The following is a 144,179-nucleotide window of genomic DNA, read 5'->3' as shown; positions in this document are numbered from 1 at the left end:
GACTGAACAATAACAATGAAAAGACTACAAACAAATCCACACAATTACATTGTAATCAAGTTATCAAAAGTCAAAGATGATTTTCAAAGCAGCAAAGGAAATTCAACTTATATGTTGGAAAAAGTGAAAGTGTTAGTCACTCAGTTGTGTCTGACTTTTTGCGGCCGATGGACTGTAGCTTGCCAGGCTCCTCTGTCCATGAGATTCTTCATGCAAGAATACTCGAGTGGATAGCCATTCCCTTCTCCAGGGGATCTTCCCATCCCAGGGATGGAACACGAGTTTCCTGCATTGCAGGAAGATTCTTTACTAATTGAGCCACCAGGGAAGCCCTATATGATGGAACCTCCATTTAAATATGAGCAGACTTTTTGCAGAACTCAGTAGTTATAATAAAAAAGAAGTCTATATTTAAAAAGAAGAGAGACCGAATTCAACAGCTGACCTTTATACTTAAAGTAACTAGAAAAAGGACAACTGAGGCCCCAAATTAGAAGGCAGGAAATAGTAAAGATTTGATCACAAATATATCAATTAGTGAATAAAAAGTAATAAATCAATGAAACTAAGATCTTTTTGAAAATTGACAAATTGAAAACCCTTTAGCAATAAGGAAATAAGAGGACTCAGATAAAATCAGAAATCAAAGGCAACAATAAAACTGATGCAAAGAAATAAAGGTTAGTAAACTTATATGAACATTTGCACACCAAAAAAATGAATAGTCTATAACAAATGAATAAATTCTTATAAACATACAATCCATTTCATGCAGCCAGCATTGCTGTGATATTAAAGCCAGACAAAGATACTATAAGATTTATAGGCCCAGCCCCTGAGGAATTCTGAATTCTTATTCATGTGAAGAATACATAGCATTTATTTGTTGTTCTTCAGTGACTAAGTCATGTCCAGTTCTATGCGACCCCATGGACTGTAGCCCAGCAGGCTCCTTGATCCATGAGATTCTCTAGGCAAGAAAACATGAGTGGGCTGCCATGTCCTTCTCCGGGCGACCTTCCTGACCCAGGGATAGAATCTCATTCTTTTGCATTGAAAGCAGATTCTTTACCAAATGAGCCCCCAGGGAAGCTCCAAACACATAATATATGCTCGAATTGTGAGTTTCATGGGATTAAGAATGATCTGATGGCTAACAAACACATGAAAAGATGCTCAACATCACTCATTATCAGAGAAATGCAAATCAAAACCACTATGAGCTACCATTTCACGCCAGTCAGAATGGCTGTGATCCAAAAGTCTACAAGCAATAAATGCTGGAGAGGGTGTGGAGAAAAGGGAACCCTCTTACACTGTTGGTGGGAATGCAAACTAGTCCAGCCACTATGGAGAACAGTGTGGAGATGCCTTTAAAAACTGGAAATAAAATTACCTTATGATCCAGAAATCGAACTGCTGGGCATACACACTGAGGAAACCAGAATTGAAAGAGACATGTGTACCCCTGATGTTCATCACAGCACTGTTTATAATAGCCAGGACATGGAAGCAACCTAGATGTCCATCAGCAGATGAATGGATAAGAAAGCAGTGGTACATATACACAATGGAGTATTACTCAGCCATTAAAAGAATACATTTGAATTAGTTCTAATGCAGTGGATGAAACTGGAGCCTATTATACAGAGTGAAGTAAGCCATAAAGAAAAACACCAATACAGTATACTAACGCATATATATGGAATTTAGAAAGATGCTAACAATAACCCTGTGTAAGAGACAGCAAAAGAGACACTGATATATAGAACAGTCTTATGGACTCTGTGGGAGAGGAAGAGGGTGGGAAGATTTGGGAGACTGGCATTGAAGCATGTATAATATCATGTACGAAACGAGTCGCCAGTCCAGGTTCGATGCACGATACTGGATGCTTGGGGCTGGTGCACTGGGACGACCCAGAGGAATGGTATGGGAAGGAAGGAGGGAGGAGGGTTCAGGATGGGGAACACATGTATACCTGTGGCAGATTCATTTCGATATTTGGCAAAACTAACACAATATTGTAAAGTTTAAAAAGAAAATAAAATTTAAGGGAAAAAAAAAAAGAATGATCTGAGCTATGTCCGCACCACATATACAAATGGAAAGAATGAGCCTGCATCTGGTTAATTAAGATAAATTTATTGTTCCTGATTTGATAAATTTAGCCCTCTACATTCTCTCTTGAAATTCGTTGTGAGGCTCAAATAGTTTACCCTTCCATGTTGCTTGGGTGAACTTGTTTAGGAATTTCACCTTTCATTATGCACAGGGTAAAGTCTGCTCTGAGCACAGGGACTGCCCGACAGAATGTGATTTGCAGATTTCACTGTTTGTTTGTTTGTTTTTTTTCTTTTTGCCAGTGGATTACATATCCAGAACATGCAGCCATTTGAAGCCCTGGCATCAAGCAATCCTTTTTCACTGTTGCATCTTGTCAGCATCAATAACAGCAATTTGAAACTTGTGTAAGGCATATTTATTACTAACACCATGAGAAAGGTTGATGCTACAAGATTTTGCCTTTCCTTTTCATGCAGTGACTTAGGAGGAATCAGTTTCATTTGGGAGGTGCTGGAGAAATCAGTCTAAATGGCATCTGTGTGTGTAGTCATTAAACGTATGTGTTGCACTGCTGCTCAGTTTTGCCTTGGAATACCACAAGACAGAATTCAGCACCTCATCGTTTTAACAAAATTTCTAAATTGCTTCATTCAGTTCCCAAGGTGATCAATCGACTTTGTCACATTATGAAATCCTCAGTTGAGGGTGGGGAGGTAAAATAATCAGATATTATAATGAGGGCAGGGAGTCTGATCTCTACATGACTAGTGAATGAGGACCTTTGAGATTCATTAACTGAAAATTCTTTTCTAAGAGATTTCTTAATTCAAGGAGTTCTTGTAGGATGATGTAAATGGTAACAAAAGTTACTTTAAATTTCTCACTAAAAGTCATCATGGTGGTAATTTTAAGAAACAAGGACTTTTTCCTGAGTTTTCTTACTGAAATAGTGTTGATCTTCTTCTTCTAAAGTTGAATGCACATTTTCATGAGATACAACAATATATTTACCCTCAAAAATGAAAACATGTCTCAACAAAGATGTACATGCACATGCATAACAGTTTCATTTAGAACAATAGAAAACTGGAAACAAGTGAAATATTCATCAATAAGTGAGTAAATAAATTGCGTTATTTCCATGAGATAGCATATTTCAACAATAAAAAAGACATAAATTCAAATACACATCAGAACAGGGATGAATATCAAAAGCATTATCTTAAGTGAAAAAGTCTAGACACCAAAGAGTTTACATTAGAGATCCCATTCATATAAAACTATTGAAAAAGCAAAACAAATATATAGTGAGAAAAAAGATTAATTCTTACCTGGGATGGACTGTTTGGGGATTGACTACAAAGGGGTGTGAGCAAATTTTTGTCTTTAATAATGGTAGGTACATCTTTAAATTTCACAATCTTCTTATAGTTACTAATGTATTATTTCACATAAAATTTAGAAACAGTAAACTATTATTGGCCAATATCTCCACCCACTGCCATACACATCTGTACTTTGTGGGATGGTTGTTACATACACAGAACTGAAACTTTGTTAAATTTGCTTTTTATTTTTAGTAGTTTCTTGGTAGATTCCCTAGGATTTATCACAAAAATGCTCCTATAGTCAGCAAATACTGAACATTATTTCCTCCTTTCAAGATGGATGCTTTTATTTCTTTTCCTTTTTGCTCTGGGTGGAGTCCTTAACTCAATACTGAATAAAAACGGTCAAAACAAACATCTTTGCTTTGTTCTTGACATTAGGTAGAAAATGTATTGGTCAAGACATAGAAACCACACAATGATGTGAATAGAGAAATTTTAATATAAACATTTTAAATTGAGGATTAGAGTAACAGGAATTTAGTTCATGAGAACATAAGACAATTCTAAAGAATATAGGAATAGTAGATATAAGGAGGAATATTCCATCTAGGATGTTACAGAGACTCGAGGAAGGGCACTCCTTCCTGGCATGAGATCCAAACGTCCATGGAGACAGTGTGTCTTTAGAACTTGGGCAATTTTTTTCATCATCCATATTTCTCATGATGCTTATGAGTTCTTTTATCTTTTGAACATATGATATGTAATTAAAGGACATTAATTATGTCCTTGTCTACTAATTCCAGCACTTGTCACTCTTCTGGGTCTTTGTATATTAACTTATTTTACCTTAATTATGGGTCTTATGTTTCAACTTCTTTATGTATCTGGATATTTTTGATTCTGTGATCCAGTTATTTGGGAAAGCTTGCTTCTTTCAAGGCTTGCTATTAAGTTTTATTTGACCTGATCAGCCTTTAATCAACTGATAGTTTTGCTCCACTACTGAGACAAAATCTTCATACCCTACTCAATGCTCTTTGAAACACAAAGGTTTTCTACTCTGGATGGTGGAACTATTTTGTAACAGTTCTTAGCTCTAGGGCCCTCATGGGAGTGCCACATTTTGGTACGCTTCTTTAAGGGGTTGGAGCTTGTTCTGACAGGAAGCTATGTGACTTTTGGATCATCTTGATTAATCAAAGCCTCGGTTTCAGACTTCTTTATTATGTGTCTGGAGTATTTTTCCTTGGGCGCTAATTCAGCCCCAATTTTGAATGTGACCACTCTTGCATCTCTATCAAACGTCCCATATCATCCCTATTGGAAAGGTCAGAACTTGAATAATTTCAGCTTTGAGTACTTGAAATATTTTTGCTTATAGCTTCTTACCAGTTATGATTGCTCCAGCATTTTACTTTGCCATATCTTGGGGAATTTCACAAATTAGTAGTTAGTTATTTATTCAAGAGGACCCTGTGCTGATTTCTGGAGCACTTCTTCTGAATACCTCCTTCCTCTTTATGTTCCACCCCACAAACCCTAGCCATTCTAATATCTCTGAAATCTGAATTCTGTATCATTAGTTTAGCAAGACTTCTATGCAAGTTTTTTAATCACCTTTCCTGTGCCCACGTCCAAAAATTCCAAAAAAGGAAAAAACCAGGGTGATCATAAGGCTAATTTGTTCATCTAGTTGGTTATTTTTTTTTTCTTGCATTCGTCATAAACTTGTGATTCCTATTAGTATATCAAAAGTGTGGTTTTCACCTTTCTAGTAGTTTAAAGAGGTTGAGCAAGTGTCGCAAGTTCTGTAGCAGTTATTCATTCATAAACAGATACATCTTTTTCCTTTTATTCTGTGTAACATCACTGAGATTATGGTCACTAAAGTTCCATATAATGTCATTGATGCAGTTTTTAATTATTACATTTTTTTGTATTTTATTTTACTATTCATGTCTTCTAAATATGACCTTTGTCTTTAATAATAAACATATGACCTGCTCTTTTTTTTTTTTTTGGTTATACATCTTTTTTTTTTTTAATTGAAGGATAATTGCTTTACAGAACTTTGTTGTTTTCTGTCAAACCTCCACATGAATTAGCCATAGGTGTACATAAATCCCTTCCCTTTTGAACCTCTTTTCCATCCCTTCCAGAGCTCCTGTTTGAGTTTCCTGAGTCATAGAACGAATTTCCGTTGGCTATCTATTTTACATATGGTAATATAAGTTTCCGTATTGCTCTTTCCATATAGCTTACCCTCTCGTGCCCTCTGCCCATGTCAATAAGTCTATTCTCTATGTCTGTTTCTCCATTGCTGCCATGTAAACAAATTCTTCAGTGCTATTCTTCTAGATTCAATGTATACGTGTTAGAATATGATATTTATCTTTCTCTTTCTGACTTACTTCACTCTGTATAATAGGTTCTAGATTCATCCACCTCATTAGAACTGACTCAAAGACATTCCTTTTTATGGCTGAGTAACATTCCACTGTGTATATGTACCACAACTTCTTTATCCACTCATCTGTTGGTGGACATCTGGGTTGCTTCCATGTTCTAGCTATTGTAAATAGTGCTGCAGTGAACAGTGGAATACATGTGTATTTTTCAATTTTGGTTTCCTCAGGGTATATGCCTAGCAGTGGGAGTGCTGGGTCATTCCTAGTTTTTTAAGGAATATCCATACCGTCTTCCACAGTAGCTGTTATCAGTGTACATTCCCACCAACAGTGCAAGAGCATTCCCTTTTCTCTACATCCTCTCCAGCATTTATTGTTTGTAGACTTTTTGATGATGGTCATTCTGACCAGTGTGAAGTGGTATCTCATTGTAGTTTTGATTTGAATTTCTCTAATAACTAACAATGCTTAGCATCTTTTCATGTGTTTGTTATCCATCTGTATGTCTTCTGAGAAATGTCTGTTTAGGTCTTTATCCCACTTTTTGATTGGGTTGTTTGTTTTTCTATATTGAGTATTTTGGAAATTAATCCTTCATCAGTAGGTTCATTTGTTTTTATTTTCTCCCACTCTAAGGGGTGTCTTTTCACCTTGCTTATAGTTTTCTTTGCTGTGCAAAAGCTTTTAAGTTTAATCAGGTCCCACTTGCTTACTTTTGTTTTTATTTCCATTACTCTAGGAGGTGGATCAGAGAGGACCTAGCTTTGACTGATGTCATCAAGTGTTCTGCTTATGTTTTCCTGTAAGAGTTTTATACTTTATAGTCTTACATTTAGGTCTGTAATCCATTTTGAGTTTAACTTTGTGTATGATGTGTTCTAATTTCATTCTTTACACATAGCTGTCCAGTTTTCACAGCACCATTTATTGAAGAGGCTGTGTTTGCCCCATTGTAGAGTCTTGCCTGCTTTGTCAAAAATAAGGTACCCATAGGTGCATATTTTTTTTTCTTGATTTTCTATCTTGTTATATTGGTCTATATTTCTGTTTTTGTGCCAGTACCATCCTGTCTTGATGACTGTAGCTTTGTAATATAATCTGAAGTCAGGGAGGTTGATTCCTCCAGCTCTATTCTTTCTCCAGATTGCTTTGGCTGTTCAGGTCTTTTGTGTTTCAATATGAATTGTGAAATTTTTTTTCTAATTCTGTGAAAAATGTCATTGGTAATTTGATAGGGATTGCATTGAATCTGTAGATTGCATTTGGTAGTATAGTCATTTTCACAATATTGATTCTTCCTCCCTAAGAACATGGATAATCTCTCCATCTGTTTATGTCATCTTTGAATTCTTTCATTACTGTTTTTTTTAAATTTTCTGTGTACAGCTCTTTTGTTTCCTTAAGTAAGTTTATTCCTAGATATTTTATTCTTTTTGTTGCAATGGTGAATGGGATTGATTCCTTAATTTCTCTTTCTGATTTTTCATTGTTAGTATGTAGAAATGCAAGCAATTTCTGTGTATTGGTTTTGTATCCTGCAACTTTGCTAAATTCATTGACTAGCTCAAGTAATTTTCTGAAACTATATTTAGGGTTTTCTATATGCAGTATCATGTCATCTGCAAACAGTGAGAGCTTTACTTCGTTTCCAATCTGAATTCCTTTTATTTCTTTTTCTTCTCTGATTGCTGTAGCTAGGACTTCCAGAACTATGTTGAATAAGAGGGGTGAAATTGGGCACCCTTGTCTTATTCCTGATCTTGTTGCTTCATAGCAGAGTTTTAGAAGGATAGGCATTAGCTCTTCTCTAAATGTTTGCTAGAATTCTCCTTTGAAACCATCTGGTCCTGGGCTTTTGTTTTTTGGGAGAATTTTGATCACAGCTTCAATTTCAGTGCTTGTAATTAGGTTGCTAATTTCTATTTCTTCCTGGTTCAGTTTCTGAAGATTGAACTTTTCTAAGAATCAGTTCATTTCTTCCAGGCTATCTATTTTTTTGGTCATATAGTTGTTCATAATAGTCTCTTATAATCCTTTGTATTCCTGCATTGTCTCTTGTAACCTCTCCTTTTTCATTTCAAATTTTGTAGATTTGATTCTCTTTTTTTCTTGATGAGTCTGGTTAAAGATTTGTCAATTTTGTTTAACTTCTCAAAGAATCAGCTTTCAGTTTTATTGATCTTTAATATTCTTTCTTTCATTTCTTACTCATTTATTTCTCCTCTGATCTTTATGATTTCTTTCCTTCTACTAATTGTGTGTGTGTGTGTGTGTGTGTGTGTGTGTGTTTTGGTTGTTGTTGTTGTTCTTTTTCAAGTTGTTTTAGATGTAAAGTTTGGTTTTCTAGTCGATGTTTTTCTTGTTTCTTGAGGTAGGATTGAATTCCTATAAACTTCCCTTTTAGAACTGCTTTTGTTGCATCCCAAAATTTTTGAGAGTTCGACTATAAAGAAGGCTGAGCACTGAAGAGTTGATACTTTTCAACAGTGGTGTTGGAGAAGAGTCTTGAGAATCCCTTGCATTAAAAGGAGATCAAATGAATCCATCCTAAAGGAAATCAGTCCTGAATATTCATTAGATGGAATGATGGTGAAGCTGAAACTCCAATACTTTGGCCACCTGATGTGATGAAATGACTCATTGGAAAAGACCCTGATGCTGGGAAAGATTGAAGGTGGGAGGAGAAGGGGAAGACAGGATGAGATGGTTTATGGATCACCGACTCTATGAACATGAGTTTGAATAAGTTCCAGGAGTTTGTGATGGGCATGGAAGCCTGGCGTGCTACAGTCCATGGGGTCACAAAGAGTCAGACATGACTGAGCAACTGAACTGAACTGAACTGACGAGTTTTGAGTTGTGTTTTGATTGTCATTTTTTTCTAGAAATTTTTTGATTTCCATTTTTATTTATTCAGTAACCTATTGGTTACTTAGAAATGTGTTCTTTAATCTCCATGTGTTTGTGTTTTTTACAGTTTTTTTTTCTTGTTATTGATATCTAGTCTCATGGTGTTGTGTTCAGAGAAGATACTTGATATGATTTCAATTTTCTTAAATTTACTGAGGCTTGATTTGTGACCTAAGATGTGGTCTATCCTGGAGAATGTTCTATGTGCACTTTAGAAGAAGGTGTATTCTTCTGCATTTGGATGAAATGTCCTGAAGATTTCAATGAGATCCATCTCATCTAATGTATCATTTAAGACTTGCATTTTCTTATTAATTTTCAGTTTTTATGATCTGTCCATTGATGTGAGTGGGATGTTAAAGTCTCCTGCTATTATTGTGTTACTGTCAGCTTCTACTTTTATGTCTGTTATTGTTTTTCTTATGTATTAAGGTAATACATAATTACATAATTATGTATGTACATATTATGTATGTATTAATACATAATACATAATTACCTTAATATGTATTAAGGTAATACATACCTTAATACATACCTTCTATGTTGGGTGCATAGATATTTACAATTGCTACGTCTTCCTCTTGGATTGATCCCTTGATCATTACATAGTGTCTTTCCTTATCTCTTGTAATCATCTTTATTTTGAAGTTTATTTTGTTTGATATGAGAATTGCTACTCCAGCTTTCTTTTGCCTTCCATTTGCATGGAATATGTTTTTCCATCCTCTCACTCTCAGTCTAAATGTGTCTTTAGGTCGAATTTGGGTTTCTTGTAGACAGCATATATATGGGTTTTGTTTTTGTATCCATTCAGCTAGTCTGTGTCTTTTAGTTGGAGCATTTAATCTATTTATATTTAAAGTAATTATTGATATATATGTTCTTATTGCCATTTTCTTAATTGCGTGGGGTTGATTTTATAGACCTTTTTTCTTCTCCTGTGTTTCTTGACTATATAATTCCCTTTATTGTGTGTTGTAAAGCTGGTTTGGTGGTACGGAATTCTCTTAACTTTTGCTTGTCTGAAAAGCTTTTGATTTCTCCATCAATTTTGGTTCTGGATTTTTCCCTTTCATTACTTTAAATATATCCTGCCATTGCCTTCTGGCCTGCAGCATTCTGTTGAAAGATCAGGTGTTAAGCATATGGGGTTTCCTTGTACGTTACTTGTTGCTTTTCTCTTGCTTTTTAAAATATTCTTTCTTTGTGTTTAGCCTCTGTTAGTTTGATTAATATGTGTGTAGTGTGTTTGTCCTTGAGTTTATCCTATATGGGACTCTTGTGCCTCTTGGTCTTGATTGACTATTTCCTTTTCCGCGTTGGGGAAATTTTCAACTATAATCTCTTCAAAAATATTATCATGTCCTTTCTTTTTCTCTTCTTCTTCTGGGACCCCTATAATTCGAATATTATTGTGTTTGATATTATTCCAGAGGTCTCTGAGACTATCCTCAGATCTTTTCATTCTTTTCACTTTATTCTCCTCTTAAGAAGTTATTTCCACCTTTTATCTTCCAGCTCATTGATTCGTTCTTCTGCTTCAGATATTCTGCTATTGATTCCTTCTATAGTGTCTTTTAATTTCAACAATTGTGTTGTTTGTATGCATATGTTTATTCTTTAATTCTTCTAGGCCTTTGTTAATTCAATCTTGCATTTTCTCCATTCTGTTTTCTAGGTTTTTGATCATCTTTACTATCATTATTCTGATTTTTTTTTTTCAGGTGGTTTGCATATTTCCTCTTCATTTATTTGGAATTCTGTATTTCTAGTTTGTTCCTTCATTTGTGTAGTATTTCTCTGACTTTTCATTATTTTTTTAACTTATTGTTTGAGGTCTCCTTTTCCCAGGCTTCAAGGTTGAATACTTTCTTCCTTTTGTTTTCTGCCTTTCTAAAGTTGGTCCAGTGGTTTGTGTAAGTTTCATATAGGGTGAGATTTGTGATGAGGTTTTCTGTGTGTTTGTTTTTCTTCTGGTGGAAAAGGCTGAGTGAGGTAGTAAATTTGTCTTCTGATGACTGGGTTTGTACTTTTGTTTTGTCTGTTGTTTAGATGAGGAGTCTTGCACAGCGTGCTACTGGTGGTTGGGTGATGCCAGGTCTTTTACTCAAGTGGTTTCCTTAGTGTGAGTTCTCACTATTTGATTCTCCCCAGTGTTAGTTCTCTGGTAGTCTAGGGTCTTAGAGTCAGTGCTTCCATTCCAAAGGCTCAGGACTTAATCTCTGGCCAGGAACGAAGATTCCACAAATGGTTTGTTATGGTATTAAGTGAGATAAAACAAATACCCAAAAATGATACACCAAAGATGAACTCCAGACAAATGGCAAATACAAAATTAGGCAAGTAATAATTGAAATAATGGAATATACTCATATACATATATACTAATGAGCAAAGTCAAATCAGTCCCCCCCAAAAAAAGTACCATAGACTGACCTGGTGAACAAAAGAAATAAAAAATTATATTTACCAGTTAAGAACAAAGCTAGCTAAAGCACATACTGGAAAACAAAACTAAAGCAATGTGCCAAGTGTGGAATAAAGCAATGAGAACAAAACTAACAAATATGTTGGGAGAAAAGGAAAGAAAGAAAACAAAGAAAGAATAGATATGCAAAGTTAAAGACAGATGAATAAGATTTATATACATTAAAGTTTAACTGCAAGGGGAAAATAGCAGAAAGGCAAACAAAGGAATAAATGTAGAAAAAATATGATAGGTTTAAAAAAGTTAAAAATTAAAGTTTTAAAAAAGAGGGGGGGAAAAAAAGGGTAAGTAGAGGCAAAATAGAAAAAAAAAAAAAAAAAAAAAGGAAAACTCCGCAGAACTGCAAATCCCCAATGTAGAGGCAGAGATTTATAACAACAATAGAAACTGTGACTGAATATACACATATGCATATACACCTGTAAACAAAATTGAGACAGCCCAATAAAAATAAAGTGCAATAGATTGACCCAGTGAACAAAGGAAACCAAAAATCATATATACCAAAACAAAACTAACTAAAGCACAAACTAGAAAACAAAAGTAAAGCAAGATTCCAGTTGGGGAATACAGCAATGAAAATAAAAGTAACATATATGTTGAGAGGAAAGGAAAGAAAGAAAAAAAAGAAAGAGTAGATATGCAAAGTTAAAGAAATAGAAAAGAAGATTTTTATACTTTAAAGATTAACTGCAAGGGGAATAGTACAGTAGGAAAAGCAAACACAGGAATAAATATAGAAGAAATAATAAATTTATAAAGTTAAAAATTAAAATTAAGAAAGAGAAATGAAAGAAAAAAAAAAAAGAAAAAGTCCACAGAACTGCAAAAGACCACGGTAGAGGCAGAGGTTTATAATAATAATAATAAAAAAGATGTGAGAAGAGAAAAAGAAAAAAAAGCTCAAAAGCTTAATCGCATTTCATAGTGTCATAATACCAATAAAGTCGATAACTGCAACAGAGGGGGATAAAAAGAAAAAAAAAAAAGAAGAAGAAAAAATTCAAAAGAATCTAAAGAACAAGTCAACACATAAGAATAATAAATGTTTTTCTTGAGTCACTAATGGCAGAGTTCTTTCCCTCACTGGGAATCACAGTTTACTTTACCTCCCTAGCATGCCCTCCAACACTGTGCTGACCTCTGGACCTGCTTTGCTGCTGCTGCTAAGTGCTTCAGTCGTGTCCAACTCTGTGTGACCCCCTAGACGGCAGCCCACCAGGCTTGCCCATCCCTGGGATTCTCCAGGCAAGAACACTGGAGTGGGTTGCCATTTCCTTCTCCAATGCATGAAAGTGAAAAGTGAAAGTGAAGTTGTTCAGTCGTGTCTGACTCTTAGCGACCCCATGGACTGCAGCCCACCAGGCTCCCCTGTTCATGGGATTTTCCAGGCAAGAGTACTGGAGTGGGGTGCCATTGCCTTCTCTGGACCTGCTCTGGGGCAGCTCAAATACTAATCTGGTCCTACTCCTATGTGTTCTTACCTCTAATGTTCACAGCTATCACAACTAGTGTGTTTTCTTTTGTGGGAGCTCTCAATGACCTTTTATATATTCAGACACAGAGTCTGCCTAGATGATCGTGTGGACTTAATCTGAAGCCTGCACAGCTGGTGGGAAGGTTTTGGTCTTCTTCCTTAGCCACACTGCCCCTGGGTTTCAATTGTTGTTTTATTTCCACCTCTGCACATGGGTTGTCCACTGGGGTTTGCTCCTGAGGCTGCCCTATAAGACTTGGGTTTGCTCCTGTGAAGGCCAGGTGTGGAGGTGGTGCAGCTGCTTGGGGCACAGGGGTTCTGGGATCACCAGGTATTCAGGGGAGTTGGTGTCTAGGGCAGCAGAAAATATAGTGCTCTAGAAGGGTATGGCAACCAGTATTGACCAATATGCTTTAGTATTATTGCCTGGAGAACCTCCCGGACAGAGAAGCCTGGCAGGCCACAGTCTATAGGATTGTAAAAAGTTGGACACAACCAAAGAAAAGCTGCGCACATAGACACTAGGTTTATTTATTTATTTATTTATTTTTGCCTGGGGCACCACTGCCCCAGTGACAGTTGAGTGTGAAGATAGTTCAGCTGCTTGCAGGAACCCTGGCGGTGCCAAATGTGCAGGCACATGGACTGCCTCCACCACAGGAGTTACGGCCCTATCAGAGTCTTTTTTTCGAGCCTCTTGTAGCTGGTGATCAGAAGCCTCTTTGACCAGTCTTCCTCTGTAGCTCTGCCCATTCCGGCACTTAAAGGGCTCCCTTGCCTGGGGTCCTTCTCTGTTGTTCGGCACATTAGACACAAAGTGGGGCCCCCCTGGCTGGGATCCTACTCTGTGGTTCATTGTGTCTGGTGTTTTATGGGCCAGCTTCTCTATTGTTCAGCTGCGATGCTGACCTATGGGGACAGAGAGAGTTTATCATGATGGTTCCACCCCCTACATGTGACTCAGCAGTATCCCCTTGCTTCCATGGCTGCCTGGCTCTCCTCTACAGCCATCTCCCACCACAATCTCCTCCCTCACATCCCCTCAATCTGTCTGCAATCAACAGCAGCTCGCTCACCCTGGGATTGCTCCATAATCCCTAAATTCCAGCTCCCAGCTTATGTACCTTCCATGAGACCTGCATCCCTGTTCAGAGTATGTATGGCTGCATCAAGGGCTGTCTGATTCTTACTCCATTTAGGCTGCCACAGTTAAGCTGTTTCTCTCTTAACCTTAAATGTTTCTCCTCTGACTCAGACAATTGCCCCAATATGGTGATGGGACCCCTGTTTCAGTTCCCCCACCCACCAAGGGCAGGTCCAGTCCTACTAACACTCCTGTTTTTCTCCCTAGTTTCTTCATTCTACCGAGTTTTGCATGATTCTATATATTTTGTCCACTGGTCAAGTACTCCTGTCTTCTCTCAGCTGGTGTTTTGCATGCACTTCTGTGTCTGAAGGTGTATTCCTGATGTATCTGTGAAGAGAGATGTACTCCACATCCACCTACTCCTCTGCCATCTTGTTCTTTCCTGACCTCCTTTAATATTCAAAGAAACAGTACAAAAGGAAGGTGATAATTTTCCTATCCAGCTTATTTAAAATCCATTATTTTGTAAGGAACACTATAGAATGTTGTCAAACATTATTAGACATACCTGTGTATGATAATTAGTTTTACACCTCCTAAATTTGAGCACTGCTATGCTCTTTTTTAAAGTACTGCCTTAAATGTTGATACCCTAACCATTTAAATGTTGAATAGTAACAATTGTCACTGCACAAAGTAATTATAAGAATTAAATGAAAAAAAAAATTAGAGTGGAATATTTAGTATATTAAATATATTTAATATTAATAAAATTAGTATATTTAATAAAATCAGAGATCAGATCAGATCAGTTGCTCAGTCGTGTCCGACTCTTTGCAGAGTGGAGTATTTAATATATGGATGACAAAGGCCCATATAGTCAAAGCTATGGTTTTTCCTGGAGTCATATATGGATGTGAGAGTTGGACTCTAAAGAAATCTGAGTGCCAAAGAATTGATGCTTTTGAATTGTGGTGTTGGAGAAGACTCTTGAGAGTCCCTTGGACTGCAAGGAGATCCAACCAGTCCATCTTAAAGGAAATCAGTCCTGAGTGTTCATTGGAAGGACTGATGTTGAAGCTGAAACTCCAATACTTTGGCCACCTGATACAAAGAGCTGACTCATTAGAAAAGACCCTGATGCTGGGAAAGATTGAAAACATGAGGAGTAGGGGATGACAGAGGATGAGATGGTTGGATTAAATCACTGACTAGATGGACATAAGTTTGAGCAAGCTCTGGGTGTTGGTGATGAACAGGGAAGCCTGGCATGCTGCAGTCCATTGGATCACAAAGAGTCGGACAGGACTAAGCGACTGAACTGAACTGAATGGAACTGTTTTAATATATTGGCTGGTAGACAGTAAGTACTTGAAAATGTTACTTGTTTTTAAAATTATCAAATCATGAAATATTGTATATGTATTTTGTTGTATATATATGTGCATGTGTATATATATATATACACACACATCAATACTAGGTCCTTTATGTAAATGACAAGTAACTCAATATTTTTTTAAATATCTATATTGTCTACTCACTTTGAAAACTCTCAAGTAGCTGATCTCACAGAACTACACAAATTAAAAATCATAGACAAAATTTATGTACTTCTTTCTGCTTCATCATGATTTTACTTATACCCTAATGTTTCATATACAATCCACAAAATATCTTGAATTTAGGGTATGATATATCCTACCTTCCCTGGTGGCTCAGATGGTAAAGAATCCACCTGCAATGCTGGAGACCTGGGTTCGGTCCCTGGGTTGGGAAGATCCCCTGGAGAAGGAAATGGCTACCTACTCCTGTATTCTTGCCTAGAGAATCCCCATGGACAGAGGATTCTGGCGTGATACAATCAACGGGGTCATAAAGAGTAAGAGATAACTGAGCTACTAAGAACACACATGCACACACAACACCTTCAATGACAATTCCTCTGATTCAATATGATTTTAAGGATGTTATTTACCCATTCTGGAGTTCAGTTCCTACATCTGGAAAAATGTGAATGATATTCAACATGTTGAGATGTTAATATAGCCAATTAATAATGTTGTATAAAATTTTTAAAGAGAATTTCTTGGCACATAGTCAGAAACTATACAATGTAACTTATTTTATTCCTTTTCTTTATAAAACTGATTCTGAGTCATGATATAATTCTGTCTCACATTGTACTTTTAGAGTTTAGCATGCCTCACTTAACAAGCTGTGCTAAATACCTCTGTTTTAACCAGAACAAGGGCTACAAATAGGTAGGAATCTTTAGTGAAAGGCTAAGAGTAATCTATTGGTTTGGAGCAGGTATTTTAGATAATCCTGGGACTAAGCAACCAAAGACATTTCAAACAGATAGATGATCAATAACAGTGATAGCTGATAGCTTCCAAATGGATGTCTGAGATGAGAGGTGGCAATAGAGTTAGAAGAGTTTGGCTCCAGAGATGTAATTAAGCATGGTCAAGGCACAGAGTAGAATTAATGGAAAACAATGGAGTCTGGAGAAAAGGATCAGGACTCTATCTCCTTAAAGTCCTGAAACAAAGAGAGAAGTCCAGTTCAGGGAAGAATTCCAGTTGGCAATGAAGGCAAGCCACCTCATCTAGGAAAGCAAGGTAGGAATGTGGGGTCCAAAAATTATTACTGAATGAGTAGAAAACATGACTTCTGCCGTATTTTCTCTTTTTGATAAAAACTCTTTAGGGAACAAGGGCTTGTTCCATTCCAGCTTCATCCCAAGAGCCAGAAGATGTATCTGCCCTTCTGACTCTTGAGATACTTTATAGATTAGAAATAACTGACAGGGGCTTCCCTGGTGATCCAGTGGCAAAGAATCCACCTGCCAATGCAGGATTCATGGGTTTGATCCCTGATCCAGGAAGAAACCACACACCATGGAGCAACTAAGCCCACAATAAGAGAAATCACCATGAGAGGCCCACACATCCCAACTGGGGAGTAAGTCCCACTCACTGCAACTAGAGAAAACCCCATGGAGCAACAAAGACCAGCACAGCCAAAAAATAAATAAGTAAAAGGAATAGCTGACAAATATGTTACTGAGGTTCTGTTTCCTAAAACAAACAAACAAACAAACAAAACTCATCTGGGACTCAGAATTCCTTCTATTCAACAAACAAACTGTTGATTCTATATAGTCAACCCCCACCTAACTCTTGTTTTCTCCTTAACTTTCCTGAACCTACTTTACTTTCAGTGTTGGAAAATGCTTTGCTAAAACTTATCCTGGCATGATGGAGGGATATTTTTGTTAAGTCTAATTTAAAACACAAAGAAATGAGAGCCTGACTTGCTTAGTATAAAATTTCACACAGGAAATATTTTAACCGGGTCTTTAGTGAGCTTCCCTGATGGCTCAGACGGTAAAGAATCTGCTTCCAGTGTAGGAGACACAGTTTTGATCCCTGGGTAGGGAAGATCCCCTGGAGAAGAGAATGGCTACCCATTCCAGTATTCTTGTCTGGAGTTTTCCATGGACAGAGGAGCCTGGTGGGGTGCAGTCCATGGGGTCACAAAGAGTCAGACATGATTGAGCAACTAACAGTGATAAGAATTAATTTGTTCTACTAAAGATGCTGGAAGGAGCATTTCTGTTAGAAAGAATAAAAGGCACAGGGTTTAAGAGAAATGAGTGGGAGAAATGTTCTTCCCTTTAAAAACATGCATCACCTCATCACCCTGATATGAGCTTTTAAACACAATGTTGTGACTGGTTAAAGTGTGGGAGAATCCCTGACTGAACTCTGATCCTGAAAATAAATAAAGGGAGGGCCGACTGGCCTCTACCTCTTCTCTTCCCAGCATCCATTTATCTTCTCATCACATCTTTCTCTTCACATTACCCGCTTCTCTTTCAATCACCAATCACTCTCTTCTCTTCCAATAACTCCTTTCTCTTCCCATCACCATCTTCTCTTCTTATCTCACCCTTCACTTTCCTTCAAATCTCTGCCTGGACTAGAATAGCATGTATTTTATGCTGAGCTCATTAGACAAAGGAAAAAAGAAAGTTAGAGGGGCAGGACTAAAGTCACAGCTTTCTTGTAAGCAAAGTACCCAAAACCGTGGAACAATAGCAGCTTAGATTTTGCATGGATTGTGGTTGTGCTTGGGATTATAAAGACATACTAAAATTTCTAATACTGAAAAACAACAGAATTAGTCACCCCTTCACAGACTCCCCCTGGCTACCTTCTTCACATTCTCTTTCATCTACAACTTCAAATCACAGTCAAGGCTTGTTTTCATGTTAAACACCAATAGACAGGCTTTGTGGGTGATACAACACATTGATACCTATGATTCAGTCATTAGGAGACAAAGGTCCTGAGGTCTCACCCAGAAGTCATTTTCCTTTACACAATTTTTTTTTATTTCAGAAGTCACAGAGTACCACTAGAAGGCATATGGTTGAAACCTTCCCATTTTTCTACAATCCCTAGACCATCAAATGAGGACTTATCTGATGCAGGCTTTTGAGAGGTTAATCATATAATCATGTCAGCCAAGATGAGGAAGTGCTAGGGTAAGGGAGAAGGGAACAGGAGAGGATTAGGAGTACAGGAAGATACAGAGGGAGGGACAGAAGGCCTAGGCATTTTTATTGCTAACTGGGAATAGTAGAATATTCTATTATCCCTCCTGAGTAGGATAATTTATTAGTGACCTGGAGCAATTCACTTCATATCGTCTAATCTTAGCTTCTTCATCTGTAAAAGAGAGCAGAGATAATATCTGTGCAAAGTCCTCTCATAAACAATATGGTATGACCTCTATCACTTTTCATGAATGAGGACCACCTGCTCTAGCACCTTCCTCAGAGAATATTTCACTTCCTTATTTCTCAAGCTGTATATCAAGGGGTTAAGCATGGGGGTGACAAGGTTATTCAGGACCTGAACAGTTGCATTAAGCCAGGGGTTAGGGGTGGGCTGCAGGTAGATGAGAACCACTGGCATAAAGGAGAGGAGGATGGCAGTGAGGTGGGCACTGCAGGTGGAGAAGGCACGCTGTTGGCCTTCAGTTGATCGAATTTGAAGAACTGAGTAAACGATGCAGCTGTAGGAGGTGAGGATGAGAAGGAAGCAGCTGAGGGGCATGAGACCCACACTGATGAATCCCACCATCTCTAGGGCCGAGGTGTCTGCACAAGCCAGCTTCAGCATCACTGGGATATCACAGAAGTAATAGCCCACCCCACTGGGGCCGCAGTAGGGCAATTGGAAGGTGAGTGTAGTTAGAAAGATGGCCTGAATGCATCCAAAAAATGAGGTGCCCATGGCCAGGATGGCACACAGTCTGTGACTCATGATTATTGTGTAGCGCAGAGGGTAACATACGGCAACAAAGCAATCATAGGCCATTACTGTGTACAGGAAACACTCGGTACAACCCAGGAAGTGGTAGAAGAAGAGCTGGGACACGCAACCTGAGTAGGAGATGGCTCGGCTGTTCCCTGCTAGGTAGAAGAGCATCTTGGGGGAACTCACAGAGGGAAAAAATATGTCACACACAGACAGTTTACACAGGAAGAAGTACATGGGAGTGTGCAGCCGAGTGGAGGAGACAATTGCCAGTAGGATGAGCAGGTTCCCCATAAGGGTGAGGATGTAGAAGGACAGAAACAGGACAAAGAGCATGGTCTCCAGGTCCTCTGTGTGCGGGATACCCAGCAGAATAAACTCAGTCACCTCTGAGGTGTTCCTCATCTGTGTTAGAATGTTGGACTTCAAAATAGAATACAGGTCTCCAAGTGTCAGCACTGATGTCAAACCAAGAAGCTATTTAATAAAGGATAAGCAATTATTTAATTATCTCATTATGTGTCCTTCTAGCAAGTGTAATTTACAAAACAACATTAATAAACTAAATACTTTTAAAGGAACATTATAAATATATAAAGTGACTTTATTGAAATTATTCCATTTAAGTGAAATTACTCCATATGAAAATGCTTTAATTAAAATAATAGCTTTTGACTATTTGCAAGTGTTATGCTAATTTCTTTTATTTTTAAATTTAAGTCTCAGAAACAACCTTATTAAGTGAAAGAAGATATACGAGCACAGGAGTTTTTAGTAACTTGATCATGTAGCTAGAAAATAACTTGATGTGAGATTAAAACTCCTGTCTGATCGCAGAGTCAAACTTCTAACATTTTTACTGTGAAAGCTCCTAGGAATTTTTACTTAGAGAAGCTGAGACCTGATTTTCATCTTCAAATAATTGAAGAGCTGCTATGTAGATGTGGCTGTGTGCTCATCCATAGCAAATGATGTGTACAAAAGTGGAACTAGTAAAAGTTAGATTTTATTTCAGTATAGGAAAAAATTAACGGCTAAGTTGCCTTATTAAGTGTTGTGTTCTCATCATGATAAGGGTTTGATTATTTGTATGATGATATTCTTTCAGATATGAAGAACTTGCATTCCCAATTTAAATGCAATTATTTCCTACTTGCACCTTTAATATCCTCTGAAATTCTTTGCCTTTATTACTTTGTTCATTTTCTCAAATATATCTGAAGAGGCACAAATTTAACAAGTGATTCTCCTAGTAAGCAGATGGCTTTGATTTAAATATGATAAATCTATCTGCCTCTATAACAATAAGAATTATGAATATAGTTATAAAAGTTACAATAACAGCTTGATACCATTCTTAATGTATCTTAATAAAAGATAGACACGTGCCATGGAGAAGGCCAGAATGCCACTGAGCAAGAGTCCTTTAAAATGACAGAAACTCTTTGGGACGCTTTTGTGTTTGGTGTGTAGTTTTTCATTTTTCTTTAAAGCAAGTAGGAACCTGCTATAAAGCACAGGGAGTTCAGGTCGGTGCTCTGTGATGACCTACAGGTGTGGGATGGGAAGATAGGAGGGAGGCTCAAGAGGGGAGGAATATGTGTATGAATCTGATTCATGCCATTATAGAGCAGAAAATAACACAACATGCTTGTAAAATAATCATAGTCCAATTTTTAATATAAAAATTAATTAATTAAAAGAGACAAAACCTGAGTTATGTTAATAGAAATATGTCCAGGCACTACTGAATACTTCATGTACATTAACACCTTTAGTTCTTACTACAATTCTCTGAGGTGGGTAGGGTTAATTCCTGTTTACATTAGGAAACTGAAGCACAAAGAGTTTTAAAAAATTGACAAAGTTCCTACATCTGTTAGGTGGTAGAGTTGGCTCTCCCACAAAGAACAATAGGAACATCTGCTGAGTTACTAATTCTGCCTTTCTAACATTCATGCAAAATAATAACCTTAAAATAAAGATATGTTTATATTTCTTATTTGTTATCATGTAATTTTATGATCTCTTAATTCTCACAAAATCCTTGTGAAGTAGTGGTAATGAACCCCAATTTCTAAAAAGAACACTGACATTCAGAGAGCTAGAAACTTTGCTAAAACTAAAAAGTGAAGAGCAAGTCATACTAAAATCTTCTGATTTGAAGTTTAGTGTCCCCCACCCCCCCAAAAAAAGACAATATAGAAGCAAATTGCCCCTTTATGACTGAAAATCCACTCACAGATTCATTCTTATGATTTAGAGAAGTCTTCCAGGCTCCCCCTCAACCATTAATTGTCTTTATTTACTATTCACTGAAACATTTATGGTACTAGATTGTAGCTCCAGAGAGGGAGGTGAGTCTGAATATCATATTATATTTCAATAGGTCCCATAGCTACAGAGAAATTTCATTTCCTGAGGACGATTCCCAAGGGAATATCTCAGATTATGGTGCAACATCAATGAAAATTTTCATCATTAAGAAATACCAGCCTATTTCTTTATTTCACTTCTATTTATAAGTTCCAATATTCTTTAAGTTTTGCAGGTATTTTCCCCACCCAACTGGCCTGAAATGGTCTCACTCAGAAATAAATCCTACCTCTATACCTGGGAGTTGAAGTTTCACTTTTGCAAGTCTGTGCATTTATATTAACACAAAAGCATTTATATAAAATAAGTATTCACATTTTACTTTATAAGTGCATATGTGGGTGGTAGAAATTGGTCAAGAAAATCAAAGAGGACAAAGTCAAGCATGGTTCTTTGAACCCTGATACTTCAAAGACTGATGAATTAAATGTGTATCAGAAGGGAAGGATACTTTTTTCATATGATTCATACATGTGAAAGGTTATACATATGAAAAAAACAAATCCAAGTTTGGAAAGGAAAATCTAGGGTTCACTCTAGGTATTGTGGATGATGCTATAGATTTGTATGTTATCCTCTCCAGGATAAGAGCTGAAACTCTGAATGAGCATGTTGCAGAATTAATACCAACTAATGCCATAGTTCTTCATCCCTTGGTTTATAGAAATCAAGCATTCCTGAAAAGCAAAAAGAAGATAAGCTGATCTGGCTAAGTCTTCATAAGAAAAGGTATATGGCAAAACCAATACAATATTGTAAACTAATTAGCCTCCAATTAAAATAAATAAATTTAAACAAACAAACAAAAGAGATAGTATATTCTTATGATCCTAACCAACATCACAAGAACAGTTGAGTGTAGTGTCTCTTGCACAAATCAGAAAAGGAAACTTTCACAAACATTTAAGTACAAAACTTTATTAATTATTATAATACCTTTATTCCCTAAATGTCTCTCATTTTGTCATTGTAAAAAATCATTTACAGTAATAAATGTCTAATTTCATCAACAAAAGAGGCTGCAGGGGCAAACACTGGTATTTGCCATTGTAACCCATCTTCTTTCCACATTTCATAAACTATAACATCTCAAATGTTATACAACATTTCCAACAATTCCTGAGACACCATTGGCCCATAACAACTAGTCTTAGTGTGCTGATGTAAGAGTGTAGCATCTATTACAAATCATATTATTTTCACATACCAACTAGGCAGCAATCAAGTTATTTTCATGAGCCTATAGATCTGTCTTCTAGATCTACACAGAGTACATTCTGTCTTCTAGATCTATACAGAGTACATTTTGTATGGATCTTCATTATATTCTCCTATGCGTTTTGAAGATCACAGAAGTTATATTATGTAATAAAGTGTTTAAGGATTTGTATGACTGACCTAACAAACCCTTCTTAGAATATGAGAAAGCTGAAGGAAGAAGACTTCTGCTCATAAATGCATTTCAGTCCAAATGTATCAGAATATTAACTTTCTCTGTTTCTGATTAAATTTCTGAAGCCACTTTCCAGTGGTTTTGGGTACCTTGAATTATCAGGTAACAAAGAAAGTACAGAAGTGAGTGTGTCTGGTTCTCACATTCTAACAGACTTGACTGAATCCATGATGATTTATGAATCATGAGTATAAACATTGAAATACCCTAAATCCAGCAACAGGAAATAAATTTTCACAAATAATTTATACTAATTAACTTCCTTCAGGTATTAAAATGACCTTCAAAATCCACTTGTAATTCAATTCTCTCTCATCAGCATAAATGCTTGTGAGAAAGAAATTGAAACTATTATTAAGTCAAATAGAATGATAGATTTGATACTTCTCTTTTGGGAGCCATGGAAGACGTGGGTTGGATCCTAGATTTGGAATATTCCCTGGAGTAAGAAATGGCACTCCACTCCAGTATTATTGCCTGAAAAATTCCATGGGCACAGGAACTTGGTAGGCTACAGTCTATGGGGCCTCAAAGAGTTGGACATGGCTGAACAACTGAGCACACACACACACACACATCCAGTGACAGCATCTTCAATTTGTAACCCTGAGTTGCCTGGATTAGCAACCCATTGACTTGGTAATGGTAAGCCTGACATGACCAGTATACAGAGTAAGTATTCACATATTATTTCTTTTATAAGCACGTGGGAGGGTGGTAGAAATTGGTCAAGAAAATCAAAGAGGAGAAAGTTAAGCATGGTTCTTTGATACCTCAAAGATGTTGAATTGAATGTGACTCAGAAGGGAAGAATACTTTTTCATATGATTCATAAATATGAAAAGTTATACATATGTAAGAAATATCCTAGTTTGGAAAGGAAGATCTAGGGTTCGCTCTAGGTATTGTGGCTGATGTGGCTTCTAGTATAGTGCCAGAAGTATGCAATAGATTCACACTTGTTTTCTAGAGTCCAGTCACACAACTAAAACAAGGCAAACTCTAGGATTCTTTAGTATCACCTAACACTAACAACGGAGAAGGCAATGGCACCCCACTCCATTACTCTTGCATGGAAAATCCCATGGACGGAGGAGCCTGGTAGGCTACAGTCCATGGGGTCGCTAAGAGTCGGACACGACTGAGCGACTTCACTTTCACTTTTCACTTTTCACTTTCATGCATTGGAGAAGGAAATGGCAACCCACTACAGTGTTCTTGTCTGGAGAATCCCAGGGACAGGGGAGCCTGGTAGGCTACCGTCTATGGGGTCACACAGAGTCGGACATGACTGAAGTGACTTAGCGTAGCTTAACACTAACATAAAAGGATATTGTAAAAAGACTTAAAGAGAATGCATCAGATTAGATCAGATCAGATCAGTCGCTCAGTTGTGTCCAACTCTTTGCGACCCCATGAATCGCAGCACTCCAGGCCTCCCTGTCCATCACCAACTCCCGGAGTTCACTCAGATTCATGTCCATCGAGTCAGTGATGCCATCCAGCCATCTCATCCTCTGTCGCCCGCTTCTCCTCTTGCCCCCAATCCCTCCCAGCATCAGAGTCTTTTCCAATGAGTCAACTCTTCACATGAGGTGGCCAAAGTATGGGAGTTTCAGCTTCAGCATCATTCCTTCCAAAGAAATCCCAGGGCTGATCTCCTTCAGAATGGACTGGTTGGATCTCCTTGCAGTCCAAGGGACTCTCAAGAGTCTTCTCCAAAACCACAGTTCAAAAGCATCAATTCTTCGGCTCTCAGCCTTCTTCACAGTCCAACTCTCACATCCATACATAACCACAGGAAAAACCATAGCCTTGACTAGACGAACCTTTGTTGGCAAAGTAATGTCTCTGCTTTTGAATATGCTATCTAGGTTGGTCATAACTTTCCTTCCAAGGAGTAAATGTCTTTTAACTTCATGGCTGCAGTCACCATTTGCAGTGATTTTGGAGCCCCCCAAAATAAAGTCTGACACTGTTTCCACTCTTTCCCCATTTTTTGCCATGAAGTGGTGGGACCGGATGCCATGATCTTCGTTTTCTGAATGTTGAGCTTTAAGCCAACTTTTTGTCTCTCCACTTTCACTTTCATCAAGAGGCTTTTGAGTTCCTCTTCACTTTCTGCCATAAGGGTGGTGTCATCTGCATATCTGAGGTTATTGATATTTCTCCCAGCAATCTTGATTCCAGCTTGTGTTTCTTCCAGTCCAGCGTTTCTCATGAAGAGAATACATGATGCACTAAAAAAGATAATGCATTATAGCAGGTCAGATGGCTTTCATGTATTATAAAAAAAAGTGCAATTTAAGAATGCACAGAAACACACACACACAGACAGAGAGACACATGCAAACTGAGAGACACCAACACACAAACATAGAGACAGAGAGACACACACACTGAGAGAGAATCATAAACACTGAAAGATAGAAACACACACACACTGATAGACACAAACATACAGAGACACATACACACACTGAAAGACATAGACACACACTGAAAGACATAGATACACACACCGAGAGACACATACTGTGAAGAGACACACACGCATGCTCAGTGAGAGAGAGGCACAGAACGAGAGAAAGCACACACACACTGACACATATACATACACAGACACACACTGAGAGAGAGACATACACACTGAGACAGACACACACACACACTGAGAGACACACACACTGAGAGAGACAGACATACACACGGAGAGAGAGGCCACACTCACACAGACACACAGACACTGGGAGAGAGACACACATACGTAAAACCTGAGAGACACACACACACATAGACACACACAATGAGATAGAGAAACACACAATGAGACAGAGACACACGAACACACTGAGAGAGCCACATGCACACAAACTGAGAGAAAGAGAGACCCACACATACAGTGTGAGACACACACATACTGAAATAGACACACCCAGTGAGACACACACACACACACACACACACAGAGACACACAGGAAAAAAAAAAGCAAAATATGAAACTTTGAAATTACTGTTTATCTATCTATCTATGAAAATATGTGTATGCACTTACCTAAAACCATTTTTTATTCACTTAACATTCTCTTTGAAAAGCAAAATATTTTAATTTTGATGAAATCCACACTATCAATTCTTATGAATTATGCTTTCGGGGTTATATCTAGAAATTTTTTCCAAGTCCAGTGTTGGTTCTCAAAGCAACTTAATGACTTAAGAAGTCAGATATTCACAAGTTAGGATTTGGGAAAAATACTTTTCCAGATTAGATGTGCAAAAGGTAGAGATTACAGTCATTATACTGCTATTGGTTTTGTTGTTTTTTATCGAACAAAAGAAAGAACATTAGTGATAACTGCTAGAAGATATTTAATCAACTGAGGGTTTTTATCAATTGTAGAGAAGAACAGAGGGAGAGATGGTGTTGATGACTTTAGTGGGTCCATGGATCCAGATCATCCTTAGTATTTCTTTTAATCTGTGTCTCAGTGATGTTTATGAGAGAAAAAACTCGGAGACAAATGGCATCACAGGCCATATGAATATGAAATACTGTCAATATAATGCCACTAAATGTATGGGTATATGTTGATAAATATATATTGACATGTGGGCTAAAATTAAATATCAACTTACACAATAAAATAGCTAGTCATGTAGACTAAACAATCATTCTCATATTATTTCTGATCAAAAGAATATTCCTTTCTCTAGCATTTTCTTTAGGGCAACATTGACATCTCTGTTCTGTCGGCTATAAATCAGGGGATTCAGTATGGACACAACAATAGTGTAAAACAGAGAGGACACTTTTCCTTTGTCCATGAAACTGACCAATGATGGCTGCAGATACATGAATGCTGCAGATTCATAGAAAACAGCAACAGCTAAGATGTGGGAGCTGCATGTGCTGAAGGTTTTGAACCATGGAAGACTCCGGGATGCTTGGCCTCCGAAGGAGAAGAATTCAATCCGGGGCCAGAGACAAGGCTTGATCACTCAGAGCTTTTGTGTAATAAAGTTTCATTAACGTATAAAAGAGATCGAGATATACCTGTGGCAGATTCATTTCGATATTTGGCAAAACTAATACAATATTGTAAACTTTAAAAATAAAATAAAAGTTAAAAAAAAACCAAAAAAACAAAACAAAAAAAAAGAGATCGAGAAAGCTTCTGACATAGACATCAGAAGAGGGCAGAAAGAGTGCCCCCTTGCTAGTGTTAGCAATGGAGTTATATACGTTTTAATTAGTTATTACAATGAATCAAAAGAATGTTTAGACGTTGTAAAAATCTTACTAGACATGCTCCCACAATTTACATTTTTAAGATAACAGGATGAGCCAGAAGGTTTTCAGGAAGGAGAAACTGTCCTCAAGCAGAATATGTTGTTGTTATGTAATCCTTAGTACAGAGTTTAAACTGAGTTGTTTGTTGTGTAATCATCAGTTCAAGGCTTAAAGATAAAAATGTTTTATGTGCCTAAGACTAAGGAATGAAGAGGGAAAAAAAAATGTCCTTTCCTCTTCCTTGAGAATTCCAGATCCCTATCTCCTTGGGGACCCCTGGCCTTCTTATCATCCTGCCTAGGAACTGACTCAAAATTCTTCAAGCCAGGCTTCAGCAATACGTGAACAGTGATGTTCAAGCTGGTTTTAGAAAAGGCAGAGGAATCAGAGATCAAATTGCCAACATCTGCTGGATCATGGAAAAAGCAAGAGAGTTCCAGAAAAACATCTATTTCTGCTTTATTGACTATACCAAAGCCTTTGACTGTGTGGATCACAATAAACTGTGGAAAATTCTCAAAGAGATGGGAATATCAGACCACATGACCTGCCTCTTGAGAAATCCATATGCAGGCCAGGAAGCAACAGTTAGAACTGGACATGGAACAACAGACTGGTTCCAAATAGGAAAAAGAGTTCGTCAAGGCTGTATATTGTCACCCAGCTTATTTAATTTATATGCAGAGTACATCATGAGAAACGCTGGGCTGAAAGAAGCACAAGCTGGAATCAAGATTGCTGGGATAAATATCAATAACCTCAGATATGCAGATGACACCACCCTTATGGCAGAAAGTGAAGAGGAACTAAAAAGCCTCTTGATGAAAGTGAAAGTGGAGAGTGAAATGGTTGGCTTAAAGCTCAACATTCAGAAAATGAAGATCATGGCATCCGGTCCCATCACTTCAAGGGAAATAGATGGGGAAATAGGGGAAATAGTGTCAGACTTTATTTTCTTTGGGCTCCAAAATCACTGCAAATGGTGATTGCAGCCATGAAATTAAAAGATGCTTACTCTTTGGAAGGGAAGTTATGACCAACCTAGATAGCATATGCAAAAGCAGAGACATTACTTTGCCAACAAAGGTCCGTGTACTCAAGGCTATGGTTTTTCCAGTGGTCATGTATGGATGTGAGAGTTGGACTGTGAAGAAGGCTGAGTGCTGAAGAATTGATGCCTTTAAACTGTGGTGTTGGAGAAGACTCTTGAGAGTCCCTTGGACTGCAAGGAGATCCAACCAGTCCATTCTGAAGGAGATCAGCCCTGGGATTTCTTTGGAAGGAATGATGCTGAAGCTGAAACTCCCGTACTTTGGCCACCTCATGCGAAGTGTTGACTCACTGGAAAAGACTCTGATGCTGGGAGGGATTGGGAGCAGGAGAAGAAGGAGACAACAGAGGATGAGATGGCTGGATGGCATTACTGACTCAATGGACATGAGTCTGAATTAACTCCAGGAGTTGGTGATGGACAGGGAGGCCTGGAGTGCTGCGATTCATGGGGTCACAAAGAGTCGGACACAACTGAGCGACTGAACTGAACTGAGGAATTGAACCTTTCAATTGAAAGTTAAAGGAGAAGCAGGCAGTACAAGATGAGATGGTTGGAGAGTATTACTGACTCAGTTGACATGAATTTGAGCAAACTCAGGGAGACAGTGGAGGAAAAAGGAGCCTGGTGTGCTGTAGTCAATGAGTTTGCAAAGAATTGAACACGACTTAGTGACTGAAGAACAATAAGAACATGTGTGCCATGAGATTTGGAAGCACTGTACTGGACTTATATCTGGAGTTCTGTATTTAGTTATAGATATCTTTTTGAAGGAGAGATAAGTGAGAAGACATACAAACATCTATAAAAAGCTTGGAAAATATTTGAAGGTAATGGGATAACTTGCAGACGTCATCATATATGCTAAGAAAAGCAAAAAGAAAAGATTTTTTTTTTTTTTTTTGGTGCAGGGTGTTTGAAAAAATTAAAACATTCTCTTTAATCAAAGTAAGAAAAATATTTTAACATTTGAATGCCTAGAACTGGAATGAACTATTAATTCCCATCACAAAATGCACTAAACCCTAAACCAGATAATGATCCACATTCAGGGACACTGGAGAAAAGATTTCCTTTAAAGATTTTAGAACAAAATAAAAAATGCCACACTCTTTTGCCCCTCTCCATCCTTAGTTTTTGTAATCAAATTCCTCTGGTACACAACTTTTGATTCTTTCAATTTGGGGACCATGTCATGTTTTCTCAGTTGTCTGTCTTTTTGTTTTTTCACATGAAATAATCTTACCAACTCTCTTTAATTATGTTCGTTTATAAATATGTTCTATTTTCTTTTCAAATTTTCTTTAAGATAGAAGTAATCATGAAACCATTCTCCAACACCTTGCAATTTATTTAACCTTCCTACTTCAAGTTCAGAAAACTTTCATTTCTAAACAGCACATTTTTAAACTTCAGTTCAGTTCAGTTCAGTTCAGTTCAGTTTCTCAGTAGTTTCCGACTCTTTGCGACCCCATGAACTGCAGCACACCAGGCCTCCCTGTCCATCACCAACTCCCGGAGTTCACCCAAACTCATATCCATCGAGTCGGTGATGCCATCCAGCCATCTCATCCTCTGTTGTCCCCTTCTCCTCCTGCCCCCAATCCCTCCCAGCATCAGGGTCTTTTCCAATGAGTCAACTCTTCGCATGAGGTGGCCAAAATATTGGAGTTTCAGCCTCAGCATCAGTCCTTCCAAAGAACACCCAGGATTGGTCTCCTTTAGGATGTACTGGTTGGATCTCCTTGCAGTCCAAGGGACTCACAAGAGTCTTCTCCAACACCACAGTTCAAAAGCATCAATTCTTTGGCGCTCAGCTTTCTTCACAGTCCAACTCTCACATCCATACGTGACCACTGGAAAAACCATAGCCTTGACTAGATGGACCTTGGTTGGCAAAGTAATGTCTCTGCTTTTGAATATGCCATCTAGGTTGGTCATAACTTTCCTTCCAAGAAGTAAGCATCTTTTAATTTCATGGCTGCAATCACCATCTGCAGTGATTTTGGAGCCCCAAAAATAAAGTCTGACACTGTTTCCCCATCTATTTGCCATGAAGCAATGGGAGCAGATGCCATGATCTTAGTTTTCTGAATGCTGAGCTTTAAGCCAACTTTTTCAATCTCCTCTTTCACTTTCATCAAGAGGCTTTTTAGTTCCTCTTCACTTTCATATACCATAAGTCAGATGATGCACTGAATCAGACTTGTCCACCTCTGTATAACAAGTAAATTACATAGTGTTGAAGACATAGGAAGATATAAATGGGATTTTATAAGTAATTCCATGCATGAATATATGATGAATATTTGCCTGAATTTTCAGGGTATTATTTCCAGTCTTAATAGTCTCAAGTCACAAATGTGAGATGAATACGCTCACCTTTATTCTTGCTGGAAATCACAACACCAAATTTTATTTGCAACAGGCTTCCTTTGACTCAGAAGATAACTCTGTGTTGGTGTCAGGAATGATAGGTACCCAGTATTCTGCTGTCTTTAGTGTCGAGAGGGCCGGCCTAGCCCAGATCTCAGAACCCCTTTTGAAGCTGGTCTGCATCACAGGTCAGCATCTCTAATTTTAAATCTTCAGTGTGTATTTCTTCAGCTTCAAGGTAGCAAATATCTGTACCTTTCTCAGTTCTTCCCTGAGCTGTTGTGATCACTGTGCTATGAAGGTGTGTCCTGGATTTCCTATATGTCAGGCAATAAAAAACATGGACTCAAATACTCTGCAAGGATTTCCATTTCTCAGGAGACAAGCTCTTGAGAAAAGAAGCAGTTGCAGTTGACATGTGCCCAGTTGTCTAACTTTTTCCTTTAAGAGGGATTCTCTGTCAATCCTGAACTCATCAATTAGTGATCAAGATTTCTTCACAGGATCTTCTGGAGATTTTTTCAACATCATATCCTCAACCAGAAGTTCTGAGGAGCATTTGAGATTTTGAGATTCTGAATCTTTTTTTTTTTAATTAATTAATTTTAATTGGAGGCTAATTACTTTAAAATATTGTAGTGGTTTTTACCATACATTCAGATGAATCAGCCATGGGTATACATGTGTCCCCCATCCTGAACCATCCTCCCACTTCCCTCCCCATCCCATCCCTCAGGGTCTTCCCAGTAATACTAGCCTTGAGCACCCTGTCTCATGCATCAAACCTGGACTGGTGATCTATTTCACATATGGTAATATATATGTTTCAATGCTATACTCTCAGATCATCCCAACCTCGCCTTCTCTCACAGAGTCCAAAAGTCTGTTCTTTACATCTATGTCTCTTTTGCTGTCTCGCATATAGGGTCATCTTTACTATCTTTCTAAATTCCATAAATATGTGTTATTATACTGTATTAGTGTTTTTCTTTTTTACTTACTTCACTCTGTATAATAGGCTCCAGTTTCATCCCCCTCATTAGAACCTATTCAATTGCATTCTTTTTAATAGCTGAGTAATACTCCATTGTGTATATGTACTACAGCTTTATTATCCATTAGACTGCTGATGGACATCTAGGTTGCTTCCATATCCTAGCTTATTGTAAACAGTGCTGCAATGAACATTGGGTCTCATTTGTCTCTTTCAATTCTGCTTTCCTTGGTATGTATGCCCAGCAGTGGGATTGCTGGGTTGTATGGCAGCTCTATTTCCAGTTTTCCTAAGGAATCTCCACACTGTTCTCCATAGTGGATGTACTAGTTTGCCTTCCCCCCAACACTGTAAGAAGGTTCCCTCTTCTCTGCACTCTCTCCAGCATTTATTGTTTGTAGATTTTTTGATAGCAGCCATTCTGACTGGCGTGAGATGGTACATCATTGTGGTTTTGATTTACATTTCTCTGATAATGAGTGATGTTGACCATCTTTTCATGTGTTTGTTTGCCATCTGTAGATCTTCTTTAGAGAAATGTCTGTGTAGTTCTTTGTCCCATTTTTTGATTGGGTTGTTTATTTTTCTGGAATTGAGCTGAATGAGCTGCTTACATATTTTTGAAATGAATTATTTGTCAGTTGCTTCGTTTGCTATTGTTTTCTCCCATTCTGAAGGCTGTCTTTTCACCTTGCTTATAGTTTACTTCTTTGTGCAAAAGCTTTTGAGTTTAATTAGGTCACATTTATTTTTGCTTTTATTTTCATTACTCTGGGAAGTGGGTCATAGAACATCCTGCTGTGATTTATGTCAGAGTGTTTTGCCTAGAAGAGCTAACACCTATCCTACTCAAATTGTTCTAGAAAATTGCAGAGGAACATAAACTGCCAAGCTCATTCTATGAGGCCACCATTACCCTAATACCAATACCAGACAAAGATACTACAGGAAAAAAACAAAAACAAAAAAAAACTACTGGCCAATATCACTGATGAACATGATGCAAAAATCCTCAACAAAATTCATCAAACAGAATCCCACAACATATTAAAAAGAGCATACATCATGACCAAATGGTCTTTATCCCAGGGATGCAAGGATTCTTCAATATTCACAAATCAATCAATGTGATGCACCACATTCACAAATTGAAAGATAAAAACCATATGATTATCTCAATAGATGCAGAGAAAGCCTTTGACAAAATTTAATATCCATTTATGATAAAAACTCTCCAGAAAGCAGGCATAGAGGGAACATACCTCAACATAATAAAGCAATACATGATAAACCCCAGGAAATATTATCCTCACTGGTGAAAAATTGAAACCATTTCCCCTAAAGTCAGGAAAAAAGCCAGGGTGCCCACTTTCACCACTACTATTCAACATAGTTTTGGAAGTTCTAGCTACATCAATCAGAGAAGAAAAAGAAATAAATGGAATCCAGATTGGAAAAGAAGAAGTAAAATTGTCACTGTTTGCAGATGACATGATCCTCTACATAGAAAACCCCAAAGACACCACCAGAAAATTACTAGGGCTAATCAGTGAATATAGTAAAGTTGCAGGATATAAAATCAACACACAGAAATCCCTTGCATTCCTATAAACTAACAATGAGAAAACAGAAAGAGAAATTAAGGAAACAATTCCATTCACCATTGCAATGAAAAGAATAAAATACTTAGGAATAAATCTACCTAAAGAAACTAAAGACCTATATATAGAAAACTATAAAACACTGAAAGAAATCAAAGATGACACAAATAGATGGAGAAATATACCATGTTCATGGATCGGAAGAATCAATATAGTGAAAATGAGTATACCACCCAAAGCAATCTATAGACTCAATACATGCCCTATGAAGCTACCAATGGTATTTTTCTGAGAATTAGAACAAATAATTTCACAATTTGTATGGAAATGCAAAAAACTTGAATATCCAAGGCAATCTTGAGAACGAAAAATGGAACAGGAGGAATCAACCTGCCTGAATTCAGGCTATACTACAAAGCTACAGTCATCAGGACAGTATGGTTCTGGCACAAAGAGAAATATAGATCAATGGAACAAATAGAAAGCCCAGAGATAAATCCACACACCTATGGACACCTTATCTTTGACAAAGGAGGCAAGAATATACAATGGAGAAAAGACAATCTCTTTAACAAGTGGTGCTGCGAAAACTGGTCAAACACTAATAAAATAATGAAAATCAAACACTTTCTAACACCATACACAAAAATAAACTCAAAATGGATTAAAGATCTAAATGTAAGATGAGAAACTATAAAACTCCTAGAGATTCTGCATCTTTACAGGCTCCTAGCCAGAGCTACCAGTTCCCAGTTCACTCTGTGAATAAAAGGTTTTAGAGGATAAGCAACATTCTGATAAATTATCTTAATGTTAATGTGGCAACAGATTTTAAAATGATGAACAAATCATTTATCTTGTACAAAACTATATTTAGTCCATTTTATGTGTAAATACATAATATACATATTAATTCAAAGTAAAATCTATATGTTATTGGATTTAAAGTTATGGGGTACGAATTCAGAATATTGACTTATTTTTTTTTATATTTTAGGGGCTTACTATTAATGATTCTAGTTTCTAAATTGCATATATAAACTGTTTTAATAGACACTTATGTTTCATGCTTCTTCTATTCTTATATATTAGATTTTCAATTTTTATTCTAAAATAGGAAATTTGGAAGTATACATAAAATGATTTATTCAAGATAAATTGCACATTCAAGTTGAGAGATCTTATAGTTAAATATAAGAGGATTCAGTTATTTATTTATTTATTTATTTTCTGGATAGGCATAATTTTTTTTTAATTTAATTTAATTTTATTTTATAACTTTACAATATTGTATTGGTTTTGCCATATATCAGAATGAATCTGCCACAGGTATACATGTGTTCCCCATCCTGAACCCTCCTCCCTCCTCCCTCTCCATATCAGTCCTCTGGGTCATCCCAGTGCACCAGCCCCAAGGATCCAGTATCGTGCATCGAACCTGGACTGGTGACTCATTTCATATATGATATTATACATGCTTCAATGCCATGCTCCCAAATCATCCCACCCTCTCCCTCTTCCACAGAGTCCAAAAGACTGTTCTATACATCAGTGTCTCTTTTGCTGTCTCGTATATGGGGTTATTGTTACCATCTTTCTAAATTCCATATATATGCATTAGTATACTGTATTGGTGTTTTTCTTTCTGGTTTACTTCACTCTGTATAATAGGCTCCAGTTTCATCCACCTCATTAGAACTGATTCAAATGTATTCTTTTTAATGGCTGAGTAATACTCCATTGTGGATATGTACCACAGCTTTCTTAGCCATTCATCTGCCGATGGACATCTAGGTTGCTTCCATGTCCTGGCTATTATAAACAGTGCTGTGATGAACATTGGGGTACACGTGTCTCTTTCAATTCTGGTTTCTTCAGTGTGTATGCCCAGCAGTGGGATTGCTGGATCATAAGACAGTTCTATTTCCAGTTTTTTAAGGAATCTCCACACTGTTCTCCATAGTGGCTGTACTAGTTTGCATTCCCACCAACAGTGTAAGAGAGTTCCCTTTTCTCCACACCCTCTCCAGCATTTATTGCTTGTAGACTTTTGGATCACAGCCATTCTGACTGGCATGAAATGGTACCTCATAGTGGTTTTGATTTGCATTTCTCTGATTGAGCATCTTTTCATGTGTTTGTTAGCCATCTGTATGTCTTCTTTGGAGAAATGTCTATTTAGTTCTTTGGCCCATTTTTTGATTGGGTCATTTATTTTTCTGGAGTTGAGCTGTAGGAGTTGCTTGTATATTTTTGAGATTAGTTGTTTGTCTGTTGCTTCATTTGCTATTATTTTCTCCCATTATGAAGGCTGTCTTTTCACCTTGCTAATAGTTTCCTTTGTTGTGCAGAAGTTTTAAGTTTAATTAGGTCCCATTTGTTTATGTTTTCTTTTATTTCCAATATTCTGGGAGGTGGGTCATAGAGGATCTGGCTGTGATGTATGTCAGAGAGTGTTTTGCCTATGTTCTCCTCTAGGAGTTTTATAGTTTCTGGTCTTACATTTAGATCTTTATTCCATTTTGAGTTTATTTTTGTGTATGGTGTTAGAAAGTGTTCTAGTTTCATTCTTTTACAAGTGGTTGACCAATTTTCGCAGCACCACTTGTTAAAGAGATTGTCTTTTCTCCATTGTAAATTCTTGCCTCCTTTGTGACAGATAAGGTGTCCATAGGTGCGTGGATTTATCTCTGGGCTTTCTATTTTGTTCCATGGATCTATATTTCTGTCTTTGTGCCAGTACCGTACTGTCTTGATGACTGTGGCTTTGTAGTAGAGCCTGAAGTCAGACAGGTTGATTCCTCCATTACCATTCTTCTTTCTCAAGATTGCTTTGGCTATTCGAGGTTTTTTGTATTTCCACACAAATTGTGAAATTATTTGTTCTAGCTCTGTGAAGAATACCCTTGGTAGCTGGATAGGGATTGCATTGAATTTATAAATTGCTTTGGGTAGTATACTCATTTTCACTATATTGATTCTTCTAATCCATGAACATGGTATATTTCTCCATCTATTAGTGTCCTCTTTGATTTCTTTCACCAGTGTTTTATAGTTTTCTATATATAGGTCTTTAGTTTCTTTAGGTAGATATATTCCTAAGTATTTTATTCTTTTCGTTGCAATGGTGAATGGAATTGTTTCCTTAATTTCTCTTTCTATTTTCTCATTATCAGTGTATAGGAATGCAAGTAATTTCTGTGTGTTGATTTTATATCATGCAACTTTACTATATTCATTGATTAGTTCTAGTAATTTTCTGGTGGAGTCTTTAGGGTTTTCTATGTAGAGGATTTTAAAGTTTATACTTGTGTTACATTGAAAGTGAAAGTCACTCAGTTGTGTCTGACTCTTTGTGACCCTATGAACTATAGAGTCCATGGAATTCTCCAGGCCAGAATACTGGAGTGGGTAGCCTTTCCCTTCTGCTTGGGATCTTTCCAACCCAGGCATCAAACCGAGGTCTCCCGCAAGGCAGGTAGATTCCTACCTGCTGAGCCACAAGTGAAGCTAGTCCTTCTGAATTTTAGATACTCATTTAAACTCATTAAAATATCAGGGGAGTTTTTTTTTTTAATTGTCCTTAATATCAATACCGTTGGTGAACACTATACCAATTAAGTCAAAATTTTAGCATGTGAGGTCATATATCAATATTTTTCAAAAGCTTCTCAACTTTTAATGTGCATAGAAATAACCTAAGCATCTTGATTAAAAGCAGATTCTGATAGTAAGTCTCATGTATGGCTTGAGAGTATACATTTTAAATAAAATCTCTCAGATGTTTCCACTATTTCTCATCTATAGATCACTCTGAGAAACAAGGTGCTAGAGAATCTCTTGTTTTGAATACCTTCCACTGGAGTTCTTTCAGTTTCAAGGAAAATCTACCATACCTATGCACCAAAAATCTTTTAGCTAAAGGTTTGCTGTGGCTGCAAGATTCTGATATGTTTGGAAAAGAGTACTATGTGTCTGGAATGCCACCTTATAAGGGAACAGACTACCTTTGAAGTTGCTTTAGTGTGCCAAAAAGAAGAAGTGAGAAAGAGACTTGGAGTTTAGTAAAGGTCAGATATAGAAAGAATGTAAACAGGAAGTAAACAGAAACATTCCTATAATTATTCAGAAATTAAAAATTTGAAGAAACCCATAGAAGCCATTCTTTCAGTTCAGACATGGTATATGTGCTGATTTGGCTGATTTATATATACATATATATATTTATTTATTTATTTATATTCTGAACTATATATAGCAGACTAGGAATCATACCTAAGATAGAAGTTGTAATTGTAGCCATTTTACCTTCTTTTTATAGTACTGATGAAAATTCAGTCAAATAATATGAAAATATAATATAAATAACATGAAAATTAAGTCAAATAATATAAAATAATTGAAAATGAATGCTTGACTTTGATGAAAGAATGGATAATAAAATACATGGGTGGTAAATAAAATTATGCTTTATATATTTGTGGTATATTTGGACACTACAGGTGAATAAGGCATCACACTACCCAAAGAACGTTGATCTGTCAGTAATGAGTAAGACACTTTGAACTAAGAAGAGGGAGAAGACAACTAAATATTTAGAGTTTCATGTGAATTTATACTTACCAGATGTTAATGCCCAGAAGCTAAAAAAGACAAATATGAGGGGAGAGAAAAGATATTTCCAAGATAAAACTGTCAAAAAATAGCAATTTTTCTAACTTCCATGGCAAAAGTGCATGAACCTCATGAAAGTGATACAACTTGCATAGTTTTGGTTTATTATGAGCAGTTGTTAACATAAATTTACTGTTGTAGTTTAGTGGCAAGGTTGTGTTGGATGGACGCTCTGTGACCCTATGGACTGTAGCCCACAAGGCTCCTCTCTTCATGGGAATTTCCAAGCAAGAATACTGGAGTGGGTGGCCATTTCCCTCTCCAGGGTATCTTCCTCACCCAAGGACTGAATCCACATCCCCTGCATTGGCAGCTGTATTCTTTACCTTTGAACTGCCAGGGAAGCCCCTGTTACATAAACAGGATAGCACTAATGATTTAAAGATAGAAATGTATTGGGCTATTTTTATAAAAATTGTCAGTATTGAACATGATAATTTGAATCTCATTGATGAGTCTTATCTTAAGATTCTGTATTAACTCTGCATTTGGTCTTTTAGCTTGATCAACACAAGTTTGAAATATTTTTATTATTTTCATTAAATCAAATGAAATAAAAGTGAAAATTGCATTGGACAGGTCTAGGGGAAAGCAATACAGTCTCACAGGAAAAGTAGAAGTTTAATGTGTAGAAGGAAATTATTGGGAAGGCCTTACACTTATCCACAATTACCTGGGGGCAATAGATTACTTTGAGTAAAATCACAGTTCCTGGAGCCAGACATTCTAGCCTCTGTCTTTATTAAGTGTGGGACTATGGGGACATTTACTCAAAGTAAACAAACTTCAATTTATTCATCTTTCAAATGGAAATAGTATTAGGACTTGCCTTGAGAGATATCATAAATATTAAAGAAAGTTGTCTGATATGAAGTGCTGGGTACAGTGTTTGACATTTTATACTATCTCAATAATAATACGTTATTACATTATGATGATCATCATAGTTATTCTTGTTATTTGTGTTTTTTATGTTAACTGGAGCTTCTTTAATCTCAAGAGTGTCTGACATTATTCTTGATATTTCTCCATACATAATCAATATAACACAAATTCCAAAGAAATGTATTGTATGGGGAAATGATCCTGAATTTCCAAAAATTTGAACAATAAAACTAAAACATTGCATATCTCAGCAAAGCAAACAGTTATTTCTGATATTACACCAATGGTGAGTCTATTCATCTATATTTTCCAAGGTTCAGAATATTCTTCAGGGCCAATTTGACATCCTTATTCCGCAAACTGTAGATCAAAGGATTCAGCATGGGCACAATGCAGGTATAAAACACAGAGGACACTTTCCCTTGGTCCATGGGGCTCACAGATGATGGCTGCAGGTACATGAATGCTGCAGATCCATAGAAAATAGCAACGGCCAAGATGTGGGAACTGCAAGTGCTGAAGGCTTTGGACCTGCCCTCAGTGGAGTGGATGTGGAAGATTTTATAGAGGATGAAGATATAGGAAATAAGAATAGCCAAGGCAGGAATCAGGACGTTGAAAGAACTGCAGACTAGAGCCAATAACTCATTGAAATAGATGCTAGAACAGGATAGCTCCATGAGTGGAAAAACATCACAGAAATAATGGTTAATCACATTGGCCTTGCAGAAATAGAGTCTCAACATAAGGCAAGTATGGAATGTCGATTGAATGATGCACAAGATATAACCTGCTGCTGTGAGCTGGAAGCACCAATAATAAGACATGATGGCATTATAAAGCAAGGGGTTACAGATGGCAACATAGCGGTCATATGCCATTTCAGCCAACATATAGCACTCTGAAATAATAAAAAGAAGAAAGAAATATAGCTGAGTCATGCATTCAGGATAGGAGATGATATTTTTCTCTGTCACAAAGTTCATCAGCATTTTGGGGGTAATGACGGTGGACTGACAGAGATCAATAAGGGATAAGTTGCTGAGGAAATAGTACATAGGTGTATGTAGGTGAGAACTGAGCCCAACCAGTGTGATCATGCCCAGATTCCCCACCACTGTGACCACATAGATTCCTAGGAAGAGGAGGAAAAGGGGCAGCTGGAGTCGTGGCTGTTCTGTGAGCCCAGTGAGGATGAACTCAGTCACTGAGGAGTGATTTCCTGGGTCCATTTTCTTCTTAGTAGGTTCTAAGTTTAAAAAACAAACAAACAAAGAAAATGAGTATATCTGTGTGTGTGTGTGTGTGTGAGAGAGAGAGAGGTTTATGCATGTGTGTATGTTTGTGTGTGTGTGAGAGAGAGGCAGAGAGTAATTCTGCAGAGATCATTCTTTATTTTTCAGCAGAGGACACACATAATCTAGGGAATTCTCCAGTGTATCCTGCTACTCTAGGACAAACAATTAATTTTGTTGAACTAGAATAGAAATTATAAACATCAAGAACTTTACAATTAAGAAATTGCATAAAGTTTAAGAGAAACAACAATTTATGGATTTTTTTATAACAAGTATTTTTTTTAAAGTCAGTCAACACGAACATTTCTAGTATTATTTCTGAGTACTCTTCCTTCCTCCAAGTTTCTATGTTTATATATTAATTTCATGCTTGTTGAATGGCATAGTATTTTTATTTCATTTATAATAAGTAATAGTTGTATATGGTATCTATAATTAATACAGAGAGGATTCATAAGTCTGTGCAAAGTAGTTATATTAGTTGGGGTTGTCTTCTTTAGTAACTTCTCAACTGAAAATATCTGAAATGTGATGACCAGTATCATTTCACCTGAGATCTGATGCTTTAATGTCCCAGCTTCCTTCTCCCTGGACTTTGACTCCAGAGGGCATAAATGAAACTGCTTGACAGACATCATGCTTATACTTTTTCCACCCCAGGAACCATTCTTCTTATAATTTGGATAATCTTAGGGGTGAGAGTATAATATAAGTCACATACTCCACCACTGTGACTAGGGCATTAATGTACCAAGATTGATCTGTGAAATGTGGACTTTATGATTTAAATGGTGGAGGTAAGAAAATGATTTTATTCTCCAAGTCATAAAATGCCTTTGAACACAAATGCTAGGTGTTTGATATGCCAAACTTTTTAAAGTATAATCATGCATTTTACATGTGCTAGCAATAGAATTCGGAGAAGGCAATGGCAACCCACTCCAGTGCTCTTGCCTGGGAAGTCCTATGGACAGAGGAACCTGGTGGGCTACAGTCCATGGGGTCGGGAAAAGTCGGACACGACTGAGCGACTTCACTTTCACTTTTCACTTTCATGCATTGGAGAAGGAAATGGCAACCCACTCCAGTATTCTTGCCTGGAGAATCCCAGGGATGGGAGCCTAGTGGAGTGCCATCTATGGGGTCACACAGAGTAGGACATGATTGACGTGACTTAGCAGCAGCATCAGCAATAGAATTCAAAGATGGGAGAGATGTGGATTCAGAAAGTACATGCAAAATAAAATAAGTGATTTTAATATTAATTCCATACTAGTCAACAGTGTGATGTCTTTTTTAAAGACCAATGTATCTTTAGTCAAGATTTGTAAAGGAGATGAGTAGGTTCTAGAAAATAAAAATTTATATTCTTAACACTCAAGTAATATTTGGCTATTGTGTTCAGTTTGAAGTGAAATACTGTGTGTGATATAGGTAAAGCTGCACAGTTTCACAAATATCATCTAGAAATAGGTTATTTTAAGATGGCTAAAACAACTAAGGATATTTTTTTCTAGCAAGGCAAAAATTCATGTGGCACAGGAAAGTTATCTCAATGTTCATCATATGGCAGTGGGAGGTACTGAACTTATTGTATACATACAAGAGATTGAGTAAAATTAACTGCTTCAAACCATGGGAAGGAATATTTGAGTTTCACAGCAAAGACAAACATCCCTATCACCAGACACACCTGAGCTGACAGTCATAAAAGTTGGAAAAAGACTGAATAACCATGTGCATACAGATATTCTTTAAGGACAAATCTAATGGGTAGTTGGATTAGGTGTACTTCTATTATCTTCATTCTAATGGATCCTGATTATGAATCCTATTATTACCCCATTTCCTGTGTGATCTTGAGATAACATGTCTACTTTCCAACTCTCTGAAAAACAGAAACACTAAAATCTACCTCCTGTGTAAATTCACAATACTGATTCCTATGAGATGTTTAGCACAGTCCCATACCCTTGGAAAGACCCTGATACTGTCATTGTTATTTTAATTTTATTCTATTGAGTTGCTTTCCATTTTATCTTTTGTTTCAGTGTTATTTTCATTCCTAGTGTCATTTTCATTTCCCTTTCATTGGAGAAGGAAATGGCAGCCCACTCCAGTATTCTTGCCTGGAGAATACTGTGGATGGAAGAGCCTGGTGGGCTGCTGTCCATAGGGTTGCACAGAGTCGGACACGACTGAAGCGACTTAGCATGCGTCATTCCTACGATGATGGCGGGGATTTTTTTTTCCCCTTAAGACATTTTCTTGTTCCTCCTTTCTACCTAAATATATAAAATGATACTGAAATTTGAAATTTTTACTCAATATTAACTCCTAAATATTTTCCAAGGTCCCCAAATAAAGTTTGAATAAATTTCTGTAATTCGATGATTTATATCACCTAACAACAAAATCTTTTATTTTTATGTCCCACCAGGTATCACATGATTTAACTATTACACAAAACAGCATTTGGTAGAATTTTTTTTTTTTTGACTCATTATATATCTTTATCTTCTCTCACACATTCCCAGTGTATCTGATGAAATTTATTCAATAGTTAGTGTCCTTAAGTTAAGGGCTTTAATAATGGAAACCCTAGGTAATAAGACCATTTTCTATGTGCTGAGGAATACCTTTCTCATGTTTACATTTAGCACATGCTTGATTCTGCATCAGTTATTATGAGTTACTTATTGGCTTTTCTTCTATACTAGACTGTACACTCAATACAGTGCTTGGCACAATGCCTTATATACAAGTATCAATAAATATGATTTTTTAATAAAATTATTGAAAGGATTGTAGTAATAAGTTAACATAGACGCCAACACAAGTGAACGAAGCTCTCACACTGTCTGAGTGGAGGTGAGTAAACAAAGAAATACTGGCCATAACTTTCTCCAGCAGGGACAAAGAGATGATAAGAGAACCTTTGCTCCTCATGGAGTGTGAATATTAGAGTGAGGACAGATAGAGACAGAAAAATAGCTACTCACATCTATTAATGCACCGTGAGGGAGCTAGAATAGAAGATCTAACTTTTTAAAGTCCAGGACTGGGATTCAAATACATCCCTCTTGCTCCCCAGCACACCAGTGCTGTGTATTCTTCTTCTCTATTTCTCTGAAGGGAAAAATGGTTCTGGTGATGCTGGTGGATAGTTCTGAGTACTAACCTTGCAGGACTTCTCGTTCTTGTAGTGTCATAACCTAGAAGATACTGTTGTAATAATTTTGAGTCAATGGTCCTGACTTCCGTTGAAGTCAGTGGCCCTCTGCAAAGGTTGGTTGATATGAATGGTGATTAATACTCTGAGTATAGATGCTAAGAGTCAGATGAGGAACAGATAATGCTAATGATCTCCCATTAGGATCATATCCCACAAGTATCAACTCTTGGGATAAGTTACAATTAGCAATTCCCTTTTCTTCCTTTGACTCTCAAATGTTTAATAGTGTCATATAATTATAATTTATTATTTTTTATTAGACTATAGGTTGGAAGCAAGGCTGTGATAGATCTTATTAGAACTCTGGTGAACTTCATGTCAAGCTATATAAAAATTCAAAATTTTAGGAAATATTTAAGACCTGCATTAAAGGAACATTCTAAAGTGATTTCACACAGGAGATAAAGAAAAAATTGAAAAAAATCTTTGTGTGCAATAGTTGAATGATTTTTTTCTCATTGACCTATATTTAACTATATTTAGATAACATGATGTATTTATAAAACAGTAGTACTTGAAATATTTTAACATGCAGGCTGCAGGAAGGTTTCACCTGGCTACTTTCATTACCCATGAAAAGTCCCTAACAAGTAGAATAAGTTAATGACACTATCTAATTCTATAAATAAAAGAAATATTGGGGAATAATATAGAGATCTGTCAATGTTAAAAAATTTGCTTAAAATACAGAGTAATTAAAAAAAATCACATTCTGGTTTAAGGTGGCAATCTAGGAAGATCCACAACTCAGATTGCAACAGTATAATTCATATTTTTTTAAAATCTTTAAACTAAATTCATTGAACTATAATTTACATGGATAAAATTCTACATACTAAGAATTTTCTCAATGTCAATATAGGTGAAGTTTTTTTCCAATCTAGGTATGGGAAACCATAGTATTTTAGACTGGAGTGTTCAAGTTCCAGGTACCACTGTATCTCCAGATTTGCTGTGTTGACCCATCAGATAACAAATATACATATTATTTTTTAATGCATATATGTTGTATGCTTGATAACCAAGAGTTTTGCTTCAAGTATTTTTGGTTTTTGACTTTATTTAATGACTTAAGAAATCAGGTGTTCACAAGTTATCTTACCTGCACTCGGGTTTGATACAGAAGTTACTCAAGTTCGTGCTTCTAAAAATTTGTATAGAAATAATTTAGGATGTCATCAGTTTTATTGCAGATTTTTTTTTAATTTTTAAATTTATTTTAATTGGAGGCTAATTACTTTACAATATTGTACTTGTTCTGCCACACATCCACATGAATCCGCCACTGGTTCATGTTGCTCCCCATCCTGAACCCCCCTCCCACCACCCTCCCCGTACCATCCCTCTGGGTCATCCCAGTGCACCAGCCCCAAGGATCCTGTATCGAACCTGGACTGGTGATTCGTTTCTTATATTACTATACATGTTTCCATGCCAATCCCCCAAATCATCCCACCCTCTCCCTCTCCCACAGAGCCCAAAAGACTGTTCTATATTTTTGAAGAACTCTTCAAACATAAATTTAATTGATTTTAACTGTTAGAAGTCATATGTAGATAATTGGAGAAAGTAATGAAAAAAGACAGTATGAAATATATATGGCTTCCCATAAATATTTTTTAAAAGAAAATAAGAAAATTGTCAAGGTGTTTCTAGTGGCAGGAACTATCTTATGTCCTGCATATATGGCAATGAAATACATGAATGGGGATAATCTTCATGAACATTACAGTACATTTTGGACAATAAGCACGCAAGTACACACCCAAAACAATAAATGGCATAGTAGGAGGCATACAGGTTTGAGCAATGTTACAAAGTATGAAGGAGATCTTAACTCAGATTGTAAGCTCTGGTAAGGATTTTGAAGTAAGAGAACCATATATCCATACAATATAATAAGCAAAGACTAGCTCTAAAATATCGTGTTCATGTTATGTCTGATCACAAAAATATTCTTCTCTCAAGTATTTTTATCAGGAAAACATTGACATCTTTATACCTGAGGCTGTTGATCAGGGGATTCAGCATGGGCAAAACAATAGTATAAAACACAGAGGACATTTTCCCTTGGTCCATGGATCTCACAGGTGATGGTTTCAGGCACATGAATGCTGTAGACCCATAGAAAACAGCAACATCTGAGACGTGGAAGCTGCATGTGCTCAAGTCTTTGGATCTGCCCTCCGTGGAATGAATGTGGATGCTGCTGGAAATGATGAAGATGTAGGAGCTGAAAATGATCAGGATGGAGACAAAGATGTTAAGTACAGCAAAATGTAGAACCAGTAATTCATTGAGATAGGTGCTAGAGCAGGAGAGCTTGAGGAAGGGAAGAAGATCATAGCAACAATGGTTGAGTGCAGTTCAACTCTGTTCAGTTGCTCAGTCATGTCTAACTCTTTGTGACCCCATAAATGGGGGCAGGCCAGTTTTCCATGTCCAAAACCAACTCCAGCATCTTACTCAAAGTCATGTCCATCGACTTGGTGATGCGATTCAAAAATCTCATACTCTGTCATCCCCTTCTTCTGAATTCAATCTTTACCAGCATCAGGGTCTTTTCCAATGAGTCACTTCTTCACATCAGGTGGCCAAAGTATTGGAATTTCAGCTTCAGCAACAGTCCTCCCAATGAATATTCAGGTCTGATTTCCTTTAGGATGGACTGATTGGATCTCTTTGCAGTCCAAGGGACGCTCAAGAGTCTTCTCCAACACCACAGTTCAAAAGCATCAATTCTTTGGCCTTCAGCTTTCTTTATAGCCCAACTCTCACATCCATGAATGACTATGGAAAAACCATAGCTTTGACTAGACAGACATTTGTTGGCAAAGTAATGTCTCTGCTTTTTAGTATGCTGTCTAGGTTGGTCACAGCTTTTCTTCCATAGAGCAAGAGACTTCTAATGTCATGACTACAGTCACCATCTGCAGTGACTTTCGAGCCCCAAAAAGTAAAGTCTGTCACTGTTTCCCCATCTATTTTCCATGAAGTGATAGGGCCAGAGGCCGTTATCTTAGTTTTCTGATTGTTGAGCTGAAAAGCCAACATTTTCACTTTCCTCTTTTACTTTCATCAAGAGGCTCTTTAGTTCTTCGCTTTCCACCATAAGGATGGTGTCTTCTGCATATCTGAGGTTATTGATATTTCCCCCAGCAAACTTGTTTCCAACTTGTGCTTCATTCAGCCCAGCATTTCTCTTGATGTACTCTGCATATAAGTGAAATAAGCAGGCTGACAATATACAGTCTTGATGTACTCCTCCTATTTGGAACCAGTCTGTTGTTCCATGTCCAGTTCTCACTGTTGCTTCCTGACCTGCATATAGGTTTGTCAAGAGGCAGGTCAGGTGGTCTGGTATTCCCATCTCTTGAAGAATTTTCCACAGTTTATTGTGATCCACACAGTCAAAGGCTTTGACATAGTCAATAAAGCAGAAATAGATGTTTTTCTGGAACTCCCTTGCTTTTTCAATAATCCGACAGATATTTATCAGTTTGATCTCTGGTTCCTTTGACTTTTCTAAATCCAACTTGAACATCTGGAAGTTCATGGTTGACATACTGTTGAAGCCTGGCTTGGAGAATTTTGAGCATTACTTTACTAGCGTGTTGGACAATTTCAATTGTTTGGTAGTTAGAGCATTCTTTGGCATATGTGATATTATTAACATTTAAAACTGTGTCACTTCCCTATTAAAAAAAATTAGCAGCTCCCTTTACACACACACAGTAAATAAATAAAAATTGATGTCTCGCAGCGATCCACACGTGATTCATGAACTGTCTGCTATCTATTTTGCTGCTGCTGCTGCTTTTCTAGTCTGGTAGAATGATCATTTCATGTGAAGTATGATCTGTTTTTTTCTGGATCTACATAGGCTTTTCTTGTCTAGTGGTCTAGTGGGACCATTTCCTGTCACTTATCTATGTTTTACTTAGGAGCCTAAGCCCTAGTAATTCAAGGATTTTCCATCAGAACTCTTATTATCTGTCCTCTGTTAATCCATTTGTGCTTGTTGGGAAAAGCACTGGACTAGGAATCTTGCCTATGACAGGAGTTGTGATAGTAACTATCTCCCTTCTTTTATACCCCAGGCTTCCCAGGTGGCTCTAGGGGTAAAGCATCCCCCTGCCAATGCAGGAGATAGAGGTGTGGGTTTGGGAAGATCCTTTGAAGTAGGAAATGGCATTCCACCACACTATTCTCACCTGGAAAATTCCATCAGGAGAGGAGCCTGGTGGGCTACAGTCCATTGGGCTGCAAAGAGTTGGACACGACTGAGCAAATAAGACTGATGAAAATTAAGTCAAATGATAAATATGAGTGTTCTTTGAAAATGATTATCTGCTATTGAATTAATGTTTAATGAAATACAAGGAGGTAAAGTTATATTATGTGGTTCCCCTGTGGCTCAGCAGTAAAGAATCCACTTGCAAATGCAGGAGTTATGCATCTTCCACTGCATTGGGATGATCCTTTGGGAAGATCCTTAGAGAAAGAAATAGAAACCCACTCCAGTATTCCTACTTGGGAAATCCCATGAACAGAAAAGCCTGGCAGGCTACAATCCATGGGGTTGGAAAGAGTTGGATAGAATTTAGTGAGTAAAAAGCAACAAAGTTATATATTTGTCCAATATTTGTGTACTATAAGTAAACACTGCAACTTGTTATATTAGGTGAATAGACAGCACACTATTTAAAGGACATTGATATGGCAATAATGAATAGGATGGTTTGAATTAGGAAAAGACAGAAAACAACTGAGCATTTATAATAATATGAGAATTTATAATTATAAGATGTTTAAGGCCCACAATCAAAAAGCAATAGTATGAGGGAAAAGAAGAGATGTTTTAAAGAGAACATAACATGAAATGGCAACTGTATAAATTATGGCACAAAAGAGCATTAAAATATATCAAGGCTGTATATCGTCACCCTGCTTAGTTAACTTATGTGCAGAGTACATGATGCAAAATTCTAGGCTGGATGAAGCACAAGCTGGAATCAAGATTGCCAAGAGAAATATCAGTAACCAAAGAAATGCAGATGACACCACGTTTATACCAGAAAGTGAAGAGGAACTAAAGAGCCTCTTGATGAAAGTAAAGCTGGTTTAAAACTCAACATTGAAAACACTAAGACCATGGCATCTGGACCCATCACTTCATGGAAAATAGATAGGGAAACAATGGAAACAGACTTTATTTTCTTGGGCTCCAAAATCACTGAAGATGGTGACTGCAACCATGAAATTAAAAGATGCCTGCTCCTTGGAAGAAAAGCTATGACCAAGCTAGAAAGCATATTAAAAAGTAGAGATATTACTTTGCCAACATTGTCAAACTATGTTTTTTCCAGTAGTCATGTATGGGTGTGAGAGTTGGAGTATAAAGAAAGCTGAGCGCTGAAGAATTGAAGCTTTTGAACTTTGGTGTTGGAGAAGACTCTTGAGAGTCCCTTGGACTGCAAGGGGATCAAACCAGTCAATCCTAAAGGAAATCATTGTTGGATATTCATTGGAAGGAATGATGCTGAAACTGAAGCACGAATACTTTGGACACCTGATGCAAAGAACTGACTCCTTGGAATAGACTCTGATGCTGGGTAAGATTGAAGGCAGCAGGAGAAAGGGACGACAGAGGATGAGATGGTTGGATGGCATCACCAACTCAATGGACATGAGTTTGAGCAAGCTCCAGGAGTTGGTGATGGACAGGGAAGCCTGGTGTGCTGCAGTCCATGGGGTTGCAAAGAGTCAGACACAACTGAGGGACTGAACTGAACATGAATACACAATTCAATAAAGTATGGGACAGAAGAGCATTAACAACATGAAAGTGATATAATTCAGCAGGATTTCTTTCTTTTATGAACAGCTGCTTCATAAATAGTTATAGTGTTATTGGTATAAAGATAAGACAATGTTGTTTGGGCTGCTTTTATAAATATTTACATTTCAATTATAATTTGAATCTCTTTAATGACTGTCTACTGTGAAACCCTGCAATAAATCTCCATCCTTGCAATTGTTGCTTTGACCAATACTGTTTGAAAGATTTTGATTATTTTCATTTTATCAAAGGAAATAAAAGTGAAAATAACATAGAAGATACCTAGAGAAAAGAAACACAGTCTTATAGGAAAGTGATGATGCTTGACATATAGAATGGAATTCTCATGGAGACATTGGACCTATTCAAGATCTTCTTGTGCAAAAGTATCACTTATTATGTTTTCTCTATCATTTATTATGTTTGGGACCATGGCAAATACACAAATTAAATAACCTTCCATTTCTTCTTTTCAAAGGAAAATAATACTAGAATTTGTCCTGAAGGAATATAGTGAATAAAGATATCCATTTAAAGTACTGGGCATAGTGCTTTATATTTCATAAATCTGGATAATATACATTACTGTGATTTTCACCATAATCATCATAAGCATTGTTGTTCTTCCTAGATATATTATTATTGAAAAAAATCCTAAAAAGACCCACCTTTAATATTCAAGATTTTTAAAAATTCTATTATTGTAAACAAATATAATCATTGAAATGTATGTTCAAAGAAGTGGCAAGGAGAATTTTGGAGATAAGTTATATAGAGAAGTATCAGTAAATTTCCAAAAATTTGAACAATATATCTAACACACTGCATAGCTTAGCAAACCAAATGACTTCTATGACATCATGCTATTGATTCTATTTATATATATTTTCCTCTTTCCAGAATTTTTTTCAGGACAAATTTGACATCCTTATCCCACAGACTGTAAATCAGAGGATTTAGCATGGGAACAATGCAGGTATAAAACACAGAGGACATTTTTCCTTGATCCATGGAGCTCACAGATGATGGCTTCAGGTATATGAATGCTGCAGATCCAAAGAAAACAGCAGCAGCTAAGATGTGAGAGCTGCAGGTGCTGAGGGCTTTGGACCTGCCCTCAGGGGAGTTGATTTGGAGGATGCTGGAGAGGATGAAGAGGTAGCATGTAAGGATGGTTAAGTCAGGAGTCAGGATGTTAAATGCACTCAAGACTAGAACCAATAATTCATTGACATAGATGCTAGAACAGGATAGCTCCAAGAGTGGAAAGAGATCACAGAAATAATGGTTAACCACATTGTTCTCACAGAAAAGGAGTCTCAACACAAATCCTTTATGGATTGTGGATCCAATGATGGCCAAAATATAAACTCCCACTGTGAGACAGAGGCAGATGTGGTAAGACATGATAACATTTTAAAGCAAGGGATTGCAGATGGCAACATAGCGGTCATATGCTATTGCAGCCAACATGTGACACTCTGAAATAGCATAAGTGCAGAAGAAGTAGAGCTGAATAATGCATTCAGAGTAAGAAATGATGTTCTGCTTTGTCTAAAGTTCACCAGCATTTTGGGGGTAATGACAGTGGGCTGACAGAAGTTAATAAAGGACAAATTGCTGAGGAAATAGTACATGGGGGTGTGCAGGTGAGAACTGAGCCCTATCAATGTAATCACATCCAGGTTCTCCACCACCATGACCACATAGATTCCTAGGAAGAGGAGGAAAAGTGACAGCTGGAGTTTGGCTATTCTGTGACCTCAGAGAGGATGAACTCAGTCACTGAAGAGTGACTTCTAGGGTCCATTATCCTGTCCAAGGTTCTAAGCATAAAAAGAGTAGATGCATGTACTTTTGTTTTCCTCTGTGTGTGTATGTACATGTTTATGTGTGAGGAAGAGTAATTCTGGGGAGATCATTAATTTATCTCTCATCAGAAGAAGTTCATAATTTGGGATATCTTGCAAAAACTAATACAATTATTAAAGTTTAAAAATAAAATAGAAATTATAGAATCAAAAAAAATTATAATTAAGATATCAAATAACATTTTAAAAGAAGATTAAAATTCTATTTTTAAATCATTCACATATATAATCATTGTAGATTCATTTTCAAAGAAGGCAAAACCAATACAATATTATAAAGTTAAAAATAAAATAAAATTTAAAAAATAAATAAATTTAAATAAATTTGAACAAATATAAAGTCATTCATAGCAAATCTACTCTTATTTCCAAGGACTTTTTCTTTGACATCATCCTATGTGACTAAATTAATATAATACATTCAAATCTTTCCAGAATTTTCTTCAGAATAAATTTGACATCCTATATTAAACAAAGACTGTAAATCAAAGTAGTTTATTAGTCTGAACAATCTTAGGTAGAAAATCCACTCAGAATTTCAGAAGAGTGAAAGTAAAAGTCACTCAGTCATGTCCAACTCATTGTGACCCATAGACAACACAGTTCATGGAGCTCTTCAGGCCAGAATACTGGAGTGGGTGGCCTGTCCCTTCTCCAGGAGATCTTTCCAATCCAGGGATTGAACCTAGGTCTCCTGCATCAGGGCAGTGATTTACCAAGGATGCTCAGGAAGGATGAATTTCAGAAGGACTGGGCAACTATCTGCTTTATTCCACCTGAGATTTGCTGCTTTAGGGCTCACCTTCTTCCAGCCTGGATCATGATCCAGTAGTTTAGAAACACAACTGCTTAGCAGGCATCATATTTATATCTCAACAGATTTTCCAAGTCCTAGGAAAACCCTGCTCCTATTTCTAATTTGAATACTCTAAGGGAACATAATGGGATGGCATATATTTAAATCATATATTCCACCCCTGTGACCCTGGGAGCAGTGCATTAAGAATGGTATAGGCAATTTGAGCTTCACTGTGAAGGCAGAAGTCAAATGTTTTAATATTTCTAAAATATAATAATTTTTTTTGAAGACAAACTAAAGGTCATTTATGATGTGTTTATTTATTTATTATTATTATTTTACTTTACAAATTGTATTGGTTAAATACATCAAATGCATCTAGAGCTGAATGTTCCCCATCCTGAACCCCCTCCTAAATCCCTCTCCATACCATCCCTCTGTCATTCCAGTTCACCAGCCCCAAGCTTCCTGTATCCTGCAGTGAACCTGACTGGCGATTCATTTCTTATATGACAAACATGTTTTAATGCCATTCTCCCAAATCATGGGGGTCTGCACAGAGTCCAAAAGACTGCCTATACATCTAGTGTGATGATGCTTTTTAAAATAATCTCATTTTCCATATGTTCTCCATAGAATTCAAAGAAGGGGATAGGAATTAGTGACAGCATACAAAATACAAGTAGAAATTTTAATTAATATTAGTCAGGATTACATTATCTGTTTAGTGTATTTTTTTAAAAGACAAGTGTGTTTTTAGTTTAAATTATGAAGATTAGTAGATCACAGAAAGTGGAAGTAGATTAATGCTCAAGCAATAGTTGGATTAGTGTCTTCAATTTGAGGTACAATGTTTATGTGATAGGAAATACTAGACAATTTCAGAAAAAATGATCTATAAATATGGTCATTTTTAGAATCAGAAATAACTGAAGATATTTTTTAAGAGTACAACTTTATTCCACATGACAGTTATTGCACTGTTAAACATATGGACTTATTTTAGCCTATATCTTTGTATGTCAAGAGATTAAAGTAAAACTAACTGCTTGAAACAGTAGGGAGGAATATTTATATCACAGCAAAGGTTTAATTTTCCAATCCCAGACACAATGATCTTATAGTCAAAATTTCTAATTTGAATGGTCAATTGCTTAGCAAATATAATGGGAAAAATACAACCACCCGGTTGTATTCAACCCCTTTGACATTTATTCCAGTTCCCACTAAGAATGTGATTTCAGGCAATTTTAGTGGCTTTATGATACTAAGTTAGACTGGTAGTCAAATTGAAATTTTAATTCAACCTCTTAAAATATGGGCTTAATGTTTTTGAGGACAAAAAGATTCTTTTCCAATGCGGGGAGACCTTATTTATTTATGGGGTGGGAAGATTATTTTACTTTACAAAATGACAACCCACTCCAGTATTCTTGCCTGGAGAATCCCATGGACGGAGGAGCCTGGTAGTGTACACCATGGGGTCGCAGAGTCGACACGACTGAGCGACTTCACTTTCACTTTCTTACTTGCTGTGTGACCTGGGGATAATCCCTTCTATTCTCCAGCTTTCTCAAAAACAAAACTTAAATATCTGCTTTGTTTGAAAATTAAATTAAATGCTGCCTACTTGTTTCTTAGCACAGTTCCTGGTTCTTGGTAATAGGGAGAGAAAGATGGCAAAGGAGTAGGTGGATGTGGAGTACATCTCTCTCCACAGCTACATCAGGAATATGACTTCAGACACAGTGTATGCAGAACACCAGCTGAGAGCAGACAGGTGTACCTGACCAGTGGTAAATAACATGTAGAATCATGCAAAACTTGGTAGGACGAAGGAACTAGGAAGAAAAACAAGAGTGTTAGTAGGACTGGATCTGCCCTCTGCAGGTAGGGGAACTGAAGCAGGGGTCTGATTCCACATTGGGGCAACTGTCTGAGTCAGAGGAGAAACATTTAAGGCTGAGAGTAAAATAGCTGATCTGTGGCAGTCTAAATGGAGACAGTCCTTGTTGTAGCCATACATACCCCAGATGGGGACACAGGTCCCCTAGAAGGTGAAGAAGCTGGGAGCTGGAGTTTAGGGACTGGGGAGATATCCCAGGGCAAAGGCTGCTGTTGACTGTGGAGAAATGGATCGAGGGGATATGATGGAGGATATTGTGCTGGGAAATGCCTGTGGAGGAAAGCCAAGCAGCCATGGAAGCAAGGCCATACTGCTGAGTCATGTGTAGAGGGTGAAGCCATCACCATAGCCTCTCTATCCCCACAGGCCAGCATCCACAGGTGAAAAATAGAGAGGCTGGCTCATTATACCCCTGAGGCACTGAACTACAAGAGTAGGACCCCACTCAGGGTGCTTCTTTAAGTGCCTGACAGGCTGAACAACAGAGAAAGACCCAGGCAATGGAGCCCTCTAAGTGCCTGAATGGGCAGAGCTACAGAGAAAGACTGGCCAAAGAGGCCTTCTGACCGCAAGCTACCAGAGGCTTTAAAAAAGACTCTCATAGGGCCATAACTCCTGAATCAGAGACTGTCCATGTCCCTGCACACTTGGCACCACCACGGTCCCTGCAAGCCAAGCAGCTGTACCACCTTCATGCCCAAACCTCACTGGAGCAGAGTTGCCACAGGCAAAAAAAGTCTTTCATCTATGCATGGAGGTCGCATCAGTCATGTCCAACTCTCTGCGACCCTGAGGACTGTGGTCTGCCAGGCTTCTCTGTTGTGGGGGTGGGGGAGGTTCTCCAGGCAAGAATACTGGAGCATATTGGCCAATACTGGTTTCCATGCCCTTCTAGACAACTATATTTCCTGCTGCCCTAGCCACCAACTCCCCTGAGTACCTGATACCGCCAGAACCCCTGAAGCCCAAGAAGCTGCACCACCTCCACACCTGAACCTCACTGGGGCAGACCCAAGTTCTCCAGGGCAGCCTCGGGAGCAATGCCCAGTGGACAGCCCACGTGCAGAGGTGGAAATAAAGCCACAATTGAAACCCAGGGGCAGTGTGGCTAAGGAAGAAGACCCAAAACCTTCCCACCAGCTGTACAAGGTGCAGATTAAATCCACACGTTCAACAAGGCAGACTCTGTGTCTATGGACTATATAAAAGGACATTGAGGGCTTCCACAAAAGAAAACACATTAGTTTTGATAGCTGTGGACACTGGGGGCAACAACACACAGGAGTAGGACCAAATTAGACTCTGAGTTGCTCCCACAGCAGACCTAGAGACCAGCACAGCATTGAAGAACAACCTAGGAAGTTGAGGTGGACTGTGACTCCCAGCAAGAGAAAGGATTCTGACAGAAGAGACTCAAGGAAAACATTTATTATCCTTATGTTTTTTTTACTTGTTCTTTAGATTATTTTGAATTTTTTTCTCCCCCCCACCCTGTAATTGTCAATTTTATTGGCACTACGAAATCTAGTCAAGTTTTTGAGCTTTTTTTTTTATCAGCCACATATTTTATTGTTATTACAATTCTCTGCCTCTACGTTGGACTTTTGCAATTCTGTGAGTTTTTTTTTTTTTCCCTTTCTTTATTTTTTAACTTAATTTTTCATTTTTTTAAACTTATTATTATTTTTCTACATTTATTCCTTTGCTTTTCCTACTGCTCTTTTCCTCTTGCAGTTAATCTTTAATGTATATAAATCTTTCTTATCTACTTCTATTTAACTTTGCATATCTATTCTTTCTTTTCTTTCTTTCCTTTCCTCTCAGCGTATTTGTTAGTTTCTCTTTCATTGCTGTAGTCCCACCTTGGCACCTTGTTTTAGTTTTGTTTCCCAGTTTGTGCTTTAGTTAGATTTGCTTTTAACTGGTAGCTATAATTTTTTATTTCCTTTGTTCACCATGTCAATCTACTGTACTTTAGTTGGACCATTTTGATTTTGCTTATGGGTGTATATTCTATTAATTTAATCATTATTTGCCTGATTTTGTAACTGCCATTTGCCTGGGATTGATCTTCGGTTTCTCACGCTTGGGTATTTGCTTTAATCTCACATAATACTCCATCCCAGGGATGGAGGAGACTGGTGGGCTGCCGTCTATGGGGTCACACAGAGTCAGACACGACTAAAGTGACTTAGCAGCAGCAATGCCATAACAAAGCACTTGGGGAATCTTCATTCCTGACTGGAGATAAAGCCCTGAGCCTTTGGAGTGGGAGCACTGACTCCAAAACCCTAGATTACCAAAGAACTAATGCTAGGAAGTATCAAATAGTGAGAACTCACACTAAGGAAACCTCTAGAATACAAGACCCAGCATCACTAAACTACCAGTAGCATCCTGTGGAGGACTCCTCATTTAAACAAAAAACAAAACAAAAATACAAACCCAACAATCAACGGACAAGATTATCACCTCATTCATCCTTGCCCATCAGAGGAAAAACAAACAACAAAAAGAAAACTCAGCACAAATCTCACCCTATATAAAGCTTACATAAACCACTATAAGGTGGTTATTTAGGAGGGTAGAAACCAAAAGGAAGAACGAACTCAAACTTGAAGCCTAGGAAAAGGAGACCTAAAATGTAATAAGTTAAAAAAAAAAAAAGTAAATGAAAAGACAGAGAAATACTACACAAATGGAGGAACAAAGTAGACATAGAAGTTCAAATAAATGAAGAGTAAATAGGCAAATTACCTGAAAAAGAATTCAGAATAGTACTAAAGATGATCAAAAACCTTGAAAACAGAATGGAGAAAATACAAGAATCAATTAACAAAGATGTAGAAGAATAAAAGAATAAATGTACAGAGACAGGCAACATAAATACTGGTTAAAAATACTCTTGAAGGAATCAATAGCAGAATATGTGAAGCAGAAGAAGGAATCAGTGAGCTGGAAGACAAAATGGTGACAATAATTTCCAAAGAGCAGAATAAAGTAAAAAGAATGAAAAGAACTTAGGATAATCTCAGAGACCTCTGGGAAAATATCAAACACTGCAATATTGGAATTATAGGGGTCCAAGAAGAAGAAGAGAAAAATAAAGGGTATGAGAACACTTTTGAAGAGATTATAGTTGAAAATTTTCCCAGGATGGAAAAGGAAATAGTCAATCAGTTCAAGAGACACAAAGAGTCCCATACAGGATAAACCCAGGAAAAACACACCAAGATACATACTAATACAACTACCAAAGACTAAACACAAAGAAAAAATAGTAAAAGCTGCAAGGGAAAAGCAACAAGTAATATACAAAGGAAACCCCATATGTTTAACAGCTGATATTTCCACAGAAACTCTTCAGGCCAGAAGGGAATGTCAGGATATATTTAAAGTACTGAAAGGGAAAAAGCTACAACCAAGATTACTTTACCTAGCAAGGATCTCATTCAAAACTGGTGGAGAAATCAAAAGCTTTTCAGACAAACACAAGTTAGGAGAATTCAGTACTACCAAACCAGCTTTACAACACATGTTAAAGGAACTTAAATAGTCAAGAAATACAAGAGAAGAAAAAAATCTACAAAATCAACCCCAAATAATTAAGACAATGACAATAGAATATATATATATATATATATATATATATATATATATATATATCAACAATTACTTTAAATGTAAATGGATTAAATGTTCCAACCAAAACACACAAACTGGTTAAATGGATACAAAAACAAGACCAACACATACGCTGTCTATAAGAAACCCACCACAGACCAAAAGACACATATAGACTGAAAGCGAGAGGATGGAAAAATATATTCCATGCAAATGGGAAGCAAAAGAAAGTTGGAGTAGCAATCCTCATATCAGACAAAATATACTTTAAAATAAAGATTACACGAGATAAGAAAGGATATTACATAATGATAAAGTGACCAACCCAAGAGAAAGACATAACAATTATAAGTATCTATGCATCCAACATAGAAACACCTCAACATAAGACAAACACTAACAGAGATAAAAGGAGTAACTGACAGTAACACAAAAATGGTAGGTAACTTTAGCAGCTCATTCATACCAATGGACAGGTCATCAAAACAGAAAATTTAAAAAAATTAAAATTAAAAAACACAAACACATGGACATTAAACAATATGTTTCTAAATAACCAATAGGTTACTAAAGTAATCAAAAGAGAAATAAAAAAAAATTTCTAGAAACAAATGGCAATAAAAACACTACAACTCAAAACCTATGCAGTAGAACAGTTCTAAGAGGGGAGTTTTTGTCAATACAATCCTACCTCAAGAAACAAGAAAAACATTGAATAGACAATCTAATTTTACAGCTAAAACAACTGGAAAAAGAACAACAACAACAACAAAAAAATTAGTAGAAGGAAAGTAATCATAAAGATCAGAGCAGAAATAAATGAAAAGAAATGAAAGAAACAATAGTAAAGCTTAATAAAACTATAATTTGGTTCTTTGAGAAGATAAACAAAATTGACAAATATTTAGCCAGACTCATCAAGAAAATAAAGGAGAGAACAATCAATTCAAGAGAATTGGAAATGAAAAAGGAGAGGTTACAACAGACAACGCAGAAATAAAAATGATTATAAGAGACTATTATAAACAACTATATGGGAATGAAATAGATAACCTGGAAGAAATAGACAAATTTTTAGAAAAGTTAGATCTTCCAAGACTGAACTAGGAATAAATAGAAATTATGAGCAATCCAATTACAAGCACTGAAATTGAAGTTGTGATAAAAAATCTCCCAAAAAACAAAAGTCCAGGATCAGATGGCTTCATGGGAGGATTCTACCAAACATTTAGAGAAGAGCTACTACCTATCCTTCTAAAACTCTTTCAAAAAATTTCAGAGGAAGGAACACTTCCAAACTCATTTTACGAGGTCACCATCACCCTGATACCAAAACCAGATAATCTCCATCCAATAAAAAAAGAAAGCTACAGGCCAATATCACTGATAAACATAGATGCAAAATCCTCAACAAATTTTTTGCAAACAGAATTCAGCAACACATCAAAAAGTTCATACACCATGATTAAGTTGGGATACAAAAATTCTTCAATATACTCAAATCAATCAAAGTGGTACCCCATATTAACAAATTGAAAGATAAAAACCATATGATAATCTCAATAGATACAGAAAAAGCCTTCGACAAAATTCAGCACCCATTTATGATTAAAACTCTTCACAAAATGGTCAGAGAAGGAACCTATCTCAAAATAGTAAATAAGCTGAAATTACTGAAATAAGCCTTTCAGCAAACAGTATTCTCTGGTGAAAAACTGAAAGCATTGCACCTGAGATCAGGAACACGATAAAGGTGTTCACTTTCCCCACTATTATTCTTCACAGTTCTGGAAGTCACAGCTGCAGCAATCAGAGAATAAAGATTAACAAAAGGAATCCAGATAAGAAAGAAGCAAAGCTCTCATGGATTGCAGATATCATGATACTGAACATTGTAAACCCTAAAGGTAATATCAGGAAATTACTAGAGCTAATCAATGAATTTAGCAAAGTTGCAGGATACAAAATCAATACACAGAAATCACCTGCATTTCTATATATATATATAAACAATGAAAAATCAGAAAGACAAATTAAGGAATCAATCCCATTGACCATTTCAACAAAAATAATTAAATATCTAGAAATAAACTTGCCTAATTTAATAAAAGAACTATACATTCTAAATTATAAGATACTGATGAAAGAAGTCCAAGACATCATAAACAGATGAAGAGATATTCCACATTCCTTGGTAGGAAGAATCAATATTGTGAAAATAACTACTACCAAATGCAATCTACAGATGCAATGTGATACCTATCAAATTACCAAACACATTTTTTCACAGAACTAGAACAAAAAATTTCACAATTCATATGGGAACACAAAAGACCCTGGATAGCAAAAGCAGTCTTGAGAAAGAACAAAGCTGGAGGAATCAACCTTCCTGACTTCAGATTATATTAAAAAGCTACAGTCATCAAGACAGTATGGTACTGGCACAAAAACAGAATATAGACTAATGGAACAAGATAGAAAAAAATAATAATAATAAAAAAGTGGGGAAAAGACCTAAACAGACATTTCTCCAAAGGCATACAGATGGCTACCAAACACATGAAAAGATGCTCAACATCACTCATTACTTGCAAAATACAAATCAAAAGTACAATGAAATATCACCACAGACCAGTCAGAATGGCCATCATCAAAAAGTCTGCAAACAATAAATGCTGGATAGGGTGTGGAGAAAAGGGAATGCTCTTACACTGTTGGTGGGAATGTAATTTGATATAGCCACTATGGAAGATGGTATGGAGATTCCTTAAAAAAACTAGGAATAAAACCACCATATGACCCAGCCATCCCACTCCTAGGCATATACCCTGAGGAAACCAAACTTGAAAAAGACACAAGTATCCCACTGTTCATTGCAGCACTATTTACGATAGCTAGAACGTGGAAGCAATTTAGATGTCCATCAACAGATGAATGGATAAAGAAGTTGTGGTATATATACAGATTGGAATATTACTCAGCCATTAAATGGAATGCATTTGAATCAGTTCTAATGAGTTGAATGAGAAGCCAATGGCACCCCACTCCAGTACTCTTGCCTGGAAAATCCCATGGGCGGAGGAGCCTGGTAGGCTGCAGTCCATGGGGTCGCTAAGAGTCAGACAGGACTGAGTGACTTCACTTTCACTTTTCACTTTCATGCCTTGGAGAAGGAAATGGCAACCCAGTCCAGTGTTCTTGCCTGGAGAATCCTAGGGATGGGGGAGCCTGTTGGGCTGCCGTCTATGGGGTCGCAAAGAGTTGGACACGACTGAAGTGACTTAGCAATGAGTTGAATGAACTTAGAGCCTGTTATACAGACTGAAGTAAGTCAGAAAGAGAAAGATAAATGTAATATTCTAACACATGTATACATAATCTAGAAAAATGGTACAGAAGAATGTATTTACAGGAAAGCAATGGAGAAACAGACATAGAGAATAGACTTATGGACATGGGCAGAAGGGAGGAGAGGGTGAGATGTATGGAAAGAGTAACATGGAAGCTTATATTACCATATGTGAAATAGATAGCCAACAGGGATTTGATGAATGACTCAGGAAACTCAAACAGGGTCTCTGTATCAATCTAGACGGTTGGGATGGGGAGGGAGATTCCAAAGGGAGGGGATATATGTATACCTTTGGCTGATCCATGTTGAGTTTGACAGGAAACAACAAAATTCTGTAAAGCAATTATCTTTCAATTAAAAATAAACAAACAAAAAAAGAAGTAACTGGATATTCAGATATTCCTACTTCTCCATGTAGTAAGTTAACTGCTGCCATTATCACCCAGTAAAATCTAGAGATTTATTCCTTAAAAACGCTCACTCTCCAAATTAGGCGATTACCTGCACATGTGAGGGAGGCTTTACCAAACTGAAAAACAGGCATGAAAGCAGAAATTTAAGTAATGTTAACATCATTAACCTTCTTCCTCCTCTTAGAGACTGTTGAACATACAGAGGAGAATTTACCAAGGCTGGAGAAGAAGTCAGAAGAAAATCTGGGAAAGTCTTTGGGATCAAAAGAAAAACAAGGAAGAATATGGAAATTAAAGCAATCATTAGCAAGATGGATTCACTATGATTAGTGCTTAAATGGTATTAATAACGTACCTCAAGAATATTGATCTTACCTGATTTATGTTGAAAATCATATAGGTATGAATTAGGGATGGAGAACAGGAAGAGAAAGAGGGATATTTGTGTGTATTTGTGTGTGTGTGTGTTTGTTTCAGTGAGCATTTGTACAGTTATGATGAGCAGGTGACAGTGGTACCTACTGTCAAATTCCATAGGGATCCACATTAGAAAACTCTTAGAGTAATTGAAATTTGAGATGAAGAGACACTGCAGAAGCTATGTAAGTGAGAAGAAAGGCCAAAAATTTCAAGGAGATGGATTCTCTGGGTTCTTGAAGACTAGATGAAAATGATGAGTGAGAATTGCTTATGCTTCATTCATGGGTTCATTGTTTGGAGATTGGTGAAGATAGCTTTGAAAAGTATAATCCAGAAGACCAGCAGTGGAAACTGTAAGAAAATGCTGAATTCAATTTAGGGCACATTGAGCTGGAGGGACACAAGTATAAATAAGAGAGAATTGTCTCAAAGGCCATTATGTTAGAAGACCAGGTATAAGTAAACATCAGTCAACAAGTCTTAAACACAGGTTTTTGCTATTGAGGGAACATATGACAGTATCTGGAGAACATCTTCATTTTCACAATTGGTGATGGGGAGACACTAATGGGTTGCAGAAAGGGATGCTTTGCATCCTGTAATACACAGGATCATCTCGCCAAAATTATCTAGACCGAAATGTCAGTAGTGCCAGATTTCATTTGCGCCAAGTTAAGAAATCCTGATATTATGAATACAGTTGGGGAGAAGTACCAACATTTCTCAATCTATTATTACATGTTAGCTATGTTCCTAATACTTTGTGTGACATAACTCATTTAACCCTCAAAATGGTCCTATGAGATAGCTCACTTGCAAATCTCATTTTATAGATATACATATATCTGTCTCTCTCTATATATGCAAGGATCAGACAGATTATATCATTGTCTATAGTCTCACAATTAAGAAGTTTAACTTCAAGAATTAAACTTTAGGGGCACACTAATAATCTCATAACCATTTTGCTGCACCTCTTTACAGAGATGAAATCCATAAGCAAGAAAATGCTAAAGCTATGACATACTAATGCAATCCCAGAGATGCTAGGAAAGTGCTAACCATGGCAAGTAATCATGACCCAGATGTTCCTTTTGAGAACTGGGCATAAGTTCCAGGAGATGATGAAGAAGTGAATATTAGCTCACACACTCATCTTCTTTGGGAACTAAGAATTCTTATTGTGAAACTGTAAATTGAGTAGAACATTGTGTCCCAAAAGATCAATGACACAGGGTGGAAACACAGACTCATTAATTTCCACCCTCAGTGGGCTCATTTAACTTGAAATCTTGAGGGAGAGAATAATTTTCTATTTTTCTACTCAACTTTCCCAGAGTACAAGGAATGGGATAGATTCTTATTTGCATCACCTGATTGTTTTGGAGATCCTATAAGGTTGCTTTCCTCTTTGCAAATGAATAAGACCTTCTGGGAAAATTCTCAAATTTATGGGCTGTTCTGTAGCATGTCAAAGACTGAGGACCACAGCGATGGATACTGCCTTGTTCATCGTCAGAAACTTTGAACCTCATGGACTGTAGGGCAGAAGGAGCCTTAAGGTTCAGTGGCAGTGAGCCATCGAGGAAAAAGCAGGTGAATGTTGAATTGCCTTTGTTTCAATTCCCCTCAAACCTCAAACTATATAAATGAATGGTTTTGAGGAACACTGCCTGTTTATTGCTGTTTTCAGCCCTTATCTTGAACAGAGCCTGGAGAGAGGCAGGAACGTTGTGTAGAGACACTGAGAGTCTATCTGCATTTGTTCAGCACAGAGACAAACAAAAGGAGTAAGGGCAGAAAGAAGAAAATGAGAAATCTGCAGTAATAATCATCAGAAGTCTTGTATTTTGAATGCTTTGCTGAGTGTTTAGACAACCCTGGGGTTATAAACCAAGAGATCCAGCTCTCACTCTGGAGACAAAGAGGGAAGATCCATTAAGTTCCCTTGTTAATCTTACTTTCTGCTCCTGTTCCTCTAGACCATGACTGTGGAGTAAATGACTATGGAAAATATCTCCTCCGTGAGTGAGTTTATCCTTATGGGATTGACAGACCAACCTAAACTCCAGCTACCCCTGTTTTCTCTGTTTCTGCTGAACTACCTGGTCACTGTGGTGGGCAATTTATTCTTGATGATTCTAATTTGTCTAAATTCACACCTGCACACACCCATGTACTTTTATCTCTTCAATCTGTCCTTCATTGATCTCTGTTACTCATCTGTCTTTACTCCCAAAATGCTAATTAGCTTTATTTCCGACAGGAATGTTATCTCCTTTACAGGATGTATGTCTCAGCTGTTTTTCTTCTGCTTTTTTGTCAACTCTGAGTGCTATGTGTTGACAGCCATGGCCTATGATCGCTATGTGGCCATCTGTAAGCCCTTGCTGTATACAGTGGCCATGTCCCCTCAGGTGTGTTCTCAGCTGATGTCTGGTTCATATGCGATGGGTTTTGCTGGAGCCATAGTCCACACAGGATCTATGATGAGGCTGATATTTTGTGATTCCAATATCATTAACCATTACCTGTGTGACATCTTCCCACTGCTCCAGCTCTCCTGCAGCAGCACGTATGCCAATGAGATTGTGGTTTCTGCTGTTGTGGGAACAGTTGTCATATTATCTAGTCTCATTATCTTTATTTCTTATGTTTTGATTCTTTTCAATATCCTTCATATACCATCATCTAAAGGTGCCTTGAGCACCTGTTTTTCCCACATTACAACAGTTAGTCTATTCTATGGATTTGGGCTGCTCACTCATGTCAAGCTACCATCTTCTAGGTTTGTGGATCAGGGAAAGTTTTTCACAGTGTTTTCCACCAATGTGGTACCCATGCTGAACCCTTTCATTTATAGCCTCAGGAACAAGGATGTCAAAATTGCTGTGAAGAAAATCCTGAAGAGAATTACAAACTGAACCAAGTCATTTATATTTCTTTGCCTTTTTTCTTTTCTCTGCTCCACTTTATCCTGTTTCTCCCATTCTTTTTTCATATAATTTGTCTTTCTAATGTATTCTTGACAGAACTTTATCTCTAATGGGTCTGATGTCTTTTCTTCTCTTGCCACATAATGTAACTCTGTGAACCTATTCTTTGCCTGAAGAACCATCCTCAGCCCTAAGTGATCCAATACCACTTGCAGACAAGGGACCAATAACCTTTCCCATCTAATGATAAAACTCTTATTTTCCTTATGTGTCATTCTCATCCAAGGTAAGCTACGGGTGTCTGTTCAGTCTAACCATTTCTTTTCTTTCTTGCTTTCCTTACACTGATCCCTCTGCTATTTCAATAGTATCTTTACTTACCATTGCATTCAAACAGAAATGTAATGACAAAAATGTGGACATGGTAAAGTTGTAAAAATTTCCCCAAAATTTCAGAATTCTTTTAGTAATATCTCCTGTTTTATATTTTATATGCAACACAGGTAAAGAAATTGAATAGTTTGTTGAACCAGCCATAGTTCTTTCTTTTATCCTTGAAGATACTTGAAAATGAATAAGCTACAGTATTCCACTCACCTCTCTGAATCCAGACCAATAACATATGCCTCTTTTTATTGTATTGGTCAATTGATATGTTGTCATAAATATAATTGAAATTGTCATCAACTTGTCCATTTATCTGTGGGTTGTAATTGTGATTAAACTTACACAGTGATATTTTTGGCTACAGAATATGTTATCAAGTGTTTGGTCAGAATTTGCTGTCTCACTGTGCAAGGAGGCCTCCCTTTTGCAAAGGAAGATGTATTTCCCGCTTTCCAAAGCAAAGCAAAAATATCTGGCAGAAACCTTGTTCTATTGTGATGTATTCTATTAACTTGTAAATTTCACTCATTCCTTTTGTCTGTTAGATGAAAAATTAAATATGTAGTTAATGTGTGTCAGAATTTTATAAATGGTCTTAAAATACAAGTCTCATATTTTTTCTTTTTTTTTGGGCGGGGGAGGTGGCTGAGTAAATAGTTGTCTTACTTGCTCAGAATCACACAGCTAAAAATGCAGAGACTAGTCTTTAACCCACTGTTCACCTCATGAAAACATGGAAGGAAAGAAAAGCTGTGAAGGGACAGAGAGAACATCTGGAGGGTTGTTTCTGAAAGAGCTTCAAAATGGGAATTTTCCATTATGAATGTATCTCAAAAAACTAAAAATAGAAATACAATCTATCCCAGCAGTTCCACTCCTGGGTATATATCTGAAAAATATGTATATGCTATTTCAAAAAGATCTCTGTACTTCAATGTTCATAGCAGCATTATCTATCATTGCCAAGATATGGGAGCAACTGATAAATGTTCAACAGATGAATAGATAAGATGTGGTAAATATATACAATGGAGTATTACTCATCCATCAAAAGCATGAACATTTCCCATTTACAGCAAAGTGGATGGACTTGGAGGGTATTATGCTAAGTGGAGTAAGTCAGGAAAAAAAGACAAAGATGATATCACTTATATGTGAAATCAGAAAACTGTAAAAAATTAGTGAATATAGCAAAAAAAAAAAAAAAAAAACACAGACTCACTGATGTAGAGAACAAATTTATGTTTACCTGTGGGGAAAAGGAAGTTGGAAGAGGATAAAGGGATAGGTGATTAAGAGGTATAAACTATTATGTATAAAATAAGCTATAAGGATATATTGTACAACACAGGAGATATAGCCAGGATATTTATAATAACTAAATGGAAAATAACCTCTAAGAATTGTGAATCACTATATTGTACAATTGTAACTCATATAATATTGTACATCAACTACAATACAATAAATAAATAAAGAGTTTGGGGGTAATTGATATTTCATTCATATAACAAATGGAAAAATTACATTCCAGAAACAAGTACACATTTACATTAGGATTTTTAAGATTTATTTGAAAATGTTATCTAGTAGATAAAATCATCACAATACAGCTTTAAATATAAGAATATTTTCAGTTTTAGATAATTTATGTTACTATGATAAAGGTTGAAAATACCTATTTTTCTTACTTTATCATCAAACATGACAGGCATGCTAGAATGCTCACTGAACATTCATTTATGGTTTAATAAATAATTTAAAATTTAAATTAATATCTACAAATGTCATGAAATGTTTCCAACATAGTTTATTCAGTACTTATAGCTGTATTTTTCCCCCATGTGTATTTGTCCTCAAAAATCTAGCTAAATGACATGAGATAGATAAGTTTTAAAATAGCTTATTTAGTAATTTTCTGGTGGAGTTTTAGGGTTTTCTACGTAGAGGATCATGTCGTCTGCTAACAGTGAGAGTTTTACTTCTTCTTTTCAAATTTGGATTACTTTTATTTCTTTTTCTGCTCTGATTGCTGTGGCCAAAACTTCCAAAACTATGTTGAAGAGTAGTGATGAGAGTGGACACCATTGTCTTGTTCCTGACTTTAGGGGAAATGCTTTCAATTTTTCACCATTGAGGATAATGGTATCTGTAGCTTTGTCATATACAGCTTTTATTATGTTGAGGTATGTTCCTTCTATTCCTGCTTTCTGGAGAGTTTTTGTCATAAATGGATGTTGAATTTTGTCAAAGGTTTTCTCTGCACCTATTGAGATAATCATATGGCTTTTATTTTTCAATTTGTTAACGTGATGTATTACACTGATTGATTTGTGGATATTGAAGAATCCTTGCATCCCTGGGATAAAGCCCACTTGGTCATGATGTACGATCTTTTTAATGCATTGTTGGATTCTGACTGATAGAATTTTGTTTAGGATTTTTGCATCTATGTTCATCAGTGATATTGGCCTGTAATTTTCTTTTTTTGTGGCATCTTTGTCAGGTTTTGGTATTAGGGTGATGGTGGACTCATAGAATGAGTTTGGAAGTTTACCTTCCTCTGCAATTTTCTGAAAGAGTTTGAGCAGGATAGGTGTTAGCTCTTCTCTAAATTTTTGATAGAATTCAGCTGTGAAGCCGTCTGGACCTGGGCTTTTGTTTGCTGGAAGATTTCTGATTACAGTTTCATTTTCCGTGCTTGTGATGGGTCTGTTAAGATTTTCTATTTCTCCCTGGTTAGGTTTTGGAAAGTTGTACTTTTCTAAGAATTTGTCCATTTCTCCCAAGTTGTCCATTTTATCAGCATATAATTGCTGGTAGTCTCTTATGGTCCTTTGTGTTTCTGTGTTGTCTGTTGTGATCTCTCTATTTTCATTTCTAATTTTATTGATTTGATTTTTCTCCCTTTGTTTCTTGATGAGTCTGGCTAATGGTTTGTCAATTTTATTTATCCTTTCAAAGAACCAGCTTTTGGCTTTGTTGGTTTTTGCTATGGTCTCTTTTGTTACTTTTGCATTTATTTCTGCCCTAATTTTTAAGATTTCTTTCCTTCTACTAATTAATATACTAAAGTTGCAGGATATAAAATCGACACACAGAAATCCCTTGTATTCCTATACACTAATAATGAGAAAATATAAAGAGAAATTAAGGAAACAATTCCATTCACCACTGCAATGAAAAGAATAAAATACTTAGGAATAAATCTACCTAACGAAACAAAAGACCTATATATAGAAAACTATAAAACACTGGTGAAAGAAATCAAAGAGGACACTAATAGATGGAGAAATATACTGTGTTCATGGACTGGAAGAATCAATATAGTGAAAATGAGTATACTACCCAAAGCAATCTATAGGTTCAATGCAATCCCTATCAAGATACCAATGGTACTTTTCACAGAGCTAGAACAAATAATTTCACAATTTGTATGGAAATACAAAAAACATCAAATAGCCAGAGCAATCTTGAGAAAGAAGAATGGAACTGGAGGAATCAACCTGCCTGACTTCAGGCTCTACTACAAAGCCACAGTCATTAAGACAGTATGGTACTGGCACAAAGACCATAATATAAGTCAATGGAACAAAATAGAAAGCCCAGAGATAAATCCATGTACCTATGGACACCTTATCTATGACAAAGGAGGCAAGAATATACAATGGAGAAAAGACAATCGCTTTAACGTGTGGTGCTGGGAAAACTAGTCACCCACTTGTAAAAGAATGAAACTAGAACACTTTCTAACACCATGCACAAAAATAAACTAAAAATGGATTAGAGATCTAAATGTAAAACCAGAAAGTATAAAACTCTTAGAGGAGAACATAGGCAAAACACTCTCTGACATAAATCACAGCAGGATCCTTCTTTGGAGAGATGTATGTTTAGTTCTTTGGACCATTTTTTGATTGGGTCATTTATTTTTCTGGAATTGAGCTGCAGGATTTGCTTGTATATTTTTGAGATTAATTCTTTGTCAGTTGCTTCATTTGCTATTATTTTCTCCCATTTTGAAGGCTGTCTTTTCACCTTGCTTATAGTTTCCTTTGTTGTGCAGAAGCTTTTAATTTTAATTAGGTCCCATTTGTTTATTTTTGCTTTTATTTCCAATATTCTGGGAAGTCGGTAATAGAGGATCCTATTGCAGTAGAGCCTGAAGTCAGGCAGGTTAATTCCTCCAGTTCCATTCTTCTTTCTCAAGATTGCTCTGGCTATTCGAAGTTTTTTGTATTTCCATACAAATTGTGAAATTATTTGTTCTAGCTCTGTGAAAAGTACCATTGGTATCTTGATAGGGATTGCATTGAACCTATAGATTGCTTTGGGTAGTATACTCATTTTCACTATATTGATTCTTCCAGTCCATGAACACAGTATATTTCTCCATCTATTAGTGTCCTCTTTGATTTCTTTCACCAGTGTTTTATAGTTTTCTATATATAGGTCTTTTGTTTCGTTAGGTAGATTTATTCCTAAGTATTTTATTCTTTTCATTGCAGTGGTGAATGGAATTGTTTCCTTAATTTCTCTTTATATTTTCTCATTATTAGTGTATAGGAATACAAGGGATTTCTGTGTGTTGGTGTCTTTTTTTAATATCACAAATATTTCTGGAGTTTCTTAGCAGGATATCTAGTCACAATTCACATAATTAATAATTTTCTATTTATTTTGATTATTTTCAAAAATGCTACATCATGAATTTCCCCATTCTACCTAATTCTGTGAGTATAGCATTTTCAAAATTGAATGTGATCTACTGGAATGATCCTAAACATAGATCTAAGGTTGTAGATACAAAGAATGAAGGAAAAATTTCAAAGTGAAACCTAAAATTAAAATGTAAAAATGTACAATCTTTGAGTAAAGATTACTACAGACTGAATGTTTGTGTCCTCCTGTAATTCATATTTTGAAACCTAATCCTCGATGTGATGGCCTTCAGTTCAGTTCAGTTCAGCTCAGTCGCTCAGTCGTGTCCGACTCTTTGCGACCCCATGAATGCAGCACACCAGGCCTCCCTGTCCATCATCAACTCCTGGAGTTCACTCAGACTCAAGTTCATTGAGTCAGTGATGCCATCCAGCCATCTCTTCCTCTGTCTCCCCCTTCTCCTCCTGCCCCCAATCCCTCCCAGCATCTCTTTTCCAATGAGTCAACTCTTCACATGAGGTGGCCAAAGTACTGGAGTTTCAGTTTCAGCATCAATCCTCCAAAGAAATCCCAGGGCTAATCTCCTTCAGAATGGACTGGTTGGATCTCCTTGTGGTCCAAGGGACTCTCAAGAGTCTTCTCCAACACCACAGTTCAAAAGCATCGATTCTTCGGTGCTCAGCCTTCTTCACAGTCCAACTCTCACATCCATACATGATCACTGCAAAAACCATAGCCTTGACTAGACGGACCTTAGTTGGAAAAGCAAAGTCTCTGTTTTTGAATATGCTATCTAGGTTGGTCATAACTTTTCTTCCAAGGAGTAAGCGTCTTTTAATTTCATGGCTGCAGTCACCATCTGCAGTGATTTTAGAGCCCCCCAAAATAAAGTCTGACACTGTTTCCACTGAATCCCCATGTATTTCCCATGAATTGATGGGACCAGGTCCATGATCTTCGTTTTCTGAATGTTGAGTTTAAGCCAACTTTTTCACTCTCCACTTTCAAGAGGCTTTTTAGTTCCTCCTCACTTTCTGCCATAAGGGTGGTGTCATTTGCATATCTGAGGTGATTGATATTTCTCCCAGCAATCTTGATTCCAGCTTGTGCTTCTTCCAGCCCAGTGTTTCTCATGATATACTCTGCATATGAGTTAAATAAGCAGGGTGACAACATACAGCTTTGACGTACTCCATTTCCTATTTGGAACCAGTCTGTTCTTCCATGTCCAGTTCTAACTGTTGCTTCCTGTCCTGCATACAAATTTCTCAAGAAACAGATTAGGTGGTCCTATGTTCCCATCTCTTTCAGAATTTTCCAGTTTCTTGTGATCCACACAGTCAAAGGCATTTGCATAGTCAATAAAGCAGAAATAGCTGTTTTTCTGGAACTCTCTTGCTTTTTCCGTGATGCAGCGAATGTTGGCAATTTGATCTCTGGTTCCTCTACCTTTTCTATAACCAGCTTGAACATCAGGAAGTTCATGGTTCATGTATTGCTGAAGCCTGGCTTGGAGAATTTTGAGCATTACTTTACTAACATGTGAGATAAGCCCAATTGTGCGGTAGTTTGAGCATTCTTTGGCATTGCCTTTCTTTGGGATTGGAATGAAAACTGACCTTTTCCAGTCCTGCGGCTACTGCTGAGTTTTCCAAATTTGCTGGCATATAGAGTGCAGCACTTTCACAGCGTCATCTTTCAGGATTTGAAATAGCTCAACTGGAATTCTATCACCTCCACTAGCTTTGCTCGTAGTTATGCTTTTTAAGGCCCACTTGACTTCACATTCCAAAATGTCTGACTCTATATGAGTGATCACACCTTCTTGATTATCTGGGTCTTGAAGATCTTTTTTGTACAGTTCTTCTGTGTATTCCTTCCACCTCTTCTTAATATCTTCTGCTTCTGTTAGGTCCATACCATTTCTGTCCTTTATCGAGCCCATTTTTGCATGAAATGTTCCTTTGGTATCTCTAACTTTCTTGAAGAGATCTCTAGTCTTTCCCATTCTGTTGCTTTCCTCTATTTCTTTGCATTGATCACTGAGGAAGGCTTTCTTATCTCTTCTTGCTATTCTTTGGAACACTGCATTCAGATGCTCATATCTTTCCTTTTCTCCTTTTCTTTTTGCTTCTCTTCTTTTCTCAGCTATTTGTAAGGCCTCCCCAGACAGCCATTTTGCTTTTTTGCATTTCCTTCCACGGGGATGGTCTTCATCCCTGTCTCCTGCACAATGTCATGAACCTCAGTCCATAGTTCATCAGGCACTCTATCTATCAGATCCAGTCCCTTAAATCTATTTCTCACTTCCACTGTATAATCATAAGGGATTTGATTTAGGTCATACCTGAATGGTCTAGTGGTTTTTCCCTAATTTCTTCAATTTAAGTCTGAATTTGGTAATAAGGAGTTCATGATCTGAGCCACAGTCAGCTCCTGGTCTTGTTTTTGTTGACTGTATAGAGCTTCTCCATCTTTGGCTGCAAAGAATATAATCAATCTGATTTCGGTGTTGACCATCTGGTGATGTCCATGTATAGAGTCTTCTCTTGTGTTGTTGGAAGAGGGTGTTTGTTATGACCAGTGCATTTTCTTGGCAAAACTCTATTAGTCTTTGCCCTGCTTCATTCCATATTCCAAGGCCAAATTGACCTGTTACTCCAGGTGTTTCTTGACTTCCTACTTTTGTATTCCAGTCCCCTATAATGAAAAGGACATCTTTTTGGGGTGTTAGTTCTAAAAGGTCTTGTAGGTCTTCATAGAACCATTCAACTTCAGCTTCTTCAGCATTATTGGTTGGGGCATAGTCTTTGATTACTGTGGTATTGAATGGTTTCCCTTGGAAACGAACAGAGATAATTCTGTCATTTCTGAGATTGCATCCAAGTACTGCATTTTTGGACTCTTTTGTTGACCATGATGGCTACTCCATTTCTTCTGAGGGACTCCTGCCCGCAGTAGTAGACATAATGATCATCTGAGTTAAATTAACCCATTCCAGTCCATTTTAGTTCACTGATTCCTAGAATGTTGACGTTCACTCTTGCCATCTCTTGTTTGACCACTTCCAATTTGCCTTGATTCCTGGACCTGACATTCCAGGTTCCTATGCAATATTGCTCTTTACAGCATCGGACCTTGCTTCTATCACCAGTCACATCCACAGCTGGGTATTGTTTTTGCTTTGGCTCCATCCCTTCATTCTTTCTGGAGTTATTTCTCCACTGATTTCCAGTAGCATATATGGGCACCTACTGACCTGGGGAGTTCCTCTTTCAGTGTCCTATTATTTTGCATTTTCATACTGTTCATGGGGTTCTCAAGGCAAGAATACTGAAGTGGTTTGCCATTCCCTTCTCCAGTGGACCACATTCTGTCAGACCTCTCCACCATGACTCGCCTGTTTTGTGTGGCCCCACGGGCATGGCTTAGTTTCATTGAGTTCGACACAGCTGTGGTCCTAGTGTTTTTAGATTAACTAGTTTTCTGTGAATATGGTTTCGGTGTCTCTGCCTTCTGATGCCCTCTTGCAGCACCTACTGTCTTACTTGGGTTTTTCTTACCTTGGACATTTTGTATATCTTCACAGCTGCTCCAGCAAAGCGCAGCTGCTGGTCCTTACTTTGGACGAGGGGTATCTCCTCACCACAGCCCTGCCTGACCTCGAGGCCCTCCTGCACCTGCGCAGCCACCTCTCCTTGGACGTGGGTTTGCTTCTCCCAGCCGCCGCCCCTGGCCTCAGTCATGGGGTAGCTCCTCTTGGCCGCCACCCCTAGGGCATGGGGTCCTCCCGTCTTCTGCCCTTGACCTCGGACGTGGGGTAGCTCTTCTCAGCCTCGCTAAGTGCGCCCGTCGCAGCCGCCCGCGCTAAGCCTTAGGAGGGGAGATGGCCTTAGGAGGTGAGAATTGTGATAGCTGATTAGAGCAAAAGGATAGAACTCTCATGAGTGGGATCAGGTTTTTTTTTTTTTATAAAAGAGACAGCAAAGAGGTCTCCTTTCTCTTTGGTCCTGAGAGGATATAGCAAGAAATGGCAGGCTCTGAACCAAGAAGAGGGACTTCACCAGACACTGAATCTTCCAATGCCTTGATCTTGGACTTCCTTGGATCCAGAACTTTGAGAAATAAACTTTGGTTTTTTTATAAGGCCCTCAATCTGTAGATTTTACTGTGTGTGTGTGTTTCTGTGTTCGTTCTCAGTCACATCTGACTCTTTGCCACCCTATGGGCTGGAACCCACCAGGCTTTTCTATCCTGAATTCCCATGGAATTCTCCAGGCAAGAATACTGGAGTGGGTTGCCATTCCTTTCTCCAGGGGATCTTCCCAACCTAGGGATCAAACCTGGGTGTCCTGCATTGTAGGCACTTTCACATCTGAGCCACCAGGGAAGCCCCAGATTTTATTGTAGCAGCCAAAATGGAATCATACAATGTCTTTTAATCTTTTCAATATTTCTCCCTTTAGAGTTGCCTTGCAAAAAAAATCCCATATTTGTGGTAGCACAGGTCACTGTTCTGGATTTTGAATTGTGACCACTTCTTATTCTGTGCAGTTTGACAAATTTCAGAGTCTGGTACTTTCTTTTACTACTAAGGGTACTCTGCTATATAGGTTAAAATGATACTGTTTTTCCCTACTGCTGTTGTTGCTAAGTAACTTCAGTCGTGTCCGACTCTGTGCGACCCCATAGATGGCAGCCCACCAGGCTCCCCCGTCACCAGCATTCTCCAGGCAAGAACACTGGAGTAGGTTGCCATTTCCTTCTCCCATGCGTGAAAGTGAAAAGTGAAAGTGAAGTCACTCAGTCGTGTCTGACCCTCAGCGACCCAATGGACTGTAGCCTATCAGGCTCCTCCATCATGGGATTTTCCAGGCAAGAGTACTGGAGTGGGGTTCCAATGCCTTCTCTGTTTTTTCCCTACTAAATGTTGTTTATTCTCTAGGTTGTGTCTGACTCTTCTGTGACCCCATGGACTCTAGACCAGCAGACTCCTCTGTACATGGGATTTCCCAGGAAATAATGCTGGAGTGGGTTGCCAGTTTCTTCTCCAGTGTATCTTCCGGACCCAGGGATTGAACCCAAGTCTCCTTTGCAGGTGGATTCTTTACCACTAAGCCACTAAGGAAGCCCTACTAAATATGTCTGTGTGTGTGCTTAAATAAATACATATTTATGTATTCTTTAGGTTTCCCTGATGGCTCAGACAGTAAAGAATCCTCCTGCAGTGAAAGAGGTTCAGGTTCAATCCCTAGATTGGGAAGATACCCTGGAGAAGGAGCAATCTTTTCCAGTATTCTTGCCTGGAGAATTCCATGGACAGAGGAGCATGGTGGACTATAGTCCACAGGGTAGCAAAGAGTTGGGCATGACTGAGTGACATTCTATGTTCTCTCTATTCTATTCTTCAGCTTTATGATTTCTCTTTAGGTAACATACATATCCATTCCATTAAAGTCAGTTTTCAGTGCTTTATCTTAATCTTTTTTAGAAAATATTTCAACTTGTCTTCATTTTCATTGACTCTCTGCTTTGGTGTCTGCACATTACACAAAACACCCATCTGTTCTAATTTTCATGGTCTAGCCTTGTGCTGGAGAAATCACTAATAAGCCTGGCTGGTGTTGACTGCTCAACCTTTGTGTTAGTTCAGCCTTCTCTCTTTGTTCTTAGTGGGCTTCCAGGTATTCCAAGTATGCTTCATTCCCTCAGTGGTCTAAAACAAGCAAGACCGAAGCCAAGTCCACATGCAGCCCCCAGATATGCTGTGTCCTGAGATGTATGGTGCACTTCCTTCCTCTCCAGGGAAAGCTGTAAGAGAGGAGTTTTCAGTACTTTGTTCTCTGTTGATCCAGTGAGGGGGAGCTATAGTGGCTTCCAGCACAATCCATCATCTTGGTTCTCTCTCATCCTGGATAGCTACAGAATTCTGTATCCTGGGTCCCCTATGCTTTCTGATACACAGGCTGTCTTGAAGCCAGTCTCCTGGACAGCCCGAAGAAAAGTTGGGGCTTTGGCCACACATTTCATACTTTTCCTTCCACAAGGAGAAGCTAGAACTGGGGAGTTGGTCCCAACCTGAAGGTTCTTTGGAAGAATAAATATTATGGAAAGAGGATTTTCTGAATTTCCCTAACAATTTCTGTATAACTAATTTCACACATTACTAGGAGCTGGACCTTTTTTAGTCTCTGGATTTCTTAAAGGAAATCTGTACCTGAAATGTTTCTGAATCAGTGTATTCATGGAAGGTAGGTGGTTCTAGGGCTTCCTTTTAAGTCATCTTGCTGAATAGGAAACAGGAGTTTATTTTCAGCTTTTCCTTGGGGAATGTATAATCTCTATGAAAGTGAAAGTTGCTCAGTCCTGTCCAGCTTTTGCAACCCCATGGACTGTAAGTCCATGGAATTCTCCACGCGAGAATACTGGAATGGGTAGCCATTCCCTTCTCCAGGGGATCTTCACAACCTAGGAATAGAACCCAGGCCTCTTGCATTGCAGGCACATTCTTTACCAGCTAAGCCACCAGGGAAGCCAAAAATGTATTTTGGCTGCACCACGTGGCATGTGGGATCTTAGTTCATCGACCAGGGTTCGAACTCAATCCCCTGCATTGGAAGCTGAGTATTAACCACTGTAATGCCAGGGAAGTCAATAATGCCTATAGTGAAGGGAAAACTTGAGTAAACTTTTGAATCCCTAAGGGACAAAAGACACAAAATGGTCATATTTTTAAATAAAATCCCCTCAGGTCCCTATTACATTTGGAATGTTTCCTTGGGGAAGTGTCTGAGCAAACTTCTGCCCTGGGATAACTGAGTATATGACATCACTACACTCACATTAAATCTTCTGTGACTTACCAAGTGGCAAAGATGATAATTATAAAAACTCAATTTGCTCAAAAATTATGAGCTGTAGTTCTGAAAAATTTATGGGGGCATATCAGACATTAAGTGTAGGCTGCATCCTCTTAGAAACAAAGGAAATAAAGCCTCAGAGCCTGAAGTTGCTCTTCCAAGACATGGGGGTAAGAAATCAGATTAAGGAAATAGCAAGGCTGATGGCCTAAGAAAGGTGAGTATCTGAATCCCACTGATATTAATGCCCTCCTTTTGTGATGGATGTTCAGGGAGCTAAGATAGATGACTTTTATTTTTGTAGCCCTGGGATTCAGTGAAACTGGCAGAAGAATATGTTAAAGGAAGGGTGTTGGGAAAGTTTAAAGACATTATTTCATTCAGAGAATGTGTTATCTCAATCAGTTCCATCAAAGGACATCTCACTCTTCTATATTTGTGTTTTTTTATTTTGTGACATGGACCAGTAATTTAATTCCTCCTAGATTCTGGTCCCTTAGTTTTGGTTTAGAAAATCTACTTGATTCTTACTCCACCAAGTCTAATCTGTGTTGGTCAGTACCAGGTTGGTGGGGTTGCTGCCTCTAATTTTACTGTGAAGAAAAGGGTCATGTGAAAGAAGAATTGATGAAAGAGAGAAGGGTGACTATGTCCTGGTCCAAACTTCTCCACAATCCTGTGGTTTTTACAGCAGTCATGTTTGCATATGGAACCAAAGTGCTTCATGCTACAGGCTAAATTCTGATAGTTTTTACTCATACAGCTTATAAAGACTAATGAAAGAATGCCCAAGTCACTCAGTTTCATGATAATGGTAAAATAGACTATGGTCCACAATGATCAGGTCTCAGATCTTGCCAATGCATACAACATTCTTTGGAGAACAGTTGTTGTGGGGAAGTGGAATTTTTCTCTGTATAATTCTTTCTCTTCTGTCCACAGATTCTCTTAGAGAAGAATGGCTTCTGGAAATGGTTCATTTGTGACTGAATTCCTTCTGTTGGGATTAACAGACCAACCAGATCTCCAACTTCCCTTGTTCTTCCTGTTCCTAGTAATATATACAGTCACTGTGCTGGGAAACTTGGGCATGACAACTTTAATTGGGATGAATTCACATCTACACACCCCCATGTACTTTTTCCTCTTTAACTTGTCCTTTATAGATTTCTGTTATTCTTCTGTGTTTACACCCAAAATGCTGGTTACCTTTATATCAAAGAGTAATATTATTTCTTACGTGGGGTGCATGACCCAGCTTTACTTTTTGTGCTTTTTTGCTATTTCTGAAATCTATGTGCTGACATCAATGGCCTACGATCGCTATGTGGCCATCTGTAACCCACTTTTGTATAATGTTGTCATATCCCCTAAAGTGTGTTCCAGCCTTGTCCTTGGTTCTTACTTGATGGCATTTTCTGGTGCCATGGCTCACACTGGAAACATGTTGACACTGACTTTCTGTGATGCAAACATCATCAACCATTTTTTCTGTGACATGCTCCCTCTTCTCCAACTCTCCTGCACAAGTACCCATGTCAATGAACTGGTAATTTTCATTGTGGTGGGCATCAATATCATTGTGCCCAGTCTCACCATCTTTGTCTCTTATGGTCTCATCTTTTCCAGCATCCTCCACATCAAGTCAATGGAAGGAAGATCCAAAGCCCTTAGCACCTGCACTTCCCACATAATTGCTGTTTCCTTGTTCTTTGGGTCAGGTGCATTTGTGTATCTCAAACCATCTTCTGCTGGGTCCAAGGATGAGGGGAAAATTTCTTCTGTCTTTTATACTAATACCGTTCCCTTGCTGAATCCTTTAATTTATAGCTTGAGGAACAAAGATGTTAAGCTTGCTCTGAAAAAAACCCTGAATAAGAGATAGTTTTGATCAAAAGTATTTGTCTGTGCAGTGGGTTATATGACAATGAGATTCTGTGCTTCAATTATATATTATTTGTTGCAGCTTTCTGATCCTATTTTTTCCTTAACCTGGTAAAGGAAATTTGAGTCCTTCAGTTCACTTCAGTTCATTCACTCAGTCGTATCTGACTCTTTGTGACCCCATGAATTGCTGCACGCCAGGCGTCCCTGTCCATCACTAACTCCCGGAGTTCACCCAAACCAACATCCATCGAGTCGGTGATGCCATCCAGCCATCTCATCCTCTGTCATGCCCTTCTCCTACTGCCCCGAATCCCTCCCAGCATCAGAGTCTTTTCCAATGAGTCAACTCTTCGCATGAGGTGGCCAAAGTACTGGAGTTTCAGCTTTAGCATCATTCCTTCCAAAGAAATACCAGGGCTGATTTCTTTCAGAATGGACTGGTTGGATCTCCTTGCAGTCCAAGGGACTCTCAAGAGTCTTCTCCAAAACCACAGTTCAAAAGCATCAATTCTTTGGCACTCAGCTTTCTTCACAGTCCAACTCTCACATCCATACATGACCACAGGAAAAACCATAGCCTTGACTAGATGGACCTTTGCTGGCAAAGTAATATCTCTGCTTTTGAATATGCTATCTAGGTTGGTCATAACCTTCCTTCCAAGGAGTAAGCATCTTTTAATTTCATGGCTGCAGTCACCATCTGCAGTGATTTTGGAGCCAAAAAAATAAATAAATAAATAAAGTCTGACACTGTTTCCACTGTTTCCCCATCTATTTCCAATGAAGTGATGGGACCAGATCCATGATCTTAGTTTTCTGAATGTTGAGCTTTAAGCCAACTTTTTCACTATCCTCTTTCACTTTCATCAAGAGGCTTTTTAGTTCCTCTTCATTTTCTGCCATAAGTGTGGTGTCATCTGCATATCTGAGGTTATTGACATTTCTCCCGGCAATCTTGATTCCAGCTTGTGCTTCTTCCAGTCCAGCATTTCTCATGATGTATTCTGCATATAAGTTAAATAAGCAGGGTGACAGTATACAGCCTTGACGTACTCCTTTTCCTATTTGGAACCAGTCTGTTGTTCCATGTCCAGTTCTAACTGTTGCTTCCTGACCTTGCATATAGGTTTCTCAAGAGGCAGGTCCAGTGGTCTAGTATTCCCATCTCTTTCAGAATTTTCCACAGTTGATTGTGATCCACACAGTCAAAGGCTTTGGCATAGTCAATAAAGCAGAAATAGATGTTTTTCTGGAACTCTCTTGCTTTTTTGATGATCCAGCAGATGTTGGCAATTTGATCTCTGGTTCCTCTGCCTTTTCTAAAACCAGCTTGAACATCTGGAACTTCGCAATTCACATATTGCTGAAGCCTGGCTTGGAGAATTTTGAGCATTACTTTACTAGTGTGTGAGATGAGTGCAATTGTGCAGTAGTTTGAGCATTCTTTGGCATTGCCTTTCTTTGGGATTGGAATGAAAACTGACCCTTTCCAGTCCTGTGGCCACTGCTGAGTTTTCCAAATTTGCTGGCCTATTGAGTGCAGCCGATTTACAGCATCATCTTTCAGGATTTGAAATAGATCAACTGGAATTCTGTCACCTCCACTAGCTTTGTTTGTAGTGATGCTTTGTAAGGCCCACTTGACTTCACATTCCAGGATGTCTGGCTCTAGGTGAGTGAGCATACCATCGTGATTATCTTGGTCATGAAGATCTTTTTTGTACAGTTCTTCTGTGTATTCTTGCCATCTCTTCTTAATATCTTCTGCTTCTGTTAGGTCCATACCATTTCTGTCCTTTATTGAGCCCATCTTTGCATGAAATGTTCCCTTGGTATCTCTAATTTTCTTGAAGAGATCTCTAGTCTTTCCCATTCTGTTATTTTCCTCTATTTCTTTGCATTGATCGCTGAGGAAGGCTGTCTTATCTCTTTTTGTTATTCTTTGGAACACTGCATTCAGATGCTCATATCTTTCCTTTTCTCCTTTGCTTTTCGCTTCTCTTCTTTTCACAGCTATTTGTAAGGCCTCCCCAGACTGCCATTTTGCTTTTTTGCATTTCTTTTCCATGGGGATGGTCTTGATCCCTGTCTCCTGTACAATGTCACAAACCTCAGTCCATAGTTCATCAGGCACTCTATCTATCAGATCTAGTCCCTTAAATCTATTTCTCACATCCACTGTATAATCATAAGGGATTTGATTTAGGTCATACCTGAATGGTCTAGTGGTTTTCCCTACTTTCTTCAGTTTAAGTCTGAATTTGGCAATAAGGAACTCATGATCTTAGCCACAGTCAGCTCCCGGTCTTGTTTTTGTTGACTGTATAGAGCTTCTCCATCTTTGGCTGCAAAGAATATAATCAATCTGATTTTGGTGTTGACCATTGGTGATTTCCATGTGTAGAGTCTTTTCTTGTGCATTTTATTACACTAAGTCTTCTGTGACTTACCAAGTGATGAAAATAATAATAATGAAGAATGTTCGTTTTTCTCTGCTGCTTGGGTGGACTGAAAGGCATAAACAGAAATTGTGATCTATATTTCTAAAAAATTTTGAAGTCAAATCAGATAATACATGTTGGCTGCATTCTCTTAGAATCAATGGAACCAAACTTCAGAACCTGTAATTGCCCTACTAAGACCAGAAGGTAAAACCAATGACAAGAAAGCCCTGAGGTTTTCTAGAGAAAGGAAGGTGCGTTTCTGAATTCTGTTTATTCGTGTCCTTCTTGTTTGAAATGGAAGTCAAAGGATCTAAGATATGACAATTTATTTCCCAATTATCCTTCCTGAGACTCACACAAAACTTATTCAATGCACGAATCAGTGAATGCTCAGAGATACTAGGGGCCTAAAAGTATTCATTAGACAGTCAGTAAGTCCCTCTCCATGGATGGAAATCTCACTCATCTATAGTTACAACTTTCACTCCATGATGTGGGGTGAAGAGTTAACCTCTCATAGACTCTGGCCATTTAGTGTTAGTTAAGCAATTTTCTTTGTTCTCACCCCACCAGGTCTAATCTGCTTTAGAGACCAGCACCTAAGTGTTAGGTCTTTGCCTACAGTCTTATTGGTGAGGGGAGACTTCAAGTGAATAGAGAAATATTGAGATGTGGGAAGAGTGAGTCAATCCTGGTCCAAATACCTCTTTTATCCATTCCTTGTTTTTTTCCCCATGCAGTCAAGTCTGCACTGGGCAGTGGTTTCCTTCCTTCTGTAAGCTAAGTTTTGATACTCTTCCTACTTAGTTTACAAAGACCCAGTTCAGTTCATTTCAGTCACTCTTTGTGACCCCATGGACTGCAGCACACCAGGCCTCCCTGTCCATCACCAACTCCCAGAGTTTACTCAAACTCATATCCATTGAGTATATAATGCCATCCAGCCATCTCATCCTCTATCGTTCCCTTCTCCTCCTGCCTTCAATATTTCCCAGCATCAGGATCTTTTCCAGTGAATCGCTTCTTGGCATCAGGTGGCCAAAGTATTGGAGTATCAGCTTCAGCATCAATCCTTCCAATGAATATTCAGGACTGATCTCCTTTAGAATGGACTGGTTGAATCTCCTTGCAGTCCAAGGGACTCACAAGAGTCTTCTCCAACACCACAGTTCAAAAGCATCAATTCTTCGGCACTCAGCTTTCTTTATAGTCCAACTCTCACATCCATACATGACTACTGGAAAAATGATAGCTTTGATTAGACAGACCTTTATCAGTGAAGTAATGTCTCTGCTTTTTAATATGCTGTCTAAGTAGGTCATAACTTTTCTTCCAAGGAGCAAGTGTCTTTTAATTTCATTACTGCAGTCACCACCTGCAGTGATTTTGGAGTCCAAAAAAAAATAAAGTCTCTCAGTGTTTTGACTGTATCCCCATCTATTTGCTGTGAAGTGATGGGACCAGATGCCACGATCTTAGTTTTCTGAATGTTGAGCCTCAAGCCAACTTTTTCACTCTCATCTTTCACTTTCATCAAGAGGCTCTTTAGCTCTTCTTCGCTTTCTGTCATAAGGATGGTGTCATGTGCATATCTGAAGGTTACTGAGATTTGTCTCAGCAATCTGGATTCCAGCTTGTGCTTCATCCATCCCAGCGTTTCTCATGATGTACTCTGCATATAAGTTAAATAAGCAGGGTGACAATATACAGCCTTGACACACTCCTTTCTCTATTTAAAACCAGCCTGTCATCCCATGTCCAGTTCTAACTGTTGCTTCCAGACCTGCATACAGATTTCTTAAGAGGCAGGGCAAGTGGTGTGGTATTACCATCTTTTTCAGAATTTTTCCATGTTTGTTGTGATTCACGCAGTCAAAAGATTTGGCTTAATCAATAAAGGAAAGTAGATGTTTTTCTGGAACTCTCTTGCTTTTATGATGATCCAGCGGATGTCGGCAATTTGATCTCTGCATCCTCTGACTTTTCTAAATTCAGCTTGGACATCTGTAAGTTTGTGGTTCACATACTGTTGAAGCCTGGCTTGGAGAATTTTAAGCATTACTTTGCTAACCTGTGAGATGAGTGCAATTGCATGGTAGTTTGAACATTATTTGGCATTGCCTTTCTTTGGGATTGGAATGAAAACTGACCCTTTCCAGTCCTGTGGCCACTGCTGAGTTTTCCAAATTTGCTGGCATATTGAGTGCAGCACTTTCACAGCATCATCTTTGGGGATTTTAAGTAGCTCAACTGGAATTCCATCACCTCTACTAGCTTTGTTCATAGTGATGCTTCCTAAGGCCCGCTTGACTTTGCATTTCAGGATGTCTTTCTCTAGGTTGGTGATCTCATGAGAAGTGAAAAAAGCAAAAATTCCATTTCATGATAATGGTAACACAGTTCCATGAGATAGTAGGTAAGACAATTCTGTAAGTCCAGGTTGGGCTACTCTCAGATATTTCCAGCCCAAACACCACACTTGTGAGAGGAGATACTGTGTGAAAATTGAGTCATTGTTCTCTATGTAACCTTTTTCTTCTGTGCTCACAGATCACCTTAGAGAGGAATGGCCTCTAGAAATAGCTCTTTTGTGACCAAATTCATTCTGTTGGGATTAACAAACCAATCAGATCTCCAGCTCCCTCTATTCTTCCTGTTCCTAGGAATGTACATGGTCACTGTGCTGGGAAATTTGGGATTGAAATCCTAATTGCACTGAATTCACACCTACACACCCCCATGTACTTTTTCCTATTTGTCTTTCATAGACCTCTGTTATTCTTCTGTATTTATACCCAAAATGCTGATTAACTTTTTTTTTAATCAAAGAAGAATATTATTTCTTATATGGGGTGCATGACACAGCTCTACTTCTTTGTTTTTTTGTCATCTCTGAATGTTATGTGCTGACATCAACGGCCTATGACCACTTATGTGGCCATCTTTAAGTCACTTTTGCATAATGTTGTTATGTCCCCTAAAGTGTGTTCCAGCCTTATGCTTGGTTCCTACTTGATGGCGTTTTCTGGTGCCATGGCTTACCCTGGATGCATGCCAAGACTGACCTTCTATGATTGCAAACACCATCTACCATTATTTCTGTGACATCCTCTCTGCTCAGGATCTCCTGTACAAGTACCTATGTCAGTGAGCTGGAAGTGTTCATTATGGGAGGCATCAATATCATTGTGCCGAGTCTCACCATCTTTGTTTCTTATGGTCTCATCCTCACCAACATCTTCTACATTGGCTCCACAGAGGGCAGGTCCAAAGCCTTCAGCACGTGCAGTTCACACGTCTTTGCTGTTTCTCGCTTCTTTGGATCGGGGTATTTATGTATCTCAAACCACCTTCTGCTGTATCTGTGGATGAAGGGAAAATCTCTTCTGTCTTTTATACCAATATGATTCCCATGATGAACCCATTAATCAATAGCCTGAGGAACAAATATGTTAAAACTTACTCTGAGAAAAACCCTAAGTAGGAGACAGTTTTGATTAGAACTGTCTGTGTGCATGAATTATAGGACAGTGAGATGTTGAGTGTTTAATTTTAGTGACAACCTTCTCGCCATATTTTTTATTATCTTTTTATATTTAGTATCTTAGAGAACTTTGAGCCAGGACATGGAAACAATCTAGATGTCCATCAGCAGATCAATGGATAAGAAAGCTCCGGTACATATACACAATGGAGTATTACTCAGCCATTAAAAAGAATGCATTTGAATCAGTTCTAATGAGGTGGGTGAAACTGGAGCTGATTATACAGAGTGAAGTAAGCCAGAAAGAAAAACACCAATACAGTATACTAATGCATATATATGGAATTTAGAAAGATGGTAATGCTACCCTCTATGTGAGACAGCAAAAGAGACACAGATGTATAGAACAGTCTTTTGGACTCTGTGGGAGAGGGAGAGGATGGGATTATTTGGGAGAATGGCATTGAAACATGTATAATATCATATATGAAACAAATCGCCAATCCAGGTTAGATGCATGATACTGGATGTTTGGGGCTGGTACACTGGGATGACCCAGAGGGATGGTATGGGGAGGGAGGAGGGAGGGGGTTCAGGATGGGGAACACGTGTATACCTGTGGTGGATTCATGTTGATGTATGGCAAAACCAATACAGTACTGTAAAGTAATTAATCTCCAGTTAAAATGAATTTATATTTAGAAAAAAAAGAAATTTGAGTCCTGTTTGAATAATTTATTTCCATTTTTATATATTTCTCTCACTGTTTTCAAAATACATATCATCTCTTTTTCTTGAATAGTAATAATATTAAATAATGAATATATTATCTGTTTTCATTATCATTTTGAATTTGTTTTTACACTGGGAAAAGATGAATATTCTCCAAATAAGGAATTGCATAACACTAGGTTGAAAACATATCACTAGGGTTGTTTTTATTTATCAACTTGCAATAAGAATGGTAAATAAGATACTCTTTCTACTCTTATCTTCCATATTTCACATGGCAATAATATACCCTCTTTAAATACCTTCTTTAGATTGTTGGTTCTAAGAGTCTCAAAGATATCCATTTCCCATCTGTAAACATTTAGTGTTAAGCTTATTTTGGCAAAGAGTTTATTTTTCACCTTTGTACATCAAATTGACACATAGCCAATCATCAAAATTCATGTTTTGCATGGGTGGAAAAATGAAGCCAAGACTGTATAATGATTTACTTAAAGTCACACAACTTTTTTTTTTTTTTTTTAGGTGGGTTTTTTTATTTTATTATTATTATTATTATTTTTTTACTTTACAATATTGTATTGGTTTTGCCATACATCAACATGCATCCGCCACGGGTGTAGAAAAAAAATTGTAAACTAACTTGTTATCATTCTGACTTCAAGTGTATTATTCTTCAGTATACTCTACATACACTTGATTATGTTATTCTATTTCAGTGAGCATGAAATATAAGAAAGCATTCCTGATTTAAAGTTGACTCTCCTCTGTCTCAGAATGACATATGAATCTTTCTCAAACTCGGTATTACTTTCTTTTCTTTTTAGCAAAACGGTTTGATTGTCTTTTGCCATTGTTGTCAGAAAGCCTTTTAAGCTCATATATTATAGAGATGATTTGCTCAAAAAAGGAAATTACTATTTTTGCAAAATTAAAAACATGAATTTGGAATGCTTGCAAGTGTTTGTACTTCAGAGAGCAGGACATGAGTAGTAAGGATGCTCAGAAACATGTAATTATGTCAGGACTCAAGGAGGCATATGGTCGATAAATAAGATGTCCCAGTGTGGGATGTGGTCATGAGATGTAGAGACTCAGGCTTCTCTTGTGGCTGAGTTGGTAAAGAATCTACCTGCAATGCAGGAGATCTGGGTTGATCCCTGGGTTGGGAAGATACCCTGGAGTAGGAAACCCACTCCACAGTTCTGGCCTGGAGAATTCCATGCATTGTATAGTCCCTGGGGTCACAAAGAATCAGATATGACTGAGTAACTTTCACTTTCACTCTGAAACTGTTTCCTGTTTTGCATATTTCACTATTCATAAATCTTTGATAAAACTATTTGCATAATAAGCACACTTGGTTAGTGTTTTGGAGAATGAAAGTGGAAGAGCTGCGATTTCATTTGGGGAAGTGAATAGAGAGAAGGCATCAGTTACAGGAGATAAATCGTGAGGAGCAATTGCATTAAGAAAGGAAGAAGTAATTTACCCAAAAAACTGTTGGATAATGAAAACCTTTACCTACAGACTCACTCCTTGTTCAAGAACCTAGATACTATTGAGATCATAGAATTTCTCTATATCAGATGACAGCTTAAGTTATTTATGATTTAAAATGCTAAATCAACAGGACTAGATGACCTTTGAACAAGTAGATTATTTCTGGTTTTGTTGGCTTCTGTGTGCTACATTCATGTGGAATTTTAGGTACAGCAACATCAAATTACAGCTGGGAGAACAATGACAATGTGGAAGAAATATTTGGAGAATAAAGCAAGTTACAAGAATGTTAGATTATTTTTTGAAAGCAAAGATGTGCTACTTTTAAAATCTTCAATATGCTGTTATCAGTGATGCTGTAATCATTTCCTAAGATATTGTTAATAATATTCATCACTTCTTTTAAGTAGAGGGGGAATCAAGCCAGAATATCTTAAACGCTCAGTTCAGTCACTCAGTAGTGTCTGACTCTTTGCAATCCCATGGGCTGCAGCACACCAAGCTTCCCTGCCCATCACCAACTCCGGGAGCTTGTTCAAAATCATGTGCATCTATTCGGTGATGCCATCCAACCTCACATCCTCTGTCGTCCCCTTCTGCTCCTGCCTTCAGTCTTTCCCAGCATCAGCGTCTTTTCTAATGACTAATTTCTTCTCATCAGGTGGCCAAAGTGTTGGTGCTTCAGCTTCAGCATCAGTCCTCCCAGTGAAAATTCAGGACTGAGTTCCTTTAGGATTGACTGGTTTGATATCCTTGTATTTCTTCCTTTCTTGAGTTATGTGATTGGCACCGACAGGTTTTGAGGAAAGTTACAGTTCTGCCGAAGGTGTTCAATCTTGGAGTCAAACTTGTAAGCCCTGGGTTTCTCCTATGCCCATCAACCAGGACAGAGCTCTTTCTAAATTGGTATGAAATTGGATTCTTTTCCAAAAGGTTACATCTGAATATACATTTTCTTAAATAATTAGCTAGACTAGTGATTTTAAATATTATACAATATATTGGGAAGATTCTAAACAAGAGCTAGAGAGCTACAAAGATGTTTCAAAGAAGCCTACATTTTAAATTTCACATGGCACTATTTTAATTTTCATTCATCAGAAATTCAGTGTTCAGCAGTTTCTTCCATCTCCATTTTAAGTTTTACCCCACTACAAACAAACAAACAAATTATATAATTGTGGAAGCTGCACAAGTCATTATTTTGTTTGTGGATGACCTCTTTTTGGGGGGCATTTTGAAGGCATATTTTTGAGTATCTGATGCTTTTCTATCAATAAGAGAACACTCTATTATCATAGAATGATATTCTTCTCCCTCCTTCAACTCAATATAAGTAGTGTGTTTAAAGATAGACCCATGTAGGTTTATTTTTCACACAAAAACACAAATATTTCTAAAATGGGTTGAATCTCCCAAGACAATTGAGTGGTCTTTGAAAAGTAAACATTCTCTTACTTTCTTTTATATGTTTTTGAGAAAGTTAAAGTTTTGTACCATATATGAAACGAGTCACCAGTCCAGGTTTGATGCATGATACTGGATGCTTGGGGCTGGTGCACTGGGACGACCCAGAGGGATAGTACGGGGAGAGAGGTGGGAGGAGGGTTCAGGATGGGGAACACATGTATACCTGTGTTCAGGTATTGTAAACCAATACAATATTGTAAAGTTAAAAAATAAAATTAAAACAACAACAACAACAACAACAACAAATAAAGTGTGCCAGATACTTCGATCAATCAGAATGGTACTTTCATGGCTTCTCATCAAAGTTAACTCTGACTCAATTCCTTCTTTAATTTTAACCAAGCCTTAATCATAGTTTTGAGAATTATGTTTTTACTACATTGCTTCAATTTCCAAGTGGGTAATGGAGAAGCACTGAAAGTTCTTGAACTAGGGAGGGAGACAGCTGCAATTTCAGACTGTATTCTAGCACCATTATTCATGACCAAATAAGAGTGAATATGTGGCAAAATGTGAACATAATCGTTAGGAGCCTCAATAGCTCAACATTACACTAGTTCAGTTTAATCATAAAGCCAGAAGTTGTGTGGTGGCTGGGGACAGGTGAGTGCAGGTCATTGTGGTTGTAGGTGTTGTGGTTTAGCACAAGAGAAGTTTTGAATGTATTCTGAAAGCTCTTAGATAAAAATATGATGAATTTCAGAAGTATTCATTGAATTCTTTCTGTGTACTTGGCATTGTTTTTAGTTTCAGGATCCAAATAGTTAACAAGATAGAATAAATGTGTATCCTTATAGAATATACAGTATATAGAAAAGCACAAAATAAAGAGGAAAAGTCTAATGAGTATTATGAAAGAGAATCTACTGAAATTTATGAGAAAGTAGTAATAACAGCTGACATTTATTGACTCTCATATGCCAATACTGGTCCAACCATTTTACTTAGTTTTTTTTTTTTTTTTCATTTGATTAACACAGCATCTTAATGAAAGAGAAGCTATTTTTACATTCCTTATTTTACATAGGAGAACCACGAGATTCAATAACTTGTCCAAAGTGTTATAGTGTGTAAAAGTGGAAGAAGGAAGGTAGGATTCACAGCACTCTAACTCTATAACTATACACTTTTCTATGATGAGAAAAATTGACAATTTCAGTTACTGCAATGTTACAGAAAATTAGGCAGCAGGAGAGTCTGGTAGAAATTTCAGGAATATGTTAAAAGTATAAACTATAGAAGGGATATACTATATTGCATATTTTTTCACAGACATCTCAGAAAGAGAGCAACTGTAATGAGTTGCTGCAACATTTGATGTATTCAAATAAAGAAATAAACCTGAAAGTAGGTCTTTTCTGGAAATATGTCCATTTAGTAAATGTGAATAAAGAGGGAATTTGACAATGTAGTAGCTTTCCCCTCAGAGGTGTAGATAATGAGGAGATGGGAATTCACTTTGATCTACCTGAGGGATGTACAGTCCCCAGAGTAAAGCAAAAATGACTAAGAATGAGTGCTTAAGGAGCTAAAGACAGATCAAGAACCAGGATCCATAATTTCATATTTTCATAATTTCCTTATTTCATATTGTACATATAATCTACACCCTGGGGAGAAGACCAAGCAAGCTTCTAACCTGTTTTTCACCAAGTGCATTACATCATTACACTCATGTTAAATCTGTGTCTAATCGAGTAGCAGGGATGATAATAAAAGGATTATCTTTCTTCTGTCACATGAGAACACTGAAAATATCAGAAATTATAGAAGCTCAGAATGCTTCCAGGGCATAGGTGAATTAATGTCTAGCTCCTCTCCCCTGAAATCAATGGGATCGAGCCTGGAGAATGTGAAATAACATTTTCAGAATCAACAAGGTAAAGACATAGGGTAAGGGAGACAGTCCTGCAGTTTTAAGATAAGGTTGGGTGAGTTTCTGAATTTAATTTACAATACTTATTCCTTGTTTTGTAATCAAAGTCCAGGGACCTATATTATATGTCCATTCTTTCTCATTTTGTACAGCTGAGACTCAAGTAAAACTATTGGAAGCATCTATTGGAGAGGGATCAGAGAATATTAGAGGGGCTCAGAGACATATCAGTCAGGAAGTTTCCTCTCTAAATAGGTAGATCTCTCAATCTTCTTCCTTTATGATTTTTACTCTGTGACAAGGTTGGTAACAATTCTCCTAGACTTGGGTCCCCTCATCTTGGTTTAGAAACAGTGTTCTTGGTTCCTGCCACATAAGGTCTATCTGCATTATAAGCCAGTGCTAGGTTGCTAGGGTCACTGCCTCCAGTTGTACTGGTGAGAGAAGAGTTCACAGGAATGAGGGAATGTTGAGAAGAGAGTAGAAGAGTTGCATCCTTGTCCATCCTTCTTTTCCCTGGGTTTTTCCAGAAGGTATATTTGCATATGGCAGCTCTTGCCTTCCCTCTCTAGTATGATTGGGGTATCCTTTGCTATATTTATCCTTTGTTTATAAAAACTCTAATTAGGAGTCCACATCACTCTATATCTTGATTATGGAAAAGGCAGATTGTATGGGACCAGGTCAGGATAGTGTCAGGCGTTCACAGTGTGTATTCTGTTTTGTAGAATGGGACGCTGAATGGACTGAGTTGTTCTCTAATGGACCCTTTCTTCTAGCCACAGATTCCTTTAGAGAAGAATGGCTCCTGGAAATGGGTCTTTTGTGACTCAATTCATTTTGATGGGATTAACAGACCAACCAGGTCTCCAGCTCCCCTTGTTCTTCCTGTTCCTAGGAATGTATACAGTCACTGTGATGGGGAATTTGGGTTTGATAATCTTAATTTTGCTAAATTCACATCTATACACCCCCATGTACTTTTTCCTCTTTAACTTGTCCTTCATAGACCTCTGTTATTCTTCTGTGTTTACACCCAAAATGCTGATTAACTTCTTATCAAATAAGAATATTATTTCTTACATGGGGTGCATGGCTCAGCTCTACTTTTTCTGTTTTTTTGTCATTTCTGAAATCTATGTGCTGACATCAATGGCCTATGACCACTATGTGGCCATCTGTAGCCCACTCTTGTATAATGTTGTCATGTCCCCTAAAGTTTGTTCCAGCCTTATGCTTGGTTCCTACTTGATGGCATTTTCTGGTGCCATGGCTCACACTGGATGCATGCTGAGACTGACCTTGTGTGATGCAAACACCATCAACCATTATTTCTGTGACATCCTCCCTCTGTTCCAGCTCTCCTGCACAAGTACCTTCATCAATGAGCTTGTAGTTTTCTTCATGGCAGGCATCAATATAATTGTGCCCAGTATTGCCATCTTTGTCTCTTATGGTCTCATTTTCTCCAACATCTTTCATATCAGCTCCACGGAAGGCAGGTCCAAAGCCCTAAGCACCTGCAGTTCTCACATAATTGCTGTTTCTCTGTTCTTTCGGTCAATGTCATTTATGTATCTCAAACCATCTTCTGCTGGGTCTGTGGATGATAGAAGAATCTCTTCTGTCTTTTACACCAATGTGGTTGCTATGATGAACCCCTTAATCTACAGCTTTAGAAATAAAGATGTGAAAACAGCTCTGAGAAAAACTGTAAGTGGAATTCAGTTTTGATTAGAAACAGTGTCTTTTTGTGCAGATATTCAAAGTATAGGAAGATTCTCTTTTCAATTATAATAATTTTATTAGCATCTTCTTATGCTATTTCATTTTTATCATATTGAAGAAATTTGAGACTTAACTTATTTATACTTATCATACAGGAGCACTTCTCTCCTTATTCATCATTTGCATAATTTCCTTTTCTCACATATTTTGATTTATTAGTACTATTAAAAAGAAATTTACTATCTTATTTGCTATTTATAACTGTGGTGTTGGAGAAGACTCTTGAGAGTCTCTTGGACGGCAAGGAGATCCAACCAGTCCATCCTAAAGGAGATCAGTCCTGAGTTTTCATTGGAAGGACTAATGTTGAAGCTGAAACTCCAATACTTTGGCCACCTGATGCAAAGAGCTGACTCATTCAAAAAGACCCTGATGTTGGGAAAGATTGAAAGCGGGAGAAGACGGGGATGACAGAGGATGAGATGGTTGGGTGGCATCACCGACTTAATGGACATGAGTTTGAGTAAACTCCAGGACTTGGTGATGGACAAGGAAGCCTGGTATGCTGCAGTCCCTGGGGTCGCAAAGAGTCGGACATGACTGAGTGACTAAACTGAACTGAACTTACTATTTATGGGCTTCCCAGTTGGCTCATTGGTAAAGAATATGCCTGAGATTGCAGGAGATGCATTTTCAATCCCTGGGTCAGGAAGATCCTCTGGAGGAGGAAACAGCAACCCACTCCTGCATTCCTGCTTGGGACATCCCATGGACAAAGGACCTTGGAGGGCTACTGTCTATGAGGTCACAAACACATATGACTTAGTGAATGAGCTTGCACACGTTACTATTTGTTATAATACATTTTATTTGTTTATTATATTATTTTCTAGAAAACATTTTTATCCATTAGTTTGAACTTCCCTTTCCCTCTGAAAATATAAGACTGGCCATCAAATGATCAAATCAGGGAACATTAATGTGATGTAATGTCACTGGGGATGTCTTATCTGCCAATTGCCATTGGAAGCATAAATCTCAGAATTTTTACTCCTTCCATCTTTCCAGGCTTCATTTAGCAAGACTCAGTTCAGTTCGGGTCAGTCACTCAGTCTTGTCTGTTGCTTTGGGACCTCAGATTATAACACCTTTAATTCCTGAAGTAGAAGATCTCAGGAGACTGTTAAGTATAACACACTTTGCATCTTTAAACACTGCACTATACTTCCTTTGACAAAGTATTTTTTTTACCTGTACACAACAGTTTGTCAAAATATATTTATTATATGGACAGTGCAATAAAGCTCAGAGTAGTCAATGATTTATTTACATTCATATATGTTTTTAATGAAAAAGTCTAGAATAAATTTAGGTTTCTGATTTCAAGTTTCTAATCTCCTTAGTATCCTTTGCTTCTATTTTATTTCATTAATTTTGTTTAAATAAACATGGCACAGAAAAAACTATCTAGCTTGTAAGCTGACTGTGCTTTGTTTCACAGTGGTACATGAATTTCTCTCAGGGTGAGTATTGCTCTTTTATTTTATTTTATTTTATTAAGAAGAGTTTGTCAGGGTGTTTTTTGTTGTAGTTATTTATTGGAAAGATAATACCTCTTGGGCCAGTATACTGGGGAGATGATTGGTCAAGTAAGAACATTCCTTCTTTTACAAAATTTAAAAAAACAAAATAGATTTGGAATGCTTGCAAGTGTTTGCAATTCAGAGAACAGGGCATGAGAGAGAAAGGAGCCCAGAAGCCTCTCCTGAGGCTGGGCATCAACAAACACAATAAATAAGACGTTCCCTGTGGAGCGTGGTTGTGGGGCTTGGGTCCTGCATTTTAGTTTGGAAGTTTATTCTCTTCCATTTGGTGAAATAAATATATCCAGTCCATAAAGTTTTTTCTAAACTTATAGTACACAGTGGCCATACAGTAGTAGAATTAGGTGAACAAAGTTGAATAAGCTATGATCAGAACTGGGGAAAAACAGGTACAAATAAGACTATTTTTCATGACATAAAATGGTGAGTAGTAATTAAAGCTCAAATTAGAAGGAATCTAGAAAATATGATAGAAAACTAAATCTATATTTATTAGTCTCCTCCTTTTTCTGGACAGCCCTAGAAATATTATAGAGATCATGGGATTTATCTGGATAGGATAAAAACAGAAACTTTTGATATTAAAAAAAGCTAAACTCACAAATCTCCATTCCTTTGGTGTAAACTTGGCACAATAAAATCACTCCTGCTTTTGTTGGCTTCTATATGCTACTTCCTTATGAATTTTAAGGTATAAAACCATAAATCAATTTGCAGTTAGAACTATGATAATTTGAAAGAAATATTTGGTGGATAACTCAAGTTGTAATAATGTGTTTTCTGGAATAGGTTATTGTATTTCTTTTTTTTTTTTTTGAGAAAATATGGAAAATAGTCTAAAATTCATAAACCTTAATTGTGACAATTTCAACACTTTTAAAGGTAATTTTAATAATATTTTTGATTTTACATGTTTTCTAATCTTATTTCAAGAGTTAGATATTGTGAATTTAGCAACACTGGTATGTTTGCTTGTATAGATTTTTAGATGTTCAGCATTGACTTACTTTTTTTTTTTTCCTCCTTGCTATATTCTTGACTTATGGTTTTAAATGACCACTCATACCACAGACCCTGATCTCAATACAAACATATATAATTTTCACATGCCAAAGTCTATAGGTATACAAAATAGTTGACCTAGTTAGATATTTTTTCTCTTTTACATATTATCCCTTTTTATAAGCTTGTCTTCCTTATCGATAAAGAAGTGTATCTAAAGAAGTAAATAATAATTACACTATTTGGGAACTGTTACACGCACTGCAGAAGTGCATGCAATCTGTTCTGCATTTTACCACTATTTGAGGTGCCAAAATTGTGTTACAGCACTCACAAGCCTTCCATTTGAGAAACCTCAAAATAGAAGTTAAATATTTTTCATTTTTAGAAAAAGTAAATGCTCTTTCATATTAGATGTCATTCTGTCAGAATATTGCAGAAAAAATGACTGAGCAACTAAATAACACAAGTGTTATAGTTTGTAATGGTGGAATGAGGAAAGCGAGATTCACAACAGTCTTGCTCAATAGCTCCTACTATTTTCTATGATAAGAAACTGATAACTTCAGTTACTGAAATTTTCCAGAAATTGACCCAACAGGAGAGACAGAAATTTCAGGTGTTTATTAAAGATATAAAATATAGAAGGGACATCTGTGCTGTATGCTTAGTCGTGTCCGACTCTTGCAACGTTATAGACTGTAGTCCATGGCATTCTCCAGGCAAGAATACTGAAGTGAGTTACCATTCCCTTCTCCAGAGTCTTCTGCATTGCAGGCAGACTCTTTACCGACTGAGCTATGAGGGAAGTCCCCATAGAAGGGACATAGAGTATTGGAAATTATTTCAGAGATACCCTACATAGAGAACTGAAATGAGTTATTTCAACATTTGAAAAAAATTAGATAAAGAAATAAGGAAACTTGAAAGTAGGACCTTGGAGAAAACTCATTCACTTAAGAAACGGACAAAACAGGGAATGAGGAAATGGAGTAGCTTTCCCTTCGGATGTGAAGATAATGAGGGAGATGGGATTTTACTTTGATCCACCTGAGGGATGTTCAGTCCCTAGAGTAAAGTGAAAATGGTTAAAAGAGTGAGTCCCTAAGGACCTAAAGGCAGATAATGAACCATGTATATACATTCCTTCTTCTTTTTTTTTTTTTCAATACGATCTGCTCCCTGGGGAATTGTTGGAGCAAACCTCTAGTCTGTTTTAAACCATGTGCATTACATCACCACACTCATATTAAATCTTCTGTGTTTAATCAAGCTGTGAGTGTGATAACAAAATGCTTTATTTTCCTCTACTTGTTGAGGGGACTGAAAATAAACAGAAATTATGGTAGTTCATAAAGTTTTTGAGGGTATACGTCAATGCTGTCTCATTTTAGAGTCAAAGGAATCAAGCCTCAAGAACCTGACATTACATTTCCAGTACCAACAAGGTGAGGACTAATGACAAGGGAGCCAGCCCCGAGGTTTTCTGCCCTAAGGAGGGTGGGTTTCTGAATTCATCTTACATGCCGAATTCCATTTACAATACTTATTGCTTGTTCTGAGATGAAAATCCAGGGTCCATTCTTTCTCCTTCTGTGTAGTTCTGGGAGCCAAGTGAAACTAGTGAATGAGTCTATTGGAGAGGGGTCAGAGACTGTTCAGAGACACGAGGGGGCTCAAAGGACATATCAGTCAGGAAGTTTCTTTTAAATAGGTGCAACTCTCACTCTTCTACCTTTATGGCTTTTTACTCTGTGACAAGTGCAGTAACTTAACTCATAGATTCTGGGCCCTTCATTTTGGATTAGAAAGCATGTTTTTCATTGGGATCACATCACAGCTAACCTGCATTAGAAGCCAGTGCCAGGTTGCTAGGATCACTGCCTCCAGTTATAGCGGTGAGGGAAGAGTTCAAATGAGGAAATGTAGAGATGACAATAGGACAATTGTATCCTACTCCATCTCTCTTCCCCTTGGATTTTCCAGCAGGAATGCTTGCATATGACAGGACTGGCTTTCCCTCTGTAGACTGTTTGTGATGTACTTTTTTATATTTAGCTTATAACAGCTCTAAGAAAGGGCACACTCACATCACTCTGTATCGTGATAATGGTAAAGTCAGATTATATGTGACAAGGCTGGTACAGTCTCAGACATTCCCAGTGTGTATATTCTTGTGCTGGGCTTCCCTGGGGCTCAGTGGTAAAGAACACCCCTACTAATGCAGATGTGGTTCTATCCCTGGGTTGGGAAGAACATCTGGTAAATGAAATGGCAATCCACTCCAGTATTCTTGCCTGGGAAATTCCATGGACAGAGGAAACTTGTGGGCTACAGTCCATGGGGTCCCAAAAGAGCTGGACACAACTTAGTGACTAAACAAGAAAAACAACTGAGCTCTTTTATAGGTGAGACACTGTGGAAGGGCTGGGTTGTTCTCTAATGGAACCCTTTTCTCTTCTATCCATAGATTCCCTTAGAGAAGAATGGCTCCTGGAAATAACTCTTTCGTGACTGAATTCATTCTGTTGGGATTAACAGACCAACCTGATCTCCAACTCCCTCTGTTCTTCCTGTTTCTAGGAATATATATGGTCACTGTGCTAGGAAATTTGGGATTGATAATCCTAATTGCACTGAATTCTCATCTGCATACTCCCATGTACTTTTTCCTGTTTAACTTGTCCTTCATAGATCTATGTTATTCTTCTGTGTTTACACCCAAAATGCTGATTAACTTCACATCAAAGAAGAATATTATTTCTTACATGGGGTGCATGGCTCAGCTCTACTTCTTCTGTTTCTTTGTCATTTCTGAAATCTATGTGCTGACATCAATGGCCTATGACCGCTATGTGGCCATCTGTAAGTCACTCTTATATAATGCTACCATGTCCCCTAAAGTGTGTTCCAGCCTTATGCTTGGTTCCTACTTGATGGCATTTTCTGGTGCCATGGCTCACACTGGATGCATGCTGAGACTGACCTTCTGTGATGCAAACACCATCAACCATTATTTCTGTGATGTCCACCCTTTGCTCCAGCTCTCCTGCACAAGTACCTATGTCAATGAGCTTGTAGTTTTCATTGTGGTGGGCATCAACATCATTGTGCCCAGTTTCACAATCTTTGTCTCTTATTGTCTCATCCTTACCAACATCCTCCACATCAAGTCCACAGAAGGCAGGTCCAAAGCCCTCAGCACCTGCAGTTCCCACATCATTGCTATTTCTCTGTTCTTTGGATCAAGTGCATTTATGTATCTCAAACCATCTGCTGCTGGGTCTATGGATGAGGAAAAAATCTCTTCTGTATTTTACACCAATGTGGTTTCTGTGATGAACCCTTTAATCTATAGTTTGAGAAACAAAGATGTGAAAACTGCTCTGAGAAAAACCCTGAGCAGGAGATAATTTTGAATAGATAGAGTATCTGCCCGTGCAGTTGGGCACAGGAAAGTTTCTGTGTTTAATCATAGTAACTTTATTGACAATCTTCTTATTTCTTTTTCACCATGTGGAAGGGTATCTGAATCATCTCACAATTTATTTCCACTTTTTAAGAATCGGTCTCTCAGTGCACCAGCCCCAAGCATCCAGTATCGTGCATCGAACCTGGACTGGAAAAAAAAAAAAAAAGAACCCGTCTCTCTTTTCTTACCACTAGCACAATTTCCTTTCCTCACTTTCTCCCATTTATTAATACTCTTCAGAAAAATGTATTAAATCTGATTTTTTTTTTTATCATCTTGAACTTTTTTCCCTGTTGAAATAGAAGACTGGTCTACTGATGATCAAATTGGGGAACAATAGGTTGATGTGGTGTCTTTACGGTTGTCTTATCTGACATCTGCCATTGGAAGCAGGAATCAGACAATGTTTTCTCTTCTCTTCCTTCCAGTCTTCCTTGGGCAAGAATATATTTCATTTAATCCCTGACATATAAGGTTACATAATGATTGTTCAATATAAACAATTTTGCTTTTGTTAGTAATGCACATTTTGCTTTCTTGACAAAGATTTTTCTTACTTTTTCACAGCTAGTCCTGCACATAACAGATTATAAACATACACTGCCTGGATGGGAAAGTATAACTCAGAGTAGTTGTTGCTTTATTTACAGTTGCATATCTTTTAATGAAAACTTCTAGACTAAATTCAGTATTATGATTTAAAGTCTGCTATTCTCAGTATACTTGCTTCTACTTTATCTCATTATTTTTGTTTCAGTAAACATGGAAAAGAAGAAAATATTCTAATATAAAATTTGACTGTGCTTTGTACCTGGGTGGTACATGAATTTTTCTCAGAGTGGGTATTTATTTTTAGTGTTGTTTTTAGTTTATGAAAATAATTATTTTGTTCTTGTCATTGTTGGGAAATCAGAGGCCTTATGGACCTGGATGCTAGGGAGATGACTGGCTTAAGTAAGGATATTATTTCTTCCAAAAAATTAAGAAAAAAAAATTGAACATTTGCAGGTATTTTCACTTCAAGGAAAAGAGCGTGTCAGATTAGAGTCCAGAATCCTGGCATGAGGCCAAAGTTCAACAAGCCACATTGTCAATAAATAAGAGGTTTTTGTGGTGATTTCTCATGAGGCTTAGGAACTGCCTTTAAATATATTTTATTTTAACCTATTCCATCTAGAACATTAAATATTTAGTCCATAAAGTTTTCATAAACTTATGATACAAAGTGACTATACAATAGTACTGTTGTTTGAAATGAAGGTAGAGAAGTGGCTACATGTGAGGAGAAAATTAGAGAACTTTTTTTTTTTTTTTCTGAAGATAAAATAACTGTTAGTGATTAAAACAAATAGGGATAAAGAATCTAGGAAATAAATTTTTTAAAAATAAAAGCCTCTTTTTTTTATGATTCTCCTCTTTTTTCTGGAAGACCTAGAACTATGAAGATCACAAGATTTCTATGGGTAGGATGAAAACTTATTTGATAATTAAAAAAAAAAATGAACCAACCTCCAACACTGTGTTTAACCTGGACAAGACTAAATCACTTCTCCTTTTGTTGGCTACTTCCTCTTGGATTTTAAGGTATAAAATCTTCAAATTGCTGTTAGAGAACGATAGTTTGAAAAATATATTTGGTGACTAACTCAAGTTATGACTTTTCTCAAACAGGACATTGGATTACTTTCTTTTTGACAAAATATGGGGAAACGGATACTCTAAAATGCTTAAATGACTCTTGTGCACAGTCACTCAGTTGTGTCCTACTCTTTGTGACCCCATGGACTGTAGCCAACTAGACTCCTTTGCCCATGGAATTTTCCAGGCAAGGATACTGGAGTGGGTTGCCATAGGTTTGTTGTCAGTTCAGTTCAGTCACTCAGTCATGTCCTACTCTTTGAGACCCCATGAATCCCAGCACGCCAGGCTCCCTGTCCATCACCAAATCCTGGAGTTCACCCAGACTCACGTCCATCGAGTCAGTGATGCCATCCAGCCATCTCATCCTCTGTCGTCCCCTTCTCCTCCTGCCCCCAATCCCTCCCAGCATCAGGGTCTTTTCCAATGAGTCAACTCTTCGCATGAAGTGGCCAAAGTACTGGAGTTTCAGCTTTAGCATCATTCCTTCCAAAGAAATCCCAGGGCTGATCTCCTTCAGAATGGACTGGCTGGATCTCCTTGCAGTCCAAGGGACTCTCAAGAGTCTTCTCCAACACCACAGTTCAAAAGCATCAATTCTTCGGTGCTCAGCCTTCTTCACAGTCCAACTCTCACATCCATGCATGACCACAGGCAAAACCATAGCCTTGACTAGACAGACCTTTGTTGGCAAAGTAATGTCTCTGCTTTTGAATATGCTATCTAGGTTGGTCATAACTTTCCTTCCAAGGAGTGAGCATCTTTTAATTTCATGGCTGCAGTCACCATCTGCAGTGATTTTGGAGCCCAAAAAATAAAGTCTGACACTGTTTCCACTGTTTCCCCATCTATTTCCCATGAAGTGATGGGACCAGATGCCATGATCTTAGTTTTCTGAATGTTGAGCTTTAAGCCAACATTTTCACTCTCCACTTTCACTTTCATCAAGAGGCTTTTTAGTTCCTCTTCACTTTCTGCCATAAGGGCGGTGTCATCTGCATATCTGAGGTGATTGATATTTTTCCCAGCAATCTTGATTCCAGCTTGTGTTTCTTCCAGTCCAGCATTTCTCATGATGTACTCTGCATATAAGTTAAATAAGCAGGGTGACAATATACAGCCTTGATGTACTCCTTTTCCTATATGGATCCAGTCTGTTTTTCCATGTCCAGTTCTAACTGTTGCTTGGTGACCTGCATACAGATTTCTCAAGAGGCAGGTCAGGTGGTCTGGTATTCCCATCTCTTTCAGAATTTTCCACAGTTTCTTGTGATCCATACAGTCAAAGGCTTTGGCATAGTCAATAAAGCAGAAATAGATGTTTTTCTGGAATTCTCTTGCTTTTTCCATGATCCAGCGGATGTTGGCAATTTGATCTCTGGTTCCTCTGCCTTTTCTAAAACCAGCTTGAACATGCCCTTTATTATATTGAGATATACTCTCTAGGCCTTGTTTCTATAGTGTAGTAGTTATCACTTTCGCCTCACATGCCAAAGGTCCCTGGTTCAAAACCAGGCATAAACAGACTTTCAGAAGCCTAAGGGTCTCTGTTAGTTGCTAATTACTATGGGCTTCCCTGGTGGCACAGTGGTAAAGAATCTGTCTGCAATGCAGGAAACCCAATTTTGACCCTTGGGTTGGGAATATCCCCTGGGGAAGGAAATGGCAGCCCACTCCAGGATTCTTGCCTGGAGAATCACATGGACCAAGAAGCCTGGCGGGCTACAGTTCATAGTGTCACAAAGAGTTGGGCGTGCCTGGAGACTTAGCACACATGCACATACACCCTCTATGCTCACTTTCTAGAGAGTTATTATAATAAATTGGTGCTGAATTTTGTCAAAAGTTTATTGTACATCTATTTAGATGATCATATTGTTTTTAGTCTTCAGTTTTATGTGGTGTATCATATTTACTGATTTGCAACTATTGAAAAATCCTTGCATTTCTGGGGTTAATCCCACTTGATCATGGTGTATGATCTTCTTAAAGTATTGTTGGATTCAGATTGGTAGGATTTTGTTGAGGATTTTTGCATCTGTTTTTCATCAATGCTATTGGTCTATAATTTTCTTTTTTGTGCTATCTTTGTCTGGCTTTGGTATCAGGTCCTGGTGGCCTCATAGAATAAGTTTGAACGTTTTCCTTCCTCTGCAATTTTTGGAACAGTCTCAGGAGGACATGTATTAACTCTTCTCTAAATGTTTGATAGAATTTGCCTGTGAAGTCATCAGGTCCTGGGCTTTTGTTTATTGGGAGTTTTTAAATCACAACTTCAATTTCAGTGCTTGTGATTTGTCTGATCATACTTATATTTTTTCCTGGCTCAGTATTGGAAGACTGTGCCTTTCTAAGAATTTATCCACTTCTTCAGGTTGTCCATTCTGTTGGCATACAGTTGCTCATAGTAGTCTCTTTTGATCCTTTGTATTTCTGTGGAGTCTTTTGTAACTTTTTATTTTTTGTTTTTAATTTTATTAATTTGAGTCCCCTCCCTTTTTTCTAGATAAGTTTGGCTAAGGGTTTATAAATTTTGTTTATCTTTTCAAAGAACAATCTTTTTCTTTCATTGATTTTGCAATTGTTTTATTTGTCTACTGCATTTATTTTTGCTCTGATCTTTATGATTTCTTTACTTCTACTCACTTTAGGTTGAGTATTACTTCATACCTGCCAGAATGGCTATCATTAAAAATTCCACTAAGAATAAATTCTGGAGAGGGTGTTGAGAGAAGGGAAACCTCCTACACTGCTGGTGGGAATGTAAATTTATAAATCTACTACGGAGAACAGTATGGTGGTTCTTTAAAAGACTAAAAATAGAAATACCTTATGACCCTGCAATCCCACCCCAGAGCATATATCTGGAGAAAAACATGATTCAAAAGGATAAACAAGCATCCCAATGTTCATTGCAGAACTGTAGCCAGCATAGTAGCCAAGACATGGAAGCAATCTAAATGTCCATTGACAGAGGAATGGATGAAGAAGTTGTGGTGCCTATGTACAGTGGAATATTACTCAGCCACTAAAAAGAATGAAATAATATGATTTACAGCAATACAGATGGACCTAGAGATTGTCATACTGAGTGAAATATGTCAGACAGAGAAGGGAAGATATCTTTTGACATCCCTTATATTTGGATTCTAAAAGGTAATAATACAAATGAACTTACTTACAAAATATAAAGAGATTCACAGAGTTAGAGAATGAACTTATGGTTGCCAGGGGGAAGGATGGGAAGAAGAAATTATTAGGGAGTTTGGGAATGGACATAAACACACTGCTATATTTATTTTTATATTTATTTATTTGTTTTAGTTGGAGGCTAATTACTTTACAATATTGTAGTGGCTTTTGCCATACATGGACATGAATCACCCATGGGTGCACATGCGTTCCCCATCCTGAACCCCCCTCCCACCTCCCTCCCCACTCCATCCCTCAGGGTCATCCCAGTGCACCAGCCCTGAGCACCCTGTCTCATGCATCAAACCTGGATTGACAATCTATTTCACATATGGTAATATACATGTTTCAACGCTATTCTCTCAAATCATCCCACCCTCGCCTTCTCCCACAGAGTCCAAAATCTGATCTTTATTTCTGTGTCTCTTTTGCTGTCTCATATATACGGTTAAAAATGGATAACCAACAAGGTTGTATGGTATACCACAGGGAACTCTACTTAATGTTATGTGACAGCTTGGATGGGAGAGGAGTTTGGGGATGGATATGTGTATGTATGTGGCCGAGTCATTTCACTGTCAACTGAAACTATCACACTATTGTTAATGAGCTATACCCCCATAGAAAATAAAAAGTTTAAAATTTAAAAAAGAACTGCTTTCCTTACCTATTAAAATTCCTCCAAAGGACTCAAAGTCTCAGAGCAAGAAAAGAGGAGGTAAAAGTATATTGCAAAATAATTACCAATTTGTTCTCCCATAGGATTATAAAGTTTTCTGCAATTAAAAATATTAGACATATATTTCAAGGATCTTAATCTGATTTTTAAAGTTTTTCATAATAGCCATAATTTGGGAAATTCCCTAAAGCATCTTTTTGCTTTTAATTATTTCAAATCTTACCCAAGACTTAAAATTCCCACCAATGGGAGCTGATTACTCAGATTATCTTGAAAACATTTTAAAGTGTTTCCTAAACATTACCAAATGATAAAATCCACATTATCTGACAAAGACCTACTCAGAGACAAATAGCATTCTTCCTTAATAACAGGGAGAGTTATCAGAGATTGATTTTTCACACTGTGGTAGTTTTGATTCAGAAGAATATTATTACTTTCAGGATGAAATTTCAGATGGAATTTATAAGAAGGCTTTCTTTTCCCCTTTAGGAAAAAGACCTTTAAACCCAATGTTCTTTTTTCTCATCTATCATCTATTATGTTGTAGACTGTATGGAAAATTTATGAACTAATAAATCTCAGAGGCAAGAATTTTTTCCTGTAAGTAGTTCATTGATAAGATAGCTGGTACCATAAATAGAGTAAACCACAGATTACTGCACATCTCTTCAAATAACGCATGAAATGTTACACTGTGGGATTTGTTAAGACACATTTCTGCATCCTACTTTTAATTCTTTCATTTTTATGAAATTTCTGGTTAAGGAAGTTTTTGAGGAAATGAAAGCACACTCAAATATGGCCACTTGATTCTGAAGAGGACATGAAAATTGAGTACTGATCACATGAATCATGGATTGGCAGCTCCTCTTTCTGCTTCATTATCTTTACTTAGGGACTTTACTTTTCATTATCTTTAATTAGGTCTTAGGAAGAATAACTATCAACAAAGTTAGTGGAGGTGATGGAATTCCAGTTGAGCTATTTCAAATCCTAAAAGATGATGCTGTGAAAGAGCTGCACTCAATATGCCAGCAAATTTGGAAAACTCGTCAGTGGCCACAGGGCTGGAAAAGGTCAGGTTTCATTACAATCCCAAAGAAAGGCAATGCCAAAGAATGTTCAAACTACTGCACAATTGCACTCATTTCACACACTAGCAAAGTAATTCTCAAAGTTCTCCAAGCCAGGCTTCAACAGTACACGAACTGTGAACTTCCAGATGTTCATCTGGATTTAGAAAAGGCAGAGGAACCAGAGATCAAATTGCTGACATCCATTCGATCATTGAAAAAGCAAGAGAGTTCCAGAAAAACATCTGCTTCTGCTTTATTGACAATGCCAAAGCCTTTGACTGTATGGATCAAAACAAACTGTGGAAAATTCTGAAAGAGATGGAAGTATCAGACCATCTGACCTGCCTCTTGAGAAACGTGTATGCAGGTCAGGAAGCAACAGTTAGAACTGGACATGGAACAACAGACTGGTTCCAAATATGAAAAAGGGTACATCAAAACTCTATATTGTCACCCTGCCAATTTAACTTATATGCAGAGTACATCATGCAAAATGCCAGGCTGGATGAAACACAAGCTGGAATCAAGATTGCCAGGAAAAATATCAATAACCTCAGATATACAGATGACACCACCCTAATGGCAGAAAGAGAAGAAGAACTAAAGAACCTCTGGATGAAAGTGAAAGAGGAGAGTGAAAAAGTTGTCTTAAAACTCAACATTCAACAAACTAAGATCATGGCATCCGGTCCCATCACTTCATGGCAAATAGATGGGGAAACAATGGAAACAGTGTGAAACTTTATTTTCTTGGGCTCCAAAATCACTGCAGATAGTGACTGCAGACATGAAATTAAAAGACACTTGCTCCTTGGAAGAAAAGCTACGACTAACCTAGATAGCATATTGAAAAGCAGAGACATTACTTTGCCAACAAAGGGTCCATCTAGTCAAATCTATGGTTTTTCCAGTAGTCATGTATGGATATGAGAGTTGGACTATAAAGAAAGTGAAGCGCTGAAGAATTGATGCTTTTGAACTGTGGTGTTGGAGAAGACTCTTGAGAGTCCCTTGGACTGAAAGGAGATCGAACCATTTAATTCTAAAAGAAAGCAGTCCTGAATATTCACTGAAGGACTGATGCTGAGGCTGAAATTCCAATACTTTGGCCACCTGATGTGAAGAAGTGACTCATTGGAAAAGACCCTGATGCTGGGAAAGATTGAAGGCAGAAGGAGAAGGGGACAGCAGAAGATGAGATGATTGGATGGCATCCCTGACTCAATGGACATGAGTTTGAGCAAACTCCAGGAGTTGGTGACAGACAGGGAAGCCTGGTGTGCTGCAGTCCATGTGGTCACAAAGAGTTGGACACGACTGAACATCTGAAATGAACTGAAGGGTCTCAGAAACACAGTCAGCTTAGTCAGCTTTTAATACATCATAACTTCCACTTGAATCTTTATTGTGTATAATCAGACTTACTTGAGATCGAGAGCCAGGACTGATTCAAGGATTTCCCAAAAGAGAGCCTGCTGCTGCTGCTGCTAAGTCTCTTCAGTCGTGTCCGACTCTGTGCGACCCCATAGACGGCAGCCCACCAGGCTCCCCCATCCCTGGGATTCTCCAGGCAAGAACACTGGAGTGGGTTGCCATTTCCTTCTCCAATGCATGAAAGTGAAAAGTGAAAGTGAAGTCGCTCAGTCGTGTCCAACTCTTAGCAACCCCATGGACTGTAGCCTACCAGGCTCCTCCGTTCATGGGATTTTCCAGGCAAGAGTACTGGAGTGTGTTGCCATTGCCTTCTGCGAGAAGAGAGCCTAGTGTCTCATATTTAATATCAATATCATAAGCATTTATGAAATTTCCTGGGGTATTTTTAACCTTTGTTCATAGAATTATTAATTTTTCTTTACACTGAATTATTTTCCAAAATGCTGTATCATACCTTCTTTTATCTATTTTAGTTAGACTAGTAGATTTAAATATTATGCAGTATATTAGAATGATTCTAAGCAAGAGATAGGGAACTATGAAAAAGTTTCAAAAACCCCAATAATCATTACCATCTTCTAAATATATTAAAAAACAAAAAAACAAAAGAAAGAAAAAAAACAATAATTTAAAATGGCATAAATTTAATATTGATTCATTAGAAATTCAGGGCCTGTTGGTTTTTTCCATCTCTCTTTCTTAGGAGTTGTTATGTAAAAAATAAATAAATCACCTAACTTTGGTAGCACAAGTTACCATTTTGTGTGTGGAAAACTATTTTTTTTAGCACATTAAAAACTTTTTTTGACAGCTTGATGCTTTTCTACTAATCATAGAAGCCTCTTACATTGCAAAGTGATATTCTTCCCCTCATTCCACTAAATATAAGCAATGTGTGTATAAATATACTTATATATGTTTATTTTTCATCTACAAACACATATATATTTCTAAAATAAGTTGAACTTTCCAAGGCAATTTCATTCTCCCAGAAAAGTAAACATTCTCCAATTTTCTTTTTTAGGTTTTTGAGAAGGTTAAAAGTTTGTACAATAGTTAATCTGCACAAAATGCTTCATAAATCAAACTGGTCCTTTCATGGTTTCTCATCAAAGATAACTCTGACTCAATTTATTATTTAGTTTTAAGCAAGACATAATTTTGAGAAGCATATTTTTATTATATTGCTTGAATTTTCAAATGAGTAATGGAGACACACTGAAGTACTTGAACTAGGGTGGGATAGAGCAATGACCATATTTCAGTGTCTATTGCTAAATAAGAGTGAGTTTAACAATGTTTATGGCTAAATAAGAGTGAGTATGTTGGGAAATGCTAAAATAATCTTTAGAAGCTGCTAAAAGTTCAATATTACAGTAGTTCAGCTTAAACATCAAAAGCCATAAGTTGTGTGGTGGTTGACAGACATGGGTTGAGGTCACTGTGGTTGTAGAGGTTGTGTTTGGGGTAAGAGAAATGTTGAATATATTCTGAATGCTCTTTGAGAAAAATAACATGATTTTCAGAAATATTTATTGAGTTCCTTCTATGTACTCTACACTGTTCTTAGATCCAGAAGCCAAACAGCAAACAAAATAGAAGAGATGTTTTTCTTTATAGAGCTTATAATTTATAGAAGAATACAGGTAATCAGGGGGGAAAAGCTCTGATGAGTGTTATGGTGGAGAGTCTAGTTTAATTTATGAGAACATAAATGACAGCTGACAATTTTTAAGTATTTACCATATGAAAGGCACTTTCTCAACCAGTTTACTTAGGATTTTTTCATTTGATTAACACAGTAGCCCAAAGAAAGAGATGCTATTTTACCACCCCTATTTTCCCACATTGAACAGAAAAATTAAGTAACTTGTCCATAGAATTATAGTTTGTAAGTAGGAAATTAATATTCACAATACTCTAACTCCATAGCTTCTACTCTTTTCTATGACAAAAATAAATTGATAAGCTCGGTTACTGAAATGTTACAGAAAATGGCTCAGCAGGAGAATCAAGCGGAAATTTCAAGTAAATTTTTTAAAAGTATAAATTAAAGAAGGAACATGTTGTTGCTTAGTCGCTAAGTCTGTAACTCTTTGCAACACCATGGACTCTCCTCACCAGCTCCTCTGTCCATGAAATTTCCAGGCAAAAAATACTGAAGTGGTTTGCCATTCCTTCTCCAGGGTATCATCCCAACCAAGGGATCAAATCTGTATCTCTTGCATTGGCAGGTGAATTCTTTACCATGAGCCACTGGGAAAGCCTCATAGAAGGAATATGCTATGCTATGCTAAGTCACTTCAGTCGTGTCCGACTCTGTGTGACCCCATAGACAGTAGGCTACCAGGCTCCCCCGTCCCTGGGGTTCTCCAGGCAAGAACACTGGAGTGGGTTGCCATTTCCTTCTCCAATGCATGAAAGTGAAAAGTGAAAGTGAAGTCTCTCAGTTGTGTCCGACTCTTAGTGACCCCATGGACTGCAGCCTACCAGGCTCCTCCATCCATGGGATTTTCCGGGCAAGAGTACTGGAGTGGGGTGCCGTTGCCTTCTCGGTGAAGGAATATATCACATTGCAATTTTTTTTTTAGAGATATTTAAGAGAGAGAACACTCTTGAAAAATTTCAGATAAAGAATAGAACAGTCTTATGGACTCTGTGGGAGAGGGAGAAGGTGGGAAGATTTGGGAGAATGGCATTGAAACATGTAAAATTTCATGTATGAAACGAGAATTTTTTTTAGAGATGGGATGACCCAGAGGATTTGGGGAGGGAGGAAGAGAGGGTTCAGGAGAACACCTGTGGTGGATTCATTTTGATAAAAATTTCAATTATGTAAAGTTTAAAAATAAAATAAAATTAATAAAGAAATAAGGAAACCTAGAAATAGGAACCTTACACAAAGTATATCCATTTGCGAAATGAAAGGGAATAAAACAATGTAGTAGCTTTCCCTTCAGAGGTAGATGTAATGAGGAGATGGGAATTTACTTTGGATCTGCATTGAGGGATGTATAATACCTAAAATGAAAAGGAGTGAAAGATTGAGTCCCTAAGGAACTAAAGACTGATCACAATCCAAGATATATAATTTCCTTATTCCCTTTTATACAAATCTATACCCTGGGGAAAAGAGTCAGCAAGCTTCTAGCCTGTTTTTAACCAAGTGTATTACATCAGGACTCTCACATTAAATTTCCTGTGTCTAATCAAGTAGCAAGTATGATAATAAAAGGCTTTATTTTCTCTGCTGCTTGAAAGGACTGAAATAATTATCAGAAGTTATAATAGTTCAGAAAGGCTTCTCAGACATATGTCTTGGCCAGCTTCTCTCAGAATCAAAGAACTCAAGGCTCAGGAACCTGAAATTGCATTTCCAATCCCAACTGGGTAAAAACCAAGGATAAGGGAGCCAGCCCTGAGGTTTTCTGAACTAAGGAGGGTGAGTTTCTGAATTTAATTTATAAACTTATTCCCTGCTTAGATGAAAGTATAAGGACCGAATATATGCCCATTCTTTCTCATTTTGTGCAGATCTGAGACACAGGTGAAATTGGCAGAGAAATCTGTTAGAGGGTCATCACAGAATGCTTATAGACATGAGGTGGTTCTGTCTTGATCTATCTTTCTTGCCCTTTATTTTTCCAGCAGTTATATTTGCATGTAACAGCACTGGCCTTAACTCTGATGTTTGTGATTTCCTTTGCTATGTTTAGCTTATACAAGTCCGCAAAACTCTATCCTGATAAAGGTAAAGGCAGATTCTGTGGGACCAGGTAGGACTAGTCTCTGACATTCCCAGTGTTTACCCTCCCTTGTAGATGAGACACTGTGGCAAGGGCTGAGTTGTTCTCTAACGGAACCCTTTCTCTTGTGTCCACAGATTCCCTTAGAGAAGAATGGCTCCTGGAAATGACTCTTTTGTGACTGAATTCATTCTGTTGGGATTAACAGACCAACCAGATCTCCATCTCCCCCTGTTCATCTTCTTTCTAGGAATGTACATGGTGACTGTGATGGGAAATTTGGGATTGCTAAATCTAATTGTTCTAAATTCACATCTACATTCCCCCATGTATTTTTTCCTCTTTAACTTGTCCTTCATAGATCTATGTTATTCTTCTGTGTTTACACCCAAAATGCTGATTAACTTCACATCAAAGAAGAATATTATTTCTTACATGGGATGCATGACCCAGCTCTACTTTTTCTGTTTTTTTGTCATTTCTGAATGCTATGTGCTGACATCAATGGCCTATGACCGCTATGTGGCCATCTGTAACCCACTTTTGTATAATGTTGCTACGTCCCCTAAAGTGTGTTCCAGCCTTATGTTTGGTTCCTACTTGATGGCATTTTCTGGTGCCATGGCTCACACTGGATGCATGCTGAGACTGACCTTCTGTGATGCAAACACCATCAACCATTATTTCTGTGACATCCTCCCTCTGCTTGAGCTTTCCTGCACAAGTACCTACATCAATGAGCTGGTAGTTTTCACTGTGGGAGGCATCAACATCATTGTGCCCAGTCTCACCATATTTGTCTCTTATGGCTTCATCCTCTCTAGTATCCTCCACATCAAGTCCACAGAGGGCAGGTCCAAGGCCTTTAGCACCTGCAGTTCCCACATCATTGCTATTTCTCTTTTCTTTGGATCAAGTGCATTTATGTATCTCAAACCATCTTCTGTTGGGTCTGTGGATGAGGAAAAAATTTCCTCTGTCTTTTATACCAATGTGGTTGCCATGATGAACCCTTTAATCTATAGCTTGAGAAATAAAGATGTGAAATTCGCTGTGAGAAAAATTCTGAGTTGTAGGTAGCTTTGATTAGAAATACTGTCTCTGTAGTTAATCACAAAGTAGGAAGGTTCTGGTTTTAATAATAATAATTTTATTGACAATCTTCTTATCTTATTTCTTTCTCCCCATGTTGAAAGAAATTTGAATCTCCTCTTAATTTGTTTCCACGTTTTGTAGAGTAGATCTTCTATCTTTCCTTACTATTTGCATAATTTCCTTTCCTCACGGTCTCTTACTATGACTTTTATGAAATTTTTTTTAATATCTTGGTGTTTTTCTTTAGCATTTAAACTTTTTCCCCCTCTGGAAATAGGAGACTGGTTTACAGATGATGAAATCAGGGAATATGAGGGTGACATAGTGTCACTGAAAGTGAAAGTTAAAGTCACTCAGTCATGTCCAACTCTTTGCGACACCATGGACTATACAGTCCATGGAATTCTCCAGGCTAGGATAGTGGAGTGGGTAGACTTTCCCTTCTCCAGGGCATCTTTCCAACCCAGGGATCAAACCCAGGTCTCCCGCATTGCAGGTGTATTCTTTACCAGCTGAGCTACATAGTATCATTGCTGCTGCTGCTGCTGCTAAGTTGTTTCAGTCGTGTCCAACTCTATGCGACCCCATAGACGGCAGCCCATCAGGCTCCCCCATCCCTGGGATTCTCCAGGCAAGAACTCTGGAGTGGGTTGCCATTTCCTTCTCCAATGCATGAAAGTGAAAAGTGAAAGTGAAGTCGCTCAGTTGTGTCCGACTCTTAGTGACCTTGTGGACTGCAGCCTACTTTACCAACAAAGGTTCATCTAGTCAAGGCTATGGTTTTTCCTGTGGTCATGTATGGATGTGAGAGTTGGACTATGAAGAAAGCTGAGTGCCGAAGAATTGATGGTTTTGAACTGTGGTATTGGAGAAGACTCTTGAGAGTCCCTTGAACTGCAAGGAGATCCAACTAGTCCATTCTGAAGGAGATCAGCCCTGGGATTTCTTTGGAAGGAATGATGCTGAAGCTGAAACTCCAGTACTTTGGCCACCTCATGCGAAGAGTTGACTCATTGGAAAAGACTCTGATGCTGGGAGGGATTGGGGACAGGAGGAGAAGGGGACGGCAGAGGATGAGATGGCTGGATGGCATCACTGACTCAATGGACATGAGTCTGGGTGAATTCCGGGAGTTGGTGATGGACAGGGAGGCCTGGCATGCTGCGATTCATGGGGTCGCAAAGAGTCAGACACGACTGAGCCACTGAACTGAACTGAACTGAAGGTGTCCTTAGTGTTGTATTCCACAGTAATCCACATGCTGAAGCCTTTAATATACAGTCTCAGAAACAAGGATGTGAAGAAAGCATTTTGGAAGGTTTTGGTGAAGAAGTGATTCTTGGCTTTGGGGTTTTATAAATGGGAAAAATAAATGGTTCCAAGGAAAATATGCTGTTTTGTTCATTTTCCCTTGTTATTCTGCTGAGTTTGTTTAACCAGGTCCTGGACTTTTTTCACTGCTGTGCCTACCTGTCCTTTAAATATATCTTTTCTTCTCCATATATTTCTTTTTTATGTTTTCTCAGGGTCTAGGTAATAATAACTGCCTTCTCAGGCAATACCATTCCTTAAGCTTTTTCCATCTTTAAGGAGAATGTATACTGCTTACTCTTTTTCAGTGACTTTAATATTTCAGTGAATAGTTTCCTGGAACTGGTTCCTGGCCTTCAGATTACCACTGTCTAATACACAGATTTATAATTGACCTCCATTCTCTCATTCTCTTTCTCATTCCAGTTTAATTAACTTGTTTTACTTTAGTTTGCTTTCCTTTTTCTACTGCTGCTATTATAAGACTGAGGCAACATTTCTAAATCACTTGATTTCCTAAGCAGCCTTAATTCCTAGAAACAGAGTGCTCCAAATCAAGATTTCTAATCTACCTTCTCAGTTGTTAGGTTAGAAATAATTTCTCTGAACTGTTTCTCTTTCTCAATATAAGAGATATTATTCTTTTTATGGTAAGCCCTCTTCCCATTTTTATTGGTTCATTAATGAAATCTACCATCCATGTAAGTGAAGCACCTTACCTTATTAGAAGATCACTTTACCAACAAAGGTCCATCTAGTCAAAGCTATAGTTTTTCCAGTAGTCATGTATGGATGTGAGAGTTGGACCATAAATAAGGCTGAGCACCGAAGAATTGATGCTTTTGAACTATGGTATTAGAGAAGACTCTTGAGAGTCCCTTTGACTGCAAGGAGATCAAACCTGTCAATCCTAAAGGAAATTAGTCCTGAGTATTTACTGGAAGGACTGACGCTGAAGCTGAAGCTCCAACACTTTGGCCGCCTGATGAGAAGAGTTGACTCATTAGAAAAGACCCTGATCCTGAGAAAGATTGAAGCCCGGAGGAGAAGGGGATGACAGAGGATGAGATAGTTGAATGGCATCACTGAATCAATGAACATGAATTTGAGGAAGCTCCAGGAGATTGTGAAGGACAGGGAAGCCTGGCAAGCTGCAGTCCACAGGATCTCTAAGAGTCAGACATGACTGACTTGTTGAACAACATATGTTGAACAACAACATATTACAAGATGGAAATTCAAAGCCCTGTAAGCTCTGAGCTTACTTATTTAACAAATCAAGGGACAAGTGGCGTCCACTGGGCAGGAGCTACTTCTTGAGCCTGTGCACAACCCATAGTAATTCAGTTAGGCTCTCCACAGTCCCATGTATGGGTCACAAAGGCAATTTAAAATGAAAAGCCAATGTCACAATGTACAGCAGCCCAAACCACCCTGCTCTACTAGTCTTAGAATTCATATTTCTTGAGAACAGGGCTGAAAACTGACTGGAAACAACAAATAATTTTTCTACCCCCTATTTTCCAAACAATACTTATACGAACATTTCTCTTTTCATTATAATCAAATCGCTGCTTGGGAAAAGCTTCATCTCTATGTTCAGGTTTAAGCTGCAGCAATACTTGCTTGTGCAATCGCTAAGATTGGCTCAGTTTACCCAACCCACATTTATCATGGACCATAGACACATGACTGTGTGGACGCTTACTTAGTTCACGTGTTTCAAGGAATAGAGCCTTTATTGAGACATTTGCCTTTTTTTAAGAGCCAGCACTAGTGGTACAACCTCTGGATAAAAATGAATGTGTGCCCATATAAAATTATTCACTCAGCTTTAAACAAATCTGCACTACGAGGCACCTGTGAAGGTGAAAATCCCACACTGTCAGAAGTTTAGACTCATAGCCACCTGCAGAGATATGGTTAGTGAAAAGTTATGCATAAGCCATAAAGAATAAAAACATAAAAATAAGTATCAATTCATGCCACTGAAGTAAAATTCCCATCTCCCCATCAAAAGCCCAAAACCATTAGCTACCTTTTTGTTTCCAAATCTTCTCTTTTTAACTTCTTTATAACCCTGATCCAATGCACAAGGTACTTTTGAGGAAGTCAAATACAGAGCCTTTGTTCTAGACCAATAGAAAAGTAAATAAACAATCTGTCAAGTGAAGACCAAATATCTTTATTAGATCTTTATTGTTGGACAACGTATACTTAAATCCAAGCCCTGAGTTAGGCAACCCACTACTCTAATCACAGGAAGTGCTAGATTCCTGCCGGTCTCTACTAGAACAGGGAGAAATGCACAGGAAATATATGAGAATATGTTCTTTCTGAAAACATGCTTACTCTCAGAAAGAAAATAAACAATAAAAGAATAGTTTCTTATTTGAAGCTCACCTACCAGATAAGTCATTCCACCTTCCCAGGTGTGAATAAGGGTGTAAAACAGGGTCCAGAGTGAAGTAATTAATGTTCCTCTACATGAAAGGAATATTGGGGATGAGAAAGAGCTGTTTCATTCATCTTTCATGCACACATAGAACTTAGAAAAGACAGATTTCAATCAATCTAGAAAAAAAGCAAGTCTATGATGGATAAAAATAGAATTAAGAAATAGAAAAGACTCAAAATTGAAATTATAACTGAGAAATCCTAAGTAAGATTTAGGAAAAGTGACACAAAACCCTCTTTATGGTTAAAACACTTATTAGTAAACTTATCAGGATTATTCTGTTTTGATTTTAGAAAGAAAAGTCAGAATGATGTTAGAAGAACAAGAGGACTTTCATTGACCAGAATAAAAATATGTAAAGATCCTTATAAATTAACACAAAAATGGATGGCCCATAGAAAATTAAGCCAAAATCACTCAATATACAAATATCAAAAATAATATAAGTGCAAATTAGCACATTAAACATTTCCAACTCTGTTAGAAACACAAATTTAAATAAAACAATAGTGATATACATACTCAAATACCTATATTAATTTCTGTAAGACAGTTTAACAACATATATTAAATACATTGTATTGTAAATTCTATATGAACTTTTTCAAGTTATTCAATTTCCAGTCATTCATATTTAATAAATAAAATAATACTGGCAAAGATAAAGCTGCAAACATAAAGTGCTACTGATAATTGAAAAAAATAATTTAAATAAATGTCCCTCAAAAATATAAGCTTAAGTAAAATGTGGTAGAGATATATAATAGAATAAAAAGTCATTAAAATAATTTTATAAAATTATACTTCGTGACAGTGAATATATTCAAGGTAAATAGAAATTTTAAAAGATCTGCTTGCAAATGGCACTCATATACATGATTCAACAGGATGAAAATTTCAAAGTGCACTAACATTTTTTTTCCTCTTTTCCAGCTGCAATAATTAAATAGCCTGCATATAAATGAGAACATTGTTATAGAGATGATTTTAAAGTAATTTTCTATGTGTCTATGTTGAGTGCGGGGGAATTGAAGGAGTTTTACCTTCTATTCCAAGCATCTTTCAAGACATACTTCCACGGTATCTCAATGAATTTTTACATATCTATGTATACAAAATGTACTAAGAATACAGCTCTTTGAATTTTTTTATTATGCTCATACCCATTTCATGACTAATCAGATAAAAATATAAATAGAACATTAGCATCACATCATAAGGCTTTATCATGTTCCAAGGAGAAGTAGTGTACATTTGGGAAGTTTTACCTTTTCTGGACTGCATATAAGTGGAATCACACAGTATATACTCTTCTGTGCGTAGCTTGTATCACTCAAAAATTTGTCTGTAAGACATTTTTGTGTCGTGACATGCTTGTGTACTCTCCATAGTATAAATATGACACACTTAATTATTCATTCTCCTGTTTGATCAATGCTTAAGAACGTGTTCACTTTGGAACTGTTATATCTTTTATGTATGTTATTTTACCAATCTTTTAATTGATGTACATCCTCATTTCTCTAGGTTATATACCCATTCTTAAATATATGCCTACTGGATTATAAAGAAGATTAATATTTAGTATTAGAAAATAATGCCAAACTGTATTACAACTCAGTTGGTAATGCTGTACTGCCACTAGTGATGCCTGAGAGTTCCAGCTACTGCAGATTCTTGCCAACACCTAGTACTGTGAGTCTCTTAAATTGTAACCTTTTTGCTGTAATGTCATAGTGTCTCATTGTATGCAATCCCGTGATATCCAATCATGTAGACTAATTGTTTATTATTCGGCTATTTGGTTGTACTTTTAAAAATTTCAAATATTTTGTTGAGAACTTTGGAGGTAACTGAGGTGATGGCACCTGTGCAAATTGAAATCTCTCTATACATTCTCCTGAAAGTTGTATAGATCAACTAGAAGAACAAGTGAAACTGCATAATCACTGCACCTTCAGCACAGCCATATAAAGAAAGCACTACTAAGTTCAATCTACCTATGTGTAGAAATATGACTCTATGTTCTAGCAGAAGTACTGAACTTGTGTTCCCCATCCTGAACCCCCCAATTAGCCTCCAATTAAAATAAATAAATTTAAATTAAAAAAAGAAGTATTGAACTCTTAGAATTAAATGATATGACTTAAATGCAATAAATACCAAAAAAAAAAAAGTATTGGTAGACTAGAATATTGACTATAGGAAAGAAGTAAAGAGAGTTCACATAAGACTCAAAGATGCAACCTTAGAAAGGCAACACTTTAGGGAAAGAGAATTAAGTGAAGGAAGAGGAAACTTTTTGAATTTGTATTGAAAGAGGAAAAGAAAAGTGAGTGGGTAAATGTAAAATCTTGAGAAGAAAGATAAGGAGAAGAAGGAGCAGGAGTGGAAAGGGAGAGGAATTGGAGGGGAGAGAGAAGGGAGGAAAGAGTGCAAAGGAGGAAGATGGGGGAGGAGACACAAGGTCCTAAAAAAAAAAAAGATATCCACTAAATAGCCAGTATGCTTTTGTACTGGGCTTGCCAGGTGGCTCAGTGGTAAAGAATCTGCCTGCCAATGCAGGAGATGCAAGAGACATGGGTTTGATCCCTGAGTCAGGAAAATTCCTTGAAGAAGAAAATGGCAACCCACCCAGTATTCTTGCCTGGAAAATTATATGGACACAGGAGCCTTGTAGGCTACAGACCATGGTGCACAGAGAGTTAGACATGACTGAGCACATAATATATTATATTTCATGCTTTTATACCAACAGAAGAGAGCATGGATGAGCTAAGATTACTGGAAATTATCTCAGAGAGAAAAACTTGTCACCAAAATTCATATGAAGATCAATCACAGGCAAAACTCATCTATGGTTAAAAAATAAAAAATAGTAGTGATTTGGAGGTGTGGATGTTGATTAGCAATGGGCAAGAAGGAACATTCTCAGTTATGGAAGTATTTTACATTTTTTGGGGGGTATAGGCTACACAGGGTGTTCATTTTTTAAACTGATCCATCTGCTTACTTGATATCTACTCATTTCACTGCATGGAAATAATATTTCATGCCAGTCAGAATGGCTGTGATCCAAAAGTCTACAAGCAATAAACACTGGAGAGGGTGTGGAGAAAAGGGAACCCTCTTACACTGTTGGTGGGAATGCAAACTAGTACAGCCACTATGGAGAACAGTGTGGAGATTCCTTAAAAAACTGGAAATAGAACTGCCTTATGATCCAGCAATCCCACTGCTGGGCATACACACTGAGGAAACCAGAAGGGAAAGAGACACGTGTACCCCAATGTTCATTGCAGCACTGTTTATAATAGCCAGGACATGGAAGCCACCTAGATGTCCATCAGCAGATGAATGGATAAGAAAGCTGTGGTACATATACACAATGGAGTATTACTCAGCCATTAAAAAGAATACATTTGAATCAGTTCTAATGAGGTGGATGAAACTGGAGCCTATTATACAGAGTGAAGTAAGCCAGAAAGAAAAACACCAATACAGTATACTAACGCCTATATATGGAATTTAGAAAGATGGTAACAATAACCCTGTATACGAGACAGCACAAGAGACACTGATGTATAGAACAGTCTTTTGGACTCGGTGGGAGAGGGAGAGGGTGGGGTGATTTGGGAGAATGGCATTGAAACATGTATAATATCATATATGAAACGAGTCGCCAGTCCAGGTTCGACGCACGATACTGGATGCTTGGGGCTGGTGCACTGGGATGACCCAGAGGGAAGGTATGGGGAGGGAGGAGGGAGGAGGGAGGAGGGTTCAGGATGGGGAGCACATGTATACCTGTGGCAGATTCATTTTGATATATGGCAAAACCAATACAGTATTGTAAAGTTTAAAAAATAAATAAATAAATAAAATGGAAAAAAAATAAACACTAGAATATAAATTAAGTTCTTAATTCCAAAATTGAGAAAGAAATTAATAAAGCAGAAAAAGCACCAGAGAAAATATATAAAGAAACAAATCATAGAATAGAAAAACAGACATAATTAGAAATCAAAATTCTATTTTGATTTTAGACAGGTTTATTCCCAGAGGAGAGAAATATCTGCATCTAGGAGTTTGACTGCATGCATTACCTCTACTTATTTTTCATTTATGTAATTCCTGCTTATCACTTTTATTCACAGAGATTCATTGAGTCATTCAGTGAATTTTGTTTGAACAACTGTGTGTCATTTGTTACCCTAGGTATTAGAGATACAAAGGCACACAAGAAAAACATGGCCATTGTCACCATAAAACTGAATTGTGTTTAATTTGGGAACACACACACACACACAAACACAATGCCATCTCATTTGAGAGATGACTATCCACAACCTATCATGACACTTTATCCTTAAACAGTTTGGCAGAAGTCCCCTAGGAAAGGAGATGTCCTCCTATACAACCACAATGCAACTATTACACTCAGAAAACTTAACATTGATTCACTTTTACTGATGAACATATAACCCACATTTAATTCTCAGTTGTCCCCAATAATGTGTGTTACAGATTATTTTTGTTTTATTTTTTATCAAAGAGCTAACTAAGCATAATATTTAATTGACATTTCTCTTTAGTATACATAATTTAAAGTCTTTTTCCCAGCCTTTTTCAGTCTTTTATGACATTGGCATTTAAAAAGAACATGGTATATGGCTAACAAACACATGAAAAGATGCTCAACATCACTCATTATCAGAGAAATGCAAATCAAAACCACTATGAACCATTTCACACCAGTCAGAATGGCTGCAATCCAAAAGTCTACAAATAATAAATGCTGGAGAGGGTGTGGAGAAAGGGAACCCTCCTACACTGTTGGTGGGAATGCAAACTAGTACAGCCACTATGGAGAACAGTGTGGAGATTCCTTTGGAAATAGAACTGCCTTATGATCCAGCAACCCCACTGCTAGGCATACACACTGAGGAAACCAGAAGGGAAAGAGACACGTGTACCCAATTTTCATCACAGCACTGTTTATAATAGCCAAGACATGGAAGCAACCTAGATGTCCATCAGCAGATGAATGGATAAGAAAGCTGTGGTACATATACACAATGGAGTATTACTCAGCCATTAAAAAGAATACATTTGAATTTCTAATGAGGTGGATGAAACTGGAGCCTATTATACAGAGTGAAGTAAGCCAGAAGGAAAAACATAAATACAATACTAACGCATATATATGGAATTTAGAAAGATGGTAACAATAACCCGGTTTCGAGACAGCAAAAGAGACACTGATGTATAGAACAGTCTTATGGACTCTGTGGGAGAGGGAGAGGGTGGGAAGATTTTGAAACATGTAAAATATCAGTTTCCAGGTTCGATGCATGATGCTGGATGCTTGGGGCTGGTGCACTGGGACGGCCCAGATTGGGAGGAGGAGGAGGAGGGTTTTGATTCATTTTGATATTTGGCAAAACTAATACAATTATGTAAAGTTTAAAAATAAAATAAAATTGGAAGAATAAAAAATAAATAAAATAAAAAGAACATGGTAAAAAAATTAAAGATAAAAAAAAAAATAAAAAAGAACATGGTTCATTATGTTTGATGATCTTTCAGTTTTCAGTTGTCTAATTCCTTGTGATTAAATTCAGGTTAAACATCTTTGGCTCAGATGGCTACTTTAGGTGACACTGTGTTATTTCTTTCAGAAAATCACAGAAGGAATGAGACATCAATTTGTTCCCTTATTGCTAATGTTAAATTTAATCATTGGGTTAAAAAAGGTTTCCATTAAAATTTACTATTGTAGAGGTATTCCCTTTACTTTATTATAAATGAGGAATCTGTGACATGACATCTTAAGATTGTATGTCTGTCTTTTTCTTATTCCCTTAAAAGGGAGGTACTTTCAACCTATTGATTTTAGTTTTGATTGATGATTTTTAGCTAATTCAATTATTAGTATGGTTATTGCAACTTGGTAAGTTTCTAATTATATAATTCAGATATAGATTTATATCTGAATTTATATTTATAAACATATATATAATTATGATTATGTAAATTAATAAATATGTTTATATATAATGTTTATATATAAATTTATATCAGATACAGATTTATTTAGATATAGAATGATATCATTCTGTCATTAGTTGACAGCATTCTGTAAAGAAGTACTTTCCCTTTTCTATTATTTTAATTTTATTATTGTCATTGTTATTATTTTTATATCAGGAAGGACTCACAGAATCTCATAAGCCATCCATTCTGATATTTAAATTGCTCTAAATTTGTCCAGTATGGGCTCCTTCCTTTTGATACATCTCCATAATTACTGGGCACTTTCCTCCTCTATGAAATATTGAGATGCTCTAGACTCATTCTGAATTTTAGATATCCTACCTTGGAATCTGCCACTTCTCAATTAAGTCTTGGTTTCTTTTAGTGGAGTGTCATAGTTAGAATCCAAATATTATTAGATGATAGGTATGATCTTTGTTACTTGGATTTCATTGCTTTTAGGCCCATTCAGCAGAAAGAGCAAGAGTCCCCTATATATCAGATCAGGTCTTTTTCTGTTCACACCCTCAGTGACTTCCCATTTCACTTAGAAGGACAGTCAAAACTTTCAAACCTTCCCATAAAGCCCTACAGATATTTGTCTTCCTTCCCCACCATCCCTTTGTCATCTACCATTACTCTGACACTTGTTTTCCCTGTTTAAAACACACTTTTAAAATTTCTCCTCCTTATATGCAATGTGTAAGTTTTCTTTTTCATTATTTGTTCCCTAGAAGGGTAGGGATTTTGCCTGTCTGGCACATGGTTGTCCATCAAAAACTGATTGATTGACTGGAAGAGTGAGATATAATGCTATGGTGGGGCACAGGAATTACTATGAACAGTGAGAAAATAAGTAGGGAATAACTAAAGAAGTCATCCAGAAGAAAGTCTTATTAAGATCCAATTTAAAATACATAATAAGTTGGAAAGAAAATATTTGGCAAAACTAATACAATATTGTAAAGTTTAAAAATAAAATAAAATTAAAAAAAAAGAAAATATGTAAGTTAAAATTAGAGTGAAAATTTAAAATAATTTTGTTCTTTTATTCCATGCTCATCCCAATCTCCACCCTGCTTGAGACTGCCACAAGACAGATATTATTTTTGATGGTTATAACAATGGATAGAAATGTTAGGAAAATACTATTTCTTCTTATTTACTAGAAACTACATAGGGTTGCAAAGAGCCAGACATGACTGCAGCAACTTAGCAACTTAGCATTCACAGATTTCCTTAAAAAGTTTTACCAAAAAAAATGTATATTGCGTCTATAACTCTGTTGTGTTTTAAAAATGCAAATACCTAAGGGGATTTACATATTTAGTCATCATTTGATATTACAACTTTAGAAAGTTTGGTCAGGAGTTTTCAGTTCAGCAAGAAAAATTACAAAAAGAGAGTTCTGAGATACCTATAAGCTTATACCAAAGGGTGAAATGTAGGTAAGAGTTTGTTTCTTGAGTAGGTAGGAAACTAAGGACAGTTAGGATGAGATGACTGGATGGCATCACCAACTCAATGGACGTGAGTCTGAGTGAACTCTGGGAGTTGGTGATGGACAGGGAGGCCTGGCATGCTGCGATTCATGGGGTTGCAAAGAGTTGGAAATGACTGAGCGACTGAACTGAACTGAACTGAAAAGACACTTGGGAATAGGGGCACCTAAAGAGTAATTGAAAATAAGTTATTCAGACCTTTTAATTTAAAATGGCTCTTGATGTGAAAATAATTAGTGTTAAAAACAAGCTAAAAGAAAACACAAGGTCTATTTGTGCTATTTCTTTTCAAAAGTACTGTTTTCTACACAGACCTGGGAACTATCCCACCCTTCAGAACTTTTTTAATGGATTCTTTGACATCCTTGTTCCTAAGGCTGTAGATAAGGGGGTTAAGCATGGGAATCACTGTGGTATAAAACACAGAGGCCACTTTCTCCTGCACTGTGTCACTGGTAGATGGTTTAAAATACATGAAGATGATGGAGCCATAGAAAACCCCAACAGCTGCAAGGTGGGAGCTGCAGGTACTGAAAGCCTTAGATCTGCCTTCAGCTGAGTGGATGCGCAAGATGCTGGGAAGGATAAAAGCATAAGAGATGAAGATGGCTACAGCACATGCAAAGACATTGAATCCAACCAAAATCATCACAGAAAGTTCCTTGGTGTAGTCTCTTGAGCAAGATATATTCAGAAGAGGAAGGATGTCACAGAAGTAATGGTGGATAACATTAGTGCCACAGAAGGAGCGACTAGATATGAAGCTGGTGTGAATCGAGGCTTCAACAGCCCCCATTATATACACACCAGTGACCAGTAGGAAACAGACTCTGTGGGACATGGTAACAGTGTAGAGCAAGGGGTTACAGATGGCAACATAACGATCATATGCCATGGCTGTCAGCATGTAGGAGTCATTAATACCGAAGAAGCAGAAGAAAAAGAGCTGGACCATGCACTCAGGGAAAGAAGTGAAGTTCTTCTCTGACATGAAGTTCACCAGCATCTTTGGAATTATGACTGAGGAGTAGCAGAGATCTATGAAGGACAAATTACTGAGAAAATAATACATGGGCACGTGAAGCTGAGAACTGATCCTGATTAAAATGACCAAGCCCAGGTTGCTCACCATGGAGACCATGTAGATCAATAGAAACAGGAAGAAGAGAGGGAGCTGGAGTCCTGGCTGGTCTGTTAACCCCTCAAGGATAAACTCAGTTACTGAAGAATGATTTCCTGTATCCATTCTTCTCCCAGTTGGTTTGGGGAAGAGTCTCATTGGCCAAATATTGTCATCTGATAGGATTTAACAATCCAAGATCTGATGAATGGCATGGTTTCTAACTGACCCAGAATTTCAGGAAACAAGAGACTAAAATCTATTCTTGATTGAAGAATTTATCAAGATGTTGGTGCTTTATTTGGTTTCAGTTTTTACTACTCTCAAGTGACATTTAGGGTGAAAACCATTTTGTCTTTACAAATGGAATTTTAGATTCCCCTATTAATGGATGGATGGATGGCATCACCGATGCAATGGACATGAACTTGGGAAAATTTGGGGAGATGGTGAGGGGCAGGAAGGCCTGGCATGCTGCAGTCCATGGGGTCACAAAGAGAGAGTCACGACTGGGTGACTGAACAATAACAATTAATGGAAAACTACCTTTCTGTAATTCAGACACCTTTAGAGAAACAGTACAGTGTTACCACCCTGTTTTGTTGATGTCCAGTCTGCAACAATCTATTCTCTCTTCCAATGTCTCAAGGCCAAGTATAACTGGTCTCTTGCTGGTATCTCTTGCATTTCTCCTCTTGGCTTTGTCATCTTTAACATCTTTAATTTGGTCTTCTCTGACTCCAATTGCAAAGTGCTTATTTCCTCCAAGATATTTTGACTTTTTCTTTGTTTTTGCTTGACTGAGAGACTGAGAAAGAGGTTAAGGAAACATTTGCATTAAATCACACAATTTGAAAGCAATAATATTTTCACTGCTTATTTCATTAAATAAACCTTTAAGATTCTGGGGCAGGTGTGGAGCTCTACTGCCATATGGCCACCAGAGGCAAGCCTCACAAGTTCCTTCATTTATTAAACCTGCCACCTGCAAATCCAGTGACCTGACTCTTTTTTCAGTCTTTCTTGCCCTCTATGAATGGGATCCAAAGTGGGGCAGCCATGTCAGTATTTGGATAACAGCTAAGAGGGGTGGGATAGGTTGGGATGGAGTGGGAGGTGGGAGGTAGGGAGAGGAGGGAGGGGACATATGTATACTTATGGCTGCTTCATGTTGATGTATGGCAGAAACCAATACAATTTTGTAAAGCAATAACCCTTCAGCTAAAAATAAATTAAAATTTTAAAGACAAATTATCCTGAGTGAAATGAATTAAAGGCATCAAAAGATACAAACTTCCAATTATAAGATAAAAACCCTGAGGATATGATATACAGCACGGTGGACTACAGTTCACAATACTATATTGTATATTTGAAAGTTGCTAATAGACTGGATCTTAAAGTTCTCATTACAAGAAAAAATTGTAACTAGGTGAAATGGTAGATGTTAACTAAACTTAGTGTGATAATTTTGTAGTATATACATATATTGAATCATCATATTGTACACCTAAAACTTATACAGTGTTATATGTCAAGTATGTCTAGATAAATCTGGAAGCCAAACATTGTTCTGTGCGGAGAGAATACCCAGAGTAAAGACTTTGACAGAGAGCATGCTTGGGGTGTTGGAGGAACGCTAGGAGGCCAGTGAGGCTGGACTATACAGAGCCTGAAAGACAAGTGGAGGCTGTAAATGGAACTATGCGCCGGCTGCAGGTATTGGTAAAACCTGTGAATCTCATCTCATCTATGATGGGGCAATGCTGGAGAGTTTGCAGAAGGCAGAGCATTCTGTGCTCTGATGTATTTTTAAAAGGATCCTTCAGGCTCTGGTTGCTCTGTCAAGAATGGTCACTGAAGAGTGAACAAGGTGATTCAGGGAAATCAGATAGGAGACAAAATGTGCTCCTGTTGAGAGATGATAGCTTGGGCCAGACTAGTAATGATGGGGATATGGAGAAGTAGTCAGAAAAATTGCGGCTGGATTACAAGTTGGATACGGGCATCTGAGAAAGAGTGGCAGAAAGAGAATGGAGGATATGGGCCTGAGGTTGGATCAATGGTCATGGTAGAGAGCAGGTTTAAGAGGCAGTTTTCTATTTTCAACATTTTAATTTGGATGTCTTATTATATGACCAAATGGATATATTGAGTAGGAAACTGAAGGTATGAGTTTGGAGTTCAGAGGAGGTCTGCCTAGGACATTATTTTCTGAATCATCGGTGCATGTATGACATTAAAAGCCAAGGGACTGGATGAGATCAATCAGGTATGATGCATACAAACACCTTAAAGCAGTTCCTTGTATGTGAAAAGTTATCAATAAAGTTTGGTTTGGTCATTTTTATTGTTATATCTGATATTTTGAACTAGACATTAAGAATTTTTAGTGCCTTTTCTCCATTCTTTTTCTATTCCTTATCACCTCTTCTTGACTACTCCCTATAGCAATTCACCCAGAGCAGTATTCCAACAGAGCAACAGTGTTGCTCTGTAGACATTCAACACAGACCCTAGGACCTAGCAGAGATCTGCACTTAACTGTTCACTTTTCTCTCTTCCTTTAAATTCTACCAACATGGTGACCTTGGCAAGCTTTCTACCCCTAATTTTTTTTCAGTCTTCAAATAAAGCAATACTCTCAGACAGTAGCCTATATTTACATGAAAGTTACCTAGGTTTTCTTTCTTTTGTAAAAAATTTCTTTGGTTACATTTACATTCTTTGCATTACTCTCTTTTCTTAGAAAAATCTGAATAAGGAGTACCAAGGCTGGTATAAGATTTAATTCAGTGCTGTTGTTAGAAACTGGATACATTTCAGATAAATATTAAAAACATATACCTGTATGGATTGTGACATTAATAAAAGATAGTTCAAAATTTCTTTCCTTGACAAAGTATTAGATACAAAAGTCCTTTAACATCTTCTAATACAATAGGAACTCTTGGGTGATTCTGTCCCTGAGGCATAGGGTTGTTTGAAAATTTTTGAAGATTGGGATGTTTAAGCCTTGAAAGAGCCTTTTTTTAAATTAGAAACATCTAACTTAATTTAAGTTCTGGGATATGTTTCTCATTTTAGTATTGCAACCAGGAGAGATAAGCAGACAGAATAAATAAATAGAGGTGTCAGAAACAAAGCTAGGATTTCCTGTCTTTCATTTTGAAGGTTAGCTTTGTGAATCCACTGTTGGAAAGCAGAGAGTGGAGAATGGCATGATTTTTCACCCTTAATGTAGCAGTCTATGAATTAGACTCAGTGTCAGGAGCTTGAATTTTTATTTATCAATTGACCCATTGCTAACTCAGAGATGTTGGATAATATCAATTGGTTAATGTCAGTGTCCTTCTAGTAAAAGGAATTCCTGACCTGACTAAATCTTGTGATGTTACATTATTAATGCATATGAAAATTATCCATAAATTTCAAAGTTGCATATAAATGAGAGATATTATTAATATGACAGCACTCGGGAAGTCAAGAGTTTGAAGTCAGAAGAACAGGTATGGAACTAGTGAGAGGAGAAATGGTCTCTATGTTTTACATGCTTTATGCCTACCTGTCAAGAAGCAGACAACAACTGCCTGTTTAGTCTTACCCATTAGCATCAGTGATAAGAATTTTTAACTGCCTTCCAAAATTTGATTTCAACTACAATATCTTATTTTTATTATTATTTTATTATTATTACTTAGTTTTCAACTACAATATCTTATTAAAGAAAGAAAGTGAAAGAAAGGTAGATAGAATTTCATGACTTACCTGAATATTACCAATAGGTAAAGTGTTGTTGGTCCCATATGATACGTTTTAACTTTGGTCTCACATAGTACATGCATGTGCACACTCACTCATACACACACACACACAAGATAATTTTACAACCAAACATTTATGGCTCCAAATCTTGCTGAATCTGGAAAAGCCATGGAGTTGGTGTTACATAAGGATTCAAGAAATGTTATCGACGAGTAACAGCTTAAAACCAATTAAGCAGAGCAAGAAAAGTAATCCTACTGACTCTCAGTCCTCTGTTATTGAAGAAAAATTTTATTTGCATCTACGTGGACCTTAAGGAGATGATGTAAGCGTAAATTCCCCTTAGGGCATTGTCATCCCAGTAGTTGCACTCTATAGGGAAGAAGCAATGAAAAAGTATCCGTCTGTTGGCAGTATAGTGGCATTCCTATTCCTGGAGTGTTTAAAACGAACATCAAACTTTTTTTCCCTGAGTGGTAAGAAAATTAGTAATGATTCCATAGCAAATATAGTGTGGTTGGATGGCATCGCTAACTCAATGGACATGAGTTTGAGCAAGCTCTGGGAGATGGTGAAGGATAGGGAAGCCTGGAGTGCTGCAGTCGATGGAGTTGCAAAGAGTCGGACACAGTGGAGTGACTGAATAACAACAGATAGCAAATATCAAACTTTGGAAATCATGTTAAAATTACATTGCTTTATTAAAACCACACAATATCAAATTTTTCCTTATCATTTAAAACTTTCTATAATCCAGTCAAACTCATTCCATTATCTCTGAACATAGAAAAATGTTACTGTTCTTAACTCTTCTAGATGTTTTCAAGGATAACACATGGAGAAAAAGAATAGGTGAATTTTTTTTTCTATAATTTAAAAAGGTCTGGTCTCCAAGGCCTTTCCTTATATATCACATGTCTGTGGAAAGCATATGTACATACACTTTCCTAGGTCAGTCCTGATTTCAAATATGTGTCTTTTAGCCAATAGAAGCTCCCATAAATTGTCTGTTGATTTCATTTTCAAAATGTTAGCAGCTTTATCAAGGTAAAATTGACATACAATAAATTGCACATTTAAAGTGTATAATTAGCTAAACTTGACATGTTTACCCATGAGATCATCACCAAAATTAAGAGAATGAACATATTCACCCCATCCTTCGTAATCTCTCCCCCTCAACCTTCGTCCATTCATTGCCAGGTAACCATGGATCCACTTTCTGTTACTGTAGATTAGTTTGCCTTTTCAAGAACTTTAAACCTATAGAACTATTTAGTATACACTCTTACCTTGACTTCTTTTATTCAGCATAATTATTTTGAGATTCACTCATGGTTTCTTTGTGTGTATCCATAGTTTCTTTTCTTCTCTTTTCATTTTTTATTTGTTTTGAATCATATGTCCAGCTTTTCTAGCACCATTCGATGGCCTTGTCTTGTAAATTTATTGAGATCAATTGGCCAACTATGTGTGAGTCTATTTTTGAATTTTTTATTCTTCATTGATCTGTTTATCTATCTTGATGCCTGTATCACACTGTCTTGTTACTTGTAACTTCATAATGCATTTTGAAGTTTATAATAAATCCTCTAGCATCATTCTTTATCAAAGTTTTTTTTTTTTCTAGGACTTTTGCATTTTCTTATGAAGTTTATAAATAGCTTATTATTCTTCACAAAATGCCTGCTGGGGTTTTGAATGAGATTATATTGAATCTGTAAATAAACTTGAGAAAAACTGACATCTTAATAATGTGTCTCCTGCTACAGGAACATGGTATATTCAGGTCTCCCTTAATTTCTCTCAACAAGGTTTTGCTTATAAAGATCTTACATATACTTTGCCAACTTTATCACTAAGGATTTGATAAGATTTGTGCTTTTGCAAATGGTAGTTTTGAAATTTAGTTTTCTATTGTTTTTTGAGAGTGTATTGAAAATAATAAATTTCTGTTTGTTGATTTTGTTTCCTACAATCTGACTAAAGTCGATTGCTATTTATAGTAGTTCTTCTTATACATTCCGTTGGGTTTTCTACATAGACTATCACATGCTATTAAGAAGTTTTATTTCTTCCTTTCTGGGATAGATGAACTTTATTAGTTTGTTGTTGATACTTTGCCTAATGCTTGGAAGTCTATTTGGCCTGATATTAATAAATCCACTCCTTATTTTTAAATAGAATGTTTCCATGGCATATAATTTTTATCTTTCTACTTTCACCTGCTTATGTCACTCTGTTTGAAAAGATTTCTTGCAGACAGAGTTGCTCTTTTAGTGATTCAATAGGTGATTCATGAATTAGACCATTTGTAATTAAATTGATTATTGGCATGTAAAGGACTAAGTCTGCCACTTTATTATGTTTTATTTTTTCCTATTTCCTCTGATTCCCTTTCTTGACCTCCTATGATTTACTTGATATTTTTTGGAATTTCATTTTAGTTTATTTATAGTGAATGACGTGAGAATGGATGTGAGAGCTGGACTCAAGTTGAGCACCGAAGAATTGATGCTTTTGAACTGTGGTGTTGGAGAAGACTCTTGAGAGTCCCTTGGACTGCAAGGAGATCCAACCAGTCCATCCTAAAGGAGATCAGTCCTGAATATTCATTGGAAGGACTGATGCTGAAGCTGAAACCCCAATACTTTGGCCACCGGATGTGAAGAACTGACTCATTGGAAAAGACCCTGATGCTGGGAAAGATTGAAGGTGAGTGGTCAAGTGGAATACAGAGGATGAGATGGTTGGATGGCATGACTGACTCTATGGACATGAGTTGAATAAGCTCCAGGAGTTGATGATGGACAGGAAAGCCTGGCCTGCTGCAGTCCATGGGGTCATAAATAGTCCACCATGACTGAGCGACTGAACTGAACTGAGGTGCATAGGTCTATTTCTGGGCTTTCTATCTTGTTCCATTGGTCTATAGTTCTTTCTTTTTTTTTTTTTTTTTTGTGCAAGTACGATATTGTCTTAAAGACTGAAGCTTTGAAGTACAATCTGAAGTCAGAAGGGTTTATTCCTCCAGCTCCATTCTTCTTTCTCAAGACTGCATTGGCTATTTGGGGTCTTTTATGTTTCAAGTTTTTGTTCTAGTTCTGTGAAAATTGTCTTTGGTAATTTGATAGGGATCACATTGAATCTGTAGATTGTGTTTGGTAGTAGAGTCATTTTCACAATATTAATGCTTCCTACCCAGGAACATGGAATATCTCTCCATTTGTTTATGTCATCTCTGATTTCTTGCATTAGTATTTTATAATTTTCTGTGTACAGTTCTTTTATCTCCTTAGGTAAGTTTATTCTTTTTTTTTTCTAATTTTATTTTATTTTTAAACTTTACATAATTGTATTAGTTTTGCCAAATATCAAAATGAATCCGCCACAGGCATACATGTGTTCCCCATCCTGAACCCTCCTCCCTCCTCCCTCCCCACACCATCCCTCTGGGTCGTCCCAGTGCACTAGCCCCAAGCATCCAGTATCGTGCATCGAACCTGGACTGGCAACTCATTTCTTACATGATATTTTACATGTTTCAATGCCATTCTCCCAAATCTTCCCACCCTCTCCCTCTCCCACAGAGTCCATAAGACTGTTCTATACATCAGTGTCTCTTTTGCTGTCTCGTACACCAGTAAGTTTATTCTTAGATACTTAATTTTTTTTGTTGCAATGGTGAATGGGATTGATTCCTTAATTTCACTTTCAGATTTTCATTCTTACTATATAGAAATGCAAGTGATTTCTGTGTTGATTTTTGTATCCTGTAACTTTGCTAAATTCACTGATTAGCTCTAATATTTTTCTGATACTATCTTTCAGGTTTTCTCTGTACAACATCATGTCAACTGCAAACAGTGAGGATTTTATTTCTTCTTTTCCAATCTGGATTTTTTTTTTCTTTTTCTTCTCTGATTCCTGTAGCTAGGACTTCCAGAACTACGCTGAATAACTGGGGGGGGGGGGCAGGGCAGGAGTGGACACCATTGCCTTGTTCCTGATCTTAGTGGGAATGCTTTCTGTTTTTTGCCATTCAGAATAATATTTACTGTAGGCCAATCAGATATGGCCTTTATTATATTGACATAAGTTTCTTCTATGCCTATTTTTTATTATTATTATTTTTACTTTACAATATTGTATTGGTTTTGCCATACATCAACATGCATCCGCCACGGGTGTACATGTGTTCCCCATCCTGAACACCCCCTGATACCTCCCTCCCCATACCATCTTTTTCAAGAGTTTTAATCATAAATGGGTGCTGAATTTTGTCAAAGGCTTTTTCTTCACCTATTGAGATGATCATATTGTTTTTATCTTTCAATTTGTTAATATGCTTTATCACATTGATTGACTTTCCTTTATTGGGGAATCCTTGCATCCTTGGAATAAACCCAACTTGATCATGGTGTATAAGCCTTGTGATGTGTTGCTGAATTCTGTTTGCTAAAATTTTGTTGAGATTTTTGCATCTATGATCATCAGTTATATTTGCCTATAGTTTTCTTTTTTTGTGTTGTCTTTGCCTGGTTTTCGTATCATGGTAATGGTGGCCTCATAGAATGAGTTTGGAAGTGTTCCTTCCTCTGCAATTTTTTGGAAGAGTTTTAGAAGGATACGCATTAGCTCTTCTCTAAATGTTCGATAGAATTCTCCTGTGAAGCCATCTGATTCTGGGCTTTTGATTTTTGGCAGATTTTTGAACAGAGCTTTAATTTCAGTGCTTATAATTGGATTGTTCATTATTTCCATTTCTTCCTAGTTCAGTTTTGGAAGATTGGACTTTTCTAAGAATTTGTCTATTTCTTCCAGTTTATCCAATTTATTGCCATATAGTCATTCATAATAGTCTCTTATAACCCTTTGTATTTCTCCACTGTCTATTGTAACACCTGCTTTTTCATTTATAATTTTGTTGATCTGATTCTTCTATGTTTTTTTCTTGATGAGACTGGCTAAAGGTTTGTCAACTTTATTTATCTTCTCAAAGAACTAGCTTTTATTTTTATTAATCTTTACTACTGTTGATTTCATTTCTTTTTCATTTATTTCTGCTCATATCTTTATAATTTCTTTTCTTCTACAAATTTTGGGGGTTTTTTGTTCTTCTTTTCTTTGGGGTCTTTTTGTTCTTGTTTTAGATGTAAATTTAGGTTGTCTAGTCAATGTTTTCTTGTTTCTTGGGGTAGGATTGTATGGCTATAAACTTCTGTCTTAGAACTAATGTTGCTGCTTCCCATAGGTTTTGAGTTGTCATGTTGTCACTGTCATTTGTTTCTAGAAATTTCCCTTTTGATTCCTTCAGTAACCTGTTGGTTATTTAGGAACATGTTGCTTAATCACCATGTGTTTGTGTTTTTTTACAGTTTTCTTCTTGTAGTTGATATCTAGTCTCATTAGTTGTGGTCTGAGAAGATGCTTGATACTATTTCAATTTTCTTAAATTTATTGAGGTTTGATTTCTGACCCAAGATGTGGTCTATCCTGGAGAATGTTTCATGTGCACTTTAGAAGAAGGTGTATTCTTCTACATTTGGATGAAATGTCCTAAAGATACCAATGAGATCCATCTCATTTAATGTATCATTTAAGACTTATGTTTCCTTATTAATTTTCTGTTTTGATGATTGGTCCATTGGTGTGAGTGGGGTGTCAAGGGCTCCAAACATTTTCCTATCACTGCCAGTTTCTCCCCTTATATCTGTTAGTGTTTGTCCTATGTATTGAGGTTCTCCTGTATTGAGTGCATAGATATTTACAATTGCTATGTCTTCCTCTTGGATTTATCCCTTGATCATTATGCAGTGTCCTTCCTTATCTCTTGCAATCTTCTTTATTTTAAAGTCTATTTTGTCTGATATGAGGATTGCTACTCCAGCTTTCCTTTACTTCCCATTTGCATGGAATATGTTTTCACATTCTCTTACTTTCAGTTTATATGTGTCTTTAGGTCTGAAGTGGGTCTCTTGTAGACAGCATAAATATGGTTCTTGTTTTTGTATCTATACAGCCAGTCTGTGTCTTGTGGTTGGAGCATTTAATCCAATTACCTTTAAAATAATTATTGATATATTATTGACTATGCCAAAGCCTTTAACTGTGTGGATCACAATAAACTGTGGAAAATTCTGAAAGAGATGGGAATACCAGACCACCTGACCTGCCTCTTGACAAACCTATATGCAGGTCAGGAAGCAACAGTTAGAACTGGACATAGAATAACAGACTGGTTCCAAATAGGAAAAGTACGTCAAGGCTGTATATTGTCACCCTGCTTATTTAACTTATATGCAGAGTACATCATGAGAAACGCTGGACTGGAAGAAACACAAGCTGGAATCAAGATTGCGGGGAGAAATATCAGTAACCTCAGATAAGCAGATGACACCACCCTTCTGGCAGAAAGTGAAGAGGAACTAAAAAGCCTCTTGATGAAAGTGAAAGCAGAGAGTGAAAAAGTTGGCTTAAAGCTCAACATTTAGAAAACTAAGATCATGGCATCTGGTCCCATCACTTCATGGGAAATAGATAGGGAAACAGTGGAAACAGTGTCAGACTTTATTTTGGGGGGCTCCAAAATCACTGCAGATGGTGACTGCAGCCATGAAATTAAAAGATGCTTACTCCTTGGAAGGAGGGTTATGACCAACCTAGATAGCATATTCAAAACCAGAGACATTAATTTGCCAACAAAGGTCCGTCTAGTCAAGGCTATGGTTTTTCCAGTGGTCATGTATGGATGTGAGAGTTGGACTGTGAAGAAAGCTGAGTGCCGAAGAATTGATGCTTTTGAACTGTGGTGCTGGAGAAGACTCTTCAGAGTCCCTTGGACTGCAAAGAGATCCAACCTGTCCATTCTAAAGGAGATCAGTCCTGGGTGTTCATTGGAAGGACTGATGCTGAAGCTGAAGCTCCAATACTTTGGCCACCTCATGTGAAGAGTTGACTCGTTGGAAAAGACTCTGATGCTGGGAGGGATTGGGGGTGGGAGGAGAAGGGGACGACAGAGGATGAGATGGCTGGATGGCATCACCAACTCGATGGACATCAGTCTGAGTGAACTCCGGGAGTTGGAGATAGGCAGGGAGGTCTGGCGTGCTGCAATTCATGGGGTCGCAAAGAGTCGGACACGACTGAGTGACTGAACTGAACTGACTGATGCTCATATTGCTATTTTCTGAATTGTTTGGGGTTGATTTTGTAGATCTTTTCCTCTCTTGTATTCCTTGACTATATAATTCCCTTTAACATTTCTTGTAAAGCTTGTTTAGTAGTACTGAATTCTCTTAAATTTTGTTTGTCTGAAAAACCAATACAATATTGTAAAGTAAAAAAAAAAAAAAAGAAAGAAAGAAAGAAAAAAAAATTTGATTTCTCCATCAGTTTTGAATGAGATAGTTGCTGTGTACAGTAATCTTGGTTGTAGATTTTTCCCTTTTAGTACTTTAAATATATCCTGCCATTCCCTTCTGGCCTGTAAAGTTTTGACTAAAAGACCAGCTGTTAAAAGTATGGGACTTCCTTGTATGTTACTTGTTGCTTTTCCCTGTCTGCTTTCAATATTATTTCTTTGTGTTTAGTCTTTGTTAGTTTGATTTGTATGTGTCTTGACATGTTTCTCCTTGGATTTATCATGTATGGGACTCTTTGTGCCTCTTGGACTTGATTGATTGTTGCCTTTTTCATTTTGGGCAAATTTTCAACTATAATCTTTTCAAAAAGTTTTCTCGTACCCTTTCTTTTCCTCTTCTTATTCTGGGACCTTTATAATTCGAATGTTGGTGTGTTTGATATTGTCCCAGAGGTTCTTGAGACTATTCTCAGTTCTTTTCATTCTTTTTACTTTATTCTAATCTTCAGAAATTATTTCCACCATTTAATCTTCCAGCTCACTGATTCATTCTTCTTCTACAGATATTCTGCTATTGATTCCTTCTAGAGTATTTTTAATCAGTAACTGTGTTGTTTGTCTCTGTGTGTTTATTCTTTAGTTGTTCTAGGTCTTTGTTAATTTTTATTGCATTTTCTCCATTTTATTTGCAATTTTTTAAAAATAATCTTTACTATCATTATTCTAATTTTTTTTTTTTCAAGTAGTTGACTATTTCCTCCTCATTTGTTAGGGCTTCTGTGTTTCTACTTTGTCCCTTCATTTGTGTAGTATTTCTCTGCCTTTTCATTATTTATATAACATTTTTTTTGAGGTGTCCTTTTCCCGGGCTTCTAGGTAGAATTCTTTCTTCCTTTTCCTTTCTGCCCTCCTAAGGTTTGTCCAGTGGTTTCTGTAAGCTTGTTGAGATTTGCTTGGTGAGTTTTTGTTTGTTTGTTTTTCCTCTGATGTACAAGGCTGAGGGAGATGGTAATCCTATCTGCTGATGACTGGGCTGTATTTTTCTTTTGTTTCTTGTTTAGATGAGGCATTCTGCTCAGGGTGCTACTGGTGGTTGGGTGATACCATGTCTTGTATTCAAGTGGTTTCCTTTGTGTGAGTTCTCACTATTTCATACTCCCTAGGGTTAATTCTCTGGTATTCTAGGATGTTGGAACCAAAGCTACCACAAAGGCTCAAGGTTTGGTCTCTGGTCAGGAATGAAGATTCCACAAGGGGTTTGTTGTGGCATTAAGTTAGATTAAAGAAAACTTCATAAATGAGAAACCAAAGATGAACCCAAGTAAAATGGCAGTTACAAAATCAGGCAAATAATACTTAAAATATTGCATGTGCTTACTTAACTTATATGCAGAGTACATCATGAGAAATGCTGGGCTGGAGGATACACAAGCTTGGATCAAGATTGCCAGGAGAAATATCAATAACCTCAGATATGCAGATGGCACCACCCTTATGGCAGAAAGCAAAGAACTAAAGAGCCTCTTAATGAAAGTGAAAGAGGAGAGTGAAAAAGTTGGCTTAAAATTAAACATTCAGAAAACTAAGATCATGGCTTCTGGTCCCATCACTTCATGGCAAATAGATGGGAAAAAAGTGGAAACAGAGGCTGACTCTATTTTTCTGGGCTCCAAAATCACTGCAGATGGTGATTGCAGCCATGAAATTAAAGATGCTTACCCCTTGGAAGGAAAGTTATGACCAATCTAGACAGCATATTAAAAAGCAGAGACATTACTTTGCCAACAAAGGTCCATCTAGTCAAGGCTACAGTTTTTCTAGTGGTCATGTGTAGATGTGAGAGTTGGAGTATAAAAAAAGCTGAGCACCAAAGAATGCTTTTGAACTGTGGTGTTGGAGAAGACTCTTGAGAGTCCCTTGGACTGCAAGGAGATCCAACCAGTCCATTCTAAAGGAGATCAGTCCTGGGTGTTCTTTAGAAGGGCTGATGTTGAAACTGAAGCTCCACTACTTTGGCCACCTCATGTGAAGAGCTGACTCACTGGAAAAGACCCTGATGCTGGGAAAGATTGAGGGCAGGAGGAGAAGGGGACGACAGAGGATAAGATGGTTGGATGGTATCACCAACTCAATGGACATGGGTTTGGGTGGACTCCGAGTGCTGGTGATGGACAGGGAGGCCTGCTGTGCTGTGGTTCATGGGGTCGCAAAGAGTTGGACACGACTGAGTAGTGAACTGAACTGAACTGAACTGATACACATATACATATACACCCATGAGCAAAGTAAAAAGAGTCCAACAAAAATAAAGTACAGTAGGTTGACCCAGTGAACAAAGGAAACAGAAAATTATATTTACCAGTTAAGAATAAAACTAACTTAAGCATAAACTGGAAGACAAAACTAAAGCAAGTTGCAGAGTTGGAAATAAAACAATGAAAACAAAAGTAACAAATATGTTGAGAGGAAAGGAAAGAAAGAAGAAAGGAAGACCAGATATGCAAAGTTAAATGGAGGTAGATGAAGAAGATCTATATACATTAAATGTTAACTGCTTGGAGAAGGCAATAGCAACCCACTCCAGTACTCTTGCCTGGAAAATCCCATGGATGGAGGAGCCTGGTAGGCTGCAGTCCATGGGGTTGCTAAGAGTCAGACACGACTGAGTAAGTGAACTGAACTTAACTGAACACAGAGGGAGAAAATGGGAGGAAAAATTCAAAACAATCTACAGAACAATTCAAAACATAAGACTAATAAATATTTTGTTGAGTAACTGCTGTTAGAGTCCTTTGCCTCGCTGGGAATCACAGTCCACCTTACCTCCCTAGAATGCCCTCTAACATTGTCCTGATCTTTGGACCTTCTTTGAGGGCAGCTCAGCTTCTAAGCTGGTCCTAAACCTGTGTGTTCTTGCCTCAGATATCCACAGTTATCAGAACTAGTGCATTTTCTTTTGTGGGAGCTCTCAATGACCTTTTGTATATTCCATAGACACAGAGTTTGCTTAGTTGATCGTGTGGATTTAATCTGCAGCTTGTACAGCTGGCGGGAAGGTTTTGGGTCATCTTTCTTAGCCACACTGCCCCCTGGCTTCCAATTGTGGCTTTATTTCCACCTCTGTAAGTGGGTTGATCTCCCAGATTTGCACCTGAGTCTGCCCTGGAGGATGTGAGCTTGCCCCTGTGAGGGCCTGGTGCAGAGGTAGTGCAGCTGTTTGGGTCACAGGGGTTATGACAACACCAGGTACTCAGGGGAGTCAGTGGCTAGGGCAGCAGGGAATATAGTGCTCTAGAAGGATATGACAATCAATATTGGCCAATGCACTCCAGTATTCTTACCCGGAGAAACTTCCTCCCTGCCAGAGAAGCCTGGCAGGCCACAGTCTACAGGGTCACAAGGAGTCAGACATTACCAAAATGACCCTGCGTGCATAGACACAAGACTTTTTGGCCTGCAGCAGCTCTGCCCCAGTGAGATTTGAACGTGAAGGTGGCACAGCTGCTTGGCTTGCAGGGACCCTGGCAGTGCCAAGTTTGCAGGGACATGCACTGCCTCCACTGCAGAAGTTATGGCCATATCAAAGTCTTTTTTCCAGCCTCTTATAGCTGGCAATCAGAAGGCCTCTTTGGCCAGTCTTTCTCCACAGCTCCGCTTATGCAGGTTCTTAGAGGGCTCCCTTCGGTGGATTCCTTCTCTGCTGTTTGGTGTGTCAGGCACTTAGAGGGTCCCTCCTGACTGGGGTCCTACACTGTAGATCAGCACATCAGGCATTTAAAGGGGCACCCTGGGTGGAGCCCTACTCTCTAGTTTGCCTCATCAGTCACTTAAAGGAGCACCTTGGGTGTGTTCCTGTTCTGTAATTCAGTGCATCAGGAGTTTGATGTGCCAGCCTTGCTATTGTTCAGCTGCCGATGCTGGCCTGTTGGGGGAGAGAGGCTATGGTGATGGCTCTACCCCCTACGTGTTACTCAGCAGTATCACCTTGCTTCCATGGCTCCCCAGCTCTCCTCCACATGTATTTCCCACCACAGTCTCCTCCCTCACATCCCCTCGATCAGTCTTTCCACAGTAAAGAGCAGCCCTTGCCCTGGGATTGTTCCACAATCCCTAAACTTCACCTCCCAGCCACTGCGCCTTCTAGGCAACCTACATCTCTGTCTGGGGCATGTATGTATGTATGTGTCCAGCAAGGACTGTCTGATTCTCATTCTATTTAGGCTGCCACAGATCAGCTGTTTCACTCTCAGCCTTAAATGTTTCCCTTCTGACTCAGACAATTGCCCCAAAGTGGGGATCGGACCCCAGCTTCAGTTCCCCCACCCACAAGGGAAGGTCCAGTCTTACTAACACTCCTATTTTTCCCCCTAGTGCCTTCATCCTACCGAGTTTTTTGTGATTCTATATATTCTTTTCCTCTGGTCAGGACCTCCTGTCCACTCTCAGATGGTGTTCTGCATGCACTTCTGTGTCGGAAGGTGTATTCCTCTTGCATCTGTGAAGAGAGATGTGCTCTACATCCACCTACTCCTCCAGCATTTTGTACTTCCATTTGGTCTTTTTGTTTGATCAACACAGCTTTGAAATATTTTTATTTTCATTATATCAAATGAAATGAAAGTGAAAATAGCATTGGAGATATCTAACGGAAAGGAATAGAATCTCAAGGAAAGGTAGAAGCTTAATGTGTAGAAGAAAATTACTGGAAAGGCCTTACACTTACACACAATTACCTGGGGGCAATATATAACTTTGAGTACAATCACAGTTCCTGAAGTCAGACATTCTAGCCTCTGTCTTTATTAGGTTTGGGACTGTGTGAATTTCCTCTATGTAAACTAACTTCAATTTATTCATCTTTCAAATGGAAAAAATACAAAGGCTTACCTAGAAAGAACACCATAAATATAAAAGTTATCTAATATAAAGCACTGGGCACAGTGTTTGATATTTTATACTATCTCAATAATAATATGTTATTATTTTATGATGATCATTATAGTTATTCTTGTTGTCATTTGTATTTCTTTGTACCTCACTGGAGCTTCTTTAATTCTCAAAATCTTTGACTTTACCCTTGATATTTCTCCATAAATAGTTAATATAACACAAACTCAAAGGAATTAGCCTGGAGGCAACTTGGGAAAAGTATTGTATGGGAAAATGATCCTTAATTTCCAAAACTTTGAACAGTAAAACTGAAAGATTATGTATCCCAGCCAACATATATAACGTATATATACATTATATACGTATATAACACCATGACATTGAGTCTATTCATCTACATTTTCCACTGTCCAGAATTTTCCTCAGGGTCAATTTGACATCCTTATTCCACAAACTGTAGATCACAGGATTCATCATGGGCACAGTGCAGGTATAAAACACAGAGGACACTTTCCCTTGGTCCATGGGGCTCACAGATGATGGCTGCAGGTACATGAATGCTGCAGATCCATAGAAAACAGCAACGGCCAAGATGTGGGAACTGCAAGTGCTGGAAGGCTTTGGACTTGCCCTTTGTGGAGTGGATGTGGAAGATTTTGTGGAGGATGAAGACATAGGAGGTAAGAGTAGGTAAGGCAGGAATCAGGACATTGAAAGAACTTCAGACTAGAGCCAATAATTCATTGAAATAAATGCTAGGACATGATGGCTCCATGAGCAGAAAAATATCACAGAAATAATGGTTAATCACATTGGCCTTGAAAAAATAGAGTCTCAGCATAAGGCAAGTATGGAATGTTGATTAAATGATTCACAAGATGTAAACTGCTGCTCTGACCTGGAAGCACCTATAATAAGACATGATGGCATTATAAAGCAAGGGGTTACAGATGGCAACACAGTGGTCATATGTCATTTCAGCAAACATATAACTCTTTGCAATAATAAAAAGAAGAAAGAAGTAGAGCTGAGTCATGCATTCAGGGTAGGAGATGATATTTTTTTCTCTCACAAAGCTCACCAGCATTTGGGGGTAATGACAGTGGACTGACAGAGATCAAAAAGTACACATTGCTGAGGAAATAGTACACGGGGGTGTGCAGGTGAGAACTGACCCCATCAGTGTGATCATGCCCTGGTTCCCCATCACGATGACCATATAGATTCTTAGGAAGAGAAGGAAAAATGGGCAGCTGGAATTGTGGTTGTTCTGTGAGCCCAGTGAGGATGAACTCAGTCAGTGAGGAGTGATTTCCAGAGTCCATTTTCTTCTCAGCAGGTTTTAAGTTTAAAAAACAGAAAATGAATGTACTTGTGTGTGTGTGTGTGTGTGTGAGAGAGAGAGAGAGAAAGATTTATGCACATATGTATGTGTGTGTGTGTGCTTGTCTGTATGAGAGGCAGAGAGTAATTCTGCAGAGATTATTCTTAATATCACATCAGAGGACATATATAATGAAGTGAAATTTCCAGTATATCCTGCTACTGTAGGCAAACAATTATTCTGATTGAACTAGGACAGAAATTATAAACTTCAAGAACGTTATAATTAAGTTACTTCATGAAGTTTAAGAGAAGCAACAATTTATGAATTTTTAAAGCCAGTCCAAAGGAATACTTCTAGTATTGTTTCTGAGTATTCATCTTTTCTCCAAGTTTCTATGTTTTTATATTAATATCATGCATGTTGAATGGCATAGAATTTTCCTTTCATTTATAATAAGTAATAGCAGTGCATGCTTTCTATAATTAATGCATAGAGGATTCACAAGTCTGTGGAAAGTAGTTATATTAGTCAGGGCTGTCATTTTTAATAATATCTCAACTGAAAATACCTGAAGACCAGTATCATTTCACCTGAGATCTGATGTTTTCATGTCCCAACTTCCTTCTCCCTTGACTTTGACCACACAGGGCAGAGATGTAACTGCTTGGCACACACTATGTTTATACCTCAATAGGTGTTCCCACTCCAGGAACCATTCTTTCTTATTCTAATTTGAATAATCTTAGGGGTGAGAGTATAGTGGCCAAAATGCAAGTTATGTACTCCACCACTGTGAACAGGGCATAAGTGTACTAAGACAGATCTATGCAAAGCATTAAGCATTTGGTAGGCCAACATGGAAAAAGCAAGAGAGTTCCAGAAAAACATCTATTTCTGCTTTATTGACTATGCCAAAGCCTTTGACTGTGTGGATCACAAGAAACTGTGGAAAATTCTGAAAGAGATGGAAATACCAGACCACCTGATCTACCTCTTGAGAAATTTGTATGCAGGTCAGGAAGCAACAGTTAAAACTGGACATAGAACAACAGACTGTTTCCAAATAGGAAAAGGAGTATGTCAAGGCTGTATATTGTCACCCTGTTTATTTAACTTATATGCAGAGTACATCATGAGAAACGCTGGACTGGAAGAAACACAAGCTGGAATCAGGATTGCCGGGAGAAATATCAGTAACCTCAGATATGCAGATGACACCACTCTTATGGCAGAAAGTGAAGAGGAACTAAAAATCCTCTTGATGAAAGTGAAAGTGGAGAGTGAAAACGTTGGCTTAAAGCTCAACATTCAGAAAACGAAGATCATGGCATCCGGTCCCATCACTTCATGGGAAATAGATGGGGAAACAGTGGAAACAGTGTCAGACTTTCTTTTTCTGGGCTCCAAAATCACTACAGATGGTAACTGCAGCCATGAAATTAAAAGACGCTTACTCCTTGGAAGGAAAGTTATGACCAACCTAGATAGCATATTCAAAACCAGAGACATTACTTTGCCAACAAAGGTTCGTCTAGTCAAGGCTATGGTTTTTCCTGTGGTCATGTATGGATGTGAGAGTTGAACTATGAAGAAGGCTGAGTGCTGAAGAATTGATGCCTTTGAACTGTGGTGTTGGAGAAGACTCTTGAGAGTCCCTTGGACTGCAAGGAGATCCAGCCAGTCCATTCTGAAGGAGATCAGCCCTGGGATTTCTTTGGAGGGAATGATGCTGAAGCTGAAACTCCGGTACTTTGGCCACCTCATGTGAAGAGTTGACTCATTGGAAAAGACTCTGATGCTGGGAGGGATTCAGGGCAGGAGGAGAAGGGGACGGCAGAGGATGAGATGGCTGGATGGCATCACTGACTCAGTGGATGTGAGTCTGAGTGAACTCTGGGAATTGGTGATGGACAGGGAGCCCTGGTGTGCTGCTATTCATACGGTTGCAAAGAGTTGGACACGACTGAGTGACTGAACTGAACTTAATGGATAAAGACTGTATGAGATATATATGATTTCTTATCAGTTCAGTTCAGTCGCTCAGTTGTGCCTGACTCTTTGCGACCCCATGAACCTAAATATTTTTTAAAATGAAATAAGAAAATTATCCAGGTCTTTCTAGTGCCAGAAACTATCTTAGGTCCTGCAGATATGGCAATAAAATACATGCCTGGGGATAACCTTTATGAACATTACAGTTCAGAGCATTGTGGACAATAAGTAGGTAACTACATACCCAAAATAATAAATGGCATTGTAAGAGGCATACTGGTTTGAGCAGTGTTGCAAAGCATGAAGGAGTTCTTAACTCAGATTTTAAGCTCTGGTAAGGATTTTGAAATAAGAGAACTGAAAGGTTGTTGCTGAACCATGAAAGACACCAGGATACTTGGTCCCCAGAGGAGAATTCAATCCAGGGCCAGAGATGTGGCTTGATTGCTCAGAGCTTTTGGGCAATAAAGTTTTATTAAAGTATAAAAGAGAGAAAACTTCTGACACAGACTTCAGAAGGGGGAAGGGGAATGTCCCCTTGCTAGTGTTAGCAATGGAGTTATATACCTTTTAATTAGTTATTGTCTGGTCACAAAAATATTCTCTTAAGCATTTTCTTCATGGTAACATTGACATCTTTATTCCTGAGGCTGTAGATCAAGGGATTCAGCATGGGCATAACAATAGTATAAAACACAGAGGAAACTTACCCTTGGTCCATGGAGCTCACAGATGTTGGCCGCAGGTACATAAATGCTGTAGATCCATACAAAATAGTGACAGCTGAGATGTGGGAGCTGCATGTGCTGAAGGCTTTGGACCTACCCTCCGTGGAATGAATATGGAGGATGCTGGAAGTGATGAAGATGTAGGAGCTAAGGATGGTCAGGTTGGGGGCAAAGATGTTAAGTGCACCAAAGCATAGAACCAGTAATTTGTTGACATAGGTACTAGAGCAGGAGAGCTTTAGGAGGGGCAGAAAATCACAGAAATAATGGTTGATCACATCTGATTTGCAGAAATGAACCCTAAGCATGCAGCCTGTGTGAGAGAATGCACATACCAATCTCATCATATACACTCAAAAATGAGGGAGAAACAGGCCTGATGGGACATGGTAATATTATACAGCAAGGGGCTACAGATGGCAACATAGCGGTCATATGTCATTGCAGCCAACAGGTAACCATCTGCAATAATAAAAAGAAGAAAGAAAAAGAGCTGAGTCATGCATTCAGGGTAGGAGATGATGTTCTTCTCTGTCATAAAGTTCCCCAGCATTCTGGGGGTAATGACAGTGGACTGACAGAGGTCAATAAAAGACAAGTTACTGAGGAAATAGTACATGGGGGTGTGCAGGTGAGAACTGAGCCCGATCAGTGTGATCATGCCCAGATTCCCCACCACTGTGACCACATAGATTACCAGGAAAAGAAGGAAAAGGGGCAGGTGGATTCATGGCTGTTCTGTGATCCCAGCAAGGATGAACTCAGTCACTGAGGAGTGATTTTCCGCTGCCACTTCCATCTGCATAGTCTCTGGAGGGGAAAGAGAAAAACATGGTCATTGGAGAGAATTCTTTTTTTTTTTTTTTCATTTGGAGTAGAGTGTTCCATATAAATGATTCACTGTTTAGGCATCCTTTTGACCTATATAATCACTTAACTCTGGGTCTATTTATGGAAGCACAGTACATCTAAATCCAATATTTATAAAGCCTCATTTTCAAATATAATAAATATATTTTCTATTAAAATATTTAGCCATGTTTATCATCATTAAAATGTGCATGGCAGCTGTATGCATAACAATTAAAATTGTAAATAATTTAAATTTATGTTCAGCAACGGATGAATAGATGAGTGAGTCATAGTATAATACATACATACATAAAATATGCAGATCCATATATGTACATATGTATGTGTACATATAA

The 144,179-nt window shown here is 37.6% G+C and overlaps 8 protein-coding genes and 4 pseudogenes across 8 annotated transcripts; 6 read left to right on the top strand and 6 right to left on the bottom strand.

Annotated features, from left to right (window-relative positions):
- Nucleotides 1–18,579: 18,579 nt before the first annotated feature.
- LOC102278834 (olfactory receptor 10D1B) lies at nucleotides 18,580–19,512 on the bottom strand. Its single transcript, XM_005905944.2, has one exon. It carries the CDS (start codon nucleotides 19,510–19,512, stop codon nucleotides 18,580–18,582), a length of 933 nt encoding a protein of 310 aa, XP_005906006.2.
- Nucleotides 19,513–39,105: 19,593 nt separating this feature from the next.
- On the bottom strand, nucleotides 39,106–40,080 carry LOC102279114 (putative olfactory receptor 8G3). Its single transcript, XM_005905945.3, has one exon. It carries the CDS (start codon nucleotides 40,039–40,041, stop codon nucleotides 39,106–39,108), a length of 936 nt encoding a protein of 311 aa, XP_005906007.1. The 5' UTR covers nucleotides 40,042–40,080.
- A 9,980-nt stretch (nucleotides 40,081–50,060) lies between these two features.
- Nucleotides 50,061–50,994, bottom strand: LOC102266650 (putative olfactory receptor 8G3; annotated as a pseudogene).
- Nucleotides 50,995–63,566: 12,572 nt separating this feature from the next.
- On the top strand, nucleotides 63,567–64,493 carry LOC102272854 (olfactory receptor 8C8). The gene has a single exon (XM_005895426.3). The coding sequence runs from the start codon at nucleotides 63,570–63,572 to the stop codon at nucleotides 64,491–64,493; it is 924 nt and encodes a 307-aa protein (XP_005895488.3). The 5' UTR covers nucleotides 63,567–63,569.
- A 12,879-nt stretch (nucleotides 64,494–77,372) lies between these two features.
- On the top strand, nucleotides 77,373–78,299 carry LOC102272567 (olfactory receptor 8B3-like). Its single transcript, XM_005895425.1, has one exon. The coding sequence runs from the start codon at nucleotides 77,373–77,375 to the stop codon at nucleotides 78,297–78,299; it is 927 nt and encodes a 308-aa protein (XP_005895487.1).
- A 5,368-nt stretch (nucleotides 78,300–83,667) lies between these two features.
- Nucleotides 83,668–84,242, top strand: LOC102272281 (olfactory receptor 8B8-like; annotated as a pseudogene).
- A 6,369-nt stretch (nucleotides 84,243–90,611) lies between these two features.
- On the top strand, nucleotides 90,612–91,544 carry LOC102275422 (olfactory receptor 8B3-like). Its single transcript, XM_005895431.2, has one exon. It carries the CDS (start codon nucleotides 90,612–90,614, stop codon nucleotides 91,542–91,544), a length of 933 nt encoding a protein of 310 aa, XP_005895493.2.
- A 4,058-nt stretch (nucleotides 91,545–95,602) lies between these two features.
- On the top strand, nucleotides 95,603–97,557 carry LOC102271997 (olfactory receptor 8B3-like). Its single transcript, XM_070365004.1, has 2 exons — nucleotides 95,603–95,613; nucleotides 96,627–97,557. Exons 1-2 carry the CDS (start codon nucleotides 95,603–95,605, stop codon nucleotides 97,555–97,557), a joined length of 942 nt encoding a protein of 313 aa, XP_070221105.1.
- Nucleotides 97,558–109,537: 11,980 nt separating this feature from the next.
- LOC102275130 (olfactory receptor 8B3-like) lies at nucleotides 109,538–110,464 on the top strand. The gene has a single exon (XM_005895430.2). It carries the CDS (start codon nucleotides 109,538–109,540, stop codon nucleotides 110,462–110,464), a length of 927 nt encoding a protein of 308 aa, XP_005895492.2.
- An 11,626-nt stretch (nucleotides 110,465–122,090) lies between these two features.
- Nucleotides 122,091–123,032, bottom strand: LOC102274857 (olfactory receptor 8D2). The gene has a single exon (XM_005895429.2). The coding sequence runs from the start codon at nucleotides 123,030–123,032 to the stop codon at nucleotides 122,091–122,093; it is 942 nt and encodes a 313-aa protein (XP_005895491.2).
- Nucleotides 123,033–139,314: 16,282 nt separating this feature from the next.
- On the bottom strand, nucleotides 139,315–140,249 carry LOC102274567 (putative olfactory receptor 8G3; annotated as a pseudogene).
- A 2,583-nt stretch (nucleotides 140,250–142,832) lies between these two features.
- LOC102271709 (olfactory receptor 8G1-like) lies at nucleotides 142,833–143,788 on the bottom strand (annotated as a pseudogene).
- Between the last annotated feature and the right edge of the window lie 391 nt (nucleotides 143,789–144,179).

This window comes from Bos mutus, chromosome 29 (genome assembly GCF_027580195.1).
Source record: "Bos mutus isolate GX-2022 chromosome 29, NWIPB_WYAK_1.1, whole genome shotgun sequence".
Taxonomy (NCBI): domain Eukaryota; kingdom Metazoa; phylum Chordata; class Mammalia; order Artiodactyla; family Bovidae; genus Bos; species Bos mutus.
This window is presented reverse-complemented; position numbering and strand designations above follow the sequence as displayed.

Coding starts and splice junctions, on each gene's coding strand:
- LOC102275422 (XM_005895431.2), top strand. CDS start 90,612: ATGGCTCCTGGAAATGGGTCTTTTGTGACTCAATTCATTTTGATGGGA.
- LOC102272854 (XM_005895426.3), top strand. CDS start 63,570: ATGACTATGGAAAATATCTCCTCCGTGAGTGAGTTTATCCTTATGGGA.
- LOC102275130 (XM_005895430.2), top strand. CDS start 109,538: ATGGCTCCTGGAAATGACTCTTTTGTGACTGAATTCATTCTGTTGGGA.
- LOC102272567 (XM_005895425.1), top strand. CDS start 77,373: ATGGCTTCTGGAAATGGTTCATTTGTGACTGAATTCCTTCTGTTGGGA.
- LOC102279114 (XM_005905945.3), bottom strand. CDS start 40,041: ATGGACCCAGGAAATCACTCCTCAGTGACTGAGTTCATCCTCACTGGG.
- LOC102278834 (XM_005905944.2), bottom strand. CDS start 19,512: ATGAGGAACACCTCAGAGGTGACTGAGTTTATTCTGCTGGGTATCCCG.
- LOC102274857 (XM_005895429.2), bottom strand. CDS start 123,032: ATGGATACAGGAAATCATTCTTCAGTAACTGAGTTTATCCTTGAGGGG.